A 120,398-nucleotide genomic window follows, 5' to 3' on the forward strand; every position below is an offset into this window, starting at 1 on the left:
AAGAAGTAATTCAGCATGTGAAAGACCTACTCTTTGAGGGTACATGGTTACTTCCAGCGACCCCAGAAGGTACCTAGGATAACTATACATCTAAGTTAGGAATTCTGGTAAGATACCCAAAATTAGGTGAAATAGACTCAATTTTGGGAGCCTGAACATGGAGAAAGTTTGGAATTTCTCTCTGCCAGTGGTGTGTAAGTTGTTTAAAATCTTATTTCATATACAGGGAGGAAAACCCTGTGTGGAAAGGCTCTGGACCTGGGTGAAAAACACCCTTAAGGAAAGTACTGGGAATAAACAGGGACCCTCAGAGAAACAATCAAGAGGACTCATCACCAAAGAAAGCTTCATCTTAGGTGTCAGAAAGCTTAGGATACAGTTAGGAGTGTGGAAGGGTAAGCTGGGATGATAAAAGGAACCCCAAAGCCTTCCTCCCAAAGAGTGGGTAGTGCTGACCCCAGGATTTCAAGCATAGGGAGAACATTTGACTCCACCTTTCTCCAATGACCCAAAGTTGGCTGATTTCACTGCTGCAAAATGTGCTGGTTATTGACATGCCAGGCAGACAGTGCAGCTCCTGCAAGTATCACAGTCACAGCTTCAGGACCTGTGTCTTGACTCACATCTTATGCAATCCTTCTCCTCACCAGGAAGCAAGAGAGAACCTATTAAATCTGCCCACACAGCGTCTCTAAAGTGGTAGGAAATTGTGATGGATGCATGGAGCCCTTCCCCAGGTTTCAGGCAAATCAGGGCAAAGTTCCTTTGGAAAAATGTACAGCTAATTACAGATTTTCCAGCTGGGATAACGTGTGGAGATGTAAATCCTTTAATGAAATCAGAGGTTTATGACTGAACATACATTTCTGGTAGGAGTTGGTAGGGAGTAACCTTTGCGTTGGTAAATCAGCTGCCTGAATAAACCCTTTGTCAAGCTAAACTGTTACATTCTTTTGAGTTATGTGCTAAGTTTAAACAAGAAAATAAAGTGAATTTAATGGGGATGAAAAATGACAAATGGGCTGAGAACTGGAGTCTTTACCCACAGGTCCGGAGTAGCTCCTGCAGTACGCTCACTGCCTGTGCCATGCCATCAGTGCGCTTCTGCTCTGACACTGGAACCATCTGTGCTCCAGCACCCATTCAGACCTTGCTTTCTGTGCTGCGAGGGGCAGCCAGAAACATACTCATCTCTGCTAAGTGTGCTGGTGGCTTTTTGGCGCTTTGGACCTGATTGTGCCAGGGCTACTTAGTTCTTCAGACTGACCTCCCCGTAAGATCTGCAGTAGCATCTGAGGCTGTGTCTGTGGAAGACGAGACATGTTTTATGCTCAAAACACTGAGGAGTCTATTTAAGTGTTCAATCTGTCTTTTTCTGTAGCAGTCTCCTTAATCCACCCACCACACCAGTGCCCTTATGCCTTGGCATATCTGAATTACAGACCAAGAGTGAAGTTCAGCTGATTCAGGACTTAAACCTGAGTTAAAGTCTCTACAAGGAGGTTTCTACATGCGGACTGTGTGTTCAAACCCCTCTACGATTTGTAGCAATGCAGGATTGGATCCAGCTGCCTAAAAATAACACCTAGTTCAGTCCAAGGTGCCACCACATCTGCATGGAGCTGCTGGGGGGACAGCCCTCACCCTTCTGCAATAGCAGCTTGCAGTGATTCCTGAGGCATTCAACTGCCCTAGGGTCAGTTGAATCACTCCTACACTTCACTGAGCTCAACTCTTGTTAGTTAGCCACAGACACCAAGTGCCACCTGAGGTGTTATAGAGTGCCCAAGACATCCATGCAGAGCTCTTAAATCTGACACCAGACCTATGGGATTCCTGTGCCCTTATGGAAACGGGGATGTGATACTGCTGGGCATCTCATGTAGCACTTGCTGCCTTATGCTTGGGCAGCAGAATTGATCCTCAGATTTTAGCTGACTGTAAAGGGAGCTTAGAAACCTTGCTCAGATGCAGATGTTCACATGTTCACATGCTTCTGTTTCAGGAGCTCCAGCCTTGTGCCTGCAGCACAGTCAACTTTCACACTCTCAAGAGGAGCCACGCAATGAGTACTCTGGAGACATTAACCATAAACCCACAGTCAGTTTTTCCATGGTGTCTGGATTACCACTGGATCTGTCTGATCTCCACTCTTCCATCATTTCTACCCTTGTTTCTTCTGCCCTTCTTTCCCACTGTAAGGCTACCCAGTCTTAGCTCATCCCTGGTCCCCTGTCCAGACTGCAGTGTTTGGGGTGGATTGGCAGCACAGCAGTTATCAAAGGTTATATTCCTACAGTACAGGCTTCTAATCTGAACTTGTGTGTGTGAGCTCCCTTTCTAATCTGTGGGGAAAAATCATACTCTTTTAAGGCATGAGTCAGCAGATCTGTTTTAGATCTCTATTTTAGGAGGAGATGAAGCATGCCCTCAAAGATTCTGTTCTTCTGTGTTGACTTTAACAGAACCCATGTTCAAATGGAGATATCTGTGCTACGAAAAGTCTATCTTTGGTCTGATGAATCGCAATGATGAAGAGCAAGGATGACTTCATCCTTTGTATATTCATTCTTTTGGGTGAATTCACTCAATCTCGAGTTCTACCTGGCTAATGCACTGTTAAGTCTCTTGCATTGTTCACTCTTTGAGGTTCCCTTTCTTCTTTGCTCTGCTTCTCTCTAAAGACAGGATCTTGCCTAATACTCCCAAGAGTTATGGAAGATGTATGTTGTGATCCGGACCTACCTCCATGCTTCCCTGCCCTCCATCTGCCTTTCATTGTTCTCCTCTGTGGTCACCAGAGTAGGGGCTCCTTGATCATCCCCACACTTGCTTCTCAAGCTGGCTCCTTTGCACTCACTTTTATCCCATCTCCCACACTGTCCTTACACCCTCCTTCTTCACTGCTAACTTCCTGTCTCAGTACAATCGTGCTTTAGGCTCTATCATCTCCAAACCCATTCCTCCAAATCCCAATCAGCTCCATTCTGAAACCCATCCACCACCTCCATCCCTGCTCCACCTTGCCTTCGCTCTCCACCTCTAAGCTCAATGAACACACTGAGCAACTGCTGCCACAGATTCATTAGAGGACAGTTAAGGGCTGGAAGGGACTTTGCAGATCCAATTAGATCAGCTTGCTCAGGACTTGTCCAGTGAAGTTCTGAATACCTCCAGGGATGGACAAACCAAACCTATATTGGATTCTTCCAGTGTCCATCCCTTTCAATACCCAAGAAATGCTCATTCCAGAATCCTTCATGACTTCTTTAAAGTTAAATCGCAAAACCAACACATCACAGAACCATAGAATAGTTAGGGTTGGAAAGGACCTTCAGATCATCCAGTTCCAACCCCCCTGCCATGGGCAGGGACACCTCACACTAAACCATGGCACCCAAGGCTCTGTCCAACCTGGCCTTGAACACTGCCAGGGATGGAGCATTCACAGCTTCCCTGGGCAACCCATTCCAGTGCCTCACCACCCTCACAGGAAAGAATTTCCTCCTTAGATCCAATCTAAACTTGCCCTGTTTCAGTTTGAACCCGTTACCCCTTGTCCTGTCACTACAGTCCCTAATGAAGAGTCCCTCCCCACCATCCCTATAGGCCCCCTTCAGATACTGGAAGCTGCTCTGAGGTCTCCACGCAGCCTTCTCTTCTCCAGGCTGAACAGCCCCAACTTTCTCAGCCTGTCTTCATACAGGAGGTGCTCCAGCCCCTGATCATCCTCGTGGCCTCCTCTGGACTTGTTCCAACAAGGGATGTTCCAATCATCCTCACCTTCCCTGCCCTGTCAATCAATTCCAGGAGTTACACTGCTCTTCTTGGAGTCTTGTCCTTCTCTGGCATCTTCCTATTTCTCTGCAAGCTCCTTCAGTATGGACTTGGGAGAATATATCTCTCCTTGTCCCCAGGCTCTGCAGGTCTCACAGGGCTCTATATTCTTTGTGCTGTATGGTCTCCTGGTCACATCTGCTTTGGAACAATCTCACAGACACAAACCCAGGTACTGTCCCTGTGATAGCAGCCCACAGATCCAGCCCCTTACTCCACCTGCTCTCCTCCATCTGGAGCAGAAACTCAGCCTGTGTTTGGTATCCTTTTATCATGGATGTCAGTTCAAGCTCTGAATGCCCTTCTCTACTTTTATTAGCAGACCATCACTCAGACCTGTCCTTTGGGTCCCACCTTTGACTTGGGTTTTCCTCTTAGTCTCTTCATTCAGGCTATCTAAACTCCTCTGATTCTTTCGACCTGAAGACTCAGAGATGCAGTCACCTACACCCAGCCATTTCCCAGCCCAGATACTGTGATATCCCGCTGTGATACATCCCCATCTCTGGACATCACAGCCTAACCTCACCTGCCTCTCTCGGCTAGTTTGGGCTTTAGTTAACACTTGCAAACCCCTTATTACCCAAGGGGAAACTGCAAACCCAAACATTTTAACTTCTGATGCTCTGCATCCTCTAACTCCCTCTCTGTTGCCTCCAACTCAAAGGCTGGCTCTTCATTTGCAAAGCCTTATTTACCTACTCGAGTGCATCCGTCACCTTTCATCAGCATCAGGAAGCCAGCCCTCTCTTCCAGCAGTGCCAGCGTTCCTTATCTCACTCCTACCACCCAGACAAGCACCTTCATGCTCTTTCCCCTCGCCATTCCTAGCATTTTGCTGCGATTCCTGCACAAAGCTGCCTAGCAGAGTCCTGGGGTGCTGAGCTGACTTCCCGTCACGCTGGCTGACATTGTATCATTGTTTTCTTGCTTTCCTCCCATCTGTCTGCTTCCATCTGTTCTCTCTTGCTTTATCCTTAGACCGTAGCCTCTGTGAGATGCAGACTGTCCTTTTATTTCTGTGTCTGTGCAGTGCGTGGCACAGCGTGGCCTTGTCTGTGAGTACGGCTGAAAACCACCTGAATGATAAATGTGCAGTAAAATGATAGTTTATGCTGTTGAACACGCAATAATGTGCCTTTGACTCTCACAAGCAAGAAGGAGAAGGCTTGAATTTGTACAAGCCTTGACCTCCCCCAGTGCTCTTCAGTCTACCTCGGTTTTAACCATCCAAGCATCCTTAAATCACTGTCATTACGCTTATAAACCTCCACGATAAGACTAATAGCATGCAACTGTAGCTCATTTTCAGGCTTGGCTAAGAAAAGGCTGTAAGCAGACTGAGGAATTGTAATTTAAGCAAATTAAGGATGTAAATTTAGCACAGTAACAGAAATCCTACAAATCCTAAGCCATCAGCCCATGTGAACTGCACAATCATCTTTCGCATGGTTTCATATTATAGAGCATCCTTATGTCTTGATTTTTGACTGGTCAAAAGTCATCATTCAGGTATTACTCACAGAATGAATATGTGAGAACATACAGTAGTTAACATTTTGTTTCTTTCTTTCTTCATGGAAGGATGCTTTTTTATGACTTTACTATTGAAATCAGTACTATTTTGGGCTAGAAAACTTTAAAATTAACTGATTTTTTTATACTTTGTAAAAATAAAAAGACCTAAACCAGAAACTGTCTGTTTAAGTGCTCGTTCTTCGGTTGCCCACAGCAGTAAAAGATGTTGCTCCTAATCATATTAATGAAGTTGATTATTTCAGGAACCCATGCTGCCAAGCAGGTTATCTATTTTAGAGTGCGATAGCATCAGAAATTAAATACAGCAATTAAAAGGAAACGTGTGGCAAATGGCAGATACAAGAACGTTTCCACAGAGGGGATGGTTGGGCTGAGGGAGAACAGCAGGAAAGCAATTGTGTCCCAAGTGTTTTACAGGATGCAGATGTCCCAGTTGGTCATTCCCACTACAGCCAAGGGGTTTTCCTTGAAGAGGAGTTAGGATTAGGGGTGCTGGTTGTAAAGGCTGATTACAGGCTGTTACCAGCACTGAGTTGTCCATTGCCAGCCCTGTCTTTAGACACAGATGAAGCAGGTAGTTGCCTAGAGCAGCAGAACCTGAGCTTTGAGCAAGGTGAAGACAACTCTGAACGTCACAGCAGCACCCACAGCTTCTGCTGGCTCAAGACAGCAGAGAATCCCCCCGGGGACATCTGGACCCGAAGTCTGAATGAAGCAGTGTTGGCAAGAGGTGGCCCAAGCCCTCCTGCCTGCCCATCCATCCGGCCTTATTCCATGCCTGTGTCTCTGGATACCACCAAGGGGAGCTAGTTTGTACAGAGCAAACTGCATTTTGCCTGCAGCGCTGCCCACTACTTTGCCTGTGGAACGAGGAAGCACTGAGAGTGCTGTTCCATGTGAATTCCCACCTGCCTCCCATGGCTCTTTTGGGCTTTGTTAATACTTACAAACTGCTTAAAAACCCACATACAGGAGCTGTTATTTGAGCACAAGTTATTATTAAATAAAACATTGGGAGTTATTAGACTGACAGATGGGATTATCAGTGGAATTATATTTTTATCAATCGTCTTTCACTTTGTTTCATCTCATCTTTCTTTTATCACCCTTCAGCTCCAGGCTGGTGGTCCTCACACCGTCTAAATGGACGCTGCACCACTTGGTGTCTCTCAATGGCACAGATGAGGAAGTGAGATCTTCCAAGGCAGCGAAGAGACCATGTTGCAAACTGAACCAGGATCCCATCTGTGGGCTGAAGCAGGCACAAATGGTTTAGAACCGATGATAGCAGAGACCTGAATATCATTTCCTTCACCAAGGCTGGCTCTCAGCTTAGGCAAAGCAAGTGGCTGCCACCCTCATGGGGAGCTGTGGGCTGTGAGAAGGAAACCTGCCAATGGGAAACATTTACTATTCCCCAGCAGTCATTCTCCTTCTTTAGAACTGGCAAACTGTGGTGATGGAGAAGGATCGTTTTCTCTCTTCTCGAGATGTTGTGAAGTTAATGGTGTTATCACATAAGCTCTCCTTCCAAAGAGCTACCGATCAGTGCGTGCCTTCAAAGCAGGCTTAGGTACCATGGGAAGCAGCTCCAAGTCCTTGTGCTCTGCTCCATCCTCTATGAGAAGCTGTTTTCTCCAATGCAGAGGTGACCTGGCACAAAGAGGAGCCTGGGGCAGAATCTCTGAGGATGATCAGGAAGAGCTCACAACTGCCCTCATGATGGGGACGTCTGAGGAAGCTGCTTCCAGCAGGTTGGTGGTGAAGCAAAGGTTCAAAAGGGTCTTTTCTACAGCCAAAGCCTCAGAGAAGTGACTGCTCCCACCAGTTCTGGTGATTGCTTCTTGTCTCAGGCTTTGGTGTATGGCTCTGTACAGCAAAAAATCTCCTTCCTCCACTTGGGCAGTGCCCAGCACTTTGGTTCTGGATGACTTTTACAATGACAGGTGGTAAATATTGATAATGTTTTTACATTTCCCTGCAGTGATTCTGCACCCAAAACCTGAGAAGCTCCTGGGGTATAGATCAAGGCTGAAGAAAAAAAGGGGGCCCATGTAGCAAGCATCTACTGATAACACAATCACAGAATCCCAGCCTCGTTTGGGTTGGAAGGGGGCTTAAACCTCATCCAGTTCCAACCCCTGCCACAAGCAGGGATCCCTTCCACTAGAGCAGCTTGCTCCAAGCCCCTGTGTCCAACCTGGCCTTGAACACTGCCAGGGATGGGGCAACCACAGTTTCTCTGGGCAACCAATGTGCTTATATTTACTGTGCTCTTCTTTACATCACCTGAGCAGCCCAGGTGTTTGTGGGACCACAAACATAGACCCTGTTTATGCCAGCATAAAACTTCATTTTACTTCAACTTACTCCAACACCCCCCCCCAATTTATAATTGCCCTTTGCAGGTTCCCTTTACTGAACCAAATATCTACAGTTTGTTCTTTCTCAGGTTTTCAGCTGCAGTTTTTAGTTGCAAAGGCATAATGCAACCCCACAATGCAGCCTTAGGAGGGGTCACACATCCACTTATGTCCCAAAGAGTCATCAGCTCTTTATTTATATTCCTGAAAGCCCAGCACAGAGATTAAATGCAGAACCCATCCCTACCTATCGACCTTCACTGTCCTGGTGAATCACTTGGTCATTGCTACCTCAACCTTTTCCTGTTCTCCCCCGCTCTCTTCAATATAGCAACAAATCTAAAGCAGGGATTGCTTTAAGAAGTGCACTTCAATCCCTTTCGTGCCTGTTTGGATGTTGCCAGGCTGGTATTTCACACCCAGGCTCATTGTCAGAGCCTGTTACCAAGAGAGCATGATGTTGACTTTTGTCTGGCAGGTCAGTTCTAGCGTGGGGGCTTGTGAATCAACACTTGAGAGGTGTAAGATGTCCATCCTAATTCCTTGAGCTCCTTCAGGCATCTATGAGCCCGGCTTCCTTGGAAACAAGGCTTTGACGACTGCATGCATCCGTCTGTCTGTTCAGCTTCTTGATTTTAAAGGAAGAAAGTGCTAACTGGCTGATAGCCATTGAGTATCCCAAGCATGGAAAGATTTTTATAGAGTCGATTAGATCCTATTATTAGAGCCTATTAGACTCTCTTAGAGTCTATTTTATAGTGTCTATTACAGACACTTGGGGACCCAATGAAGAGCTACGGCCTCTGTAGGACATCAGGCTTCACTGGTTCTACTTAGCACCACCCACCTTGTTCTCTTACACGGTTCATCACACTTTGTGGGCCAAAGAGACCATGTGTGAGGGCCTCACTTTGCCAGTATTAAACATAAGTTAAATCTGAGTTCATTTAAGCTACCTGTCAGGCAAAGAAGTCAAGCAACACCCCATGCCCCACTATAGCTTGCTCTCCCATCTGTAGCCAGCAAGTTTGTCTGTGCTTAGTGGTGAGCATTGACCCCTGAGTTCATGGAATCCTTGAATCCCAGGTTGGAAGGGACCTCAGGGACCATCTGATCCAACCTTCTTTCCAAGCAAAGCATGACGTAGACTGGATGGCCCAGCACCCTCTCCAGCCCAGTCTTAACAGTATCCAATGCTGGGGAGTCACCACTTCCCTGGGGACATTATTCCAAAGGCTGACTGTTCTCATTGGGAAACATTTACCTCTTGTGTCCAGTCGGAATCTCCCCAGGAGTAATTTGTGCCCATCACCCCTCTTCCTTTCCATGGGACTTCTTGTAAAACGAGAGTCTCTCTCTTCTCTATAACCACCCTTAAAGGTTCCCTCTGAGCCTTCTCTTCTCCAGGCTGAGCAGTCCCAGCTCTCTCAGCCTTTCCTCACACACTTCCCAGTCTTTGGATCGTCTTTGTGGCCCTTCTCTGGACTCACATCCCAGCCTGTGCTGCACTCCTGGATTGTGCTTACCCAGGGGCAAGACCTTACCCTTGTCCCTGTTGAACTCCATGATGTTCCTATTAGCCCATCGTCTTCCAGGCTTTTCCTTATTTGAGAAGTTACCCTCTGAACCTCCATCTCCTTCTCAGCTTCTCTTCCATTCCATCCCCCTTTTCCCTCTTTGGTTTTCTGTTCTCCTTGACATACCCACAATATGCCAACAGTAACTTCTTGATCTTTCCCAATGACTAACGCTTCCATTTTGCCAACCATTCTGAATCATTCTGGCTGGTTCAGCACACAGCTGACACACATCATTATTCTTGGACCCCAAACTCATAGGAAGGAAGTGCGTCCCCTCAGGTTGCTTTTTTAGTTGCCAATTTTGGCTACAAGGATCACCCGGAATTTACATGCAGAAGCCAGATAGATGGTAGCCTGTGTGTTGTGGGTGTGTTACAGTTTGCAGACATTTTATCAGCATCATTTCTGTCTCTTTCCATCTGTGAAGCAAGATGCCCTTGGTTCCTGTATTTGTGATCCACTCCACTAAGAAGCTTCTTTGGAAAGCCATGCGACACAAGTTCAAGATTTCCTATTGGAAAACCAAGCCTGCTGTGGCTGACCACAGATTCCTGGAAGATCATAGAATCCCCAGATGGTTTGGGTTGGAAGGGACCTTAAATCCCATCCAGCTCCAACCCCTGCCGTGGGCAGGGACCCCTTCCACTAGAGCAGCTTGCTCCAAGCCCCTGTGTCCGACCTGGCCTTGAACACTGCCAGGGATGGGGCAGCCACAGCTTCTCTGGGCACCCTGTGCCAGCGCCTCAGCACCCTCACAGGGAAGAGCTTCCTTACATCTAACCCGAACTTCTCCTACCTCCTCAGGAAGGGAAGAGTCCTGCTTTTTGGGGTTCATTCACTGCTGAAATGGAGTTCAGTCATAAAGGCCAAAACCGTCATGTTTCTGAGCTCGAGGCAGGGTGATCATCAGGAAGGAAGAGGCAAGACCCCGCTCAGTGCAGACAGGCAGTAGCTGTGCTTGTGTTCGAACATTTTGCCAACGAGTTTTGCTGGTACAGAAGCCAAATGTTTAAACTGAGCTTTGTTTCATGGATGCTGCTCATAGATCACTGTGAGGGTGCTGAGGCGCTGGCACAGGGTGCCCAGAGAAGCTGTGGCTGCCCCATCCCTGGCAGTGTTCAAGGCCAGGTTGGACACAGGGGCTTGGAGCAAGCTGCTCTAGTGGAAGGGGTCCCTGCCCGTGGCAGGGGTTGGAGCTGGAGGAGCTTTAAGGTCCCTTCCAACCATTCTATGAGACAAAGCTGAATACTCTGTGTCTGTAGATCGCATACACAGCCCATTGCTGGCTCCTCTCACTCCAGCTGCTCTCCTCACTCAGGCTTTTCCCGTTCCCAACGCCTGCTTTCAGTTGCTCAGAACTTTTGCCAAACTGCAATTGTTTGGACCAGAATTTAGTGGGACAAATGCCTCTGTCCTGCCGAGGTTGTGTGTAAAGCTTCAGATGAAACAGCTCCGTGGTTTTCAGGAAGGAGCGGAGGACAAAAACGTGTCGCTTCGCCAGATCAGAAGATGTTTTGGAGCGGTATGGAACACGTTCTGAAAGGATCAAGGAGATACCTACCCCAGGAAAATCCCCCTGCACATGCTTGGCTTAACACCTTGGGAAAATGCAGCTTTTCCCTTGTGGTCAATGAGGTTTGTGGCAAATTTACAGGCGTGTTCCATGAACATGGATGAGTGCCTCAGCCCTCCCCAGCTCCCAGATGCGAACAGCATGGTCGCTGCTCCTACAGCACACGGGACATATGTTAGGAATATAAGGAGCTCCAGATGACTTTCTTCTCCAGTGCCAAGTATGATACAGGCAAGAGCTGACATGAATTGCAGGAGTCTGTCTGCCTCTTCCCAAGGCCCCATGGAAGCATGCAGCACGTGTCTCTTGTATAGGAGGGCCGAAGGGGTAGGGAGATTGGGAGGAAGGAAAAGGAAGAGGGAAGAGATTCTACGGCTTCTATGATTCAAACAGCTCAGGTGGATGAGGTACAAAGGATGCACACCTCTCTGTAGCCTTGCCCTTGACATGAATCGTTTTGGGACCGGTGCCTCAAGACACGTTGTACTGGTTTTGGTGTCCACTGGTGTCATCTACAACGGCCCACAAAGACAACCTTCCTTCTGGCATTCCCAACGTGGGACAGTCAGTTCTGTGCATGCTGCGGGCACATAACGTTTGCATTGCTGGAGGCAATATCTCTGGGAATGGTGGAAACTCTGCAAATGGTTTGTAAGCACTTGGTGCATGTATTGCCTTCTTTTTGCTCCAAATTATCCTGATATAACAAGTGCTGGGGATAATAATGAAAAGCAAATACAGGTGCACTGGCACTGGGCACGGTGGGGTTTTGAACCTCGCTTGGGAGTGAAAACCTCAGCCCTCCGTTTTCTCTGGAAGAGTAATTCAACCCCAGCCAACTTCATGAGTCAGCTCCTCAGTTGTTTCACTTTGCTTGGCTCCGGTGTCCTCGTGATTCAATGGAAATTGAAATGCAATGCCTTGTTTTTCATGAACTCCAACGCGACAAAGGGGAAGCGAAACCTCACAGTCGGAAGCAAACATTCCAGGCTCAGTTCAGGCAAGAGCCTGACATCTGCAAAACACCACAGTGGCTTATTTAACACGTTAGAGATATATCCAGTACTATTAAACACCTTATTCCATGACTGCAGGGAGAGACGGAGCAAAGAGAGGTTCTAATCGCCAAAGACAATGAGGAGAAAGTGCAAACCTGATGTAAAACACTTCCAAAGTGTTTCCTCATGAGGAAGCCACAGCAATGCCCATGGCACATGGCGTGGTTTCATCTCACGGAAGCAAGGCATGTTTTGTCCTCCAAAACCTTTGTGCTTCCAGTGCTTTGTGGGTTTTAGACCTTTTATCATCACTATTTGAAGGTGAAGTCTAAAAAGAGGAGAAAAAGCAGAAGAAAATGCCATGTGGAAGTTAAAATAGAAAATATTAGCATGTTCTGTACCAAAACTGGTGGCGTTTCAGAGCCAAGAGTAAATAGTTGTCATCACGTTTCAGACCCCGGGGACAGCTGGATTGTGCCCAGGACAAATCAGGAAACGGGTATTTCCTGAGAAATCAGCTTTATTTATTTCACTGGGAGAAGAGAACAGGAGAATCCAGAGCAAACAGTCCTGCAGCCAACCGAGCTCTGTATAGCATCAAATGTCTGTGTGCATAAAGCCCAAGGTGGGGTGGAAACCTGCCAGGAATGTTGGCACCCTTAAAGTCAACAGCAGCATTCCCACCACCAGGTCCCTGCAGCAGCCAGGTCTCACTCCTCAGGTCCTTTGCAAGTGATTGGCAGCGTACATGGCATTGGGCAGAGGATTGAACAGTGGCTGCCCCATCCCTGGCAGTGTTCAAGGCCAGGTTGGACACAGGGGCTTGGAGCAAGCTGCTCTAGTGGAAGGGGTCCCTGCCTGTGGCAGGGGTTGGAGATGGAGGAGCTTTAAGCTCCCTTCCAACCCAAACCAGGCTGGGACTCTGTGGTTTTCACCTCACAGGCCCTTCTAAAACACTTCTAAAGCATTTAATGAATTAAATCTCACAACGTTCCTCTGCAGCAGCTCATCAAATACATCTTCCTGGGCTTGGCTTCATGCTGAGTTATCTCAGGCTGGGAGCAGGGCCAGGGACCATTCCCTGGAGGCAGCGTGCAGGAAGCTCTCCTGCTTTGGAGGATAAGGAGTTTATTAACCAGCTGCCCTCAGTCCCAAGTGTTCATGCATGTTTAAGTCACTGAAGTGTGGCAGGCAAGTCCTCATCTCTGGAGTCCCCAAGCTGCACTGGGCAACCTCATGGCTGTGGAGCACCTACATCCGTCTCCTCTCTATAGGTGACCAGGGTACAGGGGCGAGGGACAGAGGGCTGATGTATAATCATCAGTTCAGGTTGATGGATAATCATCAAATCATTTAGGTTGGAAAAGACCTTTAAGATCAAGCAGGTCTTTTCCCATCAGGGAGCTGAGGCATGGTCAAGGCACACTATGAACCTGGTCTGATGAGCAGAGACTGAGAGGAAGTGTAGGGTGGGATGTACCCCAAAACTGGGCAATTAAATGGCTAATTGGGCGCTCAAATCCCACTGTTGAGCTGATGGGAAAGCTGCTCATTCCAGGTGCTGATTCGCAGTGCCCAAATGTGCAGCTGAACTCACTGGGTTATTCTGTTATCATGGGGTCCTGATCCCTCCAAGATCTAAACTGAGCACAGAGCTCTCTCCATATCCTCTCCGGTGTACCCAGGCTTAGGGAATGAAGAGGAAAAGGGGTAGGTCGTGCCCAGGGTTCACCTTGATATGGAGCTGGGATGGATCCAGAGAGTGGGAGAGACGGACTTGGGACTTCCAGAGGATCTCCCAGTTAAAATATAACCTTGCTTTAGGCATGTAGGTGCTGCCTGACCTAGGTTCTGCAATCACAGCAGTCAGACACAAATGTGGGCACTGCCTCAAGACCTGAAAGCAAGCTTGAACCAAGCAGCAATCAATCAAACCTCCTTCTCTCCATACACATCTATCAACCCAGGGAGTCACCTTTGTGTTCCATGAGCATTTTGGGTCCAGGGTTCTGGCTGCATCCTCATCCCTGGGCATTTTTCCTGACTGTATGGGAAAGGAACGATCTTTTTCCACAGGAAATGATTGATGTGGTGGATTTTTCCTGGGCAGAGGCTTCAAGGGCCAGCACTGAAGGAGCTGACTCACTTTAGGAATACCCCTTTTCATTTCTATTCACCCATTACCCCATAGTTCCTTGCAGCAGGCTCAGCTCCTGCTTATTTTCAGTTGGGAACTGGAGCAGCGAAGGAGAAATCAATGTGAGCTGAGCAGGCACCTGTCATCACTCGCAGTCACAACACTGCAGGCACCGTGTCCATCCCTTGCTTTGCATCCAGCAGCAATTACATCCCATTTTCCTTTAGACAATAAGGAAGAGCTCAAACGAGGAAGTTGACATCAACAGGCTACAGCATCGCTCCTGCCACCGTTAAATTAGCATCAGGTTCTCTTGTCAGGGGTTTCTATGGAGACATTGCACTGTCCTGGCAGGCAGTCTGTGCTTCGTGCCAGTTACATGTATCTGTAGCTGTCAATGAGCCAGAGTGGGCCCAGCCCTGCTCTGTCCATTTGGGATAGCACAGGATTCCCACTGCCTCCGTCCAGCTGAGCTTTGGGGCCTAAGCAAGGAGGCACATTGCTGTCTTCTATAACACTCCTCATAGGGTTGCTTTATAACAGAAGCATAGAAGGGGTTGGGGTGGAAGGGACCTTAAAGCTCCTCCAGCCACAACCCCTGCCACGGGCAGGGACCCCTTCCACTGCAGCAGCTTGCTCCAAGCCCCTGTGTCCAACCTGGCCTTGAACACTGCCAGGGATGGGGCAGCCACAGCTTCTCTGGGCACCCTGTGCCAGCGCCTCAGCACCCTCATAGGGAAGAGCTTCTGCCTTATCTCCAACCTAAATCTCCCCTGTTTCAGTTTAAACCCATCACCCCTTGTCCTGTCCCTACAGTCCCTAATGAAGAGTCCCTCTCCAGCATCCTTGTAGCCCCCTTCAGACACTGGAAGGTGCTCTGAGATCTCCACGCATCCTTCTCTTCTCCAGGTTGAAGAGTCCCAGTGTTCTCAGCCTGTCTCCATACAAGAGGTGCTCCAGCCCCTGATCTGGACTTGCTCCAACAGCTCCACATCCTTCTCATGTTGGGGACATAAGCCACATACTTTGTCCCTTGGCAGTGGCCACTTGAGAATGTCTGGAGGAAGGCACAAGGGGGCATGCATATGCACTTGTATTGCCTTGGTATGTCCTTCCAGGCTCTGGCAGTCTGTAGCATTCGGCTGCAGAATGCAGGTTAAGATGCTTTTAAGAGTGAAAATCAACATTCACACACTGTATTTTGGGGTAAAAACGCACTTTATCATATACATTTTAGAGTGACCCCATTCCCATTTACACCTGGGATGGGCAGCCTGATCCCTGCAGGTGAGGTGCCAGGTTCAAAGCTGGACTATAGAGTAGGTACAACCTGTATCAGTTTCCACACCACACTGTATTTCATACCTTTCCTAATTGCATGCTGGAAGACCAGAGCAGTTAATTCAAAGTGTTCCATGAATTTCCATGCATTTCCAACCTTTGCCTTGAATATCATTATATTTTATTAACATGATTAATACTAATAGCAAAAGAAAGGGGCTGCCATCATTCCACTGCTGTATGTTGGATGAGAGTCGAGATCACGATACTGTAACCACAAGCAACACATCAGAACTTGATAGATGGATTTGCCTTCATTAGCAGCTGACGGTGACAGCCTTTAGATGTACTCGGGAGGAAGAATTGATGGCAAAGAAAGCTGAATTCAGAGGCTGATGGGTTTATTGCACGGAGGGCAGAGTTAATAAATCTTCATGCTGCTCTGATTAAGGATTCCAGAGAGCATCTCTCTGGATTCTTGGAAACTTCCCTGAAAAGGAGCAGTGCGCTGGTCATGGAAGCAAATAACACTCACAGGTGAAAAGCTCTGGCAGGTTCAAGCCATTCCCCTTGGCCTGTCCCTACATCCCTTGTCCCAAGCCCCTCTCCAGCTTTCCTGCAGCCCCTTCAGGCACTGGAGCTGCTCTAAGGTCTCCCCTTCAGGAGCCTTCTCTTGTGCTCACTGATGCCGGCTCGTCCTTGGCTGACTCAGTTTGCACCATTGGGTACAGAGCAGCCCTTTTAACCCCAGGTCTCTTGAGGAAGCTCCTTTCCCGTTCCCAGGGTGGCCTCAGTTCCCTGTAATCCCTCCGGGCATTGGGAAACTGGATCTTGAAACTGGCTGGGTGCCCAGAGAGGGAGGGATGGGTGGAACGAAGCTACCTTGAGGCGTTCTTCCTTTCCCTGGGCAAGGAAACTCACTCCTCCCCCTGCAGCCTTTCTTACCTGTCCCTCTCAAAGGGATTTTATTCTAATGGTTACTTAATGAACACCTTTATCTGATTGCAAGGGAGCTCTCCTGATGATATGGGTGGTAAAGGGGCCAAGCTTGGTTTGCATCTCATTCAGAGCACTCCTCCGTATCACTTGCGTAGCTGCAGCCCCGAGGCTGCTGGTGCTGAGCGAGCCTCTGCTTGTCCTAAAGAAACCTGTCCAGGGAGGTTCCGAATGCTCCATCCCTGGCAGTGTTCAGGGCCAGGTTGGACACAGGGGCTTGGGTGAGATGGTTTAGTGTGAGGTGTCCCTGCCTGTGGCAGGGGGTTGGAACTGGGTGATCTTCAGGTCCTTTCCAACCCTAACTAGTCTATGATTCTAAGAAAGGGCCGGTAGAAGAGGAGCAGCCCTCTTGGTTTTCACCTGCCATGGGAATGGAGATGTCACAGAATCCCAGCCTGGTTTGGGTTGGAAGGGACCTTAAATCCCATCCAGCTCCAACCCCTGCCACAGGCAGGGACCCCTTCCACTAGAGCAGCTTGCTCCAAGCCCCTTGTGTCCAACCTGGCCTTGAGCCCTGCCAGGGATGGGGCAGCCACAGCTTCTCTGGGCACCCTGTGCCAGCGCCTCAGCATCCTCCCAGGGAAGAGCTTCTGCCTAAGAGCTCATCTCAGTCTCCCCTTGGGCAGCTTAAAGCCATTCCCCTTGGCCTGTTCATTGTAGTGCAGCGCAATGAGGATAGAGCTTGATGATGCTCAGGGCTCACTTTGGAGCTCAGCTTCCCTAGAAACTAAAGAATTAACATCCAAATATTTTGCTTCGGGCTTTTTCTAACTAAAACCATCCAATAATTTGGTTTCAAGAACATTTTATTTTAAAATATACATCTTTTCTTCTTTTCTTTTTTTCAGAGGTGATTAAAACCAGTGTGAGAATGAGTGGAGAAAGGCTTATTTGGGGCTCAATGAATCATTTCATTCAAGCTGGAAAGCAAATTCACTTGGAAATGTTTGCAGCTTCCCAGTCAATACATGGAGGCAGACAGACTCCGAGAGAAACATGTGAATTTGCAGGGAAGTTGAGAAAGCCATCCCCTCCTGCTTCATCACTTTATTCCAGCCAAATCACCGCGCTCCTCACAGCCCCAGCCTCGGCCCTGTGCTCATCCTGCTTCTGCCTGCCCCTGACCAACGCGTGCGAAAGCACATGCTAAAAGCATTGTGATCAGAAGCACGTGATGAAGGGGAGAACAGAAAACCCCACTTCTGCTCCCTCCTAGAGCTGCCAGTGTTAGCGCTTTGCCATAAGAACTGGGTTTGATTTCGTTATTTGGAGGGCAGGCGATGGGATTATTTCTGCCTATGCCCTATTTATAGGAGGCGATGCTTTGGCAAGCTGCTCTGCCATCCCCACACGCAGCAGCTCCCAGGCTGTGATTCCCCTCAGCTAAACTGCAGGTAACAGCCAAATTTAAGGGATTTTGCCCTAAAAAAAAAACCCCAAGGATGCAGGAGAAACAATCCATCCGTTTGAAGGGAAGAGCTGCTGTCGCTAGCTGAGCACCCGGAGAATATGGTGATGTGCAAGCAACATAAAACCTGGAGGAGGTGATAGCCATCCGCCCCGACCTCTCGCCATGCCCAGGCTCTGAAATTCCAGCCAGCAATTCCTCCCTTGCGCCTGGTGATGAAGCCAAAAGCCTCTTTTGGCAGGAATTTCATAGAGCCTCAGGTCAGGACATGCCTGAGGAAAGATGCTCTTTGGTGAGGATGCTCAGAGCATCCCTTCGCTGCCGCACTGTGGCTGGTGACTTGGCCAGGAGGCGATGGTGCTCTCCTTCTCCACCTCTGTGTGTTGTCTCCTCTGTCACACGAGCATCCTCTCTACAGTGCCAGGAATAGGGATGCAGCAGAGACGGCACCGCTGGTCGCGTGCCAGTTGCCATGGAAATGCAGAGCGATGTCTTCTAGAAGTTTTCCTGGAAGGGGAGATGGTTGGAGCAAACAGGGGGGAGATGGAGGGCAAAGAGATGAGGTCCACCTCCAGAGAGATGGGCTGTGACCCTTCAACACGCTATCTATCACTGGTGGCCATCCCAGGAGGATGGCTTTATATCTAACCTATCTTCCTATCTAACCTGTCTTCATTGTATGTAACCTAAATCGCCCAAGGGAGGTTTAGGTTGGATGTAAGCCAGAAGCTGTTGCCTGTGAGGGTGCTGAGGCGCTGGCACAGGGTGCCCAGAGGAGCTGTGGCTGCCCCATCCCTGGCAGTGTTCAAGGCCAGGTTGGACAGGGCTTGGAGCAAGCTGCTCCAGTGGAAGGGGTCCCTGCCCGTGGCAGGGGTTGGAGCTGAATGAGCTTTAAGGTCCCTTCCAACCCAAACCAGGCTGGGATTCTAGGAATGAGTGCTGAGTTGCATTGCGCCACCCATCACCCCATGAAGTCCATGGCCAGCTTCAGGTGTTTGTGATGCTGCTCCCTTCTCCATCCCAGATGCCTGGCAGAAGGGAAATTGGCATGGTTTGTAAGGAATGTGGGGATTGTGGTTGGCTTTTGGTGTGGTTTTGGTGGGGGTGGTTTAAAGGAGATGCTGTGCATCCAGAGGATAGGAGTCATGAAAGGGAATTCAGAGCGCTTTGTGGAGCACAGGATGGGACCGGCAGCTCCTGCACAGCCAAACAGCAGTGTGTGAGCTGTGGGTGCCCACCTAATGCCACAGGGAGAAGCAGCAGCACTTCCCAAGGGCTTTCTTTAAAATGCCCGAGTCCATCCCATCTGCAGAACAAACCTGAGCACCAAGCAGATAACCCAATGGATCCTGTGGGCCGTAAGAGACGGAGATGCTGGGGAGCAAGGGGAGGCGGGCAGTGCTGCAGGGCTCGATATATCCTATGAATGGATAGAATATTGAGGCCCAGAGTCAACAGAGCCACTCTGCATCCATGAGAGAAGCCTTTGAAAGAGGTTAGTGTTGCCAGCAGGGATTTTCCCAGCTGTACCCATCACCATAGGGAGGTTTTCATCACCAGGAGGAGGGAATTCATCGCCCTGTGTGAGCACCTGTCAGATTTATCACACACACACACACACACATTTGCTTGGAGGCTTTTCTGGAGCTGGAAGCGTGGGGATGGTGGGAATGCTCCAAAACCCCAGGCACAGATACTCCTTCACCTAAAGCCTGCATCATCTCACAGCACAGGAGATGGTAAAGGTTCATTAAGGGATCAGGCAGTGAAAAAATCCACTGAGGACTATTAAATACAGGGCACCAGGTTGAATGCAGAAGGTGCCTGAGCCTGAATACTTGGAGCTAGGAGAAGACACGTGGAAATGACACTTTTCCTTGTGCATCTGTAGGCTTTGGGCACGCAGATGCAAGTTTGGCTGCTAAAGAAGTATTGCTGTGAACCAATACTCGGCCCATCCCTTTGGAAATATGAATTCCAGCCTCCCATCAGTGCTGCGCATCTCTGCCCTTCCCAGCAGCTCCAGGGCTGCTCATCTTGCCCAACCTGTGTGCTGCAGTGGGAAAAGGGCTTCCCAAACCTTCCCCCAGCTCCTGGCTGGCTCATGGCAAGGCAGGAGGAAGAGGATGGTGCTGGGCTGCATCCCCGGAGCATGAGCAGCAGGTGGAGGGACAAGGGGGAATGGCTTTAACCTGCCAGAGGGGAGACTGAGTTGGAACTGGGTGAGCTTTAAGGTCCCTTCCAACCCAAAGCAGGCTGGGATTCTAGGATTTGCCTCCTTTCTGCAGCTGCTTCCCTCTTAAACAGGGCTGGGAGCGTCCAACCCTCTGCCAAAATCCCCCCAGACTACAGGGAAGATCCCAAATGAAGCTTCCAAAATGGGGAGAAATGGGTGGGAAAAAGCCATGAATTAAGGCTTCATTTCCATGCCACAACCCCAAGGAGAGCATCGACTTAGAAGCTGGACAGGAAGGGATGCTAACACGCCATCGCAATGGATTGCCCGCTGAACAGTGGGGTGGTCAGGACAAAGGTGACCCCCGGGATGAAGCTGGCTGGGAAACATGAGGGTGGATCAGCAGGAGCCAGTGAGGAGCTCGCCAAGGAATGCTGGTGATGGTGGCTGCTGCCAGGCTGCTCCATATGGCTGGTGACTGGGGGAGACCCGGGCTGGAGCCTGCGCTGCGTCACACTCGGAGCAGTCCTGGATGGGTTTGGGGGTGAGCTTGGTGCTGAGCTGGAAAGCCCCGAGGTGCTTTTAGTGCTCTCAGCATCACTGGAGCAAACGCGCTCCTTCCTTTGGGGTTCTCATTCACCGCCCTGAGGATGCTCCCATCGCACGGAGGAGCACGGAGCTTTTCTGCTTGGCTGCGAGATGCCCCATGGACACACACAGAGCTGCCATAATGGCTTTCCAAACCTCTTCATCTCTTCCCACAGCACCTCGGGGACCGGGCAAAGAGGGAGAAGACCCAAAACCCGGAGCAGGGATTGAGCTTTGGGGTGCCCATGTGCTGGGGGGGGGGGGGGACCTGAAGCTGCAGGGATTTCCTCCCTGCATGTGTATGCTGACATCTTGCACCCCAGGAAGACTATCCCTCCTCCTCAGCAGCCAAGTGCTCCTTCTGGGAAGGGGAACGGTGTGCCAGCTCCCGGGCCTGGAGCTTGGCTCGAGGGATGGTCACGTTTTCCCATTACCTCATGCGTGGTGTCACCTCCACGCTCCTCCCATGGGGATGCCATCCAAGAGGGTCACTTCACACTGGGTTTTAGGATGAGGCGTATATAAACCACACGGTAATGGCTTGTTTTCTTGTCTTGAAATGGCTCCAGTGTTTTAGGATCGTCTTTAAGGATGAGCAGAGGTTCGTCAGAGCTGCCTCTGCCCTGCTGCGGTAGCAGGGACCTCCCCATGGTGTGTTAAGCTGGGGGGGTACACAAGGTGGGACAGCGTTTTCCATCTCCAGGAGAAAAGAAGAGCTGCTTGTCCTGGTAGGGATGTGGGTCTGGTTCTCAGCTCAGAGGCTGGAGATCCTACACACCCCAAAGGCTGACGTCCCAGTTAAAGTGCAGCACAGGGAGGTAAAAGAAGAGCGACCAAGGCCTGGTAGGTCCTTATAACACAGCCTAGGAGGGGTAAAGAAGAAAGCATGGAGCCCAGTGTCCACCCCTCGGTTGTGTTCCACCAGCAGATGCCCTAAGCTGCAGGCTGGGGTTGTGTTTCACAGCCACAGATCCTGACTCTGTTCATCAATCACCTGGTCCCCATGATGTCCTGAAGCTCCGAGTTCCAGTTCCAGCAAGCGCTGCAGGGCTCAGATTGCCTTTGCCTTGCCTGAAACCCACTTTCTGTCCATTGTACTGGATATCCCCCATGTCCTATGGGATGAGAAACTGTATACCTGGATCCCACTCACCATTCCCACACTCTGATAATTTCCTGGATCTCTCTCCATCCCCTCTTTTGATTTCCAACCTGAACCTGAGCTGTAGCTCATTCCCTGACATTCCCTGAATCACCAGGCAGGGCTCAAGGCTTCTTTGCACCTCTTTTGCAGAGGCAAGGCTGAGCAGCCTGCCCCCAACGTGGGGAAGCACTGCTAGACACATTTCAGAGTGATTTGCCCAAGGTAACGCAGTGAGTCATTCCTGGAGCCAGGAATAGCTCCGGAGCAGGGCCCCGCTTCAGCTGCTGCACCCCGGCTCGAGCATCGCTTGGCCTCGTGGCTATGGATGCAGGCGCTGCTGCACATCCCAAAGGATCTGGCCTCCAAGCAAGGGCTGGAAGCACATGAAGGCAGGGAAAACCTGTCTGGATGTGCAGCAGTCCAGAGGAGGCCATGGAGATGCTGCGAGGGCTGGAGCAGCTCTGCTCTGGAGCCAGGCTGAGAGAGCTGGGCTGGGGCAGCCTGGACAAGAGAAGGCTCCTGAAGGGGAGACCTGAGAGCAGCTCCAGTGCCTGAAGGGGCTGCAGGAAAGCTGGAGAGGGGCTAGGGACAAGGGCCTGGAGGGCCAGGCCAAGGGGAATGGCTTGAACCTGCCCGAGGGGAGACTGAGATGAGCTCTTAGGCAGAAGCTCTTCCCTGGGAGGGTGCTGAGGCGCTGGCACAGGGTGCCCAGAGAAGCTGTGGCTGCCCCATCCCTGGCAGTGTTCAAGGCCAGGTTGGACCCAGGGGCTTGGAGCAAGCTGCTCTAGTGGAAGGGGTCCCTGCCCGTGGCATTGGTTGGAGCTGGAGGAGCTTTAAGGTCCCTCCCAACACAAACCAGGCTGGGATTCATTCTATCCTATGAAAACGCACAGGTAGGGGTGCTGGGGAGAGGTCCCCTCCTTCTTTCTGGCTCCTTTGCACCCCTCAGCTTTCTCCTGCAGACCCCATCTTGGAGCTGACCTTCCCCTGGGCCACCTTGCACTGGGAAGCAGTGGGTTTGTACCTCTCAATGCTGCTATAGACGTGGTTTCCAGTGCTCTGAACCCAACAACCAGAATGCCCAGAGAAAGCCCTCCCCTCCCCATCCAAACTGCCTTGTGCTGGTTGTGATCTGCCCCCCCCAGAACATCACCACTCATCCAGGATCAGCTCTAAATCGATGCTGGCCATTTAGACATCCCCAAACAATCAAGCAGGAAAAGCAGCAGCCTCCAGCCTTGCTTCAGTGGAGGCTTCACCCCAATGCAGTGACTGGGGGGGGGTCGGGAGGATGCTCAGGATGGAATCACTGCCGGGATCCTTCCGAATCACTGCTTGCTCTGAGTCCGGCGATAGAACATCCCCTTTCGATGATCCTCTGGGGTTTACAGGATGGATCTTCCTTCTCCCAGCTCAGATCCATGCCTGTTACATGCCAGCCTGGGCGGAAGCCATGAACTCGGATGACTGAACGGAGCTGGCCGCGGCTTTGCCGTCTCTTTTTGGCTCCTCGCTCCATCGCAGGAGGAGCCGGCATCCACTTCACGGCTCCAAATCCAAGCAAAGCCCAGCTGCCAGCAGAAAGCGTTGCAAAACCAGGCATGGAACGGAGGGGAGGGAGAGGAGGAAGGGGGGGGAACAGCAAACCCAGCACCTTTCACGCTTCTAGAAGGAGCAAGAGCAACAAAAGGCATTGAGAGAGGGGGGAGAAAATAGCGTGAGGAGAATAAAAGCCTGAGGAGAGTTAAATCTGGAATGAATCTGGAAGGAAAAGCAGCCTGCAATGGAGGGGGAATGAGCCCCGGGTCCTTGCTAGGGATGCAGAGGGATGCCCAGCATCCCTTAGTGCATCTCCAGCCCTGGCTGCTGCAGATGCTTGTGCTTGCACACGCGTGCCTGTGCACATGGGGGGTGTGGATGCGATGGGGAGATGCGGGCAGGGTGCTGGAGGGGGGGGGGGGGTGATGCTGCGCACACCCAGAGCAGAGATTTGATAAAAATATCGCGATTTTCGGTTAAAAAGAGCTGGAAAAGGGGGAAAAAAAAACCACGGAGGGAGAGAAAAGGGGGAGGGGAAGGGAGGGGGCACCGCGTCACGGGAGAGATTTCCTTATTGGGACTCCCTAGCCTACATCCTGAGTCCATATATGGGCATTTACGTCACGGCAGCCTCACTGGGGACTCCAGAAATGGCTGCGGCGGAAGGTCGGAGCAGCCCCGCTGCAGCTATAAAGGGAGCGCAGGGGAGGCAGAGCCGGGCGTCCGCTCGGGCTGCCGCTGCTGCCTGCCCCTGCCTGCCCCTGCCCGGCCCCCGGGACCTGATACCGCCCCCCCCATCCATCACCCGGGGGTGCAGCATCGCTGCCCGCACCCGGCCCCGGCATCCCCCCCATTGCCACAAGCATCCCGGAGCATCCCTGCCATCTACGCCGAGCACCCCCCCCCCCGCCCCGGCTCGGTCCGGGTACCCCAAGCACCCCCCTGCTCGCCCTGAGCATCCCTCTCCTTCCCTTGAGCATCCCTTTATTCCCCCCGAGCATCCCCCTATTCCCCCTTAGCATCCTCCTTCTCCCTTGAGCATCCTCCTGCTCCCTCCGAGCTCGATCCAGCCCGGCACCCCCCCCCCCCTCCTCCCCGCTCCGGCCGTGCTTCCAAAGGAGATGCTCAACGTTATGGATTTTTCCTGCTCGGATCCTCTTTACTCCAAATACGAGGAAAGCTGCGAGCTGAAACCCGGCGACCTGCAAGGCTTGGGGCAGGCTGAGCAGCAACTCCTGGCAGAAGGCGATTTCCTCGGAGGTAAGGACCGGAGGAGGCCGGGCAGGGATGAGGGATCCAGCTGGGAGTGGGAGCTGTAGCCAGGAACCGGGAATCTTTCCCCTCTCTATCCCCCTAGTCCTTGGATAGGGGTTCAACAGCCCCCCACTATCCATGGGGGGCTCCTGCTGGGGAAGGGGGGGTGAAGCCCAGGTCTCTCCATGCATCCCTGGGGACCCGTCTAGGATGGGGACCTCGCAGTGACGCAACATCAGCATCCCGCTGTTCCCCTGTATCCCGCCCCCCCCCAGCCCTGCATCCCCGCATCCCTGTAACCATGGTCCCTCTGTGTCCTCAGGTGAGGTGCTGGGCACCCCGATGAGTGGTGGGGCTGTGGATTACTCCCTGCTGGGCAGCCAGCCCTCCCCTTCGCTCAGCTACACCGGCAGCTTCTTCATCAAAGCGGTACCGGAGCATCCCCAGGACCAGGAATCCCTCTTCAACCTGATGTCAGGTATCCTGGGCATCTCCCCCTTCGCCTCCTCCGAGGGCCACCAAAGGCATCTGGATGCTCTTTATCCATGTCCCGATGTGGCTCAGAGCCAGCTGGACCTTTATCCTAACTGCCAGCCGGAAATGAACGGATCCACCCAAACCCCATTCCCGGAGCAGGGCTACGGCAGCTTCCCCACTCCGGATGCTGCTCAACCCCTGCAGGCACAGCCCACCTTGGCAAACACCTCCCAGTGCTTCTTCCAACCCAAGCTCCTGGACAGCAAGCAGGACATCAAGCTGCCCTCTGGCTCCCCACCCCTGGACAAGTTTAAAGCCTCCTGCACCCAATGGGAGCCCATCACCCAGCATCAGGCCTACTTGCCCTCTGGTTACCCATCTCCCGAAGCGTTCCCAGCTGGAGAAAGCAGCCAGGGGCTATTCCATCCACTGGGCTCCAAGATGGAGAGCGTCTTGTCCGTGAGCTGCCAGTCAGAGCTCGGCAGCCTGGCAGAGGATGCTCCCTGCTTCGGGACCCATCTGGGCTTCGGCTGCGAGCCAGAGAACTTCCCGGCCGACACCAAGATCCACAACCTCCCTCCTCCCTTGATGCCCGAATTCGACGCTTCCTTAACCCAGCCCGAAGTCCTGCCGGCGCTGATGAGCTCCGCCGAGCTCCTCCATCCTCATCCCTCTCCCTCTGTCCCCAGCACGGACTTTTTGGGCCACGCCACCTCTTCCTCCATCCCTTCCCTGCTTCCCCCCACTCCTCCCGCCTTGGCCGAGCCCAAGAAGAAGACTCGCCGGACCAAGTGCTCTTCCAAATGCTTCTGCCCCAAGCCCCACGAGAAAGCGTTCGCCTGCCCCGTGGAGAACTGCATCCGGAGCTTCGCCCGCTCGGATGAGCTCAACCGGCACCTCCGCATCCACACGGGCCACAAACCCTTCCAGTGCCGCATCTGCCTGCGGAACTTCAGCCGCAGCGACCACCTCACCACCCACATCCGCACCCACACGGGCGAGAAGCCCTTCTCCTGCGACACCTGCGGGCGCCGCTTCGCCCGGAGCGACGAGAAGAAGCGCCACAGCAAGGTGCACCTCAAGCAGAAAGCCCGCACCGAGGAGAAGCTCAAGGGCTTGGGGTTCTTCTCGGTGGGGCTCTCCTTCGGGACGCTCTGAGAGCCCGGCGCTGGGACGCGGCGCTTCCCGACGTTCCCCCGAGCCTCTCGTGGGAGAGCCGGGGTGGGACCATCCCGCTCCTGGAGAAGAGGATGGCGAAGGAGCGGGCCCGTGGTGGGATGCAGAGGGGCGCGCGGGAGGTGGATGTGGTGCCACGGCGCTGGACCGAGGTGGGGATGCGGCAGCTTCGATGCCATCTCCAAACTGCAGGGACTGAGTGGTTTTTATTGCTCCTGTTCCAAGGGCAGGGGGAGGAAATGAAAACCCATGGACAGAAAGAAATGGGTTTTATACCCCCGGACCCATGGACGATGTGTGTTTGGAGCGACCTGACTGGGGTTCCCCCCTGCCAGCACTTTCCAGGATGCTCCTGATGGGTTATTTACCACCCAGCACAGCTGGGGGCTGCGGCAGCACCGACCCTTTCTCCCAAAGGAGGGAGATGCCAGCAGGCTCCAGCAGCCGGTGCCTGATGGTCCCTTTGGAAAGGTGATGTCATTATCATGATTATTATTGCTGTTATTATGATCCTGTTTGTAAATGGGAAAAAGCCTCTATCGGGATGAGAAAATCCTGTCTATTTTTCTAATTAAAGATTTGAGCTGATCCAAGACCTCTCTGCCTTGTTCCTGCCTTTGTGTCCCGTTTAGCAGCCGATGCCGGTGGGATTTCCATTGCTTTGGACCTCTCCTATGGGGAGAAAGGTGCTTAAATAGTTGGCAGAGAGAGGAAAATCAATCAGAGCAGTGTGGGGGGGTGGGTTGTGGCCCTCATCCCGAGCATCCCAAATCCCCTCGGTGGATGGCTTATCCCAGGAGAAGGGTCTTGTCCCGGCACAGAGCGGGGAAGGGATCCCCGCTCCCGGCTCATGAGTCCCTTACAGAAAACAGGGCCGTGGCTCTGGGTTTATTCCAATAGGAACAAACCCTGGAGGGATCTGCCCTACTTGGATCCAGAGCCATGGGGTTCACTGGGGGGACCCCAAATCCCAGCCCGGAGCCTCCATTCTGGTCCCTCCATGTGTCCTTAGCAGGCTTCTCCCGCAGGAAACGGGGGGGGGGGATACAGCCCCTGCTCCCCATCTTCAACCTGGCACATCCCCAGGGCTGGAGGGGATCCAGGCACCATCAGGCTGGACATTTGCTCCCTCCCTTTTGGCAGGTTCAAGAGCCAAGAGACGCCTGTTCCCTTCCCCTGGGAACATCCAGTGGCACGGGAGATGTCGCAGCTCATGAGATGCAGGGAATAGAGGCAGGGAAACTGAGGCAGGGAAGGGGCATGGCTGGAAACCTGCTCTCTCCAACAGGTTTTGTCCCTTGGAGAGGGGGGATCTGTCCCCAGCCATGTTACAGAGGAGAGGGGGGTTCTCCTTGCCTTGTCCCCCGGTGTCCCCCAGCCCTTTGCCAACACATGGACTGGAGCATCCCAGGGTTAAATCCCATTTATACCGTTATCCCAGCAGAATCCAATGCCCTGAACAGGGCTTGATGTGGGCTGGGAGGACCCCATGGAGCTGGGGTGGGAAGCTGGGCAGGGGATGTGAGGCCCCCAAGGGACAGGATGGGATGCGATGGGATGGGGAAAGGATTCAGCAGGAGACCTGGATGAGGGGTAAATCCTGACTGTCCTTACAAGAGCTCACACCTCTGATGGCACCCAAGGGTGCTGGTGCCCCACCAGCCCCATGCATTGCCGGCCCCAGCAGCTGAACCACCCCATGTGTGTGGTAGATGATCCCGAGCAAGGACCACTCCATGGGATGCAGATGAGCCCAGGCACCAGAAAAGAGCCTTTTCCTGGGACACACACCCACACACACACACATACTCCAGACATCGTTCCCAGGGACTCAGCACCCAGGTTTGCTTTGGGGAGAGGACGGATTCTGGGCACCTTTCCATGGGACATCAGCTCGTGTCAGCAGCAGACAGCCCTGCTTCCCCTCGCCGCTCGCCATGCATCATGCATGAGGCCTTTATTAATACCCCTCTGGAAGTGCATCTATTATTGATGCTGAGCCTGAGAGCTCTGAGAGGCTCCAGCCCTCGCCCTCTGCTCCCATCACAGCAGTGGTTCCTGGGGTGGGATGGGGCTGAGGGGAGGATCAGGGGTACCCTGAACCCCAGGGATGGGGATGAACCACTTGAGCCCAGGCCAGCAGCATCCTGGCCCCAAACATCTTCCCTCATGTCTACATCAGAGACAAGAACACATCAGTGCTGGGCTGCCTTTGGCACTGGGGACCAAGCTGAGGTGCTCAGGGACCAAGCCAAGGATTAAACCAGGGACCAAGGTGCTTGAGGACTCAACCAGGACCAGGACAGGGATTAAACCAGGTTGCTTAGGGACTGGATCAGGACCAAGCCAGGGTGCTCAGAAACTGGATTAGGATGAAGCCTGGATGCTCAAGGGACTGGATCAAGACCAAGCCAGGTTTCTTGGGGACCAGCTGGGGACCAAGCCAGGGATGAAGCCAAGGTACGTGGAGATTCAGTCAGGATCAAGGCAGGGATTAAGACAGGGATTAGATCAGAACTCAGCCAGGGACCAAGTCTGGATGCTCAGGGATTGGATCAGGACCAAGCCAGGGACCAACCCAGGGTGCTTGGGGACTGGATCAGGATGAAGCCAGGATGCTCAAGCACCAGAACAGGATCGAGGAAGGGATTAAACGAGGGTGATCAGGGATCAGATCAGGACCAAGGCAGGGACCAAGCCATGGTGGTCAGGGGCTGGATCAGGATGAAGCCAGGGGCCAAACTGTGGTGCTTGTTGACTGGATTGGAATGATGCTGCATTCTTGGGGACTGGATCAGGACCAAGCCAGGGTGCTTGGGGACCAGCTGGGGACCAAGCCAGGAACTAAGCCAAGGAACTCAGGGGCTCAGTCAGGATTAACCCAAGGCAATCAGAGACCAGATCAGGACCAAGACAGGGACCAAGTTCGGATGCTCAGAGACTGGATCGGGACCAAGCCAGAATCCCTGCAGCTGTGGGTCCAGCCTGGGATGGGGAAAGAGTGATGCAGACACCCCCCATCCAGGGGGATGCTCCGGGATGATTCCAGACGGGGGCTGCCAGGGGCAGGAGGGGACTGATGGGGACAAAGGGGTACGGGTGGGGACAAGGGGGTTCTGTGGGGCCGGGTAGATGCGGGCTGAGGCTGCCGCATGGCAGCAGGGCCGGAGGAGCGCCCGCGGTGTTCGTGGGGACGCAGGCAGAGGGAGCTGTGAGGGAGGAAAAGCGACGGAGAGAAACAGCCCGGGCTGGGGCTGCAAAGGAGGAGGAGGAGGAGGAGGAGGAGGCGGCTGCCAGCGCTCGCCCTCCCTCCCTCCTTCCCTCCATCCCTCCCTCCTCGCCTCTTCGCCATGCAGAGCCCCCCCTGAGCCCCGCAGCCCCGGGGACCCTCTGTCCCCAGGGTGCCCCAGCATCCCTCATCCTCCCCCCGGCGCCTTCAGCCTCTGCTCTCTTCCTCCTCGTCCTCGTCCTCCTCCTCCCGCAGCCACCACCCTCCCTCCCTCCCTCCCCAGGGCCTGGCTGGCATGGAGGTGCTGGCCGCAGGGAGCCGGATGCTTCCAGCCATTCCTGCCTCCCTCCCGGGCCGCATCCCTCCCGAACCACATCCCTCTTTCCCGACAAAGCCCTGAGCCTCCTCCTTTGTGCGGGTGTTGGGGTGTGCGTGGTCCAGCCCCCATCCCGTATCCCCGCGGCTCGCTCGGTGCTGGAAGCAGGAGGGATGCTGCCATCAGAGGAGCCAAGCGCGGGAGCTCGGCGCCCAGCACCAGGTACGGGGCTAAGCAGGATGCTCATGGGGAGGTGGTGGCTTGTCCCCAGGCTGCTCCTCGCCATGGACCACTGGGGAGCAGGGTGGGGGGATGCGGTGGGGACAAAGCCGCTGCCATGGGGTGAGGAGGGACCCGCTGCTCCTCGCTGCAGGTGCTGGGGGATGGATGCATCCCGGTTTTCCATGCGAGCCTCCCTGCACCTCTCCCATCGTGGTGCCTCCACCCCGCAGCAGCCTCAGCCGGGGAAGGATGGGGACCAGCGGGAACGGGGAGCATCCGCCACCCGGCATCACCCTCCACCACCACCACCCCTCTTTTCCATCCTCCCCTTCCCTCTTCCAGCAGGCGGGAATGGTGATGCCTGCTGATGCTATATTTTGGGGGCTTGGAGGCAGGAAAACTGCTAAACAATGCACGGAGAGGATCCATGATGAAGCGCAGGTAGCGGCGCCGGAGCAGCCCGGGAATGCTGCAATCTCCCGGCAGCCGGGAGCGTTTTCCCGGCTCCGGATGCGGGTGGGATTTAATCGTGGGGCTGCCGTAGTAATGACTCCGCTAATAATGCCCTTCAATCCCGGTCGTGGCTGGGGATGGGAGAGGTTTACGGTGAGGATAGAACCTGCCTAAGGCAGGGATGGGGCGATGCGAGCCTTCGGACCTGCCTTGGATTATGGCTGGGAAACACGGGGCTGAGGCTGAGCAGGAGGTGCCGGCAGGGCTCCAGGCCTGAGCTATGGGTGGCCGGATGCTGTGGCCCCATCCCCATGGTGGAAAAGCGCTTTCTCATCCCATCGGCAGCAGCTGAAGTTGCCGGTGGTGCTTTGTGTGTGCCGGGTGCTGGGGGTTAAGGTGTGAGGCTGTTTTGTAACCCCAAAACACAGCCAGGCGCTTCCAGCTTTCCTCCCACCGCATCCCAGCTCTGGTTTTCCATGGATTTCTCGCCTTTACTGTTCTTTCCCTTTAAAATGGTTTCCCAAAGCCTCCTGGCCTGGTTGTGCTCACTGAGGAGGTGCTGAGCTATGGGGATGAGCAGGGATGGAGGTTTCGGGGTGGTGGAGTGCTCACCAAGGATGGGGGCTGTGGGGTGCAGGGGGGTGCTCAGAGGGGTTTTGGGATGGTGGGAAGAGCCCTTTGAGGGATACTGCAGAGGGATGAGGAAGGGATGCTCCCACCCATGGGTGCTGGTGGTGTTTTGGGGTGAAGGCATTGCAGGGATGCACTCCAACGTGTGCTTGTGTCTCCCAGGCTGGAGGAGACCATGGGGACATCCCAAGCTCCCATTCCACAAGGGTGGGGGGTTTTCCCCTGCAATGCCATGGAGGATTTGATGATGGGGGGGATAAACCAGGTCCCCAAAGGGACCTTCTTCTGGCTGGGAAGCCACCATGCCCTTGGCATCAGACCACGGGGTCTATGGGGTCCCATAGCCCTGGAGAGGTCACTGATGAGATGTGACTCCTGGGAATGAATCCTGTTGTGAGACTGAGCTAGCAGGAATGGATCACCCTTCTCTTGGAGAAGGGGGCTCCAGACCCAGTGCTGGACACAGGGATGCTCCTGGAGACCCCTCACACTGCAGGGGCTCAGTGAGGGGTGGTTGGCCAAGAAAGGACATGGTCACCCCTCTGTGGGTGCTCAGGGTGGATGGAGGGAGCTTTCCCATGGGATGTCGAGCTTCCTTGCAGCTGCATCCTCCTAAATGGTTGTGAACCTTTCCAAGGGGTGGAGGACCTTCTCAATGGGTATAGATCTTGCCAACGGTTATGGATACGGATCTCGCCACTGGTTATGGAGCTTCCCAAGGGTTACACACCTTATACATCTTCCCAAGGGTTGTGAATCTTCCCAAAGGTTGTAAATCTTCCCGAGGGTTGTGGATCTTTCCATAGTTTGTGGATATTCCCAAGGGTTGTGGAGCTTCCCAATTGTTGTGAATATTCCCAAGGGTTGTGGATCCTTCCATAGTTTGTGGATATTCCCAAGGGTTGTGGAGCTTCCCAATTGTTGTGAATATTCCCAAGGGTTGTGGATCCTTCCATAGTTTGTGGATATTCCCAAGGGTTGTGGATCCTTCCATAGTTTGTGGATATTCCCAAGGGTTGTGGAGCTTCCCAATTGTTGTGAATATTCCCAAGGGTTGTGGATCCTTCCATAGTTTGTGAATATTCCCAAGGGTTGTGGATCCTTCCATAGTTTGTGAATATTCCCAAGGGTTGTGGATCCTTCCATAGTTTGTGGATATTCCCAAGGGTTGTGGATCCTTCCATAGTTTGTGAATATTCCCAAGGGTTGTGGATCCTTCCATAGTTTGTGGATATTCCCAAGGGTTGTGGATCCTTCCATAGTTTGTGGATATTCCCAAGGGTTGCGGATCTTCCCAAAGGCTATGGAGCTTCCCAAGGGTCGTGCCTCAATGCAAGGAACATGGGAGGGTGGGATGGAGGCAGCGAGGGGACCACGAAGCAGGACCAAGGTGCGACTCTTGATCACCCACACCCCTCAATCACTGACCCCCATCTCTTCCAGCGCCCGCCACCGCTCGATGCTGACACCCTCCCAGCGCCTCCGGACCCCGCTTCCACCCCAGGCCTCCCTCCCCGCCATGCCCCAGCGCACCCACAGCCCCTCCACGGGGGGCTCCGCACCCCACGGCGCGTGCCCCGGGTCCAGCCCTGCCTTGCCATGAGCAGGGTCCCGCGTACCGGGCTGCGTAGCTGAGGGATGGCCTCGCTGGACCTGCCCTACCGGTGCCCGCGCTGCGGGGAGCACAAGCGCTTCCGCAGCCTCTCCTCGCTGCGGGCGCACCTGGAGTACAACCACACCTACGAGACCCTCTACGTCCTCTCCAAGACCAACAGCATCTGCGATGCCGCCGTCTTCCCCTTGGCCGCCGACGGCGCTCTGCTGACGCCGGCCGCGCGCAGGGACTACTTTGAGAGCACCTCCTTCCAAGGCAAGGACCAGCGCTTCTCCTGCGACCTGGTCCCTGCCGAGGAGCTGGAGCCGGCGCCGTCCTCCTCCCCGTCGCCGCGCTACGTCCATGAGATCGAGATCCCGCTGACCGAGATCTTCACCCGCAGCAAAGCCGTGGCGCCGGCCCCGACGCCGCCGGCCGCTATGGACAGTGCCTATGAGGAAGGCTTGGCCCGCCTGAAGATCCGCGCCTTTGAGAAGCTGGAGGTGGACAAGCGGCTGGAGAAGCTGACGGAGGAGGTGGAGCAGAAAATCGCATCCCAGGTGGGACGGCTCCAGGTGGAGCTGGACCGCAAGAGCTCGGAGCTGGAGAAGGCCAAGCAGGAGAGCCTGAGGCTCAGCAGGGAGAAGCAGGAGCTGGAGGACCGGGCGTCTGAACTGTCCCGTCAAGTGGATGTCAGCGTGGAGATGTTGGCCTCCCTCAAGCAGGACCTGGTGCAGAAGGAGCAGGAGCTCACCCGCAAGCAACAGTGAGTCCTTGGTCCTGGTTGAAGGGTGCGGGGGGGATTCCATTGGAATGGTGAACCCTGAGGAGCCCATCACCGAACCCTCAGACCAAGTGCTAGGGCACAGTCCCTTTGCCAACGTCCATTGCCATCGTCTCTCATCAGGTTTTGCATCTTCTCCCGTGCAATGTCCACACAGACCTGAGGTCTATAGCTTGGTTACATCATGGCAGACCTGGTCCCATAGCCACTGGTGCCCCCAGGACATGGCCAGGCACATGGGGATGCACATGGCCATCCTCATGTCCTGCCCAGGAACACGGTGGTGGTCACGCTGCTGCAGCCCATCTCTAGCACCAAAGGCTGTCTTCCCAAAACCCTGGGTCATCCCCTCTGGCTCCACACCTGAATTATCCAGCCCGATACAACCTGAGGAATCCCATTGACCTGCCCAATGGGGCCACCTTGGCCCTGCCTAATGCAGGGCTTTTCTCCTAGAAGGAAGATGGGACAGCCCAAGGAGCCCCTCCATTCGCTGTCAGGACCATGGCACTGCCATCCCCATTTTCATCCCATGTTCCCCACTTAACACCCCCTTCCCATCCAGTCCTGCTCCTGAGTTCCCCTCTGGTCAAGCACTGGGTCATTTTGCCATTGTTGATGCTCAAGCAAACCAGACCTTGTTCCTCAGGGGTTTCTTAGCAAAGCTGGAGTGCTCCATAGGGTCAATGAGGAGCACAGTGGGGGACAGTCATGGCCTTGTCTCCATCCCCACCATAGTCAGCGTCTTCATGAATGGCTTTGACTCCAAAATGAGGTTCCCAGGACTGGCTGGTGCTGGGGTGAGCAGTGAGGTGATGCTGGGGTTGGATAAGGGCAACGGCTCTTGGTTTGGATGCATGTGAAGGCTCCTCCAGTTCCAACCCCTGCCACGGGCAGGGACCCCTTCCACTAGAGCAGCTTGCTCCAAGCCCCTGTGTCCAACCTGGCCTTGAGCACTGCCAGGGATGGGGCAGCCACAGCTTCTCTGGGCACCCTGTGCCAGCGCCTCAGCACCCTCACAGCGAGGAATTCTATGCATCTTGTTTGTCCGTGGTGGACCCTGGACACCATTGCCACAAAAAACCCGGAGTTTATGCCCCAAACTGCCTCCTTTTTGTACAGAAACCCCTTGCCTGTCCTCGTCTGTCCCCAGACTCCTCCAGCCACAGCGGCAGAACCAGTTGCCAGGTTGCAGAGGGAGCATGAGGAGACCTGATGAAAATAGATTCCTTTTCCTATAAACAGGAAAACCATTTCCATCAGCACAGCCAGCTTCACCCTTCCCAGATCAAACCATTCCCAGCCCCACCAGCTCCAAACCACCACGAGCCCATCGTCCCCAGGGGAGGCTTCTTGCTCCTGGGCTCCGTTTGCTGTGCCAGGAGTGTTTTTCCACCCGGTCCATGGGGATGCGAGAGATGCGGGTGATAACCATCAGCATCACCTTACACGCTGTGCCAGCACCCATTTGCCTTCCAAATCCCCTGGGGCCCCTTGCTGGGAGCCTTCCCAAATCATTCCCGAGGAACTCCCAGGTTCACCCTGCAAATGGCATGTTGGGGGGTAACTAATTAGTAATTAAATGGCAATCAAGAAGCAGCAAAGGGAATTGTGTCACTGAGGGCTGCTCTCTGCCTCCTTCACACTCCAGTGCATATTGGTGTGGCTGGGTGTGCAAGGTTGGGTGTGCAAGGTTGGGTGTGCAGGGTTGGGTGTGCAAGGTTGGGTGTGCAGGGTTGGGTGTGCAAGGTTGGGTGTGCAAGGCTGGGTGTGAATGGTTGGGTGTGCAGGGTTGGGTGTGCATGGTTGGGTGTGCAGGGTTGGGTGTGCAGGGTTGGGTGTGCAAGGTTGGGTGTGCATGGTTGGGTGTGCAAGGTTGGGTGTGCAGGGTTGGGTGTGCAGGGTTGGGTGGGCAGGGTTGGGTGTGCAAGGTTGGGTGTGCATGGTTGGGTGTGCAAGGTTGGGTGTGCAGGGTTGGGTGTGCATGGTTGGGTATGCAGAGTTGGGTGTGCAGGGTTGGGTGTGCAAGGTTGGGTGTGCAGGGCTGGGTGTGAATGGTTGGGTGTGCAGGGTTGGGTGTGCAGGGTTGGGTGTGCAGGGCTGGGTGTGAATGGTTGGGTGTGCATGGTTGTGCAAGGCTGGGTGTGAATGGTTGGGTGTGCAGGGTTGGGTGTGCAGGGTTGGGTGTGCAAGGCTGGGTGTGCAAGGCTGGGTGTGAATGGTTGGGTGTGCATGGTTGTGCAAGGCTGGGTGTGAATGGTTGGGTGTGCAGGGTGGGGTGTGCAGGGTTGGGTGTGCATGGTTGGGTGTGCAGGGTTGGGTGTGCAAGGTTGGGTGTGCAGGGTTGGGTGTGCAGGGTTGGGTGGGCAGGGTTGGGTGTGCATGGTTGGGTGTGCATGGTTGGGTGTGCAGGGTTGGGTGTGCATGGTTGGGTGTGCAGGGTTGGGTGTGCAAGGTTGGGTGTGCAAGGTTGGGTGTGCATGGTTGGGTGTGCAAGGTTGGGTGTGCAAGGTTGGGTGTGCAAGGCTGGGTGTGCAGGGTTGGGTGTGCATGGTTGTGCAAGGCTGGGTGTGAATGGTTGGGTGTGCATGGTTGGGTGTGCAGGGTTGGGTGTGCAAGGTTGGGTGTGCAGGGTTGGGTGTGCAGGGTTGGGTGGGCAGGGTTGGGTGTGCAGGGTTGGGTGTGCATGGTTGGGTGTGCAAGGGTGGGTGTGCAAGGTTGGGTGTGCAAGTGTCGTGGTTTAAACCCAGTCAGGTAATTCGTTTGCTCACTTCCCCCCCTTTTCTTGCCCTCCCCCTGCTCTCGGAGGGATGGAGAGGAGAATCGAAAAGAATGCAACTCCCACGGGTTGAGATAAGAACAGTTTAGTAACTAAGGTATAACACAAATCACTACTGCTACCACCAATGATAATAATGATAAAGGAAATAACAAGGGAAGAGAATACATCATCTCACCACCAGCCGACCGATAACTCGCCCCCCCAGCCCGACCAAGCTCCGACCGATACCTCCTCCAACCCCTCAGTCCCCCAGCCCTTCCGGCTAACTCCCAGTTACATCCTGGGCATGACGTGCTGTGGTATGGAATACCTCTTTGGTCAGTTTGGGTCAGGTGTCCTGTCTCTGCTTCCTCCCGGCTTCCCCTCCTCCCTGGCAGAGCATGAGGCTCACAAAGTCCTTGGCCAAACCAAAACATCGCTTGTTATCAGCTCTGTTCCCGAGCTGAAAGTCAAAACATTGCACTGCACCAGCTACCAAGAAGGGGAAAAATGACTGCTACTGCTGAACCCAGGACATTATCCACCCCTTATTCCATACCATTCACGTCATGCTCAGATCCGATATTTTCAATATACTCTTATCTTAGTGCATAGACCAGTCCCTATAAAGCTGCTGAGTCCATCTGGTCCATGATGTCAGGCTCCATCTCTTGAAATAGTCTTCCAGAGCAGGAGAGACTGTGTGCAGTGTTCACACTCGTGAATAACCTGGGCAATAGTGTCCATTGCTAAGTCCACCCCTCGATCATGAGTCCATCTCTATGTTGCATCTCTGCTCTGATGGCCTGAAGTGCATTGGGCCCACCAGGCTCAAAATAATTCACTGTCCCCTTCAGCAGTTTCTGCAGCTTGTTGCTGGGGACTCCACACAGCTGCCTTCCATCTCCGATGCTTCCAAAGCACTGGAGGGGCCCAGTGGACTAGATACTTGCCCATACTGTCCCACACACCCTGCCACTCATGACTGTCCAGCTTTGGGGAAAATCTCTTGGTCCCCCCATATCGTCGTCTAACCCCAGACAAGACCCAAACCTGACTCTGCTTAACTTTTGAGATCAGACAAAATGGTTGTGGGTAGAACACAGTCTGTGTGTGTGCCAACATGCTGATCCCCATCACAATCAGCAGGCAGGTCCCAAGGATGCCCAAAGGCCATTCAAAACCTTCAGAACTCTCACACGATGCTTCTGTACTTGTCACTGGGGCTGGTGTAGCCGCTGTGCTTGCCGGCTCTCCCACCGCCAGCTTCTCTTTTCCTGAGTCCAGCTCTTCCCCCTCTGCCTTGCTGGGAAATGCTGCGTGGTCTCCTGCATCCTCCTGGGGCTCAGCGGGCGGCTTCCGGGAAACGCTCTCGGCCGTCGCGGGGCTGGGCTCGGCCGCGGGGCTCGGCTCGGCCGCGGGGCTCGGCTCCTCCGCCGCCTTCTCCCGCTGCTCGGCAGCCGCTTCCTTCCTCTCCTCGACCGCTCCGGCCTCCCCCACCGGCCGCTGTCCCCTCGCAGCCTTCTGCCCCGCTCCCGCCGCCGCTTGCTCCCCGGGGCCGCTCTCCCGGGCCGGTTCGGCTGCCGCCGGCTCCCGGGGCCGCTCCCCCTCAGCTCCCCGCAGCCTCACGAAGATGGAGAGTAGGGTGAGGGCCAGGCCGGTGAAGAGCAGCCGGACGGCCAGGTACAAGTCCACGGCCACGTCCGTCCCACCCTGCTGCTGGAGCCCGCCCGTATTACAAGCCATTGCCATAAAGCACAGTGAGACAAGAACCTTAGCCCAGGCCCCATACTTGATAAACACTAACACAGCAAATACCGGCTCTATGTAAGTTACAACATTCTGAAGCTGTGAGATCAAGAGAAAGAACTCTGAGAGCCAATAAATCGTCATTGTGATGAGTGGCTATTAATTTGGTCAGATCTGTCGTTATCTCAACCCTTCATGCCCCACGTTGGGCGCCAAAAAGAACTGTCGTGGTTTAAACCCAGTCAGGTAATTCGTTCGCTCACTTCCCCCCCTTTTCTTGCCCTCCCCCTGCTCTCGGAGGGATGGAGAGGAGAATCGAAAAGAATGCAACTCCCACGGGTTGAGATAAGAACAGTTTAGTAACTAAGGTATAACACAAATCACTACTGCTACCACCAATGATAATAATGATAAAGGAAATAACAAGGGAAGAGAATACATCATCTCACCACCAGCCGACCGATAACTCGCCCCCCCAGCCCGACCAAGCTCCGACCGATACCTCCTCCAACCCCTCAGTCCCCCAGCCCTTCCGGCTAACTCCCAGTTACATCCTGGGCATGACGTGCTGTGGTATGGAATACCTCTTTGGTCAGTTTGGGTCAGGTGTCCTGTCTCTGCTTCCTCCCGGCTTCCCCTCCTCCCTGGCAGAGCATGAGGCTCACAAAGTCCTTGGCCAAACCAAAACATCGCTTGTTATCAGCTCTGTTCCCGAGCTGAAAGTCAAAACATTGCACTGCACCAGCTACCAAGAAGGGGAAAAATGACTGCTACTGCTGAACCCAGGACAGCAAGGTTGGGTGTGCAGGGTTGGGTGTGCAGGGTTGGGTGGGCAGGGTTGGGTGTGCATGGTTGGGTGTGAATGGTTGGGTGTGCAGGGTTGGGTGTGCATGGTTGGGTGTGCAAGGTCGGGTGTGCAAGGTTGGGTGTGCATGGCTGGGTGTGAATGGTTGGGTGTGCAGGGTTGGGTGTGCATGGTTGGGTGTGCAAGGTCGGGTGTGCAAGGTTGGGTGTGCATGGCTGGGTGTGCAAGGCTGGGTGTGAATGGTTGGGTGTGCAGGGTTGGGTGTGCATGGTTGGGTGTGCAGGGTTGGGTGTGAATGGTTGGGTGTGCAGGGTTGGGTGTGCAAGGTTGGATGTGCAGGGTTGGATGTGCAGGGTTGGGTGTGCATGGTTGGATGTGCAGGGTTGGGTGTGCATGGTTGGGTGTGCAGGGTTGGGTGTGCATGGTTGGGTGTGAATGGTTGGGTGTGCATGGTTGGATGTGCATGGTTGGATGTGCATGGTTGGGTGTGCAGGGTTGGGTGTGCAAGGTTGGGTGTGCATGGTTGGGTGTGCAGGGCTGGGTGTGCAAGGTTGGGTGTGCAGGGTTGGGTGTGCAAGGTTGGGTGTGAATGGTTGGCTGCGCAGGGTTGGGTGTGCATGGTTGGGTGCATAAGGATGGGTGTGAAGAGCTGGGTGTGCTATGTTGGGTGTGCATGATTGGATGTACATGGTTGGGTGTGCTGCAAGGTTGGGTGTGCATGTCTGGATGTGCATGGTTGGGTGTGCAGGGCTGGGTGTGCAGGGTTGGGTGTGCATGATTGGATGTACATGGTTGGGTGTGCAAGGTTGGGTGTGCAGGGTTGGGTGTGCAAGTTTTGGTGTGCAGGGCTGGGTATGCAAGTCTGGGTGTGCATGGTCGGGTGTGCACAAGACAGACATGAGGAGCTGTGCTTGTGCACCTTCAGGGGTTCATGGATGCCAAGACAAGGTGTGAGAGCAGTCGTGCACGTGTGTGCGCGCACCATTGGCTGTGTGGGTGGTTTTGGGTGCGTATGCAACCGACCGTACATGTGTCTGCCCGTGCACGTGCATCAGGGCCTACATCTGCATTTGTGTTTCCATGGTGCTCATGCATGTGGGCTGGCTCCGCGCACGCATGGGGTGCACTTGTGGGGGTGCACGGTGGCTGTGTGCTGTGTGCACCCTAATGTGGGCACGCAGGGTGGGATGGGGCCACACCAGGTCAGTGAGCTGCTGGCAGTGTCCAACACAGAGCTGAGTTGGGTTTAAGGACTTCAAGCTGCCCTTAAGGTGTTTCCTTTAAGTCTGCCCCAAATGGGGGCCATGCACCTCTATCCTCCCACCACAGCATCATAGCATCCTATGCTGGTTTGGGTTGGAAGGGACCTTAAATCCCATCCAGCTCCAACCCCTGCCACGGGCAGGGACCCCTTCCACTGGAGCAGCTTGCTCCAAGCCCCTGTGTCCAACCTGGCCTTGAACACTGCCAGGGATGGGGCAGCCACAGCTTCTCTGGGCACCCTGTGCCAGCGCCTCAGCACCCTCCCAGGGAAGAGCTTCTGCCTAAGAGCTCATCTCAGTCTCCCCTCGGGCAGGTTCAAGCCATTCCCCTTGTCCTATCATCACCCCCTTCCCTCCACTCCATTGCACTCAAGAGCCTCCAGTCCTGGGAGCAATGCTCACCCAGGCAAAGGATGTCATCCACCCCCAAAACAAGGTGCCAGCATCCCCCTGCTTGCCTGCAGCACCCCTCACTCCCTGCTCTGCCCCAGCCCATGCCCAGGACCCATCCAGCCCGAGCCAGGCTAACGACGAGCGGTCCAGACGCGCACAAGCAGGGCCCTTCCTCTCGCACCCCGTGCCCGGAGGTGCTCAGCAGGGATGCAGGGGATGGGCCGGGGGTGTCACCCACTGCTCCCCCACACACACACACACCCCACCCCGCACAGGGAGGTGCTGCAGATCGACCAGTTCCTGAAGGAGACGGCGGCGCGCGAGGCCAACGCCAAGGTGCGGCTGCAGCGCTTCATCGAGGAGCTGCTGGACCGCGCCGACCGCGCCGAGAAGCAGCTCCAGATCATCAGCAGCAGCTGCGGCACCACCCCCAACGGCAGCCTGGGCCGCTGCGGCACCCCCGGCACCAAGGTCCCCCCCAGGGCGCTCCCTGCACGGGCACAGGTACCCCCTCACCACCACCACCACTGCTGCGGGTGGATGGAGAGGGCTGGGTGGGGAAGGGTCGGGGTGCCCGTGTGGGTGCTATGGGGAAATGGGGGGTCCTGGAGGGGGGGATGCGAAAGGGAGGTTGCTTCTTGGTGGTTTCCGTGGTGAGCGTGGGCAAGGTGGTTCTGTGGGATCATAGAATCATGGAATGGCTTGGAAGGGACCTTGAGATCACCCAGCTCCAACCCCTGCCACGGGCAGGGACCCCTTCCACTAGAGCAGCTTGCTCCAAGCCCCTGTGTCCAACCTGGCCTTGAACACTGCCAGGGATGGGGCAGCCACAGCTTCTCTGGGCACCCTGTGCCAGAGCCTCAGTAAAGAACTTCTGCCTTAGGTCTAACCCAAACTTCCCCTGTTTCAGTTTGAACCCATCAGCCCTTGTCCTGTCACTACAGTCCCTAATGAAGAGTCCCTCCCCAGCATCCTTGTAGCCCCCTTCAGACACTGGAAGCTGCTCTGAGGTCTCCACGCAGCTTCTCTTCCCCAGGCTGAACAGCCCCAATGTTCTCAGCCTGCCCCCACATGGGCAGTGCTCCAGCCCCTCGTCACCCTTGTGGCCCTCCTCCAAGATGCTCCCCTGCATCCCATCTGGGTTTAGCCTCACCCCAAACCACATCAGGCCCAGGGTGCGTTATCAGGGTTGTCTCCCTTGGCTGCACCACTGGGTTTCACCACATTGGCTCCTCTTGCCCATCTCCCCACAGAGAGACCGGCACCCAGGGCCAGGGGTGGCCGCGCATGGTCCTTACGGTGTGTCCAACCAGCGCTCCTCCTCCAGCACCGGGTGAGTGCCCCTGGGTTGTTCCTGACTGGAATCCTAATGGGATGCTCAGGGTTTTTGGTGGGCATCCCGGGAAGGGGACGCACGCCCTGGGGAGCGCTGAGGTTGAGCATCTCCATCCTGCAGAGCCTCAAGCCGGGCGAAAGCCGTATCGCAGAGCTCGGGCTGCTACGACAGCGACAGCGCGGAGCCGTGCCCCACGGATGACACCGCGGACGGGCACCCCTACCCCACACGGGACGGCGGCCGGGGCTCGGGGCTGCGCCGTCAGGCCATCCAGAACTGGCACCGCCGGCCCTACCGCAACAGCACCGAGGGCGAGGAGGGCGACGTGTCCGACGTGGGCTCCCGCACCACCGAGTCCGAGGCCGAGGGATGGGAGCCGGAGGCACCCGGATCCGCCGCATCCCGACCCACCGGCAGCTGCCGGCTCACGGGTGAGGCGCAATGGGGTCTGCTGGTGGGGTGGGAGGATGGGAGGTGAGGGATGCGGGTGGACACACAGAGCATCCCTTCATCCAAAGGAGCGTGACCAGCAGGGCGAAGGAGGTGATCCTGCCCCTCTGCTCTGCTCTTTGAGACCTCACCTGGAGCATTGTGTGCAGTTCTGGGGTCCTCAACATAAAAAGGACATGGAACTGTTGGAACAAGTCCAGAGGAGGCCACGAGGGTGATCAGGGGCTGGAGCAGCTCCTGTGTGAAGACAGGCTGAGAAAGTTGGGGCTGTTCAGCCTGGAGAAGAGAAGGCTGCGTGGAGACCTCAGAGCAGCTTCCAGTATCTGAAGGGGGCCTATAGGGATGATGGGGAGGGACTATTCATGAGGGTCTGTACTGATAGGACAAGGGGTAACGGGTTCAAACTGAAACAGGGGAAGTTTAGATTGGATCTAAGGAGGAAATTCTTTCCTGTGAGGGTGGTGAGGCACTGGAATGGGTTGCCCAGGGAGGTTGTGAATGCTCCATCCCTGGCAGTGTTCAAGGCCAGGTTGGACAGAGCCTTGAGTGCCATGGTTTAGTGTGAGGTGTCCCTGCCCATGGCAGGGGGGTTGGAACTGGATGATCTTCAGGTCCTTTCCAACCCTAACTATTCTATGGTTCTATGATTCATCATCCTCCAACAGTGGCCACTGATGGATGTCCCGCAGCCAGGACCGAGGGGGCCGGGGGCAAAGTGGGGTGGCTGGAAAGGGGCAGCCCCGGGCACTCCAGTGAGGTGATCAGCCCCGAGATCCTCAAGATGCGGGCAGCTCTCTTCTGCATCTTCACCTACCTGGACACCAAGACCCTGCTGCGGGCGGCCGAGGTGTGCAAGGACTGGAAGTTCGTGGCCCGGCACCCGGCCGTGTGGACACGGGTGCTGCTGGAGAACGCCAGGGTGTCCTCCAAGGTACCGGGGATGGGAGAGACCAATCCTCTAGGATCACAGAGCGGTCGGGGCTGGGAAGGGCCTTCAGGTCATCCAGTTCCATCTAGAATGGTGCTGAGCGAGCGTCTCGCTGGCGGTGATTGTGGTGGTGTTATGGTGATGGCCGCACGCGGCTGTGTGCCGGCACCGGTGGCTGGATGTGCTGCATGCTCACATGTGCATGCTTGTGGGCATGGGCTCACATGTACATGTGCTTTTGTCATACATGTGATTTGCACACGGCGTTTCCACATACATATGGCACGTGTGTGCGTGCAGAAAGGCCTGTACGTGTGTGCATGTGCCAGGGATGGGTGGTTTGAGACATGCTGAGGGCATCCCTCATCAGTGACGGCCACCCCTGTCCACCCAGTTCCTGGCCATGCTGTCCCAGTGGTGCACCCAGATGCATTCCCTCACCCTCCAAAACCTCAAGCCACGGCAGCGAGGGAAGAAGGAGAGCAAGGAGGATTACATGAAGAGCACACGGTGAGTCCTGGGCATCCTCCTCACACAGCCGGAGCCACTGCTCCTCAGGGACGATGATGCTCTGCGAGTCCCAGCATCCTGTTTCCACTGATGGATGCTCATGGACCGGCTCCTGCTGTGGGGTTTGGGTGTCCTGGAGCCCCACATCCCCTGACCCTGCTGCTATTCCCACCAGGGGCTGCCTGGAAGCCGGGCTCGAGTCCCTGCTGAAGGCGACGGGCAGCAACCTGCTCATCCTGCGCATCTCGCACTGCCCCAACGTGCTGACGGACCGGTCGCTGTGGCTGGCGAGCTGCTACTGCCGGGCCCTGCAGGCGGTCACCTACCGGTAAGGGGGGCACCAGCATCGCCCCTTGTTACCCTGGGGTCCTGTGGTTCCTTGGCTGGGAACATCCATGGGATAGGATTGTAGAATCATGGAATGGTTTGGGTTGGAAGGGAGCTTAAAACTCCTCCAGCTCCAACCCCTGCCACAGGCAGGGACCCCTTCCACTAGAGCAGCTTGCTCCAAGCCCCTGTGTCCAACCTGGCCTTGAACACTGCCAGGGATGGGGCAGCCACAGCTTCTCTGGGCACCCTGGGCCTCAGTAAAGAACTTCTGCCTTACATCTAACCTGAATTTCCCCTGTTTAAGTTTGAACCCGTTACCCCTTGTCCTGTCACTACAGTCCCTAATGAAGAGTCCCTCCCCACCATCCCTATAGGCCCCCTTCAGACACTGGAAGCTGCTCTGAGGTCTCCACGCAGCTTCTCTTCTCCAGGCTGAACAGCCCCAACTTTCTCAGCCTGTCTTCATACAGGAGGTGCTCCAGCCCCTGATCATCCTTGTGGCCTCCTCTGGACTTGTTCCAACAGTTCCATGTCCTTCTCATGCTGAGGACACCAGAACTGCACACAATGCTGCAGTTGGGGTCTCACCAGAGCAGAGCAGAGGGGCAGGATCACCTCCTTCTACCTGCCGATATGCTGGGACTGCTCTGCTTCCCATCCCCATTCCCTGTCAGAACACAGCCCATCAGGCCAGGTGTGAAGGATCCACCTTTCCATGTGTCCCCAGAGCAAGCCATCCTCCCAACTCTCATCCTCTTCTGGCATGTTCCCATGCAGGTGTTTCCCTTCCAGCTCCATTCCCACCATCCCGGTACCATTCCCACCTCATCCGGAGTCATCAGCGGGGTCTTGGTGCGGGGACACTGCTTTGTGTTAGAGGAGGGTGAAGAAGAGGTACACCAACACCAGGCCCCAGTGAGGTCCTACCTGACTGCTACCCCTTAAGGAAGGCTTCTAATGGGGAGAAGAGACCTTTGGGTCCTTGGAACAGCTCTGCCACAGGATTGCTAAGACCCACCCTGGACACCAGGATCATGATGCAGGTCCTTGAGGAGAGATCTCTGGCTGCTCCTTGGTCTTGGCCACCTCCAGAAGAGGCTCTTCCTCCAGTGGAGACAGGATTTACCTTTCCTATACACTCAAGGGGGAGGATCCTTGCTCCCCTGCACCACGTAGATGCCCCCTTGGCATCCATTTGATCTGCAGCTGATGGGTGCCTGATCCAGCCCAGGACGGAGACTCCTTTAGACATGGCTCTGATGGGGGCATCCCACACCATGATGCAGCCCCGTGCTGCTGGGTTTGACCCCAAGACTCCTCCATCAGCCCTTCCAAGGGCATCGGAGCCGGCTCAAGCTCTCCTGGCACGTTGCTAACCTGTGACTGACTCATGCTCTGATTAACCCAAACACAAGGGGCTCTTGGAAGCTTCTTCAGTGGAGACACGTGCAGCACTCCAGGTAACACCCATCGCCTATTTTTAGGCTTGCCTCTAGCTCTGAAGTGGGTCATTTGGAGTCGGGAAGCGTGGCCTTGGTCTTCAGGAGGCAGCTTCATGGCCTGAAAGAGCCTTTGGGCTGGGGGCATCAGGATGATGCTCTCTGAGCTCTCTCCTCCATTGACTTGGTACTGGAAGCCAACAGTGAAAGCTCCTCTAAGGCAGTGGCACCACTGCTGGGTGGGCAGGCAGCACGCCTAAACCTGCACCTCCATGGAGCCAGCAGCACCCATGAGGTCTGTTTGATACCTCCAAAACACAAGGAAGACCCTACAGGACACCTCTGCAGCAACATCTGGCCAACAGCCACCTACCGATGTGGTGGCGCAACCGCAGAGCTGGTACAAGGCCATGGAGTTACCATCCCTCAGCTGAAACATCCTTAACCACGTCCTGGCACCTTCCCCATCCGGGCTGGGCGGGTGGAGAACGAATCCAACCCAATGGGACCTGCAGGGATTTGCTCTGCAAGGGTACATGGCCTGGCTGGCTCAGCTCCATCACTTGACACCTTTGCATCTGGAAGACTTTGACCTTCACCTTCAGTCAACAACTTCACCTTCAGCCTTACCCCATCCTCAACCTCACCTTCAGGCTCACATCAACCTCACCTTCAACCAACAACCTCACCTTCAACCATCAACCTTCCCTTCAGCCTAACCTCATCTTCAGCCTCACCTTCAGCCTCACATCAGCCTCACCTTCTTCCATTCTTAGTTGCCATTCCACATCCATAGGCACAATTCCAGACAGAAATGCCTCCAGCCTTCCCGCATGGATCGGTGTTGGGATTGACCACAGGCTATGAATAACAACCAGCTTTGTTCCTCCAGGTGCAGGGAGTTGCAGCATCACAGGGGCTGCAGACACAGCCCCCAGGGCAGCATCACTGCCAGTGGGGGCCACCACGTGTCCTCTGTGTTGTTCCAGGAGCGCTACGGACCCTGTGGGTCATGAAGTGATCTGGGCCCTTGGAGCAGGCTGCAGGGACATCATCTCCCTCCAGGTCGCACCTCTGCATCCCTGGTAAGAGCCATGTTAGGAGGAGGCCGGGTTGGAAAGGTCCAGATTTGCTGGGGGGGGGAAGCTCCTTTGAGGCCAGTTTTGGGGACCAGGATCTCAGTCCCATCCCTCCCTGTCCTGGCTGGGAGCTGATGGGGATAGACACCACCCTGATGAGGCAGGAATGTTTCCAGGGCACTGCTAACACCAGAGATGAAAGGGGAGCCGTGATGGGTGACACTGAACATCAAAGGCTTATCTGAGCTCCTCACTGCTCATGTAACAGCAGCCCTGAAGGGCCTGGATGGCTTTAAACATCGAGTCGCTGCTTAGGGAGATGGCTGCAGTTGTTCCTGCGCTGGAAAAGCATTCGGGGGGGATCAAGATGCTGGTGGATCCCCACCCCACAACGTCTCAGTGCTAAGGGGTTCACGGAGCAGAGCAGGTCACCTCCATGCCATGGGGCTTGCTCCGGGGCATGCATTCTTGTCCTGGGATGGTTGTTGCAGTGTCATGTCCGCCCTCAGCCTGGATTGAGGTGCACAGAGGAGGGTGTCTCCTGGCAGGAGAATCACAGAACTATGGAGTGGTTTGGGTTGGAAGGGACCTTAAAGCTCCTCCAGCTCCAACCCCTGCCACGGGCAGGGACCCCTTCCACTGGAGCAGCTTGCTCCAAGCCCCTGTGTCCAACCTGGCCTTGAACACTGCCAGGGATGGGGCAGCCACAGCTTCTCTGGGCACCCTGTGCCAGCGCCTCAGCACCCTCCCAGGGGTGAGCCCCTGCCTCGTGTCTCATCCCCATCCTCTCCCCGTTCCCAGCCAGCAGCCGACGCGATTCAGCAACCGCTGCCTCCAGATGATCGGGAGGTGCTGGCCCCACCTGCGGGCGCTGGGCGTCGGAGGGGCAGGATGCGGCGTCCAGGGCCTGGCCTCCTTAGGTAGGAGAAGCTCTGCTCGGGGCGGGGGCAAGGGGAAGGGGAAGGGACCTTGCTGGGGGCAGGCTGTAACCCTAGGAGATGCCCCATGGGGACCTCTGTGAGGAAACCCACGCCAAGAACCATGCGTGCACCCTGCCCCTCCTTGGTGCCACCCATCCCTTCTGTCACCCCTTTCCCATCAGTGGCCTTATCCCTTCCCTGATGGAATCAACCAGGTTGGAAAAGCCCTTGAGGCTCATCCAATCCAACCAATCCCCAGCACTGCCAAGGCCACCACTAACCCATGGCACTGAGGGCCTCATCTCCATGGGTTTGGGAACACTTAGGAAGGTTCTTTGTCCTTCCAGCCCGAAACTGCATGCGGCTTCAGGTCCTGGAGCTGGACCACGTGGCGGAGATCAACCAGGAGGTTGCAGCGGAGGTCTGTCGAGAGGGGCTGAAAGGGCTGGAGATGCTGGTGCTGACCTCCACACCGGTCACCCCCAAAGCCCTGCTGCACTTCAACAGTGAGTAGCAATGCCAGGGATGGAGGCAAAGCATCGTCCATTGGCCAAAAGGCCACCAGGTATCCAGATCCATGAACCAGAGCTTGCCTTCCAGCTGCACCCGCAGAATCCAGTGCCAACACTGGGAGTAACGGAGCTCCATGGTGGAAGAGGGGATCCAACAGATCCCTGCCAAGGATGGGTTAAGAAGAGCTGATCTAGCTATGGGCTATAGGAAGATGGAGACCTCAATGTCTCCATTGAATGTAATCAAGGACTCAATGCCTGTGGCACACCTGAGGTTCACCCTCATCCGGGTTTGGAGCCACACCATTTACTGAAGCTGTTTGCTAGGAGCTCCTGGGGAAAGAGGCTTGACACCAGCAGCAGGGTCTGTTTGAGGACTGCTCCTGGTGGTCACGCACGTGTGGCTGTGCTTGGACTTGCTGGGAACCATCCTCTGTGTGGAAGAGGAAGGGTTTCCCAAGGGCCATTTGGGATAGGGCAATCAGGGACCAGCTCGGAGAGCACCACCCTCCCTACAGGGGTCATCAAAAACGGGTCTCCTCCATCCTCAAGGTGAGGTTTGCCCAGAAGCAGGAGGCCTTGAGGAGCACTGGGTGGGTTTTTGGGTCCATGGTGTTTGAGCCCAGCTATGGAGACACCAGGCACTATCTGTACCGCAGGTGTGTGCCGGAACCTGAAGTCCATCGTCGTGCAGGTGGGCATCGTGGACTACTTCAAGGAGCCCCATAGCCCTGAAGCCAAGAAGATGTTTGAGGAAATGGTGAACAAACTCCAGGTAAAGGATGCGAGTCCCAGGTGACCCCCGTGTCACCAGCCCCAGGTCCCCTTGGAGGCCGGGGGCAAACTCATCCACTGCTGTAGCCATTGAATCATCGAGTCACAGAGTGGTTTGTGTTGGAAGGGACCTTAAAGCTCATCCAGATCCAACCCCTGCCATGCACAGGGATGCCTCAGACAGGCTGAGAGAGCTGGGCTGGGGCAGCCTGGACAAGAGAAGGCTCCTGAAGGGGAGACCTGAGAGCAGCTCCAGTGCCTGAAGGAAACCTGGAGAGGGGCTTGGGACAAGGGATGCAGGGACAGTCAGCTGATCGGAGCTAGCCTAGCTAGAGCCACAGCCGGCACGCTTCAGCGACCGCGAGGGTCAACGGAGATTAGGAAAATCAGAGAGGAGAGCGCAGAGACATCGCGATTCCCGACATCTCCCGATCCCCGAAGCCCCAGCAGCCCTTGCGAGAGAGAGGCTCACGTGGCGGGGGGCGTTCCCACGGTGACGGCGACCACTCCCTGCTGCTTGCCTTGAAAAAGCCTCAGAGAGGGCAGCGACCGGTCGCTGCCCACCAGGTGCAGAGAGGAACAAGCAGGTCGTGTTGCTGGTGTCCCAGACTGCAGACCAATATGGTTGTCTCCAGAAAGAGAGCTTGCAGTAAGACGACTACAGCAACTCAGACGGAGACCCCGTCCCAAACCGTGGCTGTTCAGGTCTCTGGGTGCAGGGAGTGCCAGAGCCTGATGCTGCCGGGGGAGGGAGGACAGCGTTCCACCTGCGTGAGGTGTGAGCAGGTAGAAGATCTGCTTAGCCTGGTAGCAAGACTTAAGGAGGAGGTCGAGACGCTGAGGACCATCAGGGAGTGTGAAAGGGAGATCGACTGGTGGAGTAACTCCCTGGCGTGCCGGTCGGAACGGTTCCAGGGAGATACCCCCCAAAAGGGGAAGGACCCCCTGCCCTCTCACACAGAGGGGATGGCCCGAGACAGCCCCTGCCCTGTAGCTGTAGCGCAGAGGTAGGGGACCAAAAAGACGACGAGGGTTGGAAGCGAGTTCCGGTTCGACGTCGGGGGAAACCCTCCCCCCTTCCTGCCCTGCTTCCCCAGGTGTCCCTCCGTAATAGGTTCGAGGCCCTGGATCTTGAAGGAGAGGTAAGTGAGAATGTGGGGCAAGGCCAGCCCACATGGCCACATAGGAAAAGGGGGTCGACTTTGCACCTCAGGACTGCCTCTGTTAAGAAGGAAAGAAGGGTCATTGTGGTGGGGGATTCCCTTCTGAGAGGAACAGAGGGCCCGATATGCAGAGTTGACCCTCATCATAGGGAAGTGTGTAGTCTGCCTGGAGCCCGGATCAGGGATATCACCAGGGCGCTCCCCAGCCTGGTGCACCCGACAGACTACTACCCGCTGCTGGTCTTCCAGACAGGTGGGGAGGAAGCTGCTTCCCGCAGTCTGAGGGGGATGAAGAGAGACTACAGGGCCTTGGGGAGGATGGTGAAAGAGTCTGGGGCTCAAGTGATCTTCTCCGCACTCCTTCCATCTTCCACTGATGATGTGGGAAGGAATGGGAAGATTCAGTTCATGAACAATTGGCTACGAGACTGGTGCTACAGGCAGGGCTTTGGATTCTTTGATAATGGCTGGTTTTATAGGGCACCAGTCTGGACAATGACAAGTGGGAAAGGTTTGTCTCACAGAGGCAAAAGGATACTGGGGCACGAATTAGCAGGGCTCATTTGGAGAGCTTTAAACTAGATTCGAAGGGGGATGGGGTTGTTGCTGGGCTTGCCCCAGTGGGGCAGCGCTCCAGAATTAATGAAGACTGGGAGGCCTCCTATAATCCTAGGGTGAAGTCGGTGTGCTCAGCTCGCTCCCTGAAATGTCTGTACACCAATGCGCGCAGCATGGGAAATAAACAGGAGGAGTTGGAAACCTGTGTTAAGTCAGGAGACTATGATCTGGTGGCAATTACAGAGACGTGGTGGGACAGCTCACATGACTGGAATATAGTCATGGAGGGCTATGTCCTTTTCAGGAAAGACAGGCCAGCCAGGAGGGGTGGTGGGGTTGCTCTTTATGTGCGGGAGGAACTACAATGCACCGGGTTCTGTCTGGGGACAGATGATGAGCGAGTTGAGAGTCTGTGGGTGAGAATTAAGGGGCAGGCTGGCAGGGGGGATACTGTTGTAGGTGTCTGTTACAGACCACCAGATCAGGATGAGGAAGTTGACGAGGCCTTCTACAGGCAGCTGAGAGAGGCCTCACAGTCACAGGCCGTGGTCGTCATGGGGGATTTTAACTTCCCTGATGTTTGCTGGAAGGACCACTCGGCAACCCAGCCGCAGTCCAGGAGGTTCCTCCAGTGTGTGGATGATAACTTCCTCCTGCAAATGGTGGATGAGCCGACCAGGAGAGGAGCGCTGCTGGATCTCATCCTCACTAACAAGGAGGGTCTGGTTGAAGCAGTAAGGGTAGAGGGCTGCCTTGGTTGCAGCGACCACGAGATGGTGAAGTTCAGGATCTTGTGTGGTAGGACTAGTAGGATACCAAGTAGAATTGCAACCCTGGACTTTAGCAGGGCAAACTTTGGCCTTTTCAAGCAATTGCTAGGGGAAATCCCATGGGCAAGGCTGCTTGAAGGAAAAGGGGCCCAAGATAGTTGGTTGACATTCAAGGACTGCTTTTTCCGTGCTCAAGATCGGAGCATCCCGACACGTAGGAAGTCAAGGAAGAGGGCCAAGAGACCTGTGTGGCTAAATAGGGAATTGCTGGGTATGCTCAAGTGGAAGAGGAGAGTTTACAGGTCATGGAAGGAGGGGCTGGCCACTTGGGAGGAATATAAGGCTGCTGCTAGGGGATGTAGGAAGGCAGCTAGGAGGACTAAGGCTTCCTTAGAATTAAACCTGGCAAGAAGGGTCAAGGACAGCAAAAAGAGCTTTTTCAAGTACATGGCAGACAAAACTAACACCAGAGGCAATGTAGGCCCACTGATGAACGGGATGGGTGCCCTGGTGACAGAAGATGCAGAGATGGCAGAGTTACTGAATGCCTTCTTTGTCTCTGTCTACTCTGCTGCAGGCAGTCCTGAAGAGCCCTATACCCCTGAGACCTTAGATGAAGTCAGGTCGACGGAGCGACTTGCCTTAGTCGATGAGGAATGGGTTAGAGATCAGTTGAGCAATCTGGACGTCCATAAATCCATGGGTCCAGATGGGATGCACCCGCGAGTGCTGAGGGAACTGGCGGAAGTCATTGCTAGACCACTCGCCATCATCTTTACCAAGTCCTGGGAAACGGGAGAGGTGCCTGAGGACTGGAGGAAGGCAAATGTCACTCCGGTCTTCAAAAAGGGCAAGAAGGAGGACCCGGGTAACTATAGACCGGTCAGCCTCACCTCCATCCCTGGGAAAGTGATGGAACACCTTGTCCTTGGTGCCATCTTAAAGCATATCAAGGATAAGAGGGTTATGAGGGGCAGTCAACATGGCTTCACCAGGGGGAAATCATGCTTGACCAATCTCTTAGCCTTTTATGAGGAAATAACACGGTGGATGGATGATGGCAGAGCGGTGGATGTGGTCTACCTTGACTTCAGCAAAGCCTTTGACACAGTCTCTCACAGCATCCTCACGGCTAAATTGAGGAAGTGTGGACTGGATGACCAGGTAGTGAGGTGGACTGCGAACTGGCTGAAGGAGAGAAGCCAGAGAGTTGTAGTCTATGGGGCGGAGTCTAGTTGGAGGCCTGTAACTAGTGGAGTGCCTCAAGGGTCAGTACTGGGACCGGTATTATTTAATATATTCATCAATGATTTAGATGAGGGAATTGAGTGTACTATCAGCAAGTTTGCTGATGACACTAAGCTGGGAGGAGTGGCTGACACGCCAGAAGGCTGTGCTGCCATCCAGCGAGACCTGGACAGGCTGGAGAGTTGGGCAGGGAATAACGGGATGAAATATAACAAGGGAAAGTGTAGAGTCCTGCATCTGGGCAGGAACAACCCCAGGTTCCAGTATAGGTTGGGGAACGACCTGCTAGAGAGCAGTGTAGGGGAGAGGGACCTGGGGGTCCTAGTGGACGACAGGATGACCATGAGCCAACACTGTGCCCTTGTGGCTAAGAAGGCCAATGGCATCCTGGGGTGTATTAGAAGGGGGGTGGTTAGTAGGTCGAGAGAGGTCCTCCTTCCCCTCTACTCTGCCCTGGTGAGACCCCATCTGGAATATTGTGTCCAGTTCTGGGCCCCTCAGTTCAAGAAGGACAGGGAGCTGCTGGAGAGAGTCCAGCGCAGGGCAACCAAGATGATTAAGGGAGTGGAGCATCTCCCTTATGAGGAAAGACTGAGGGAGCTGGGTCTTTATAGTTAAGAGGAGACTGAGGGGTGACCTTATAAGTGTCTATAAATATATAAAGGGGGAGTGTCACGAGGATGGAGCCAGGCTCTACTCAGTGGCAAACAATGATAGGACAAGGGGTAATGGGTGCAAACTGGAACACAAGAGGTTCCACTTAAACTTGAGAAGGAACTTCTTCTCAGTGAGGGTGACGGAACACTGGAACAGGCTGCCCAGGGAGGCTGTGGAGTCTCCTTCCCTGGAGACATTCAAAGCCCGCCTGGACACATTCCTGTGTAACGTTATCTAGGTGTTCCTGCTCTGGCAGGGGGATTGGACTAGATGATCTTTTGAGGTCCCTTCCAATCTCCAGCATACTGTGATACTGTGATACTGTGTGACAGGCCAAGGGGAATGGCTTGAACCTGCCCGAGGGGAGACTGAGATGAGCTCTTAGGCAGAAGCTCTTCCCTGGGAGGGTGCTGAGGCGCTGGCACAGGGTGCCCAGAGAAGCTGTGGCTGCCCCATCCCTGGCAGTGCTCAAGGCCAGGTTGGACACAGGGGCTTGGAGCAAGCTGCTCTAGTGGAAGGGGTCCCTGCCCGTGGCAGGGGCTGGAGCTGGAGGAGCTTTAAGGTCCCTTCCAACACAAACCATTCAATGATTCCATGTCCTCCCCCACCAACCCCACTCTTTCCTCCTCTTCCAGGCCCTGAGGAAGAGACCCGGCTTCTCCAAGATCTTGCACATCAAGGTGGAAGGAGGCTGTTAGTCCTTCAGGGAACCACAAAGCACATTCCCAGAGGCTCCGTGAAACCAAACCCACCGTCGCTGCTCATCCGTTGCCGGACCTGGGGCACGGAGACACCGGCTCATGCACAAAGAAACCCTGAACCCTTGCAGGCCTCAGAGATGGGCAACCAGAGCCTGTCCCCAAGGCCAGCTCACGGGCAAAAGGTGCTACTTCAGGACATTTTTGGCTGCCCAAAGAGGCAGGGCTTGTTCCTGGGAGGGAAGATGACTTCGAACCTCCCTTCGTGGCTGCTCATTGCCAAGGATCCTTGTTTGGGGAATGTCTTTCTCTTCAATCTCTGTTTCTGGGGGGGTTTCGGTTGGTTGGTGGTGTGGGAGCTGAGGATGGATCTGCCAAGAGCCCACCGTTGTCAGCATCACGGCTGGACCATCCTTATCCATCCATGGGATGATGGAGGTTGGGTGGGAAGGGGCTGTTCCTCTGGAGGAAACGGTGCTCAGCATTCCTGCAGGATTTCCACTCGTTTCCATGTCCATTTGTGTATCAGAGGGACACCCAAACCCGGGATAACACTGCCCAGAAGCCGGCAGCCACCACAGCACAAGCGCGCGTGGCAGAGCTGCATCCCGGGGCTGTAGGAGCCAGAGGACACCATGGACATGATGGTTCCAGCCTCACCTCCTGCCCACCCAAACCCTCCTGCCAAGGCAATAAACCATCTCCAAAGTCCTCATCCACCAGGAAGCACGGGTCATGCTTCTGTCCCCATCAGCACCCACCAGAGCTCAGAGTCCCACCGGAGCGCGTTGTCCCATGCGGAGATTGGGACTGGAATGGGGCACCCACATTTGCCATCTCATCGCCTTCCTGAGCAGCCTGAAGGAGAAATCCTGGCCAAACTGCCCTGACGTCCAAAGCTGCTGTGAAAGCACCAACCCAACTGCCCTGTAGACCCTTTACCTATGGCCACAGCTGGGTTTTCATCCCTCTTTGTTTCTTCTCCATCTTCTGCCTGTGAGGACACCATCACCCCCAAAACACCCTTGTCCCAAAGGAAAAGGCTTTGGGAAGGCATCCAGCAGGGTCAGGCATCTCCATCCTCCACCCTGAAGGTGCCAGGAGGTGCCTATGCCATGGGGACACCCATCACAGCACTGCCAGCAGCAGGGACCTATCAGCACCCTGCAACCCTGAGCCCCAACCAGGCGTGATTGGACCCGATGTACTGAGCTGAGAGGAGCCAACAGAGAAAAGCAGATCTGGGGGTTGTCCTCTTCTCTGGACCATCGTTGCGAGGGCTTGGTGCCTGTTGGTCAATGTGGATGTGAGGAGACAGCCCTTCGCAGGGCATCTCCCTTCCTGGAGGTGATGGGTTGCCACGGAGCATCCCCCGGGAGGATGAAGGCTGTGGACCCATCTTGGTACCACCTTCCTTCCTCATCTATGGCATGGGAGCTGCAGAGCTCAGCTGAGGGCTCCCAGCGTGTGACAGCCCATTGGGACCCTGGTAGAAACCAAACTGGATTCCGAATGAAGTTGGTGATGGGCTGGAGGCCTCCAACCCCAGGAAGCACCTCAGGAGACCATGTCATCCACCCATCATCCCGTCTATGCTGTCTCCTCTGAAACAGGGTAAGGTTCTTGGCCATAACCCCCTATCTGAAGCACCCCATTCCCCCTGTGACTGCAGCTTTCCAGGAGAAGGCTGTTCCCTAGGGACAGAATGTGGGAGCCCAAAAAAGCCTGTGAGAAACCACCTTGTCCCATCATATCCCAATGGGCAGCACTGGATGAGCTCCCAAGGTGCCCACCATCACTTTACCTCCACCCACGGAGGTTGGAACATGCATAATCCAGGGGCAAGAAGAGCAACAGATGCCCCAACCAGCAAAGAAGAACCACCCAGCAAAGCTACGATCATCTGGGGACCATCTATCCTTCATCCCACCAGCATGGTCCCAAGTGGAGATGTTCCCATTGGAAACAGGGCAGAGACTTGTGAAATTCCCTTAAAAAAATAAGAAAAACCACAAAGTATTTATTTCTATACAGAAAAAAAAAAAGGAAAAAGAAGAGTTTAAAGGCAAGTTCTATCCTCAGCATGTTTATACCCTCTACGCTTAAAGACTATTGCGTTGGAGAGTCATGGTTGAAGACTGAAGGTGGTTGCTCCAGGTTTGCTGTGTTCCCAGCTCCTCACCTGGCTCCTCCAGGCCATGGGAAGGGGAGGATGGGATGATGGGAAGCAGGGGGAGATGTTGAGGACACGTGGAGAACCCTTCAGTGCTCATCAGTGAGCTGGTGCCATTGGTGGCCATGGCTGGTGGATGTGGAGCGTTGGGTGGATGCGGGATGTCCCCATCCCATCGCTGCCATGAGGGGTTTGTGAGCTGCGGCAGGACAACCTCACCCCAAATTGGTGCTTTGGTGTGACCAGACCAACCCATCCCCCTCCCCTTGGGGTGTGATTCCCCAAAAGTCCACCTTCTGGCTTAGCAAAGCCAAGTCTTTACCAAAATCCGGCGATGACACAAGCTCTTGAGGAGGTTTGAGGGTTGTAAGATGGAAAGTTGGGTTTTCTGCCCCGTTTTGCACCTTTTGCATTGTTTTGCACCAGGGCTGGGCAATCCCAGGCACAGCTACAGGTTGGGTGGAGAAGTGATTCAGAGCAGCCTCAGGAGAAGGACTTGGGTGTGGGTGCTGGGTGAGGAGAAACTGAACAGGAGCCACCGTGTGCACAGTTCTGGTGTCCTCAACATAAGAGGGACGTGGAGCTGTTGGAGCGAGGCCAGAGGAGGCCATGGAGATGCTGCGAGGGCTGGAGCAGCTCTGCTCTGGAGCCAGGCTGAGAGAGCTGGGCTGGGGCAGCCTGGACAAGAGAAGGCTCCTCAAGGGGAGACCTGAGAGCAGCTCCAGTGCCTAAAGGGGCTGCAGGAAAGCTGGAGAGGGGCTTGGGACAAGGGATGTAGGGACAGGACAAGGGGAATGGCTTGAACCTGCCAGAGGGGAGACTGAGATGAGCTCTTAGGCAGAAGCTCTTCCCCGTGAGGGTGCTGAGGCGCTGGCACAGGGTGCCCAGAGAAGCTGTGGCTGCCCCATCCCTGGCAGTGTTCAAGGCCAGGGTGGACACAGGGGCTTGGAGCAAGCTGCTCTAGTGGAAGGGGTCCCTGCCCGTGGCAGGGGTTGGAGCTGGAGGAGCTTGAAGGTCCCTTCCAAACCAAACCATTCCATGATTGTTTCCTGGGCTCAGATGAGTCGCTTCTTCCTCCTCCTCCTCAGCTGGGATGAAGGAGGCTGGCACAGTGACACAGGCTTGGTGGTAACCAGAGCCCTGCATCTCTCCTGGTAGCTCCTCATTAGCCATGTTGTTAATGGCAACGAGTTCGTTAAGCAGCTCCCTGTTTCCTCCACTGAAATGTCAGATTGATCCTTTCCCTGCTGTTTTCCCTCCCCATCCCTACGGGATGCTCTGGCAACGCTGCCCATGGGTTCCCTGCATCCATCGTGGGGTTTCAACTCCATTTCCTCCTGATACGATGGAGAAATTACCAAATCCCCTGGGAATGCCTTGAAATCAAGGTGCTGGTCGGGAAGGGACCACAGCAGTGTGAACTCAACCCCATACTAGACCCTAGAGAAGCCCCGCAGTGCCTCTGCAATGACAATCCCCAGCAAAAGCCAGGGCACAGCCACCCACCATGGGCTGAGCATCAGTGCTGAGAAGCTTTAGTTCAGGGTCATGGTGATGGCCCCATCTGATGGAGGTTGGATGGATGGAGCTGATGGCTCCTGCCAACCCCGATTCCCACAGGATCAGTTTAATGGAATTTTAGTACTTTTCCAGTGAGTTTGCCCCAAATTGCCCCATTTGTGGCGTTAAGCTTCACTTGAATTTGGGTGCTGGGATCTCATGAGGAACACCACCAGCAAAGCCACCTTAGAGGTCAAATTTGTCCCCAATCTATGTTTTTCTCAATGGGGTGTTGAGTTTTGCCCCCAGGAGCTGAGGATGCTCCAGGGACCAGCTGCCTCCATCCCTTTATGGGAGCAGGGGTGGAAGGTCGTGAAGGAAAGGGGAATTCTCACACTGGCTCTGCTCAACGAGGTTTTAAACCTCTTTATCAAGCAAAGGCAGCTGGAAAAACATCCCATTTCTTGCCATCAGGCATGGTCCCAGCTGCCCCCCAAGGAACATCCATGCCCAGTGGGCTTGGATCCTCCAAAAGGCTCTAAATGTGGTTAAACCAGACCAAACCCCCCCCTGGGAAGTGGTGATAAAGGCTCTGGAAGTGATTGATGGATGTGTTCTGGTGGCTCTTAGAGGAGCTCCCACCCCAGGACCTGGCTCCTCATTGAAGCTGTGGCTGCCCCATCCCTGGCAGTGTTCAAGGCCAGGTTGGACACAGGGGCTTGGAGCAAGCTGCTCTAGTGGAAGGGGTCCCTGCGGTGGCAGGGGTTGGAGCTGGAGGAGCTTGAAGGTCCTTTCCAACACAAGCCATGCTTTGGTTTCATGATTTTGGGTTGAAAACCTGCAGGCTGGGATGGAATAAAAGCATCTGGGAGGAGTAAAAGGATTCGGGAATTGGTGCCAAATCACAAAATGCTTTAAAATACTAAAACCCAAGAGAAAAAGAACATGGAACGGAGAGATTTCGCAACTGGAGATGGTTTGTTGCAACCAAAGCATCACGAGTGGTACTGATGCACGACATTCCCTACCATGGGAGGCAAAGTAACCCCTGCAGTGGGTGCAACGATCCCTTCTGCCCATGGAGAAGCTGCTGCACATCCTCCCTGGGATGACAGAGGAGGGAAAATTGGGATCCAGCCTCAGGATCGAGCCCCGTGGAGGGCTGGGATGAGGCAGTTGGGGCCGGGGCCAAATGGGTGCAATGGTGTGGGATGGCTTTTGGCTTCTCTTGCTTAGAGATAATCAGAGGATGGAGAGAAATATATATATATATGATATATATATATAAAATCCAGGAATCACAATCATATCCCTAAAGCACCTCATGGCAGTGGCTGCTCTGGTGGTTTTCCAGCATTCCCAAAGGCAGCAGTTGCCTCCCGAGTTGGTATTTTTTTAACTCTATCCAAATTGAGGTCTATTTTAAGTCTTTTTCGCAGCCATGTGCCAGTGTCTGGAGAACCAAACGTCCCTTTTCCCCATCCCCTGGTCCTGCTAAACAGGGTCCTGGCTGCTAAATCCACTGGGAAGAGCGGTGGGGACAGGGGGTGTGGCGACAAGGGTCAAGGTGGTGGTGGTGGTGGCAGGAGACCGTGTCTTTAGCACTTTGGTTGGTACTATCACCTGTAGATGCACTTTGATGTTGTTGCTTTGACATTTGCCGAGTGTAAACCATGTGTATTTAAAGAATTCCAGGAAAACCCAAGAATTAACCCTCTTCCCAAGGTGTGTAAAGAGCTATTTTATGATTCGGTGTTGAATAAAGACTCTGGAGATTGAGGTGGGGCTTTCACTCTGCTCTGGCACCAAACCAGTGGGACCAGTTTGGTGGGGGGGGGGGGGCTTTACTGGGCAGAGTGGAACCCTGGAAGCCCTTGGCTGTGGAAGATGCTGTCAGAGAGCCTGGAGGCAGCAGTGAGCAAAGGGAGGGCTCAGAAAGGAATGAAAGGGATTCAACTCCCATCCCAATGACCTTCAGCAATGGAGGGGGCTGATCTTGGACCACTGCAGAGGGAAGAGGTGAGTTTGAACACTTTTGTGCCAGTTCTCTGCTGAAAAAACCTTAAACATGTATTTCTGAACAGACCTGAATGAAAAACAAGGAAAAGGGGGACTGATTTTTGGTGGAGGAGAGCCCAGATGGCTGAAGGATTCCCAGTTCCCAGGTTATTTGCCATCCAGAGGGACCTGGATGGGCTGGAGAAGTGGGACCACGTAAACCTCGTGGAGGTCAACAAGGCCAAGTGCAAGGGTGGGAGCAATCCCAAGCACAAACACAGGCTGGGGGGATGAAGGGATGGAGCAGCCCTGAGGAGGCCTTGGGGGTGTTGGGTAAGAAGCTCCCCATGACCCAGCTTCAGTGAGCGCTTGAGCCCAGAACCCCCCCGTGTGCTGGGCTGCACCCCCAGAGCGTGAGCAGCAGCTCAGGGAGGGGATCCTGCCCCTCTGCTGTGCTCTGGGGAGACACCCCCCCCCCCCCGCAGGAACCAAGAGGGTTTAACACACAAGCTGTGGCTGCGCTGGCTCTTCAGGACAAACCCTCACGTGCTGTGAACGTGTTCCAGCAGAGAGGAAGAGCCACAACCATCACATTAAGGGACATGCCCCATGTCCCCAATGTCTGTCACATGGCAGAGCTTTATGAACATTCTGTGGTGTAACAGACCATCAACTTCCCTGATTAAACAAGATCTTAAAGGGTTGGTATCAAACAGATACCCCATTTCTGCCACTCTCCTCTATTACCACTTTCAACCTATCAGACCCAAGTGTCTCCCTATTCCCCAGTGGGATTTCCCTGTGGGAGATGGTCCCAGCGCTAGGATGCAGCTCTGAAGTACCATCAGTCCCTCACAGGGGCAGAGACAGACACAGCTACTGCTCTGAGCCTCCTTCTAGGAAGGAAAAGATGGGATTTAAATGGACAGTTAAGTAAAAGCAAGCAGAAATGTCACTGAGCAATAGGTGGGAGCTCCATGAGAGAGCCCCTGCACAAAGGTAAATGTCTGGGAAGCACAGGGAAGCAGATCTGCTTCCCAGCACAGAACCTGCTTTTAGACAGGGCAAAAACCAGTCTGAAAGGTTCAACTTTAACTCCAGCCATGAGCTACCACCCTGCAGGGTGCAGCATGCACCAGAGAACAGAGAGAGCCCCAAATGTGCCACTGAAACAAAGTCACCTCTTTATTCTGAGCCTGGATTCCAACCCTCCATCAGGAAAACAGAAAAGAAATAAAAGGAGTATAAATACAAACCACCCCACAGCGGCTGCACAACCTGCCTGGGCCCAAAGGGCTCCACTCAGCATGGCTTCCATGTGGAATGGCGAGGCAAAGCCTAAGGAGATCAGTGCTGTGCAGGGTATGCTGGGGCTGAGCTTCTCCCAGGGGGGCTGTGGTGCCCAGGCCAAGATCTGGCTCTAATTCAACACGGGCAGCAGTTGCCTGAAGCCCTCCAAGTGACCACATGGTGCAGGGCCTCTTAATTCACCTCGAAATCCTAATTCCTTCTCACTTTGCACGTTGGAGGAGAGCTCCAGCCCCATGGGGAGCAGGTCTCAGTGGTTGTGGGCTTTACCTCGACCCCTGCCCCGGGCACTGGGCGCAGCATCCACAGTGGAACGAGGGTTCTTGATGGTTTCATCCACGGAGATGATGAGACAGGCGGCCTCGGAGGCGGCCGTCAGCGCGTTGATGCGCACGATGGCCGGTTCCCACACGCAGGCCTCGAAGTTGTCAGCAATGTCCTCGTTGTTCACGTCCACACCGTACCACGTGCCCCCCTGAGGGACAGAGGAGGGGACACGGTGTTGTTAGTGGGTTGGTAAAGTTGGATTGGGGCTTGGAGCAAGCTGCTCCAGTGGAAGGTGTCCCTGCCCATGGCGGGGGCGTGGAACTGGAGGAGCTTTAAGGTCCTTTCCAACACAAACCAGTCTGTGACTTCAAGCCATGCACTTGGAAGCAAAGGCAAGCAGGGAGAGGCAGAGACTGGACCCTGCTGTGTGAAGGAAGAATCATGGGATCAGCCAGGTTGGAAAGGACCTTTAAGATCATCAAGTGCAACCCGTACCCCAGCACTGCCAAGGCCACCAATAACCCATGGCACTGAGGGCCTTGCCTACATGGTTTATGAACACTTCCAGGGACGGTGACTCCAGCCCTGCTCCGGGCAGCCTATTCCAAGAATATTTGAAGGGAACACCCAAAAAGCCTTTGTTGTCAGCAAAGCTTCACAAAAGAGGTGTGCTCCATCTCGGGGAGAAGTTGTAGAAGCCTTCAGGACTGGCTTCCACACCACTGCTGTGCCACCCCCCCACCTACAGCCCCTGTTTTGCAGCCCAAGATAGAGCTGCTTCTTCCAGGGCACCTCTCTATCCCCACAACCATCAGTGGGATGAAACGTGGCAGGAGTGACCCTTCAAAGCAGCAGCTACTATTGAGAGAAGCCAAAGAGCAAACTGCTGCCTGAATGAGCAAGGGTTTGCACACACAAGGTCCAAAATGATGGGAGGAAACCAGGACCTTCCATCTGCAGCTGCTCTGGAAAGCACATGGCCAACTCCTGTATTCCATGGCAGGGGGTTTGGAACTGGATGATCCAACCCATGGAATCCTTTCCAACCCATTGAATCTGATTCAATGAATGACTTTCATGTTGAATCTAGAAGCTCCCCCTTGACAAATAAAGCATCTTTAAGAAGCAACTCAAACCTCCCATCACCCAACAGTTATGATCAAAGGGAAAACACATCAGTTCCTTCTATAGGAACCTGGACCACGAGATGTGAAAGAGGACACAAACCTCACATGGGCTGAATTCCATCAGATCCACCAAGAGAAAGAAGGAGGAGAGAAGCCACACACATCCCACTGGTTCTCCCCAACTGGAGGTTCAGAGGTGGGCACCTACCTGTGCGTGTTTGGCTCGGAGCTTGTTGAGGATGTTGGTGGCATCAAAGCCAGCATTGTCACAGAGCTGGCGGGGAATGATCTCCAGGGCTTTAGCATAAGCACCTATGAGCAGCTGCTGCTTGCCTGGAATGGTCCTGGAATAGTCCCGGAGGTATTTGGAAAGCTCCATCTCTATGGCACCGCCACCAGCAACAACTGAGTCATTCTGGAAGGAAAGGGGAAACTCTTGTTACTGTGTACTGAGTTTGGGTGGAAGGAGTTGGTAGAGGGGGGCTCCAGGGGTGAGAAGGTGCTGGAAGCTTCTCCCATGCCTGAAGCCAACTGGCTCCAAGGTGGATCCACCGCTGGGCAACAATGAACCTGTCAGTGATGGAGACAGCACCTCTGGGATAAGGGATTTAAGAAGGGGAAAAGAAACCTGCACAAGAGAAACTTCAGCCAGAGGGAGGAGTGAGAACATGTGAGAGGAGCAGCCCTGCAGACCCCAACATCAGCACAGAGGGAGGAAGGAGGTCTCCAGGTTCCTCTGCTCTGTGGTGCAGACCATGCAAGCCCTGCAGCCTGTGGTGAAGACCATGGTGAGGCAGGATGGGCCCCCACAGCCTATGAAGGTCCATGGTGGAACAGAATCCACCTTCAGCACATGGAGGGTGCCACAGTGGACCAGGCAGACGCCTGAAGGAGGCTGTGACCACAAACTAGTCTGTGACTATGCAGAACCCAAAACACCCCCAGTTAGGCAGCATCTGGCACATAGGACCAGCAACTCCACAAGCAGAGCAAACATCCATCACATGCCTCAGACTCTCCTCATGGTGCTCCCAGCCCATCTTCACAGCCAGGGGACAGTGGCCCTTCAGACTGGTTACTCAGAGAGGGGGGGAACACGTGGCTTTACCAGGCTCTGACACACACATCAATCCTGCTACTCGAACCTACTGCAGATCTGACACAGCCAGGAGCTCATGCTCCCTTTAGGCTGGAGATAGTCTCCAGGACACATCACACAGCAGGCACACGTTACAGCTGCACTGAAGAGCAGGGGTGCCTGAAAAGCAGTTGGGAAGCTGCAGAGACAACACTGCTTTGGCCAAGGAACAGCACTTGAGCTCCTCAATCAGATGCTGCCAATCTGTGCCCTCCATCAGCTGAGAGCTCCTGACCTTCCCACAAAGCCCTCAGCCAAAAGCTGCTGTGTGATGCTTCTATGAGTCAGAGCTGTGCCAGGTCACCTCAACAACCCCGATGTCACACCAGCAGGGAGGTACCTCCTCTGGTCCTTACCTTGATGGCTCTCCTGACTATCATGATGGCATCGTGCAGGGACCGTTCCGTCTCCTCCATGAACTGCTCTGCGCCCCCCCGCAGGATTATTGTGCAGGTCTTTGCCTTGGGGCAGCCTGTGAAGATGTTGTACCTGCAAGAGCACAGTGCAAGGAGGGTTACAAAGAGGGACGTGGAGCTGCTGGAGTGAGGCCAGAGGAGGCCATGGAGATGCTGCGAGGGCTCTGCTCTGGAGCCAGGCTGAGAGAGCTGGGCTGGGGCAGCCTGGACAAGAGAAGGCTCCTCAAGGGGAGACCTGAGAGCAGCTCCAGTGCCTGAAGGGGCTGCAGGAAAGCTGGAGAGGGGCTTGGGACAAGGGATGTAGGGACAGGCCAAGGGGAATGGCTTGAACCTGCCCGAGGGCAGACTGAGATGAGCTCTTAGGCAGAAGCTCTTCCCTGGGAGGGTGCTGAGGCGCTGGCACAGGGTGCCCAGAGAAGCTGTGGCTGCTCCATCCCTGGCAGTGTTCAAGGCCAGGTTGGACACAGGGGCTTGGAGCAAGCTGCTCTAGTGGAAGGGGTCCCTGCCCATGGCACAGGTTGGGACTGGGTGAGCTTTAAGATCCCTTCCAATCCAAACCAGGCTGGGATTCCATGCTTACACAGCACTACATCCTCACAACTGGTGTTACCTACCTCTCTCCTCCAATCTGAGTCTCCTCAAAAAGATCACATCGACCCAGGACATCATCTGACAGCGCATTGACACTTGTCTGAATGGAACCACCACAGGCCTGCAGGCAGAGGAAAGAAGCCCAACATTACCAACACCAAGAACCAAGACACATGTGCCCAGCAGGCTCCACTCTTCAGACACAGTCTTTTACTGCTGTAACAACCACCCCACAGGTCAGATTCAGAGAAAACCCCTTCTAGTTCCCCTCCCACCTTGTGCATGCCTGCAGGCACCGACAGCAGATACAATCCCTGACAGCAAAAGAAGACTGTGCTGCTTCCAAGTGCTGACTCACAGGTTCTGGAGTCCAGCAGCTACAAGAAGAAAGCTAAAACTCACTCATGATGGAACAGGAAAGGATATGGGAAAATAAACCTCTGCTGATGGAATGTACAGACCCTAACAGAGAACAACAGCAGAGAAACCAAAAGGCAGTGCAGATGCATTGAAGGTGTGATTGCTCCTTCCATCAAGGAACAGCTTTGTCAGTATATGGCAACGTCACATAAGCACAGTGGTAAAAATGATGTGATTTTAACTTTAAATCTTTCTGTGCTCAGCCACCAGCTGCTGCCTTGTCTGGGAGTGACCAGCCTGGTCCTGTTACTATTAAATCAAACCTTCATTGTGACTGAAGGGATCTCACCATCATTGTTCGCTTGAGGTCTTCTTCTGGGACACGGCCAGCACAGAACATGTCTCTGTCTGCAAAGTACTGAGTGGCCACATCTCCAATAGGAAGCTTGGACAGGACAACTTTGGCTCCTGACTTGTAGATTTTGTCTAGTTTGTCATACAAGATGTTCCACTCAGCATCCACAATGGCCTGGTAATCCTGGGAGGAGAAAGGAAGAAGTGTTCATGTTACAGAGGGCTGCAAACACCATCCTGTGGTGCAGCAAGGAGAGAGCTCTTCTCCAAGGAAGGCAGCAGTGGTGCTGCTCCATTCAGCTCTAGACAGCTGCTTCCTAAGACCTAAAAATGATTTTAGGGCACTTTATTTATGCCAAAGAGACACAACTCTTAAAATGCTTCCAGATGCAGAATGGAGTTGATAAGGGGGATGGATGAGCTGGTACAGAGGCAGTGACAGCTCAAGAGAGAGCACAAGGAGGAGGAAGGGGTTATACTGATGTCTGAGAGGTGCTCACAGAACTGTGCAGGGATGCTGGGGTGCAGAGACTTACAGTATCACAGAGGGAAAACACTGATCCCAAGAAACCTACTTTATCAGGGTGCTTGGGATTCACCAGACTGTTGTGCTCTGCTTGCTAGCGAAACACAGCCACAAACAGCTGGATATCTCACCCAAGGACACAGCAACACCAGGACAACAGCCAAGTACGGGAAACACCATTGTGTCCATCACAGCAGAGAGGGGGCTTTAAGGAAACAACTATTAACATAACAGTGGGGCCAAGCCCCCATAAGCAAAGCACCCAGAGGTCTTTAATACCACAGATACACAGGAACCAACTGCATGCAGCTCCCCAAGAAGGTGTCAGAGAATGACCATGGCTCATAAAGGGATTTTAAGATGGATGAAAAACTATTGCCCAACTGTTTGCTTAAATATGGAGAGGCTCTTCTGGGATTCACAGCACTGGAAAGGAACTATTAGGCATAAAGAGGTCCTGGCAAAGCTGATGGCACATCATGGGATAGCCGAGGCACCGTGAGTGAGCAGAAAAATGCCCTTAAACCTGTCATTCAGAGTCTGTCATTCCCTTCTCCCACATGAGGCATCGGGAATTAGATGATCTTTAAGGTCCCTTCCAACCCAAAGCATCCTACAACCCCCCATCTATTTTCAGGGAGGAAAAGGATGTGCAGAAGGGAATGCCGTTTCTCCCACTGGCTCCCAAGCAGGCAGCAAGCATAAGGAAGCAGGAGAGGTTCAGCTCTTACCTCCACAGTGTTCACTCTGATTTCAGCATTGTCCTTCTCAGCTTTGAGCTCCAGCTCCACGTTCAACAAGGCGATTTTGGGACACTGATACTTCTTGGGCTGCATTTCAAAGCCAGCATAGCAGAAGGTCTTCTTAAAGGCCACCCCAGCCACCAGCTGAGAGTCCTTCAAGACAGGGATCTGTGTTAGGCTCAGCCCCTCCAAGGTTCTCTCCACAGCACTCCTAACTCCCACAGGAGCCTTCCTGCTTTGAGTCCTCATTTCCAAAGTGTTCACCAAGTGCTGTCTCCCTTGAGTAACCCACTTTTAGAGAAAACAAGCAGCATCTTCTCCCTGTTCACAAAGCAGCTTCTATCACTGCCTTCCTACCCTCAAGACACCACAATAAAAGATGCTACACACAAGCTGAAGACCAAGGGATGGAGCATCTGTTCTCCCTCTGATGACTTTCTCATTTCTCCCTTTGAAGATGGATACTTCCCATCCACAGCCACACACTCGAGGGTTTGTTTTTCCCTGCTTTGTTTTTCCATGCTCCATCACCACTTCCAGGATTGTTTTGCAGTAGGATTTGCCCTGCCCAACACTGCTCCCTGATGTGAACTGCTTCACTTCATGGCTGGGAGAGAAACCAGCATCTGAATCTCATAGCAGTCTTTCCAGTATCTGAAGGGGGGCGATAGAGATGCTGGGGATGGACTCTTCATTAGGGACTGTAGTGACAGGACAAGGGGTAATGGGTTCACACTTAAACAGGGGAAGTTTAGATTGGATCTAAGGAGGAAATTCTTTCCTGTGAGGGTGGTGAGGCACTGGAATGGGTTGCCCAAGGAAGCTGTGAACGCTCCATCCCTGGCAGTGTTGATGGCCAGGTTGGACATACCCTTGGGTGACATGTTTTAGTGTCAGGTGCCCCTGCCCATGGCAGGGGGGTTGGAACTGGATGATCTTAAGGTCCTTTCCAACCCTAACTATTCTGTGATTCTATGATCTAACTATATGCTGCAGAGGTGGCTCTACCCAGGCACTGAAGCCCAGAGGAGCCCTGTCCTTCCTAAGCCAGGACAAGCAGAGCCTCTCTCTTCTGACAGGGTGAGATGCTCCACAATCTCTCACAAACCAACCTTGAGAAGTTACCTGCTAAATCATCTGCCCCATCCTCATACAGGCCTCAGAGTCTCACAGCAGAACCCAAAGGCCAAACAATCTGGATTAAGGAGGGCTGCTTTAATCCTGAACAGGAGACATCACCCTCCCCACAAGACCAAATTCTGCAACTCTCAGACACCAGAGGCTCAGACGCCACACAAACAGATGCTGAGATGTTCCTAACTCGCTACATCAGTTGTCTGAGGGTGATTATAATGTCTGTTCTCAATGAAAATGCTCCTGCAGAGTGTTTACAGACAGTAACAGAGGAACAGCTCCGAGACTGGAGGGCTTTATTCTTCAGCACAAGGATCCCACGTGACCCAACCTACAGGACACAGACAGGGACACCCCAACTGTCCACAGCCCAGGAACAGCTCTCTGCCACATACCCAGACACAGTCGCATCCATACACAACAGGTATTCCAGCACTGTGGTATGAACCCCAAATCTCTCCTGCCCACCACTGGATCAGCTCCTTCACCAGGTTTCCTTTCCATGTTTCCCAAACCAGTGCTCATGCCCACAGCCAGGACTCACAGGAAGCTCTTCCCTGTGAGGGTGCTGAGGTGCTGGCACAGGGTGCCCAGAGAAGCTGTGGCTGCCCCATCCCTGGCAGTGTTCAAGTCCAGGTTGGACACAGGGGCTTGGAGCAAGCTGCTCCAGTGGAAGATGTCCCTGCCCGTGGCAGGCAGTTGGAGCTGGATGAGCTTAAGATCCCTTCCAATCCAGTAACAAAATCTGCTGCAGAGGACAGCGAGGTCAGAGGGTGTCTGCCTCAACAGAACAGATTCTGTACCTGCAGCTAAGAAATCAAGCCCTGCTCACTAAGCTTTATCCTTACATCAACAGCTTTGGTTTGCTCTGGGAACTCCCAAATAGACACTATGAAGCCAGGTTGCATTCTTGCTGCAGTTAAAGGAGCTATGATCCCTGTCTCCCACCCCTTTAGGACCTGATCTAAGAGCACTTACTTCCAAAGCACCTCCTTGCACCTTCTTTATTCCAATCATTTTGAGTTGTAACAAGTCATCCAACATCATGACAGCATCTACAACCATCCTGGAGAAGATCTCCTTGCTTTGGGAGATGAGTTTAGAGCTCAGGGCTGTGGCTGCACACTTCTCCAGGAGGCTTCTCTGCTCACTACAAGAAAGGAAGGAGAAAGGTCTTGTTCACTTGCTGGTTCTTTCTGCAGGCTGACAAACCAGCAGGTATGGCATAAATCCACTCTAACAGAGAGAAAGATCAGCTCCCTTCTATGGACAAGAGAAAACAAGGCACACACAGGAAACCCAGACTATCAAAGTATGATTCTCCCTTGCAGAACCAAGCACTGGACTAGCACTGACCAGGTCAGCTGGATTTTAGACACCACAGGCCTGAGCTAAACAGGGCCCAGCATCCCCTCCCTCATCCAAAGGCAGTGGGAAGTGTATGAAACCCTCTAAAGGTGGCACATTCTCTGAAGTATTTTGTTCAGGTTAGGTCCTGTTGTACAGAAATGATGTTGAGGCACTGGAGAAGGTCCAGAGAAGGGCCACAAAGATGATCCAAGGACTGGGAAGCATGTGGGGAAAGGCTGAGAGAGCTGGGACTGTTCAGCCTGGAGAAGGCTCAGGGAGACCTTGTCACCATGTGCAAGTACTTAAGGGGTGGCTACAAAGATGGAGACTCCCTTTGTACAAGAAGTCCCATGGAAATACATGGGGTTATGGGCACAAGTTACTGCTGGGGAGATTCCAACTGGATACAAGAGGCAAAATGCTTCCCAAAGAGAATAACCATTGGAACAATCTGCTCAGGGAAGCGGTGATTCCCCAGCATTGGCCACTGTTAAGACTGGGCTGCACAGGGTGCTGGGACATCCAGTCTAAGTCATGCTTTGCCTGGAAAGGTTGGACCGGATGATGCTGGAAGTCCCTTCCAACCTGGGAACCTGTGATTCCAGGAACTCAGGTAATGTATGCCATAACAGAGTGGATGATAACAAGGGACACCAGGGAAATAAGGATCCAACAGCTAAAAGTGATCTGATTCTCAGTAAATCAGCATTAACACTGTCCCAGACTGCAGCAAGAGCTACAAGTCACCACCACTGCAACAAAGAAATGAGGCCACTTATTTTGGTCCCCAGCCTCCTCCATGTGCAGTGAAGACACTGGCCTACATACACCACTGCAGCCCAAGTGAGAGGAGGGCATCTGCCTCAGAGGAGCAGGAAACTCCCAAACACTCCGGAATAACCCTTGTGTGAGGCTGTTTATCCTGACCTTGAGACCTCAGCCACAGCCCCAGTGGAACTCAAACACCCTCACAGCATCTGACTGAAGCTCAGCTCCACAACCAGGTCATCTCCAGGGGAAACTTACTCTTTATCTTCCTTCTTCACTGAAACCGCAATGTCTTTGATCTTGTTTACAGCCTGTCAAAACACAAGGCAAAAGCTGGATTAATGATTCATGCTCGTAGCAGATCTCATCTCTGATTCCTCTGTGTTTTAAGGTGTCTTTTATTCCTTTCTTCAACATCACTGAAGTTTCAGGCATTCAGGCTATTCCAGCATAGTAAGAAACACACCAAAGGAAGTTTAAGAGGATTGGGAGGAGGCTCAGAGCTGCTCCACTGTCTTCAGCAGAGCTGGGGAACCAAAGGACTACAGAGGGAGTTCACCTCCATAGAAGACCCAGCTTGTGGGGGCTGATGGGCTTCATGAGGCAGAAGGTTTACTAAGGAGTAGTAGAGATCAGGCAAACGGGAACCAGATTTTACCATGTATTCATTCTTCCTTGGGAAAAAAGAAAACACAAAGGAAGCAACAGTGCTCCAGAGGTAGTTACTGGTAGTCACAGCTGACACCAGAAAAGGCAGCTGATGTTTGCATTAAGACACTGCAAGATCACTAATGAGCCTCCCCATACCCATTCATGAACGAATTTTGCTTTCAAGTGTGTTGGTTTTGCTCTTTGGCCCAGAATTCCTGTCTGGAGGGGCGCAGAACAGCCCTAAGCAAAAGCAGCTCTGCCTCACCAGCTGTGTGGCTGTGCGGAAGGCACGGATGATGATCTGAGGATGGAGACCTTCCTCCGCATAAGGCTTCACTTGCTTGAGGAACTCAGCAGCCAGCAGAGTCACAGACGTGGTCCCATCACCAACCTGCACGGAGAGGAAACGCTGTGTGACCCTCACGCTGCAGAGCTGCTGTGACAGAGCTTCCAAACCACGCAAGAGGCTCAAGGGCAAATCAGATTTCAGAGAATCATAGAACCCCAGCCTGGTTTGGGTTGGAAGAGGCCTTAAAAGCTCATCCAGTTCCAACCCCCTGCCATGGGCAGGGACACAGATTTGAAAGTTGTCACAGAAGAGAAGGCATGAGTAAAGAAACTAGAAAAAACACGAGCATTTCATGTGTGATTCCCAGCAGTTAAAAGCCCACCAAACCCCCTCCAGGCACAAGTCTGCTGCTGCAGGTTCTTCTCCTACCTCAGCATCCTGAGATTTAGCAATGTCCACCAAGGTCTTCGCAGCCGGATGGACAACATCAAGGAGCTTCAGGATGGTGGCCCCATCGTTTGAGATGGTGGCTTTGCCTAGGGTTGATGTAGGAAAGGATGACAAGATTAGAGTGCTGTGAATAAAGCCTTTTCAGAGTGGGGGGAAGCCTCTTCCCTAAATCACAAAACTCAACCAAGCAACATCCACTGACTTGACACTCAGCCATAAGTGCTGAGTAACTTCACAGTTATTAGGAGCCTCATTTAAAGAATAAACAGAAATGATCAGACAGCTGAAGACGTGGTTCAAGACACACTGTTTCTCCTTTCTGGCATGGACTTTCTCACATCCAGTCCCATTAACACTCAATCTACCCAATCTCACAACAAAACTCACAACTGCCTCAACTCAGGCCAGCGGAGAGCAAACAAGTAGTTCCTCAGGTAAGCCTAATAACTGCCTTCTCTTCAACAGCAGGGGCCAGAGTCAAGGTGTTGAACTGAGCATTGAGACAGAAACCAAACCTCTATCATAAGATTTAAGCTCAGTCTGGAGTGAGGAAGTTGAAGTCTGAAACCAGTAAATACTGGCTTTAATTGTTACAAAGATCTGAGTAAATACGGAGATGATTTCCAGTCACTTCTCAGTGGCTGGGAACAGCCCAGTGCTTACCCCGGTCATCCACGATGAGCTTGTCCATGCCACGAGGTCCCAGCGTGGTGCGCACGGCCTCAGCGATAACCTGGCAGGCATTGATGTTACTGACGAGCTGCGGGATCCCCTGCGAGGTATCTGTGCCCTCCTTCAGCAGGATAACCGGGGTTGGCTGGAGAGAGAACACACACCAGGGTCAATACTCCAATCCCAAAAGGCTGTGGATAACCTAGAGCTAAGTCCTTGCACAGTCCAGCAGGCTGCCGTCACAAAACCACACCAAACCCTACAGCCTCCTTCAATACTCCTCTGCCTTCACACAATCCAAATGCTTTCCATCATTCACAGTGTAATGGGAATTCAGAGCATCACAGAAGGGTTTGTGTTGGAAGGGGCCTTAAAGCTCCCCCAGCTCCAAACCCTGCCACGGGCAGGGACCTCTTCCACTAGAGCAGCTTGCTCCAAGCCCCTGTGTCCAACCTGGCCTTGAACACTGCCAGGGATGGGGCAGCCACAGCTTCTCTGGGCACCCTGTGCCAGCGCCTCAGCACCCTCCCAGGGAAGAGCTTCTGCCTAAGAGCTCATCTCAGTCTCTCCTCTGGCAGTTTAAAGCCATTTCCCCTTGGCCTGGCCCTACAGGCCCTTGTCCCAAGCCCCTCTCCAGCTTTCCTGGAGTCCCTTTAGGCACTGGAGCTGCTCTGAGGTCTCCTCTTCAGGAGCCTTCTCTTGGCCAGGCTGCCCCAGCCCAGCTCTCTCAGCCTGGCTCCAGAGCAGAGCTGCTCCAGCCCTCGCAGCATCTCCATGGCCTCCTCTGGCCTCGCTCCAACAGCTCCACTTCCCTCTGGTGCTGCTGCCCCAGAGCTGGATGAGGACTGCAGGGGGGGTCTCCCCAGAGCACAGCAGAGGGGCAGGATCCCACACGGGGGGGTTCTGGGCTAAAGCGCTTACTGAAACTGGGTCATGGGGAGCTTCTCCTCACCCAGCACCCCCAAATCCTTCTCTTCAGGGCTGATCTCAATCCACCCAGCTGTCTCCCTCTGGGACCATATCATAACTGTCACTAAAATAAGCAGGCTTCCTCAACACAGCAGGAACTGCAAAATTCTGACTGTGAAGCTGACTGGGTAGGACTACACACAGTAACTACTGGGCAGGGACCTGCACTACTGCTGCGAACAGATCAGTGATTTATTATTCTTTTTACAGCACCAGCAAGATGCTAAGCAGAACAGACACAGCAGCCTTTTGCCCCTCACACCTCAAATCAAGAAGAGTCCAAGCTGCCCCAGGGACAGCAACTGCTGGAAGATGTGTGGGAAGCTGAGATGAGCTCTTGCGCAGAAGCTCTTCCCTGGGAGGGTGCTGAGGCGCTGGCCCAGGGTGCCCAGAGAAGCTGGGGCTGCCCCATCCCTGGCAGTGTTCAAGGCCAGGTTGGACACAGGGGCTTGGAGCAAGCTGCTCTAGTGGAAGGGGTCCCTGCCCGTGGCAGGGGTTGGAGCTGGGGGAGCTTTAAGCTCCCTTCCAACCCAATCCATTCTCTGGTCTGTTCATGTGCTTAGAGACTGCCCTGTGAGGGAAACTGAAGTCTGGCAAACAGAGATATGGGGAGACTGCTTTCGAAAATCCACTTCTGAAAAATGGGATTCTGATCATTAACATTTAGCCTTGTGACAGATTTTTGCAGCCTTTTCTCATAATCCATAATCATAAGAAATAACCATGGGGATTAGAGCAGCCTGCCCTAGTGGAAGGGGTCCCTGCCTGTGGCAGGGGTTGGAGCTGGAGGAGCTTTAAGGTCCCTTCCAACCCAAACCACTTTGTCAGTCTATGAAATGCCGACACCTGCCTGACAAGGCGCTGGAGACAGCTCCGAGGACCCGAAGGGCGGCAGCAGACCAGGGTTTGTCACCGCTCAGCACCAGCCCTTTACAGAGCTCGAACCAGACGTGCCTCCGAGGCAGAGCTCGAACAAAGCCCAGTCACAGCCGAGGTCTGTGAGACACCCAGCTCCCTACCGGCACCCGCGGGCACAGAATCGCACTACGGCTGCAGCACACGAGGCTGAGGGGCCGGTGTGCGAGTACAAGACGGGTCAGGATTCCCGAAAGCTGGAATTCCGTTTGTGGAACTGAAAGAAGGAGTTGATCCTCACCCACCAAAGCGCGGACCTGAACGGAACAGAACCCGTTTATCCCCGAGAAGACGGAGGAATACACGGGCTGCAGCCTGCCTGCTCCCGAGCAACACAACGGGGCCCAGAGCTGGGGGGGGGGGGGGGGGTCCGCAGCCACAGCCCCGGGAGCTCCGCACCGCTCCCACGCAGGCCCCCGCGGGTCGCGGCAGGCCCCTACGCCAGGCCGGCTTCCTCCATCCCCATCCCGCCACAACCCCACCAAACACGGTCCCCGGAGGGTGGCGGAGGCGGCGGGGGAGGCCATCGGGCAGCGGGGCTCGGCGGCGGGGCGGATGGCGGCGGATGGCACTCACCATCATCGCGGCGGCGCTCCTCGGTGCGGCTCCCCACGGCCCGAACAGCCTCCACCCCACAATGCACCGCGCCCGCCCAGAAGCTTCCCCGGGCCGGGCGGGGAAGCGCTGGTTGCTAAGAGACCACTTCCGGCTGTGCTCTATGGTATGGGCGGTAGAGCGCCCCCTGGCGGGGCGCCGCTCGTTCCCTAGCAACCATAGAGAGCAGGGCTGCGGAGCCGGCAGGGAGGGTGGATCACTATGTGGCAGAGGGGTAACGGAGCACACAGCGCTAGCGGATGGAGCTTTATTTGGCAGGGGCCAGCGACCGAGGGCGCCGGCTTCAGCCGGGTCCCTCAGGACATTGACAGCTGCGTCAGCCAATGAGAAGGCGCGGGGCGGGGGCTCCACCAATGGGCGCGGCGCGGGGGCGGGTGGTGCCGGGGGCAGCCATGCTGCACCGCTCGCTGTGGCTCTGCCTCTGCCTCTGCTGCTGCCCGGGCTGTGGTGAGTGCGAGCGGTGCGACCGGTCCCTGCTCCCCCCGACCGGCCCCGGTGCCCCCCGGCTGCCCTTGCCCCCGCCTGCGGCTCCGTTCCCCTCGGTGTCCCCCGGCCCCATCGCATTCCCCTGCCTGCATCCCAATGCGGGTGTGTTTCCCCTCGGTGTACCCCGGCCCCATTGCATGTCGCTACCCAGCACCTCGTTCGGGGTGCGTTTCCCCGTCCTGAACCCCAATTTGAGTGCGTTTTGCGTGCGAGCACCACGATCCAGATGCGTGTCCCCTCGCTGTTCCCTTGTATTTCCCTTCCGTGCACCATGATCCGTGTTCCTTTCCCCATCCTGCACCCCCATTCAGGTGCAGTTCTTCTCTGTGCACCCTGCTCCGGGTGCGTTTCCCATCTCTCACCGTAATTCCATTGCATTCCCCATCCCACGCCCCGATGCGGGTGCATTTCCCGTCACTGCCTCCCAGCTCCATTGTGTTTCCCATTCCCACACACCAGCCCAGGTGCATTTCCCCTCCATGCACCCCAGCCCCATTCCATTGCCCCATCCAGCTGCATTTATCCTTGATGCATCCTGGCTCCACTGTATTTCTCCTCCTTCATCCAATCCGGATGTGTTTCCCCTCAGTGCATCCCAGTCCAGGTGCGTTTCCTTATCCTTCACCCCAGCGTGAGTGTATTTTGCCTCCAAGCACCACGATCCAGATGCATGTCCCCTCGCTGCACCCTTACCCATTGTATTTTCCCCCTGTGAACCATGATCCTGGTACATTTCCCATCACTGCATCCCATTCCGCTTGCATTTCCCCATCCCACACCCCAATCTGGTTGTGTTTACCTCTGGTGCACTCTGGCCCCATTGTGTTTCCCCATCCTGCATCCCAATCTATATGCATTTCCCCTCACTGCACCCTGACCCCATTGCATTTCCCCATCCTGCATCCCAGTCCAGGTGCATTTTGCCTTCTTGCACCACAATCCCAGTGCATGCCCCTCACTGCACCCTGACCCCATTGTATTTCCCATCCATGCACCTTGATCCAGGGGCATTTCCCCCTCCATGCATGCCAATCCAGGTGCATTTCATCCTATTTCCTTGAAGGAATTTCCCCTTCTGTTCTCTCACCTCTCTCTGTGCCCACCCAGGTTTACGCCTCCATGAGTATCTGTATTTCCAAGTGCTGAGCCCTGGGGATATCCGCTACATCTTCACTGCAACTCCAGCCAAGGACTTCGGTGGCGTGTTTGTAAGTATTAAGTATCCCAGAATCCCAGACTGGTTTGTGCTGAAAGGACCTTAAATCCCATCCAGCTCCAACTCCTGCCATGGGCAGGGACCCCTTCCACTAGAGCAGCTTGCTCCAAGCCCCTGTGTCCAACCTGGCCTTGAACACTGCCAGGGATGGGGCAGCCACAGCTTCTCTGGGCACCCTGTGCCAGCACCTCAGCACCCTCACAGGGAAGAGCTTCTGCCCAAGAGCTCATCTCAGTCTCCCCTCGGGCAGGTTCAAGCCATTCCCCTTGGCCTGTCCCTACAGGCCCTTGTCCCAAGCCCCTCTCCAGCTTTCCTGCAGCCCCTTCAGGCACTGGAGCTGCTCTCAGGTCTCCCCTTCAGGAGCCTTCTCTTGTCCAGGCTGCCCCAGCCCAGCTCTCTCAGCCTGGCTCCAGAGCAGAGCTGCTCCAGCCCTCACAGCATCTCCGTGGCCTCCTCTGGCCTTGCTCCAGCAGCTCCACGTCCCTCTTATGTTGGGATAGGTCCCCCCAGAATCACAGCCCACCCAGGGATGAGCAAGCTGTGGGACAGCAGGAAGCAGCCCTGATCCCTCCTCACTCACATTTCCTGTCTCCCTCTTGGAGAACACAAGGTACGACCAGATCCACCTGGTCCCGGCTGATCCCCCGGAAGCCTGTGGAGAGCTGAATAATGGTGTCTTCATCCAGGACCAGATCGCTTTGGTGGAGAGGGGGTATGTTTGGTGTCACGGGTGCTGTCTGGGGTGGGGGACACTGGGGCAGGAGGGGGGCTGCCTGGGGTGCAGAGGGTGACAGTTCCACATCCACATTTCACCGTCGCCTCCATCTTCAAAACAGCCTGTGGTAAGGTGGAAAAAGGCCAATTGGATTGGATTGGATTGGATTGGATTGGATTGGATTGGATTCTGAGGAGAAGATGGCAGAGTGTGGGTGTCCTGTGCCTAAAATACAGCCTCAAAGCAGAGCAGGGTTTGCAGGAGGCACTGGCCTTGGGGGGGGAATAATCCCTCCTTTGGGAATCTCCAGGCAAGTTCTGGCTCTTGGAGCTGTGTGTGGCCACCAGAGGTTTGTGCTTGTGTGCCCCAGGGGTTGCTCCTTCCTGTCCAAGACGCGGGTGATCCAGGAGCACGGCGGGCGGGCGGTCATCATCGCGGATAACGCCTATGAGAACGACAGCTTCTACATCGAGATGATCCAGGACAGCACCAGGCGCACGGCCGACATCCCAGCGCTCTTCCTGCTGGGCAGGGATGGGTATGTGCCTTGGCCGAGGGGTATCCCACCTTCCTAAGTGGGGAATAGCTCATGGGAAGGGCCTTGTCCCCATAGAACAGGGAGATGCTGGTGATCAGGGTGTCCCACCTGGGTTTTGGGACCAGGGTTTTAGTGGATTCCATTGGTTGGGATTGTTCAGCCTGGATAAGAGAAGGCTCCAGGGAGACCTTACAGCAGCCCCCAGTGCCTGTAGGGGCAAACAGGTCAGCAATATCTGTCACCTCTTTATAGAATCCTGGAATCCCAGGTTGGAAGGGACTTCAAGGATCATCTGGTTCAACCTTTCCAGGCAAAGCATGACTTAGATGAGATGTCCCAGCACCCTGTGCAGCCCAGTCTTAACAGTGGCCAACACTGGGGAATCCACCACTTCCCTGCGGAGATTATTCCAGTGGTTGGCTGATTTCATTGGGAAAAAGCTTCCTCTTGGGTCCAGTTGGAATCTCCCCAGCAGTAACTTGTGTCCATCACCCTTGTCTTTCCCATGGGACTCCTCATCAAAAGGGAGCCTCTGTGTTCTTTGCAGCCACCCTTTAAACACTGGACCATGGTGACAAGGTCTCCCTGAGCCACCTTCTCTCCAGGTTGAACAATCCCAGCTCTCTCAGCCTTTCCTCACACGCTTCCCATTCCTTGGATCATCTCCGTGGCCCTTCTCTGGACCCTCTCCAGCCCATCCACACCTTTTTGTACAGCAGGGCCAAAACTGAACCCGGTATTCCAGGTGTGGCCTGACCAGTGCTGAGCAGAGTGGGACCTTGACACCTTTATCCCTGCGTGACATCCCTGTTGATGTGACCCTCTTGGTGTCCTCTTTACCCTCCCAGGTACATGATCAGACGCTCTCTGGAGCAACATGGACTTCCCTGGGCTGTCATCTCCATTCCTGTCAACGTCACCAGCATCCCCACGTACGAGATGATGCAGCCCCCTTGGACCTTCTGGTAGCTGCAGAGGCTGTGGCAGATCGAGGACTTGATGGATCTCAGGAGCTTGTCCTAGTGATGGGGTTTGAGGAAAGGCTCTCCATGTGCTCCAGAGATCCCAGCATGCTCCAGAGATTCTCCCAGTGGATTCAGCAGCGGGGAGATGGTTCTGCTGCGAAGGGCAAGCACGAGGACCTGTGGTGGGGGCCTTGAACCCAGCACTGAGCACCCTTTGTAGTGACTTTGGGGTGGGAGCCCAGAGCAGGGCAGCACCTCCCTGAGACTCGTTTTAACGTTCCCCAAGATACCACCAGTGTTTTGTGCTGCTGACTGAGCGAGAGTGGACGTGGTCTGGTAGGGATGGGAGAGATGGGTTTGGTCTGTTCTAGCAGATGCCCTCGTCTGTGTGTTTTGTGTGAGCTGATGATACCTGAACAAGTTTTAAAGGGAAGTCTTTCCTTTTTTTCAGGAGGTTGGGAATTAAGGGATAAATCTCATCCCGTCACATTTTATCCTAGGAAACTTCCTCTTGAAGCCAGGCATGGATCAGTCACACACCAGGGCAGGAACAGCCTCATGGGAAAGCATCCCTCTGAAATCCATCCCCAGGGATGGGCTGCTCATAGATCCAGGGCCCGAAATTCCCACATTCCCAAACCAACATGTCCCCACTGGGACCAGCCCCTCATCTCCACCTTCACACGCCTCTAGTTTAACCAGTACAACCACCACAGCCCCACTTCTCACCAGTCTCGGTTTATTACGAACACCGAAGGGGACATGGCCCCAGGACGGGTGGGGATGAGCAGTGGGTGCAGGGCTGGTGGGGATGGCAGTGTCAGAGGTGCCCATGTCAAGAGGTGTCACCTTCAGTCCCACAACCCAGCTGCCACAGGTTTGGAGGAAACAGCAGCAGGAAAACAGCTCCCAAAATCCAAGAGGGGAGGCAAATATTCCAAGCACATCCCCAACCTGCTGCACATCCATCGCTTGGAGCCGTCCTCTCCCTCCAGCGTGGGCCAGAGACGAAGACAAGGCAGAGAGCAGTGTGGCCTCACGGGTGGCATGGGATGGATGACAATGCTCTGCTGCCAGTGACATCTCAGTGTAGGGAAGCCACACAGCCCCACGCCACGTCCACTGGTCTCAGGCATCTGAGCCACCTTCTGCAGTGTCTCTGTCCCACCTGCAACATCTTTTGCTCCAAGCTGGGGCATGGAATGGAGGATATGTAAGACCCCAGCTCCATAGTGTATAGATAGTGCTACTATAGACATTAAATAGTACCTCTTGTGCACAACACACGTACATACATATACACATGTTCCCCTCGTCCCCGTGGGGAAGGGAAGGATGTGTTCCTCCGCACCGCAGCTGCACAGGCACAGTGGAGCAGCCTCAGGGTGACCATCATGATTTCCCAGGGGCTGGCTGGACCCTGCTCTGCTCCAGCCTCCCCAGCCAGCCCCTCTGGGGACCAGGATGCTCCCAGCCTGTCCTCACAGGGAGGATGGGGACAGCCTGACACACACATACACACACAAGGACAGGCGGGAGCAGGGCCTGCCTATGGCTCCGCTGCTGCCCCACTCCACCAGAGCTCCTGACCCCACAACACAACCCTGTTCCTCGAATTAAAGCTGCTGCCTCCGGGAGGATCCTCATCCCTGTCCCTTCCCCCTCCTCTCGCCTGGGGCCAGGATCAAACATCAGTCATCTCGTCCTCCAGCTCAGCATCATCCGTCTCCCCTTCACCCTCCTCCTCTTCGTCTGATGTCACGTCAGCATCGTCGGCTTGCGCCAGGCACTTGGGACACGAGCAGGTAAACAAGTAGTTCTCCCTGGAAGAAGGGAGGGAAGAAGGCAGAGTGATGGTGGTGAGACAGGGAACAATCCCAACCCTGCTGCTGGGCAGGGCAGGAGCAGCCAGGAAGGGGCTAAGTATGTTAAACCCAGAGGAGTTCACTCATGCTGGGCTGGATGGGGTGGAGGAAGTCTGGGTGAGAGGGGGACATCTCAGCCCTGCAGGGTGATGGGACATGGGGATGGTGACCGTCAGCAGGCACCCCTACGCTGGAAGGGCAGAGAAAGAAAAGGAGGGTAAGAACAGGAAGGGTCTGCAGGAGGGGTGCAAGCTTGCAGGGAGAGAGCCCAGATCCTCAGTCCCTGAGGCTACAACACAAGAAGGGAGTGGAAGGAGCCTGAAGCACCAAAAGCACCACATACAGCATGCACACCCTGCCATGAGCACACCAGCTTGCACAGCCACACAGCAGGGCATACACGGGGCCTGAGGTGGGGATGGAGTCTGGGAGTGCAAAAAGGGGTGCAAAGGGGATCCCACATCCCCCTGGGTTCCTCCAAGCAGCTGTACCTGAGTATCTTGTTGCGGCTGTGTCTGCTGCGCTCCCGCTGGCAGCAGTCTAAGTAACTGATGCAGATTTCCTGTCAGCAGAGAGAAATGGATCAGGCTGAGAATCACAGACTCACAGAGTGGTTTGGGTTGGAAGGGACCTTAAAGCTCATCCAGTTCCAACCCCTGCCACGGGCAGGGACCCCTTCCACTAGAGCAGCTTGCTCCAAGCCCCTGGGTCCAACCTGGCCTTGAACACTGCCAGGGATGGGGCAGCCACAGCTTCTCTGGGCACCCTGTGCCAGTGCCTCAGCACCCTCACAGGGAAGAGCTTCTGCGCAAGAGCTCATCTCAATCTCCCCTCTGGCAGGTTAAAGCCATTCCCCTTGGCCTGTCCCTACAGCCCCTGATGAAAAGCTCCTCTCCAGCATCCTTGTAGGTCCATAAACCCAAAGCAGCACAATTTGTCCCAGTCCCCCTCCAAGTCAGGCAAAACCACGGCATCTGGTAGACCCTCCATGGGATGAGGTGTGAATTCTTCTGCCAAGACACCACTAGAGACAGGAGGTGCAGGGCTGGAGTCCATAGGGCTATAGGGGACACAGGGATCCTCTCCCAAAGGGAGACCAGCCCAGGTTCATCCAGACCCCACTGTCTCACCTCTCCTGCTTCGATGTCCTCCAGAGCCGTCAGATGCAGGAGGAAGTTGTTTTCTGGGAAGGATGTCTCAGCATTGGGGATGCAGCTGTGGTTACCTGTGGGAAAGACAGGACACAGCTCTGAGGGTGGCTCCAGAGGAAAAGGAAGGCAGAGGCAGTCAGGACTGTCAACTCACATGGCACCGTCCACTCACACTATGGGTCCAGCAGGACAGGGTGCAGGGCCAGGGCTCTCCCTTAGACCCACAAAACCCACTGTCCTGGATCACGCCTGGGATGCACAGCACCGCCTCTGCTTCTAGGTGCTGAGGGAAGGATGCTGCCCCAGCAGCCAGTCCCTGCTCATCCCTGCTCTGCCTTTAACACTGAGGAGCAAAAGACAACAGCTCCTGGTGCTGGGACATCTCCTCCTGTATCCCCATGGGCCAGCCAAGAAAGATTCCCTCCTGTAACAGTTCACCCAGCTCCATTTTGCTTGGACAAGGCTGGAGACAGTCTCTTTGCTAACCGCATACGTGGCTCCCAGAGATGACATGGCATTCAAGCCAGGACTGAGCTAGGTGAGATGCCAGGAGACCTCAAGAGAGCAGCCAGGCCCTGGGCAACTCCCATCCCACAGATGGGAATCACAAACCCCTTCTCCAGAGGCTGTGAGGAAGAAGTGAGCCACCCAGGACATCTCCCTCCTCATTAGTTTTCCTCCCAGTCCTTGTGTTACTTACAGCAGCTCTGGAGCACGTAGAGTCCTGATCCCTCACAGTTGAGGAATTCTCCTGACTCTGCAGCAGAGAGAAGGGGGTCAGAGCTTTGCATGGGCCACACTGCCCACAGACTTGGACCTGCCCAAGAAGCAGGCATGGACCAGGGGGAATGGGATTTCCCACTGCCCACTGAGAACCCCTCCTGGTCCCTGAATGCTGGGAAGAGTCTCCAGCTCACCCTTCTCAATGTCCTTGTAGAGCTGGTCGATGAAGGCATCCAGCTCCTCCCGCTGCAGCATGGGGAGATCCAGAGCATCACAAGCATGTACCCACTGGCTCAGGGAGCTGTTGGGAAGCAGAGGGACACTGTTACAGTCCCACAGTGCTGTCACTACATGGTGGGACCTCACAGCAGGGATTTAAGGGTTAAACTCATGGGTCTGAGTAGCAGAGGTCTGGCAGAGGGACACAAAAGGGTTGGATGTAGCCAAGATGAAGGAGTGCTTTTAAGTTTGCCTCTGCATTCCCCTCTTCCATCTGCACTCAGCCATCACTGGGTAATGGATTGAGACTGCACATCCTCTCCAAGCCGCATCTCTGCACCCAGAAAACCCCATTACCTTGTTCCTATGCCTTGGCCATTGGTCCCAACGAGGGCAAAGAGGGATCGAAAGCCTTCTGGAGTGAACCACTAGAGAAGGGAAATAAGAAAGCAGCTGACGCCAGGCCAGCCTGCAGCAGCACCCCAGTGAGTGCCTCAAATCCCACAGGGAAGCTTTGGAGGAAGCAAGGAATGGGGAGTGTCCCAGGGGAAGTTCTGGCCAGCCAGAGCATCCTGCCGTAGGCTAGTGAGGATGCAGCTCGACTCACCCTGCTGAGATGTTCATCATAAAGTGCTTCAGTGAAGAGCAGTCGCAGCAGCTCCAGCTGGCCCTGGCAGGACATGGCAACACCATCAGGGTGGGGAGAGGCTGCTGGGTGTCACACCCAGGCTGACAACGAGCCCATCACAAGCCACAGGGCTCAGGAGTCACTGGGGCTCCTCGTCCTGGCCTGCAGGGCTGGAGGCTGCTGCCCTCAGAGCAGCAAAAGCCACTCATCTGAGCAGCAAACATCACCTACTCAGCAGCTAAATACCACCCTGTGCCATCCCACAGCAAACATCACCACAGGAAGGAGCAGCATGTCCCACTGAAGCACCACAAGCCCAAAGCCCTCTAGGAAACCCATTTTCTGTCAGCTCAGCCAGGCCCTAATGGGAACACTGGAATTCCCACTTTAATCCCGGGATTTCCAATGTCTCCCATCCCAACTGTAACAGGGCTCACAGGCCTAGGCAGGGAGACAACAGGCTCAGGGCCTGAACACATCCAAAAGCTGCCAAAGTCTTACTTTAAATTTGTCCCCCAGCAGCTTGTGCACAATCTCCTCCTCTTCATTTGCTGTCTTATTGCAGAACTGGGAGAAGGTCTTGATCCACCATTCCTTGTCTTTAGCCTGACAAAGGAAGCAAGCAAAGGGATGGCTTTCATTCCCAGCCAGGAGACAGGGAGGAGAAGACAACCCCCCTGCACTCAGAGGTATCCAGCTGCTACTAAGAGCCACCAAAAGCAGTTGCATGGTGGTAGTTTATTGTCAGAATAAACACCGAGAAAGCCAAAGAAACAGAGTCAAAGGGAAGGCTCACTTCTGACTATTTTGGTATGGGAAAAAGGACCTGCTTGGCTCAGGACAGAGGAACCTCCTTTGCTGCTGCTGTCTCCATCACCAGGGAGCACTAGATGTTGAAATCTATCCAAGCAGGACCCCCCCAATCACCAGAGTCACCCAGTCCTTTGCAGTAACAGTCACAATGGGATGAGGAAAGCACACACTGGCAGCTGTGGCTCAGACTGCAACGTACCTGTTTGATGGTGGCAACCATGCGGGCCATCAACATGATGCTGGAAGTCTCTGGTGGATAATGCATGTTTCTGGGGGATAATTGAAGAAAAGAGATGAGTAGATCAATGCTGGTATGGAAATAAGAAGACAGAGGGAAGCAGAGGCAGCTGCCATTCATGTGGCCAGGCCTGCACTTGCGTCACACCAGTGTGCCCAGTGCTGCACTACCAGATGGGGATCCAGCACTGCTTAGGGTGAGGAGAAGCCTGCACCCACCTGACTGCTCTAACCAAATAATCCCATATCATCCCATTAAACTACAGCCTGGTCCCACAAAAAGCCCAGGACAGCAGCAAGAGCTTGGGTTAGTGACAAACTTTGGCTCAGGGATGTCACTTCTCCCCTCTGTGCCTATTTTGCCATCTACAAGCAGGGACAGCAGTATATGTACCCACAGGGGTGCTACAAAGAAGATCTCCCAGAGGCTGCAGATCTTCAGGATCAAGGGATGCACAGCTCTGCTTTGCAGCTATTTAACCAAGAGGAAAACGAGCTGCTCAGCCATGGGTCCAAACCCTTGTGGTGCCAACACAAATCCACCTGTGGCCACCACCACCCTCCAGCCACCCCGTGCAAGGATGCAAAGCAAGGATGGTCCTCAGCCCTGGTGCCATCAGCATCACCCAGCCCAGAAGAGCCACTTCCTCTGCCCGGGGTGCCACAGGCAGGTTGATCCCCTACCTCCATGCCTCCTGCAGCTTGTTGAGGGGGTGTGTGGGGTCATCACGGGACGGGCCAAGGCAGAGGACGTGGTGGTACTGCTCCAAAGCGGCCTGCCTGCATTCAGCACTGCAGTACGTCACCTAGAGCGAGGGGCACAGCGCCCAGCATTGGCTATGGAAGCAGGGAAGGGGGTCCTAGGCCCAGCTCTGCCCTTTCCCTGAGCATCTGAGCCCCAGCTCTTTAGCCATCGCGATGCAGAAGGGAAAGACACCATCCCAGGGCAGCACAAGTGCCTGGATGGGGGCTGTGCAGGAGTCAGTGAGCCCAAGATGACCACGGCAGCCCCATACCTGGCATCGGGGGCACTGCTGGTGAAGGTCTTTCCGGATGCTGCACTGCTCCGGGTGAGGCAGCACCAGGGAGCTCTTCCCCAGCAGCCGCTGAGCATTTTCCTCTGCTGTCTCCAAAGCCCGCAGGCAGTGATCACAGGCTGTGGGGAGACAGCGTGGATGGATGTCACATGAGACCACAGCCCTCCAAGAGAGAAGGGGCCAGAGCCCAGGGCAATACAGCGCAACCGGTACCAACACCATCAGGAAGTCAGAGAAGGCTCCACTGAGACCTTAAGAGCAGCTCCAGTGCCTAAAGGGGCTGCAGGAAAGCTGGAGAAGGGCTTGGGACAAGGGCCTGGAGGGACCCTCTCCTTGGGTACCAGGCAGCCCCTTCGGGACGCTGCAGTCCCCTCCCAGGGCCATGCCACCGCCAGCCGCTCACCTCGGTAGCTGTACAGCGCGTTCCAGAGGAACTGGGACGACACCACCGGCTTCTCCACGAAGACGGTTTCCCCTTTGCGGATGTTCTTGGTGGCGAACAAGCCTTTTCCCTGCCGAGGGAGACGCGCGGCTCAAGGGGATGCGCCCAAAGCCGAAGCCCACCCCCGGCCCAGCCTGAGGGGAGGCTGCCGCCGTTCCCCCCCCCTTTTCCCTCCCCATAACTGCCCCTTGCCGCAGGCTGAGGGAAGGGAAGGGAAGGGAAAGGAAGGAGCCCGCAGCGAGGGCACCGCCGGGCTCACCTTGGCGCTGCTGATGAACCGCGCCTCCGCCGCAGCCCCAGCCCCGGCCCCGGCGCGGCTCCCCGGCACCGCGCCGCACACGTCCCCCGCCGCGGCGGCCATCTTCGGGCGGCGACTTCCCCGCTCTGACCCGCCGGGGCGGGCAGCGCCTCTTCCTTTTCCTCCTCCTCTTCTTCCTCCTCCTCCTCCTCCGTCCCCCTCACCCCACACGAAGATGGCTGCCGGTCCCCCTCAGGGCTCCCCGCCTGCCATCACCCACCTCAGCCCCGGGGCTTTGGGGGGCTGGCCGCCATCTTAGCCCTCCCCTCAGCCCACCGCCGCTGTCCGAAAACAGCGCTAAAAAGCCCCGAAACGGGGCTGCGGCGCTTCCAAAACCTCCCGAAAATCCAAGAGGAGTTTTGCTGCCTCTTCCCTATTAATTCTGAGTTATTCTAACAGTATAGGCGTGCGAGGAATAGCCTTTATCTCCCTGTCAGGCGGGCGCGCCAGGGACCCCCCTCTCACAGTGAGGACTCAACGCCAGGCCCCCCCCCGCGCACCCAAAACTGCCCCGACTTTCCCCAATAAAACCTTGAAAACGCACTAATGTGGCTCCTCCACGCCGGCTCCCCCCTGCTGGGCAGCCCGCAAACGCTTCAATGCGGGTTTAGCTGTATTTATTAACCCAAACGCCCCTTCAGCCTCGGCCCATGAGGCAGGAGGGCTGCCTTAGCGCCGGGGCTATGGAGTCACCAGGTGGCAGTGGCGGCTCGCGGTGGGGACCTGCCGCCGGGTTTAACCCCGCACCCGGCATGGCCGGGCCAGCAGCACCTGGGGGAGCAGCCCCAGAGCGGGGCAGACAAAGCTCCCCCCTCCCCGGACACCTTCATTTGGGGGTCTGGTCCCAGTGAGCCGAGCAGCGGGTGTGCGGGGCACTGCTCCAGCGGGCAATGGGGGTGAAAGAGGACCCAGAGAGCGGTGGAGCAATGGGACCGTATGAATGGTGTTTCAGTCACATCCTCAGAGCTGTGTCCTGCTCGGCGCAGCAGCACAAGAGGGACGTGGAGCTGTTGGGGCGAGGCCAGAGGAGGCCATGGAGATGCTGCGAGGGCTGGAGCAGCTCTGCTCTGGAGCCAGGCTGAGAGAGCTGGGCTGGGGCAGCCTGGACAAGAGAAGGCTCCTGAAGGGGAGACCTGAGAGCAGCTCCAGTGCCTGAAGGGGCTGCAGGAAAGCTGGAGAGGGGCTTGGGACAAGGGATGTAGGGACAGGCCAAGGGGAATGGCTTGAACCTGCCCGAGGGGAGACTGAGCTGAGCTCTTAGGCAGAAGCTCTTCCCTGGGAGGGTGCTGAGGCGCTGGCACAGGGTGCCCAGAGAAGCTGTGGCTGCCCCATCCCTGGCAGTGCTCAAGGCCAGGTTGGACACAGGGGCTTGGAGCAAGCTGCTCTAGTGGAAGGGGTCCCTGCCCGTGGCAGGGGTTGGGACTGGGTGAGCTTGAAGGTCCCTTCCAACCCAAACCATGCTGGGATCCTATGATACCAACAGTAGGAATCCTAACCATTATTGTAATAACAGCATTCCATGTCCCATTCAAGGTTTCCATGCTGTTTGGCAGCGTGTTTCACGCACAGAGCATCCCATCAGCTTGAATCACGGCTCGTCCAGCAGCGCTTCAAAGGCATCTTCTGAACCAGGCCTGTGCTTACAGCATTAATGTGGAGCAGTTTGTGCAGCTGGACCAGGATTGCTTCTGTTGCTGCTGTTTGCAGAGCACAGGGGGAACACTCACTAACCTGGGCTTGAGCTCGCTGAAGCATCAGCCCAGGGGCTTCATGGGTTTGGCCCCATCCACCTGCAGACCAAGGGCCTTGCTCTCCAAGGGCAGCATCCCCAGCACCCCATGCTAACAGGAGATGGTGTTTCCTACTGTAAATGCAGGTTTATCTCTGCAGGAGCTGGCCTAGAGATAACTAGAGGTAACTCCTGTTATCTACTCTCACCCATGATATGGGGTCATCAATCAATCAATCAATCAATCAATCAATTTCCCACACACACACATTCCTTTAACATATATTTTGTCCAGAACAGGTTATTAAGATAAAAAAATCCCTCATTTTTGGGGAGGCTGTAATTACATTATGTATTGTGGGGGGGTTATTAATAATTTCAGCTGGAAAAGGGAATAGTTGAAAATGTGGTTTCCTTCTGGTTCTTTTTGACATTCCCAGGTTTTCAGCTGATCTCTTTCAAAGCTTTCATTGCTCCGTTGCAAAGGCTTCAAGCCTGAAATGAATGCACAGGTTCATCAGCAAACACACAAGGTGGTGGGGGGGGAATAACCCACACTGCTTTCTTATTCGTATTGGCATGTCAGGAATGGAAACGTGTGAGATGAAATGATCCTTCTGAGGAGAAATCAGCCTTTTGTGAGCTCTGGTGGAGCGTGGATGCTACTTTTTTGGCAACAGGGGTCTTTTAGTGGGAGGAAAAGGTGCATTTCTTTAAATTTCTCTTATTTTTAATTCAGTTTCCTCAGAAACACAAATAATGAGAAAATGAACATGAGCCGGCTGCAGTGTGCGCTCACAGCCCAGAAACCAACCGTATCCTGGGCTGCATCCAAAGCAGCGTGACCAGCAGGGCGAAGGAGGTGATCCTGCCCCTCTGCTCTGCTCTCGTGAGACCTCACCTGGAGCATTGTGTGCAGTTCTGGGGTCCTCAACATAAAAAGGACATGGAACTGTTGGAACAAGTCCAGAGGAGGCCACGAGGATGCTCAGGGGCTGGAGCACCTCCTGTATGAAGACAGGCTGAGGAAGTTGGGGCTGTTCAGCCTGGAGAAGAGAAGGCTGCGTGGAGACCTCATAGCAGCCTTCCAGTATCTGAAGGGGGCCTATAGGGATGCTGGGGAAGGACTCTTCATTAGGGACTGTAGTGACAGGACAAGGGGTAATGGGTTCAAACTGAAACAGGGGAAGTTTAAATTGGATCTAAGGAGGAAATTCTTTCCTGTGAGGGTGGTGAGGCACTGGAATGGGTTGCCCAGGGAGGTTGTGAATGCTCCATCCCTGGCAGTGTTCAAGGCCAGGTTGGACAGAGCCTTGGGTGCCATGGTTTAGTGTGAGGTGTCCCTGCCCATGGCAGGGCGGTTGGAACTGGATGTTCTTAAGGTCCTTTCCAACCCTAACTATTCTATGATTCTAATTCTGGACACAGCAGAAAGGCTGGATAACACCCCCCTGGCAAAGAGACATTGAGGTAGCGTTGCTTGCTCAGAAACCACAGAGCTGCCCAAATCTCCTCCCCTCCACACAGCCCCATCTCTTTTTTAAATACACTAGATTTTTATTAAGAAGTAAAGCAAATAAATAACACTTAATAAAGGGGAAAAAAAAGTTATTTCTATAAATAACAGGAGAGTAAAGTGATGTACAGTGTTCCTGCTCAGAAAGAGAGGGAATAAGTTATCCTGAGCTGACAGGACGTGGTGCCTGGTAACTTAGGACAGACCTGGGAAGACAAAGTGAGAGCCTGAGCACTGACAGCCTAACACACAGACAGGAAGGGTCAAGTACTTAGTCCTGACCCCCAAAGCCTCCCACCCACCAGAACCACAACTGTGACTGCATTGGGGGTTACAGATGTGCTCCCTGAACACTCCAGCTGTTTCCTACAGCACCTGGGTGTATAATGAGGAGAGAACACAGCAACAGGGCCAGAATCAGCACATCTGGACGAGGGGCAGGGGGTCCTCTGAAGTACCAGAGGTGTTGGAGAGCTGCCTTTGTAGAACCAATCCCTGCACCTCAGCCCGCCCCAGTGCTTCACTCCCTGCTGCAGCAGCAGGCGCACACCTGGGTGAAGTAAGGCAATGCTACAAGGCAGAGAAACCCCCCCCCCGGGATCTGCCCTCCAGGTTTGGGAAGTCAAAAAGGCAGCAAAAGCAAGGCACAGGACAAGAGGAGGCACTTCTGTTCCAGGGGCAGGATCAGACCCTGTGCATCTTATTGCAACAGTAGCCTGTGGGTGGGAGCAAAGGGCTTTCCAGTTGTCATAGGGGTTTTTGTGGTGATCAAGGCATCAAATGTGAGAGTTAACCAGAAAAAAAACCAATCAGGGTTGATTCTCCTCCAAGGAAAATCACAGATCTCCCTCCTAGGAGCACACAACCACACACAACACAAGTGAGCCCACGTTTAAACGCCCTTATGCTCACATCCAAAGACATCGTATGATTGTCACCCACCCCAGCTTCTCTGCTGGAAACTGTTCATGGTCCTTCAAGAGCAAACAGATCACATGCTATGTACCATGCCATAGCCATGGCACCTTCAAGTACAACCAGCCTGGTGATGGAAGCCCCAGGAATGTCAGCAAACAGCAGCCCAACAATATTCATGGGGTTCCTCTCCCAGCCAGCTGCAGTTTAGTCCTGTAGAGCTCCAGCTTTTGGATCCGGAGCGTGTCTCACTTGGAGCAAAGATGTTCCTGCATCCCTGGTATCTCCTTCAAGCAGACACGGCTCAGAAACCACCCGAGTCTCAGGAGCTGTTCAAAGCTCAACGTCCACGGTGTCCTCCTCGCGGTCCTTGGTGTCGGTGGAGTCCGCGCTGGCAGGCTGTATCACCCCAAACTGGGACAGCTTTGCTGCCTTCTGCTCCATGCTCTGCTTCCTCCACTTGATCCTCCGGTTCTGGAACCACACTTTCACCTAGCAGGAAAACAGCACAACAGCTTAACCCAAGGTCCGCAGGTGCCCCTTTCCCATGCTTCCAAGGCAGGCGTCCCCAAAAAGTCCCTCAAAGAGGGGGACATGCTCCTTCTCTGCTCAGGGCACAGTGCTTGCAAGCAGCAGGTGATGCTATGGAGGGCAGAGTGGTGCTGGGAGAAAGGACATGGGGAGAGAAGGATGCACAGAAGAGGTTCTGGCCAAGGGAGTGAGGAATCACCTCCCCAGGCTCCCTGGAGCCACCAAACCCATACACAGGTTGTCAGAGGACACAATGAGACACCCATCTCCCCCCGTTCCCGCTCCTACCCTCCATGTCCCCTCCAGAACCACCCTTTGCTCTCCCTTCTCCCCAGGTGAATTTAGATCCCACCACAGAAGATCATGTTGCTCCTTCCTTCCACAATAAATAACCAGTGGAAGCAGCAGGAACTTACTGGGAAGAGCAGGAAAAAAATGAGATCTGGTATCATAGAAGAGCGCTTAAAGCATAAACTGTCTCCAGAGGAGCGTAACAGCAGATACATTAGGTCAACCCAGCCTGAACTGTAAAGCAAGCATGTTTGTGCTCCTAAATGCTTTTTGTTCCACTTCAGGGATTAAGAAAAGGATGCTGTTATCCATAAACCATCTAAACCCATCTCACATCCCTCCAGGCACGTGTGGCTTCAATGTCATCTTGCAGCAAGGACCCACTTTGAATCACATCCTCCCCCCAGTGTCCTTCACAGCAGGGACATCACCACAGCCCACACCCCAGAACAGGATCTGTGCCTCCACCCCCATCTCCCCCATCCCTTACCTGGGTCTCTGTGAGGTGCAGGGTTGCAGCCAGGTCCACTCGCTCCGTGCCCACCATGTACTGCTGCTTGAGGAACTCCTGCTCCAGCCGCTCCAGCTGCTCGGGCTTGAAGACAGTGCGGACCCTCTTCATCTTGCAGGGCCCCCCAGGCCTCCAGGGCACAGTAGGACCCAGTGAGTTGGCTCCTACACAGTGAGACAACTCCAGACCTGCAAGAAAGAAGCAGTGAATGAATTGGGGGTTGTGTTCGAGACCATTCCTCCAGCCTCCTTCAGCTATAGCTAAAGAAGAGCGGGGGGAAAAAAGCACCAAAACTGAATAGCAGGGATGGCCCTACTTTGTCCCTACCTAAAATCTCATCTAGGCTCCCTTTCCAGTGCTCAGATGATCTTTTGAGGTGGCTTCCAACCTATTCTACAGTTCTACCCACAGAAAGCACCTGAGACAGGTCTGGACATGCAGCCAGATCCAAAAGAAGCCAGCACTCAATGGGGTGAGCAGGGTTTGATCTCCATCTGTGTATTTGTAACAGAAAATAAAGCCCATTGAGAGCTGCTGAGCACAAAAAATCCCATCTCTCTGGCTCAAGAAGTTCCTAATCACAGATTTCCTTTTGTACATTGAGATGTGTGTGAATCAAAGGCTGTGGTGGCAGGATGAGGCTTTATGAGACATCCCTGCTCTTAGGCTGGTGCCAGCTGGTCCTGTGACAGTGCTGGCGGGGTATTGTATGTTAATTGAGGAGCTATGGTTATCATCAGGCCACAGCTAGATAGGAGGCTGAGACCTGATCCACTTGTTAGTCCTGCTAATGCCTCTGCACACGTATTGTTCGACCTACAGAGACCAGAGGGCTAAAGTGCAGGCTGAGAGAGCTGGGCTGGGGCAGCCTGGACAAGAGAAGGCTCCTGAAGGGGAGACCTGAGAGCAGCTCCAGTGCCTGAAGGGGCTGCAGGAAAGCTGGAGAGGAGCTTGGGACAAGGGATGTAGGGCCAGGCCAAGGGCAATGGCTTGAACCTGCCAGAGGGGAGACTGAGATGAGCTCTTAGAAGCTCTTCCCCATGAGGGTGCTGAGGCACTGGCACAGGGTGCCCAGAGAAGCTGTGGCTGCCCCATCCCTGGCAGTGTTCAAGGCCAGGTTGGACACAGGGGCTTGGAGCAAGCTGCTCTAGTGGAAGGGGTCCCTGCCTGTGGCAGGGGTTGGAGCTGGATGTACATGCCCATCCTGCAGGTACAGGATCAAGCCATTAATGCTCCCCTAGTGCTCTTCAGCCATCTCAGCCCTTGGGCGCTGTGATGTGGCTTTGAGATCAGCTCTGCTTTGAGCAGAGGTTGGATGCAACAGCCCACAAAGGTCCCCCTCAGCCAGAGCCATTGCCTGGCGCGATCTGTGGGCTGGGCTGCTTTGGCTTCTATGGCCATACTGCTCATAAAGATGGCAATTCACACCCTGACTCCTCTCTCCTTTAATGACTGATGTTGGCACCTGGATCTACTTCATTTCATTACCTGGGTGCCAGTTCTGCGTGTGTTTAAGGCTTTGTGGGATGGAGACCTGACAGTTTAACAGCTGTAATTGCACAGACAACCACTTTCCTCATTAAAATCATTTCACCTGTCACATCTATTTTCTATTTTAACACGAGGATAATAGCGGGTGTAATTTCAAACGTGAAATACACCCTGGAAACAGCTTTGCCAGTTGTTTAACTGTATTTTCATACATGTGTTTGATAGAAAACACAGATTAACACACAGCTAGGGAAATGCTGTCTTCTAAATGAAATAAGAGTGGTTAAAAAGAGTTAAGAGTAGCAAACACTTTTGATGTTGGATATTGTAGCTGTTGGGATTAAATCAAGAGCTCCTTATACAAGTCAAATACGCGTTGGGCTGAGCAATGTTGAGATCAGGCTTTGCATGCTAAAAAGACACTTAATTTCACAGAAAATACTCTGAATAGAGGTAGTTCATTAAAATAGGTTTCTTACACTTATAAGAAGTTACAGTGACCCTCAGTGGACACACAGAGCCTGATGCACCAGCCAGTACCATCCATCACCCGTGTGTTTAACCCACATATCCACAACAAACCCTTCTTCCTTAGGTGTTTTCCAACTGAAAACACAGGTTTAGGGCCGGGTGCTGTGAAGCACTCGGCAGTTTCGCTTCTGTGAGCAATAACTTGTAGGGAGAGCAGAATTACAGACAGATGAGGGCAGGTCTGGAGGAAGAGGGGACCCCACACAACAGCAGAGGAGTTCTGACGTGATGGGAAAGGGATTTTAAAGGGTGAGGGTTTGGGAAATTACAGCAGTTTTCCGCAAGCACGATAAAAACACAGACACTGTGCTACCTTTCTGATACATTAGAAGAGAAACCAATGCAAAGCCACTCTTAAAACGCAGGTGGGGATGGATGCTGGTGGACCACCCCTTGTCCCCGACCCAAAACCTTCGGCTGAAGTCGGGCTTGAGGGCTGTAAATCCCGCCATTGGGGTCTCGCTTCACCCACGCATTTACCATTGGGCGTTAATGGTTAATATTAATTATCGATTAATAAAGAGGGGAATCAAAAAAGCATTAGGAAACTCTTCCCTCTCCCTCCACATTTCCCATCCCTTCGCCCCGCGGCTGGTCGAAAGGGGAAGAAGCAACAACCCATTTCGGGTGCCCCGAACCCCGTTACTGCCCGGGGGTGATACTCGCACCCCCGCTGCCTCCACAGCCGCCCCCCGACCACGCACCTCCCAGTACCCCCCCATCCCTCAGCTCACCTGCACCGCCCCGCATGGCCGCGCAGCCCCAGCCCCAGCCCCAACCTCCGGGTCCCGGCCCCAATCCCGATCCCGGTCCCGGTCCCAGCCCCAGCCCGGGACCCGCCGCGGGCCAGTGCGGAGCCACCGGGGCCGGGGGAACGGAGGTGAAGGCGACGGGGCCGCGGCGCGGAGGGTCCCGGGCGAGCAGCGCTTCGATGTGGAACGGGGTCTTGTGGGGCGCCGGGGCGGGCCGCGGGCGCGGAGGGCTGCGCAGCATGGCCGGGCCGGGGTGGCGGCCGCCCGCCCCGCAGGGTTATATGGAGGGCGCGGTGGGCTGGGATGAGCCGCGCTCCTATGCAAAGCGGCAACGGGGGGGCGGCCCCCAGCCCCCGGTCCGCACCGGCACCTCCACCGACACCCTTTGTTCACCGCACCGACACCCCTTCACCATCATCCCATTCCATCCAGTCCCTTCACCATCATCAACACACTTTCTTTGCCACCGGAACCCCCTGCACCGGACATCCCAATCCCTTCACCATCAACACACTTTCTTTGCCACCGGACCCCCCCGCACCGGACATCCCAGCTCCTCCATGGGTGTCCATTCTTCTACTCCATGGACACCAACACCCGCTCCAAACAGACACCCCCATGGACGCTTGCTCCTTCCACCACAGACACCCAGTCCCTTCCCCCCACACACACAACCCTGCTGGCACCCTCACCTTCGCCAGTGGAGACCCACATGGACACCTATAGCACCCACTACACTGACACCCAAACCTCCCATGTCACCCAAACCTTCCCCTGGACACGCTCCTTAGACCAGCCCACTGCTACCCATGGACACAGCTATCCCCTAGGACCGGCTGTGGAAGCCTGATCTCCCACCATGCCAAGGGGAGTGTGTCTGTGTGTACCTGCCTGGCTCTATTTGAGGGTGTCCATTGTGTTTGGGATATGGGAAAAGCACATCAGGAGCTCACAGGCCAATTGTGCTGTGGGAATTGAATTGTTGGTCTGCTTTGGGTGCCATTCCTGTGGGATACACCCAGAGCCAAGTGCAGATGTGTTGTGGAGAGCTGTGGACAGCACAGACCCCTCTCTCAGGTGCACACGTACCCAGCAAACACAGTGCCCAGCATTCCAACATCCACAAGCCCCAAAGTTGCCCTGAAAATTCACTCCCATGCATGCAAACTCCAGGAAAGCTGGAGAGGGGCTTGGGACAAGGGATGTAGGGCCAGGCCAAGGGGAATGGCTTGAACCTGCCCGAGGGGAGACTGAGATGAGCTCTTAGGCAGAAGCTCTTCCCTGTGAGGGTGCTGAGGCGCTGGCACAGGGTGCCCAGAGAAGCTGTGGCTGCCCCATCCCTGGCAGTGTTCAAGGCCAGGTTGGACACAGGGGCTTGGAGCAAGCTGCTCTAGTGGAAGGGGTCCCTGCCCATGGCAGGGGTTGGAGCTGGAGGAGTTTTAAGGTCCATTCCAACACAAACCATTCCATGATTCTATGAAATCCCCAAACCGGAGTCTCCAGGTTAATAAACATGGAGCAAAAATCCCCTGTGGCTTAATAACAGCGTTAAAGATCTCTGCATGCAGGGGCTTGCTGACAATATGCAGTAAACCCTGCCTCAAATGAGGGATTCCTGACATTTAACGTCTCTTTCCCCTGCCCAAGCCACGAACATAGACCTCATTACAAAAGAGCATCTCTATATTTTTAAGCATTTCAAAGCAAATGGAAATTATGGGAATGGATGGGCAGGATTATCCTGCTCATGAGGAAGCACCCTGGGGCTGGCTGGGGGATCCTTAGGGAAGAGGATGCCTGCAGGAGATAAAAGAACCCCTCAAGTTTGCCTTTTAAACCCCTTTTCTTCTGCCTTTTAGCATCCTGTCTTCCACAGTGACTTCAAACTACGTGAATAAATACAGCTGGGGCTTTATTGCTCCTTATCCAAACAGCCAGCCCCATCCCTGTGTAACTCTGTGCTTAATTGAAATCACACATTCAAAGCTGGGCAAGTGCCGAAGCCCCTTCCCAAAAAAAAGCTACCATGGAGAAGAAAAAATCCACAGGGATTCACAGCTTCTGGCTTTGCTTGCACAGGGGTGCTGTGGACTGAAGTAAAGGGGGTCGTTAGACAAGGGTTTGATTTGTTTGATTAAAAGCCTGTTAAATCTCTTTTCCTCTTTATAGCAAGTCATGGCTGCTGCCATAGTTCCCGTGGGATGAGGTGTTGGAGATGATCAGGAGTAGTTTTCCATGGCGAATATTGGGATGGGCAAGCTGACAACAGAGAAGCGTGATAGAGCGAGGTGCTGTCTGCAGCAAGGATGGCTGCATGGATGGATGGGTGGATGGAGCAGCCCTAAGGAACAGCACTTGGGGGTATTGGGTGAGGAGAAGCTCCCCATGACCCAGCTTCAGTGAGCGCTTGAGCCCAGAACCCCCCCATGTGCTGGGCTGCACCCCCAGAGCGTGAGCAGCAGCTCAGGGAGGGGATCCTGCCCCTCTGCTGTGCTCTGGGGAGACCCCCCCTGCAGCCCTGATCCAGCTCTGGGGCAGCAGCACAAGAGGGATGTGGAGCTGCTGGAGCGAGGCCAGAGGAGGCCATAGAGATGCTGCGAGGGCTGGAGCAGCTCTGCTCTGGAGCCAGGCTGAGAGAGCTGGGCTGGGGCAGCCTGGACAAGAGAAGGCTCCTGAAGGGGAGACCTGAGAGCAGCTCCAGTGCCTGAAGGGGCTGCAGGAAAGCTGGAGAGGGGCTTGGGACAAGGGATGTAGGGACAGGCCAAGGGGAATGGCTTGAACCTGCCCGAGGGGAGACTGAGATGAGCTCTTAGGCAGAAGCTCTTCCCTGGGAGGGTGCTGAGGCGCTGGCACAGGGTGCCCAGAGAAGCTGTGGCTGCCCCATCCCTGGCAGTGTTCAAGGCCAGGTTGGACACAGGGGCTTGGAGCAAGCTGCTCTAGTGGAAGGGGTCCCTGCCCGTGGCAGGGGTTGGAGCTGGAGGAGCTTTAAGGACCCTTCCAACCCAAACCATGCTGGGATTCTATGATTCAATGGATGCATGGACAGCGAGCCAGAGGGACAGACAAGCAGCAAAATCCCTGACTTTTTCTCTTTGGCTTCTCCCACTTGGCCAAATTCTCTGCCTAATGACATGCCCTGTGTCCCATTAGTACTGTGTGCTCAGCTAATGCTTTTTGGGCTTGAAAGCTGGAAATTTTCACTCACTGGTAATGACTTGGGAAATGTAGCACCCAGCAGCCAGGCAGAGCAGGGACCCCCCCTCTCCTCCATCCCCATCCCACCCGCTCCCAGGAGAGCAGGACTTTGCTGCAGGAGATGAAAGGATGGGCTCTGATCCTCTTCTTTTTAGCGCTGCGGGCTTGGGTTTGAGGGGTTGCTTTTATTTCTTCGTTATTTTATATGATTCCAGTGTTGTTTGTCAAGAGGGGAGAACATGAAAGGGGAGGGGGAGTCTTTTAGGGGAGGGTAAACCCAAATCGCAACCCCAAACCAAGCCCCAGCCCTTTGTAAACATCCCCCCTGAGCAAAGGGAAGGAGGTGAAAAGCATTTCCTGATAACTCCATTAAAGAATGAGGCTGCATTAACATTCCAAGTACCTCGACAAGAGATGAAAGTGGGGAACTTGAGTTCAGCCTCTCCTCGCTCCAGATGTTATTATGGGCTCCCTGAAAAGGGGTTTTGATTTCTTTTTTTGGCCGAGAGACAAAGATGTTGCCTACTTCAAACGGGGCTAATTGATGCTAATGACTATCAGATCGAGTGGGGGCCCTTCTTCCCCCCTGCAAAGGGGAAAGAGAGAGCCGCATTTTACAATCCCCTCATAGAAAACACCCCCAACACCCCCCCTCTGCTCTTCAAACCGGGTTCTGCTTTGGGCGTTTGTGTTTTCTCTTTGGCTGCTGCTTTCTCTACCCCCCCTCCTCCTCCTCTTTCCCTCCCTTCATCTTTTCCGTCCCCTTCTCCTGGGCTCCCCGCAGCTCTCACTTGTTTGCCCATGAGAAATTTCACACCTCGGCTCGGCCGGGATTGCCTGGCTCCGTTTCCAGCCCTCTCCCGGCCTCCAAAGCAGCCCAGCGGGCACAAGAAGCGGAGGAAATCTCCCCAGAGGCCCAACAAGCACACGTGAAAACGTGACAGGGATTTGGGGCCGCTGTAATCCAGGGCGTGAGTCCTGCAAGTGAGGAAACAGCTTCTCCACCCAGAGCATCCTTTCTGTCACGTCCTATAGGGAGAAGGTGGATCCGTGTTGCTGCTTAGGCAGGTGATCGTAAGAATGACCAGCCCAGCACTGCCATCATAAGGAGTCTGGAATCACCATCTCGTGCCTTTTTCTCTCAAAACCATCAAAATTAGCTTAAAAATGGGATTCTGACCATTAACATTTAGCCTTGTGACAGATTTTTGCAGCCTTTTCTCATGTTGTAATCCATAGTCACAAGAAATAACCATGGGGATTAGAGCAGCCTGCTCTAGTGGAAGGTGTCCCTGCCTATGGCAGGGGGTTGGACCTGCATGAGCTTTAAGATCCCTTCAACCCAAACCATGCTGTGATTCCATGCTAATCCAATAATGAAAAGGCAATGCGGAGCGTCCCCAAATCACATGGCTTCTGGAGGTGGTGATTTGCCCTTTTCCAAGCTGGATCCCACTGAATCCTGTAAAGAGAGGGGAATAGGAATTTGCCTTCATTGCAGAAAGAGGAGCATGGATTTCTCCCTGGAGGATATAGAATCCCAGCCTGGTTTGGGTTATAAGGGAGCTTAAAGCTCATCCAGTTCCAACCCCTGCCACGGGCAGGGACCCCTTCCACTGGAGCAGCTTGCTCCAAGCCCCTGTGTCCAACCTGGCCTTGAACACTGCCAGGGATGGGGCAGCCACAGCTTCTCTGGGCACCCTGTGCCAGCGCCTCAGCACCCTCATAGGGAAGAGCTTCTGCCTTATCTCCAACCTGAACTTCCCCTGTTTCAATTTGAACCCATCACCCCTTGTCCTATCACTACAGCCCCTGATGGAGAGTCCCTCTCCAGCATCCCTGTAGCCCTCTTCAGACTCTGAATGCAGAATAAGTGATGCATATTAATAAAGAATCAATACAGAATATTAGTAATACAGAATATATGATACATATCTTTCTTCATCATAAAGTCTAGAAAAGAGAAGTAACTCAGGGTAGCAGTAATTGTGTGTTTGGGGTGCTGGGTACCAGGGTGCTGCTCTGCCTTGGCTTTGCCACCTTCAGCCAGATGCTGGGGAGCTGCAGAGCTCCAGAGCAAGGTGCTGCTCTCGGGAGCCCTTGGCAAACCCCATCTCTCCTGTTTGCAGCCGGATCCAGCCACGGTTCACTTTTCCTTCTGAATCCTTGGCCACTTGCATCGTGTCCCATTATCAGCCCCAAGCTGTGCTGAGGACAGGAGGGATGGCACGACACTGTCTGCACTTTGGGGGTCTTATACAGCAATGGGAGCCCTGGCTGTAGGTGACACGAGTGTGACCAGCCCCATGTGTCCCCCTGCAAGAGCCCAGCACACGAGAGCCACCAGCTCCAGGGATGTGATCCATAGGATCACAGCCTGGTTTGGGAAGGAAGGGACCTTAAAGCTCATCCAATTCCAATCGCCCATCATGGGCAGGGATACCTTCCACTAGAGCAGCTTGCTCCAAGGCCATGGTTGCTTTGTGGCTGAGTGCTCCCCACTTTGATCCACTGCCCAGGCACTGGTGAAAGCAGGAATCAGCACGGGATGGACATGGACTTGGGAAAACATGAGTTTCCTTGACTAATGTTATCCCAGACCCTGGTCTGCAGAGGAGACCACCCGTATCCTCATCATCCCTATCACTTTATCCCATCTTTTGCTTGTCAGACCTCTTGGGGAGCTGGTTCAACATGTCCACGCCATGGAAAACCCGCAGAATTCCAGGCCTGTGCTTTGTGCTCCGGGCGGGAGCATCCTTTTTTCGCAGCCCAGACAGCCAATACACACTACAGCCGCCCTTCAGACACTGCTCCCGGCTTCATTGTCAGGTTAATTTGGGATAATGGCCTGCAAAGCACCTCAGCCCCATCCAGGTCTCATTAGCACTTGATAATATCAGGCATCCTGAGAGGAATTACAACTCTTCCCCCTCCTCCCCAAGGCACGGAGCCCTCGGGATCCCGTGTCCCTGGGGATGGGGACAGGACCTGCTCCTCTTAATGCCAAGCTTATGGGGCAAAGCACCTCTTCCCCCATAGCCTCAGGGATTTCCTGTCCTTCATCAGCCAGGATGATATGGCAAGATCGGAATTCAGCTGCCCTGAGGCCAGCCAGGGCTGGGGCAGAAGCCATGGGGACATGTCCCCAATCCAAGCAGTGTTCTTCTTTATCACATCTGGCCTCTTCTCTCAGCCAGATGTGAAACGAAGGAGCGGGACCTGCTGCATCCCAGCGTCCTCATCCTCCCCGGCTGCTGGGAGCCTGATGTTCCTCCCAATACAGCTTGGGTTGAGTCCATGATGGGGCTGTACCCAACTGACAGCAAAGCATGGGTGACCCCAAAAATCAGCCACAACCCTTTGGAGGATGCTCCCCTCAAGCCCAGACCTGAGCATCCTGTTCCCAGGAGCTGCAATCGCGGGTATTAAGAACATCCCGAAACCAGGCATTTAAAATTAATTGGGAATTCTGGACAAACTGAGCATTGAGGCAGCCCCGGTACGGGCCCGAGTGCAGGATCAGCCCCTGCTCCTGCAATTATCTTCTTCCTCCCGCATTGTTCTCTCCTAATGAGGAGCCTAATGACCAAAGGATGGTTCATAAGTGGTTCCCAGACTCTCCTTGCCCAGGGCAAACACCGGCTACAATAGGATCACAAATTGTAGAGGAGAAGCCCCGGCTGATCACATCAGAAACGGTGCAGGGATTTATCTCTCTGCCTTAACAATAACAGTATGTTCTTAATCGCCACTCCAAAGGGACAGCTAGCAGGGGATCTGCCCGGCCTCATCATTAAAACCTGGCAGCATCTTTGCTAGCGCTGCCCCTTTGTTCATCTCGTATTATTCCAATGCTCAGGCCCCGCTAATTCCTCTCCATCTTATTAAATCAATAGAGATGCAGTGGGGGAAGGATGGGGCTGAGCGAGGGCTGGATCCGGCTCGGCTTTTGGCAGGGATGTGGAACGGGATCAGACCTGGCTCACAGGAGCTGAGTGATGCCATCATGTATCTATGTGTTCCATGTCCGAGGCTGTGATGGGGAAACCGAGGCACAAGAGCATCCCAGCACAAGTCAGCCCCAGGAGGAGGTTTTAACAGGGCTGGGGAGCACTTTATCCATCTGCCAGTCCCAAAGGTCCCGGTGAGATCCCGTATTCATCCCATTCCATCAGGAATTACTTGATTTAATGATTTAATCAACGTTTTAAAGTCAAACCCCACCTCTGCAGAGGGGCCCCAGTGCCCCCCCATGAAAGCCCAGCCTGGGCTGGCATTGCCACAGGGCTGAGCGCTTTTGTGCCACAACCCATTTGGAAAGGGGGAGATGGTGCAGTTTACACCCTTTTTAGGCTGTTTCAAAGCAGCTTGTTCCACAGAAATGAAGCAAACTGGTTTCTGGCAGCTCCTGCCATGAGCACAGCTGGGAGCAGAGCTGGGAAGGGGTTTCCTCCCAGTCTGCCCAGTTTACATCCTGGTCCAGAGCCCTGTGTTTCATTCTGTAGCATTTTAAGACAGGATTTTAAACCCCAAAGGTTTTGGCCCCTGCAGGGCTCACTCCATATGAGGGGTCTCTTTAGCTGCTTGGCTTCCCAGTCTATTTCCAGGCACATCATCCCATTTCACCCTTACTTTCGTGGAATCCCAGCCTGGTTTGGGTTGGAAGGGACCTTAAAGCTCCTCCAGCTCCAACCCCTGCCATGGGCAGGGACCCCTTCCACTAGAGCAGCTTGCTCCAAGCCCCTGTGTCCAACCTGGCCTTGAACACTGCCAGGGATGGGGCAGCCACAGCTTCTCTGGGCACCCTGTGCCAGCGCCTCAGCACCCTCCCAGGGAAGAGCTTCTGCCTAAGAGCTCATCTCAGTCTCCCCTCGGGCAGGTTCAAGCCATTCCCCTTGGCCTGTCCCTACATCCCTTGTCCCAAGCCCCTCTCCAGCTTTCCTGCAGCCCCTTTAGGCACTGGAGCTGCTCTCAGGTCTCCCCTTCAGGAGCCTTCTCTTGTCCAGGCTGCCCCAGCCCAGCTCTCTCAGCTTCTCATGCTTCCAGCTTAGAGTTTAACACAAAATCAGTGCTTTTACTCTTTGTCTGAGCCAGGGAAGTTGGAACAAGCTCATCCCAGAAAGACCGCAGAGATGGGATGCTGTGGCATTTCCTCCCATCGCTCGTGATGTCTTGTTTTATCCCCACTGAAACCAGGCCCTGTGGAGCTGTCGGAGCTGCCCAGCAGCCTCGGGAATGTTATTTGATGTTTCAATCCGGAATTAAAGGGGAGGGGGAAGCAGGGAAGCACTCCCTGACCATTTAACAAGATTACACGATGAGATGGAGCCTGGAAACACGCACGGCCGAGCCGGTGCCCCGTGTCCCAGCTCGGTCGGGCTTTGCCTTGAACCTCCTTGGACCATCCTCAGCACATGATAATCCCATTTAGCATCCCCCCCCCCATACCAAAACAGAGCATGATGGGGCCATCAGAGGAGGAGAACGGGGCTCCCAGCTTGGGAAGGGATGGAAAAGGTGCCTGGGAAAGCAGCTGGGTCATAGGGACTGCGGGGCTGGAGGGATCCTGCTGCTCCTGCATGCAGACCTCAACCCTGCTGAGTAAACTCAGCTGGTGCAAACCAACCATGTCCGTCGCCTGTGCTCAGCAGGACTAATCCTGGCAGGAAGGAGAGCAGGGAGCGGGACACAGAGGACCCGTGTCTGCAGTTCCACCCGGTTATCCATCCTGGAGAAGGGATAACTTCCCCTATCTCCATCCCATCCCATTTACACAGCCACCCATTTGCACCTATTCACCCGTGCCCTGTTCATCCCCAAATCATCTGCCCATCCATCTTATCCACACCCAGGGTGAGCAAACAGCCCATCCTAATGCATCCACCCTCCTGTCTCACAGCCTACCTGTCCTCCTGCAAAGCCTTATCTATGGAGCTGAGATGTGCTGGGGAGGACTCAGCCTCTTGAGCAGATATCCCTTATCCTCTTAGTGAGGCTGCTTAATTCTCACTCCCCTGTAATTATCTGCCACTGAAATCCAACTGGTGCTTTACAGACAGGTGAAAAATAAGCTTTCCTTAAGAGGGCAATGGGATACACAGGGATCAGGAAGGGACTTGTGGTGTCTTTAGGATGTGTACGGGGTGTGGGTAGGGACACACAGCTCTTCCTCTGCACATCTTTCCTGGGGGGTGAGAGGAGCCAAGGCTCCGTCCCAGCTGGGTTGATCCGACCCAAGGCCTCTTGGAGCATCTCTCTCCCTTATTTGCCATGGTGCCAAATGGCTGTGGCTGGGTTTGATCTCAATCCATGTGTCCTGGTGGAGCCGCTAGGCACTGGACTGAGGTGCAAGACCCGCGCTGGGCAGGGAGGTGTCTCCAATGGGAGAAGGAAGCTGCATTCCTAACCCCTTTCCAGGGTGCCAGGGCTGGCTGAGGCTTAGAGGACATAAGATATCCCAACTACATCCAGCTTTTCCACAGACCATCAGCTCCATCCCATTATCATCCCCTCTGGAGCAGTCATCAGCTGCTTTGTGCTGCAGATACACTTCCTTCCCACCCTAAGGAACCTGAAATCACTGGTGAGAGCTTTCCTCTGATCCCACTGGCCTGTGGCAGGTAGGAAAGGGACACAGAGCCCAGTGCATCCCCAGGGACCAGCAAACCCCTCAAGGATCATCACCCTCCATGGGAAAAGCCCAAGGTGCCAGGGGGATGGAACCTGATTTAATTCATCTTTAATCAAGCCCAGCAGCTTTAATTAAAGCCATTTTCCCAGTGGGACACTGCCCACAGAGGGGTCCAAGCCGGGCAGCCCCTGGGGAGCATCCCCTGGAGCAGGGATGTGTTCCCTGCTGCCTGCCCCGGAGGAGCACGGCACCGATCCAGCTCCCAAGGGATTAAAGGTGTCCTGAGAACAACTTAACTCTGGCAATCAGCTCGGCCCCTGGCTGGGACATATTAAACATCCCCTTAAGCCCTGTTGTCTCGGGGCTGATTGCAATAAACCCGCCAGCATGTGAGATTAGGGGGTTAAAGCAGCAGACATGGGAAGACACCGGCACAGTTTGGGCTCTTTGAGTGCCGCCGGCTAATCCCGGCTCTGAAAACAGCCAGGACAAAGGGCAGCTTCCCTCACATCATCCCCTTCTCCTGGCACATCCCCTTCTTCCTGCACTGCTCCTCTCTCTTTGCGCTGTGCCCTTCTTGCATCATCTCCTTTTCCTTGCACTATCCCTTTCTCCTGGCATCATCCCCTTCATATATCGTCCCTTTCTCCTGCACCGTCCCCCTTTCCTGGCATCATCACCTTTTCATTGCACTGTTCCCTTTCCTTCCATCATATCCTGTTCTCATTTCCTCACCGCCTCCTCCTTGCACTGTACCCCTCTCCCTGGCATCATTCCCCCCTCCATGCACCGTCCCCTTCCCCTGCTGTTGCCCCCTCTCCTGGCATCATCTTCTTCTCCTTGCACTGTCCCTTCTTCTATATCATCCCCTTCCCTTTGCCTCATCCCCTCTCCTTGCTTCGTCCTCCTTGTCCTCACACTGTCCCCTTCTCTTTGCACCACCCCTGTCTTATATTACCCCTTCCTCTTTGCACTGTCCCTTTAACTGTCCCCTCTCTCCCTGCATCACCTTGCACACCTGCTCAAATAAACCCTCCCTTGAATCCCTTCTGCCTCCAGCCCCAAGCCCAGAGCAGACATGGAGGAAAACCACTGTGGAGGAGCTGGTGCTGCCTGGAGGAGCACCCGGTGTCCCCACTGATGCTCCTATCTAGGAGGCCCAGGGATGCTGGGACTCGCTTGCTTTGCATCCTCGCAAGGAGCAACCCAGCTCCCATGGAGCATGAAGACCAAACCTGTTGGATTCCAGTGCCTAAAGGGGTTGCAGGAAAGCTGGAGAGGGGCTTGGGACAAGGGATGTAGGGACAGGCCAAGGGGAATGGCTTGAACCTGCCCGAGGGGAGACTGAGATGAGCTCTTAGGCAGAAGCTCTTCCCTGGGAGGGTGCTGAGGCGCTGGCACAGGGTGCCCAGAGAAGCTGTGGCTGCCCCATCCCTGGCAGTGTTCAAGGCCAGGTTGGACACAGGGGCTTGGAGCAAGCTGCTGCAGTGGAAGGGGTCCCTGCCCGTGGCAGGGGTTGGAGCTGGAGGAGCTTTAAGCTCCCTTCCAACCCACCCCATTCCAGGATCCCATGTGTTGTCCCTCCTCCTCCTCCTTCAACGATGACCCCAAGGCTTGCATCAATGATTTCTTTCCCCTTCCGAAATTCCTTGCTCCCATATACTTTAGATCTGCCCCTTGCCAACTGTGATACTTCCATGTGATACACGGAGAAGTGCCCCCAAGGGGCCCTTCAGCAGCTCTTTGTCACAGTCTGTGCAGGTGCTGTCCCTGATCCAAGGCAGCATTCAGACCCACCGTGTCCTCCATAGGGAAGCCCTTGTCCTCCTCCCCATGGCGGCTCTGCGAGCCCAGGCTCCTCTCTGGAGCGACCAAACCCGTTCTGCCCAGTTGGGTTGTTGCTGATCCAGGCTTTGCTTCCTCCACTTGATCCTCTGGCTTTGGAACCACGCTTTCACCTTCGGAAGAGGCAAATCAAACCTGGTTTCTCCATGGGCATGGTCTGCCAAAGCCCCATAGCTCAGTCAGCACCCACTGTGTCCCTCAAGATGCAATGTTACCCCTGTAACCCCTGCGCTGAGCCTGCGTGGGCGACTTGGGATCTGCCAGTGGTGTGGGTCCATCCTTTAGATGGGCACGAGCTCAACCCCTCCTCTTGGCCACTTTGTGCCTCAGTTTCCCCACCTGGCACCCGTTCCGTATGAGCTATATGCAGTTACTGCCCTCATGGCTGAGGGACACGGCCCAGATCCCACCTATTCCCACACAGTCTGGGATCCCTCTTGGACCTGCTGGTGGGGCAGGTGGAGATGGCTCTTACCTGCTCCTCAGTGAGGTGTGGGGAGGAGGAGAGCAGCCTCCGCTCCCTGCCCACCGCGTTCTGCTCCATCAGACTCCGGACCCGCTTGGCTGTGCCTCTCTTGGCTTTGGAGATGGGCAACACTGGACATCAGGAAGCCTGGAGGTGGGGGAGAGAACATGGGTCAGGGTGGAGCGGAGCCCCTGGAGGGGTCCCCTTTACAGTGGGGTCCCCCCTTGGAAGGGATCTTTGCATTTGGATGGGGTCCCTTTCGAGGGGTCTCTTTGGAGGTCCTCCATTTGCAGAGGGTCCCCTTGGAGAGGTGGATACAGGTCCCTCGTGGAGAGAATCCCTTTGGAGGGAGTCCCCATGAGAGGTGGAAGGAGCTCCCCCATTTGGAGATGTCCCTCTGAGAGAGGACAAGGGGCTCATTTGGAGGGGCAGAAGAGGGTCCTTGTGGGACAGATCCCCTTGGAGAAGGCAGAGGAGGTCTCCCATATGGAGATACCTGAATGAGAGAGGTGGGCAGGGATGTCCCCCTGGGAAGAAGTCAGCATGGAAGAGAGGTCCCCCATCTGGAGAGGTGGCCAATGGTCTCCTTGGGGATGGAAGGAGATCCCCCGTTTGGGGGTATCCCAAGAGAGGTGGCCATGGGTCCCCCTGGAAGAGATCCCCTTCAGAGGGGTCCCCCAGGAGACGTGGGTATGGGTCACACCCTTGGAAAGGTGAAAGGAGATCTCCATCTGGAGATGGCCCCATGGAAGAGGTGGCTTTAGGTCCCTGTTGGAGACAACCCCTTTGAGGGAGTCCCCTTGAGAAGGTGGAAGGCAACCACCATGTAAGAGATGACCCCGTGGGAGACACGGATTCAGGTCCCCATTTGGAGACATCCCCATGGGAGAAGTGGATATGGGTCCCCCTAGAAGAGATCCCTTTGAGCAGGGTCCCCCATTTGGAAAGGTGACCTAAGGTCCCCCCTTGGAGAGCCAGAAAGAGGTCCCCAGCTTGGAGATGTCCCCACCAGGGGCTGTCTCCATCAGGGGTTGTCCTCATGGGAGAGGTGGGTATGGGTCCCCCCAGAAGAGATCCCTTTGAGCAGGGTCCCCCATTTAGAGAGGTGACCTAAGGTCCCTTCTTGGAGCTATGAAAGGAGGTCCCCAGTTCAGAGATGTCCTCATCAGGGCTTGTTCCCTCTGGGATGATCCCATCCACAGATGTCCCCACCAGAGATGCCCCATAAGGAGATGTCCCACCAGGGATGCCCCATCAGTGATGGCCTGGAGATCAGTCTGGAGAAGAGAAGGCTGCGTGGAGACCTCAGAGCAGCTTCCAGTATCTGAAGGGGGCCTATAGGGATGGTGGGGAGGGACTCTTCATTAGGGACTGTAGTGACAGGACAAGGGGTAACGGGTTCAAACTGAAACAGGAGAAGTTTAGATTGGATCTAAGGAGGAAATTCTTTCCTGTGAGGGTGGTGAGGCACTGGAATGGGTTGCCCAGGGAGGTTGTGAATGCTCCATCCCTGGCAGTGTTCAAGGCCAGGTTGGAGAGAGCCTTGGGTGCCATGGTTTAGTGTGAGGTGTCCCTGCCCATGGCAGGGGGTTGGAACTGGATGATCTTAAGGTCCTTTCCAACCCTAACTATTCTATGATTCTATGATGCCCCATCAGGAAATGCCCCATCAGGGATGCCCCATTAGGGATGCCCCATTAGGAGATGCCCCATCAGGGATACTCCACCAGGGATGCCCCATTAGGGATGCCCCATTAGGAGATGCCCCATCAACGATGCCCCATCAGAGATGCCCCATCAGTGATGCCCCATTAGGAGATGCCCCATTAGGAGATGCCCCATCAGTGATGCCCCATTAGGAGATGCCCCATTAGGAGATGCCCCATCAGTGATGCCCCATCAGTGATGCCCCATTAGGAGATGCCCCATCAGTGATGCCCCACCAGGGATGCCCCATTAGGAGATGCCCCATCAGTGATGCCCCATTAGGAGATGCCCCATCAGTGATGCCCCATTAGGAGCTGCCCCACCAGGGATGCCCCGCAGGCTGTAGCGGTGCCCGTAGCCCCGAGCCGGGCAGTCCAAGCAGGAGGGACCCCGCTGCAGTCGGCGGGGGCGCGCCCCGGGGGGAGCCCCACGTCCCCGCAGCACCGCGGTGGTGAAGGCGCTGCCCGGGGGCACCGGGGCCGGGGCCGAGCACGGCGGGGACCGAGCCCGGGACCGGCCGCTGCCTTTGTACGGGCGGGGACCCGGCCCGAGGGGAGCGCGGCGGGCGGAGGGGAGCGGATGGGGCGGGAGGGAGCGGCGGCATCGCCCGGGGCGGAGGGGAGGGAGCTGTGTGCGCCTATGGCCCCTGGCATCCATCGGGGTGTCCCTTCCATGGCCCTCTGCCATCGGTGGGGATGTCCCCCCCGTGTAACCCTGCCTTCCATGGGGATGTCCCCCCCCGTGTAACCCTGCCTTCCATGGGGATGTCCCCCCCGTGTAACCCTGCCTTCCATGGGGATGTCCCCCCCGTGTAACCCTTCCTTCCCTGGGGATGTCCCCCCCGTGTAACCCTGCCTTCCATGGGGTTGTCCCCCCCCGTGTAACCCTGCCTTCCATGGGGATGTCCCCCCCGTGTAACCCTGCCTTCCATGGGGATGTCCCCCCGTGTAACCCTGCCTTCCATGGGGATGTCCCCCCCGTGTAACCCTGCCTTCCATGGGGATGTCCCCCCCGTGTAACCCTGCCTTCCATGGGGATGTCCCCCCCGTGTAACCCTGCCTTCCATGGGGATGTCACCCCCGTGTAACCCTGCCTTCCATGGGGATGTCCCCCCCGTGTAACCCTGCCTTCCATGGGGATGTCCCCCCCGTGTAACCCTGCCTTCCATGGGGATGTCCCCCCCGTGTAACCCTGCCTTCCATGGGGATGTCCCCCCCGTGTAACCCTGCCTTCCATGGGGATGTCCCCCCCGTGTAACCCTGCCTTCCATGGGGATGTCCCCCCCCCCGTGTAACCCTGCCTTCCATGGGGATGTCACCCCCGTGTAACCCTGCCTTCCATGGGGATGTCCCCCCCCCGTGTAACCCTGCCTTCCATGGGGATGTCACCCCCGTGTAACCCTGCCTTCCATGGGGATGTCCCCCCCCCGTGTAACCCTGACTTCCATGGGGATGTCCCCCCCCCGTGTAACCCTGCCTTCCATGGGGATGTCACCCCCGTGTAACCCTGCCTTCCATGGGGATGTCCCCCCCGTGTAACCCTGCCTTCCATGGGGATGGCACCCCCCCGTGTAACCCTGCCTTCCATGGGGATGTCCCCCCCCGTGTAACCCTGCCTTCCATGGGGATGTCCCCCCCCCGTGTAACCCTGCCTTCCATGGGGATGTCCCCCCCGTGTAACCCTGCCTTCCATGGGGATGTCCCCCCTGTGTAACCCTGCCTTCCATGGGGATGTCCCCCCCGTGTAACCCTGCCTTCCATGGGGATGTCCCCTGCCATTGACTGGGGTGTCCCCTCCATGGCCCTTTGCCTTCCATAGGGATGTCGCTCCCCAGGTTCCCCTGCCATCGATGGAGATGTCCCCCCATGTATCCCTGCCTTCCCTGGGGACCTTCTTCCTACATCCCTCTGCTACTGACTGGGGTGTCCCCCCCATGTCACCCCTGTTCTCAGTGGGGATGTTCCACCCGTGTCCCTCTGCTTTCAGCTGGGGTGTTCCCCCCTCCTTGTCGCCCTGCTCCCCATGGGGATGCCCCCCTGCCCTCAATAAGGATGTCTCCCCTCACGTCTTCCCTGCGCTCAATGGGGATGTCCCCTCTCATGTCCCCCTGCGCTCAATGGGGATGTCCCCTCTCATGTCCCTCTGCCCTTGATGGCGACGTCCCCCACGTCTCACTTCCCTCCATGGGGATGTCCCCTCCCATGTCCCCCTGCCCTCAATGGGGATGTACCCCCACATCCCTCTGCCCTTGAGTGGGTTGTCCTCCACCGGTCCCTCTGCCCTCCATGGGGATGTGCCATCAAGGATGTCCCCCTCCTTGTCTCCCTGCCCTCAATTGGGGTATCCCCCTCCATGTCCCCCTGCCTTCGGTGGGGTTCCCTGCTCATATTCCCCTGCCCCTGGTGTAGAGACCCCCCTGTCCCCCTCCCAGGATGACTTTGACCCTAAACACTCAGGCAGGAGCATCCAGGTACCCAGGGGACAGCAGGGGGCATCCAGTACCACCCCAAGGCCACCTTTGGCTCCCTGAGCCCATCACACCACCATGCACCCCACTGCTTGTGGTGGTGGGGGGGGACACGATCCACCAGCGAGGGCGATGGGACAGGACCAGGGATGCTCCGAGAGGCAGCGGCAGAGGCGCGGGGCTCTCCCCCCTCTCTGCTGATGGGATTCAGATGGTCATTAAGGGCTGAGATTCCTAAAATCCCGCAGCTTTTCCTAATGAGCTGGGAAAAGTCACACCTCAGGCCGGGCCCGGCGGGGAGCGAGCCCCGGTCAAAGGACTCCACTGGGGCTTGGGGTTTATTGGGGAGGAAATGGGGCACAGGGGAGTTGGGGGGCTGGGACCCACATCTGCGCTGCAGCAGCCCCCGCGTTTGGCTTTCATGAGCTCCCCAGGGTCCAGCACACGCGTGGGGAGTTCCCAAAGCTGGGAAAATGATCCCAAAGGATCACTGAGAAAGTCTCTGCCCCATATGGAGCATCCTCTGCAGCTGCGTGGATGGGGATAGGGATGGGGACCCCCCCAGATCCATGGTACCAGGGTACATCCAAGACAGGCAAAGGCTCCCCAGCTAAAGAGCCATAAGAAGCTGGTGATGGGCACCATGCCACACTCCCCAGCTCATCCTGGGGCCTTCACCCCATAGCCACTGTGTTGGGGGCAAATAAAGACCCTTTATGGGGACACAAAGATGAAGGAAAGGCAAATTTGGGGTTATTTGGTCGGAGATAAAGGCAGGAGGCCCCTGCCCTGCTCCTTGAACCTGTTTGTTTGGTCAGGAGGGGCTTTCCCTTGGTTTATTCCTTGTTCCTCTCCCTCTGGTTGATGGAGCTCAGCAAATCACTGCCCCGAAGTGGGGTGACCACAGGGCTGGGGGTGCTCAGCATCCCTGTGCTGGCTGGGATGCTAAACGGGGACCAAATGGGGTAAAGTGGGGATACTGGGACAGCCAGGTGGGAAAACCCTGTCCTGGAGAGACGTGTGTGTGTGTTAATAATTTGGGGGTACAAGAGGGATGGAAGCATGGAACTGAGGGGGTCACTGCTCACAAACCCCTCTCCTTTCATCCCTGTCCGTAAGCACAGCAGGGATGTGACCCCAGGGATGGCTCCTGCCTAATTCGGAGCCAAACTTGCCCCAAGGCTGCAGTTCCTGAGCTAATGAATATCAATGCTGCTCCTTAGGCCTCTGTCTGGGCTGGTGTGGATTGTGTCTGAGAAGCAATGGGGTCTCCAGGGTCACCCCCGTGTCCTGGGGAGCCTCAGGGTGACACCAGACCCACAGGATCCCCCCCTTTGTGTCCTGCAGCATCCCTGTGTCCATCCATCCTATCTCGCACTGTTTCCTCCCCCAAATCCCTTTGTATCCAATTGCCAATGCGCTGGGCTGGGCTGGGGGGCTGTGGACACCCAGTTTTCAGGGAAAAGGGGGAATTGTTCCCAATTCAGCTCAAAGTATTGGGAAAACCACGAAGTATTCGGACAGCCGCTGCCATCAAGTGGCTGAGGAGGATCCAGGCCTGACCGATGGTCCCGTGGATCTTATCTGAATCATGTCACCCAGTTAATGAAATCCATTCATTAACTTCCTTTAACATTAACATTCATTAATGAAATCCATTCATTAACTTCCTTGCTTGTTAGTAAAGGTCTCAGCGCCGGGATTTGGGATGCAGAGCGAAGCCCTCCCTTAAGCATCCTAAGATACGCAGCTCCGCTGCTTCTCTCCATAGACCTGACCTGGCCATAGGGAGGGTGTTCCAGCAGGATTCAGTGCACTGGTTGCTGCCAGCCCCTGTTTTATGATCCAAAGGGAATAAACCCAAGGAAAAACATCATTTATATTAAAACCCTGCGAGGGATTGACCTGAGGAACCCCTTTTCCAGGAGCCTGTGGTGGTTGAGAGCTTCAGCAAAGGAGTTACTGCAAGTAACAGCATCCATAGCTGCATGATGTGGGTTCAGATGCACCATATCCCAGACTGGAGCATCCTGCAGCAGAGATGGGTGGCTCAGTGATGGGATGGCTCCCTCCAGGTCTGGGATTGGTCCCTCCAGGTTGGGATGGGTGTCCTGTCCCATCCACACCCCCCAGCAGCCAAGGGGGTTCTAGAAATGCCTCCAAGAACTGAAGCAGGATGGCAAAGTTTGCCTTCAGTTCCCTAAAGGTTTTGCCCCTTTCCATGCACCTGAAGGGAAACCGAAGGGGTTTTCTTTCCATCACCTTCCTCATTCCTGTTTCATGGTGGTTTAGAGCTCTGGCTCATGGGATTTGCAGCTAAGGCCAAATCCTGCCCTGTTGATGCTGCTTTGGTCCTGCTCCATATGGGCTCTTTCTGGTGCTGGCAGCTGCTTCCAGCAAAAGCTCCACTTTTGGCACCCAAGTGCGGAGCAGCTCTGACCCACATGGACCTGGGAGCAGCCCAGCAGTAGGGATCCCAGTTAGCAAGCACTGCTGTTAGTGAGTATCCAGTTAGCAGGCACCCCAACTGGTGGGCATCCCAGTTACCCGGTGTCGTGGTTTAAACCCAGTCAGGTAATTCGTTCGCTCACTTCCCCCCCTTTCTTGCCCTCCCCCTGCTCTCGGAGGGACGGCGAAAAGAATGCAACTCCCACAGGTTGAGATAAGAACAGTTTAGTAACTAAGGTATAACACAAATCACTACTGCTACCACCAGTGATAATAATGATAAAGGAAATAACAAGGGAAGAGAATACATCATCTCACCACCAGTTGCCCCCCCAGCCCGACCAAGCACCAGATACCTCCTCCAACCCTGCAGTCTCCCATAACTCCAGTTACATCCTGGGCACGATGTGCTGTGGTATGGAATACCTCTTTGGCTAGTTCGGGTCAGGTGTCCTGTCTCTGCTTCCTCCCAGCTTCCCCTCCTCCCTGGCAGAGCATGGGGCTCACAAAGTCCTTGGCCAAACCAAAACATCATTGTTATCAGCTCTGTTCCCGAGCTGAAAGTCAAAACATTGCACTGCACCAGCTACCAAGAAGGGGAAAAATGACTGCTACTGCTGAACCTAGGACACCCGGCTTCCCAGTTAGCCAGTATCCAGTTAGTGAGGATCCTGGTTGGTGAGCACCCCAGTCAGTGAGCATTCCAGTTATTGGGCTTTCCACTTGACGAGCATCCCAGTGAGTAAGGACCCCAGTTGAGCATCCCAGTTAGTGGGCATCCCAGTTAGTAAGCATCCCAGTTAGTGAGCATCCCAGTTAGTGGGCATCCCAGTTAGTGGGCATCCCAGTTAGTGGGCATCCCAGTTAGTGAGCATCCCAGTTAGTGAGCATCCCAGTTAGTGGGCATCCCAGTTAGTGGGCATTCCAGTTGGTGAGCATCCCAGCAGCAGGCATCCCAGTTAGTGGGCATCCCAGTTAGTGGGCATCCCAGTTAGTGAGCATCCCAGTTAGTGAGCATCCCAGTTAGTGGGCATAGTGGGCATCCCAGTTAGTGGGCATCCCAGTTAGTGGGCATCCAAGTTAGTGGGCATTCCAGTTGGTGAGCATTCCCAGGAGCAGGCATCCCAGTTAGTGAGCATCCCAGTTAGTGAGCATCCCAGTTAGTGGGCATTCCAGTTAGTGGGCATTCCAGTTAGTGAGCATCCCAGTTAGTGAGCATCCCAGTTAGTGGGCATTCCAGTTAGTGAGCATCCCAGTTAGTGGGCATCCCAGTTAGTGGGCATTCCAGTTAGTGAGCATCCCAGTTAGTGGGCATCCCAGTTAGTGAGCATTCCAGTTAGTGAGCATTCCAGTTAGTGAGCATCCCAGCAGCAGGCATCCCAGTTAGTGGGCATCCCAGTTAGTGGGCATCCCAGTTAGTGGGCATTCCAGTTAGTGAGCATCCCAGTTAGTGGGCATCCCAGTTAGTGGGCATCCCAGTTAGTGAGCATCCCAGTTAGTGAGCATCCCAGTTAGTGGGCATCCCAGTTAGTGAGCATCCCAGTTAGTGGGCATCCCAGTTAGTGGGCATCCCAGTTAGTGAGCATCCCAGTTAGTGGGCATCCCAGTTAGTGGGCATCCAAGCTAGTGGGCATTCCAGTTGGTGAGCATTCCCAGGAGCAGGCATCCCATTCAGTGAGCATTGCAGTTCGTGAGCAGCTCAGTTACCAGGAACCCCAGCTCCCAGTTAGCAAGCATGGCAGTTAGAGGGCATCCCAGTTAGCGAGCATCCCACTTGTCAGAGATCCCAGTTCACAGGCATCCCAGCGAGCACAATTCCAGTCAGCAGGAATTCTCCCAGTTAAAGAGAATCCCCGTTACCAAACACCCCAATTAATTAGCAGGCTGCTAATGAGCGGGGATGCCCCTTAGTGCAGAGCCTGCCGAGGGGATCGTTACCCGCCGGGGATCCCAGTTAGGGAGCATCCCACTTAGTGAGGGCCCCAGCTGGGACGAACCCAACTGGCAGCATCCCAGTAGGATCCCGAGGGGTCCCGAAGGGTTCGAGGGGGTTACGGGGGGACCGGGAGGGTGCCGGGGGGGTCCCGGTGGGTCCGGTCGGGGCTGTTCCGCCGCTGACCGCCAGAGGCCGCTGCCCCACCGCGCTGCGCCCGGAGACCCGCGGCTGCGGCACCGGGACGGGGCCGGGATGGGAAGCCCGGGATGGGGAGCCCCGGGATGGCGCATCCTGATATGGGATATCAGGAGTGGGACACACCGGGCTGGGGCAGCAGAGTGGGGGGCACTGGGCTGGGAGACACGCCGGGATGGGATACACTGGGCGGTGGCGCAGCAGGCAGGGCAGCAGGTGGGGACAGTGGGATGAAGGACACTGGGATTGGGAAGGCTGGGATGTGGGACACTGGGATGGGAAAATGGGGTAGGACGCACTGGCATAGGAAACACCAGGGTGGGACACACTGGGCTAAGACAGTGGGACGGGGGACAATGGGATGAGACACAGCGGGGTGGGATGCACACACTAGGGTGGGAATGGCACAATGGGCTGGGACTGCAGCAACTGGATGTATTGGAATGGGACACACTGGGGTGGGACATCAGGATGGGACAAAACAGGGCCGGGAGCGTGGGTGCTGATGTGAAGGAAGGAGGGGAGACTGAGATGAGCTCTTAGGCAGAAGCTCTTCCCTGGGAGGGTGCTGAGGCGCTGGCACAGGGTGCCCAGAGAAGCTGTGGCTGCCCCATCCCTGGCAGTGTTCAAGGCCAGGTTGGACACAGGGGCTTGGAGCAAGCTGCTCCAGTGGAAGGGGTCCCTGCCCGTGGCAGGGGTTGGAGCTGGATGGGATTTAAGATCCCTTCCAACACAAACCAGGCTGGGATTCTGGGATTCAAGCCCGATCCCATCCAACCAGCCAAGGGCACACCAAGGGCACCATCACCTCCCTGTGTGCCCAGAGCAGGTGCTTTCAGGGTCTGAAATCCACCCTGGAGCTTCATCCAAGCGGCCTGCCTTCAGCCGAGCCACATGAACCCCATGGGGATGGCTCCATCCGCTCGTTGGCTGATCCCAAGGTGAGCAAATTCACCCCATCTCCAACCAGGAGAACCCACGTGAGCTGCAACCAGCCCCAAACCCCCATGTATCAACCCAAAAAGGACACAGTCCTGGTCAGCACCTGAAGGCCGTGCCTGTCCCCCCCATCCCATGGGACAACACCAGGTGGGGCAATGGGAAGGTTGAGGTTTATCCTTCTCCATGTGCTGCTTTTGGGGCTGAACATGCATCTCTCCTCTGACTTCCCTGGGGCTGGAATATTGGGGGGGGGGTGTTGGAGCATCCCCACATCCCCCCTTTTAGCGCTCCCATCTGCCCCCCAAAACGTGGGAGCAACTCAGAACCCTCCCCATCCATCTGCCCATCCGGGAAAGTCAAAAGCAGTGTCATTGCCAAATCCAGAGGTGCCTGTGGAATTGATGGAGCCGGATTTCCACCCTTATTTGTCAACAAGGCTGCCTGGCCTCCCCCCGGCCCCGCAAAGCCCCCTTAATCTCCCATACAATTGCAGTTTGCTCTGCAAACAGCTTTTGGGGGGGGCCTGGAGCGGGGTCTGCATGAGAAACGGGTCATTTGGGGGTGGCCGGTGGTGCCGCGGCTAAGCCGGGAGTGAATCCCGGCATCCCGAACGCCGGATTGAAACGCTTCCGAAGCTATTGCCCTTCAATAACCCTAATCCTCGGCTCTGAACTGCGGCGGGGGGGTTAACTCCTGCCCATTCTTCCCACCTTATTATCTATTGATTGACTTTTAGAAAGGGTAATAACATAAAGAGATTGATGCTCTGAATCCCGCCCGCAGATCAAATGGAGCCGGGGGTTCATTTGCCGTGCGGGATCCGATGGATAAAGCCCAAAGCTTTGATTTAACCCCCCCCCCCCGGCTTCTCCCCTAAGCAGAGGGCGAAGGGGTGATGGGGGGCACGGAGACAGGGATAAAGGAAGGGGTGGGGGAAGCGGGAAGCAAACAATCAGAATAGAAGCAAATCATTTCTCCTCTCTCCCTTCCCGAGATGCGCGATAAAGCCCCTGTCCCCCTTCCCCTTGCTGATAACGCCTCTCATTTCACTGCAAGGCCTAAAAATGCCATTTCTAAGCAAAACAGGGCACTGCTTTCCCATAGACAGCTGATAAACGTCAAGGGGAGGGGGGGGGTGTCTTCCTTTTTTACCTGTTTCCCCCTCATTTCCCTCTCGCTCCGCGGAGGGAAATGCCCCCGGAGCTACAAAGGCCAATCCAAGGAGCAGTGCAGTCAAAATAGGCAAGCGGTGCTCGCAGCCAACTTCCCCATTAGCATTTTGAGGGCAAATATGCAGCAATTGGAGATAATGACGCCTGATTATTCAATCCAATGAATGTTAAATAGGCAGCGAGGCCGCCCGGGCCTTATCTCGCCCGCTTCCCATTTATTGGAGTTGAGTTTAGTTTTAATCGTTTCCCATTGGAACTCTTTATTTGTCTTGGTTTCAGCCTCACCCGCACCCCCCCCCATTCCCTTCATCACCCTCCTGCCATTCCTGCGCTGCAAGTTGGGATTTAGTGGTGGTAAAACACCACCAATCACTGTTGTACCTTGGGTTTAGGGGGTATTCTGCTTGTACCCCCTCAATGGAGCACAGGGAGGTTTGGTGATGCTGTTAAATGTGGGCCGTGTGTCCATGCACTGCGTTCGGGGTGGTTCGATGATGGGTTAGAGCTAGTGGAAGGTGCCCCTGCCCGTGGCAGGGGTTGGAGCTGGAGGAGCTTTAAGGTCCCTTCCAACCCAAACCAGGCTGGGATTCTACGTTCCTATGATTCACGCTGCTGGTGCAGAGATTTGGGGTGTTGCATCCCCAACTCTTAGCTCATCCTTCATCTCTTCCCCTCAATCCCAAGCTTGTTTGTGTGCGTGCTGGTGCAGTTGCTCCCACCTTGAGTCTCAGCACCCACCATAAATCCCAGGAAGGTTTGTGCTGAAGGGACCTTAAAGCTCATCCAGTTCCAACCCTTCCACTGGAGCAGCTTGCTCCAAGCCCCTGTGTCCAACCTGCCCTTGAACACTGCCAGGGATGGGGCAGCCACAGCTTCTCTGGGCACCCTGTGCCAGCGCCTCAGCACCCTCACAGGGAAGAGCTTCCCATAAACCAAACCCAACCAGCAAAGGGGCCTTGGGGGGGGGGATGATCCCAGCACCTGCTGCCACCCCAGAGCAAATCCCAGCTCAGCATCCCACTCACCTCACAGCTTCCCAGCATCACTCTCATCTAATCCAACTCCTTTGCAACCCCTGGGATGTGCCTTTCCCATCCCAAAGGGTCAGCTCCAGGTTGGAGAAGCCCTTGGAGGTGCACAGCATGATGGAGAGCAGCATTTTGCACCAAAAAAAAAGGGGGGGGGGGGGGAAGCAAAATCATGTAATTAGCATCGTTTTCCAGCTCCTTGCTGGTGTGGCAGATGGGATTATGGGAGAGCCCTCATCTGGGATGCTGTTGCAATGATAGTTAGGAGAGGATGAGCTAAAGGGAAGGAGAAGGAGGAAGCAAAAATCAATGTTAAACACAAATCAAGGTTGAAGGGGAAAGGCAAAGTTTAAGGAAATCTTAAAATTAAAGGGGAAATTCAAGTTGAAATCCAAAATTAAAGTGGAAGCAAAAGGTAAGGCAGAATTTAACCCGTCCCAGGCTGGTGCAGGACAACGTGAAGGCACCCATAGGGCAGTGACAGCCCCAGCGCTGCTCCTAACCTGTTTTCCCTGAGATCCAAGAGGAGAATAACCAACCCCTCCTTGACTCCTGGGGTAATGAACCCCCCTCTTCATGGCTCAGGTGCAAAAGTGTCGGTTAAACCAAAGAGGTGACTCAGAAAGAGCCGGGAAGTGGGGCAGGGAAAGGTGGAGACAGAACAAGGACCCCAAATACGGGGCCGGGATGGAAAGCAGGCGAGGAGGAGATGCGGGCGAGGAGAGATAATGAGAGAGGAGGGCAAAAAAAGGGGGGAAAACCATCAAAAGAAAGCAAAATCAAGAGCAGATGCTGAGGAGGGATAAGAGGCGGCAGCGGAGCGGGGCCGGGCACCGGGCGGGTGGGATAATTGGATTTCAGTTCATCTCGGGGGCGATAAGAAATTCCCTGTGTTTTGATGCCTCTATGAAGCATATTTTAATGTCAGATTTGAATAGGGACGGGGCAGCGCATCCCTTGGGAAAACACACAGGTTCCTGAGGGGTTCTTTTCCCTATTTCCCGCAGTTGGGGGGCTTTTGGGGGTGGGATGTGGGTTATCAGCACTCAGGGTTCGGTCTCTTTGGGGCGAGGCGGAGTGGTGCAAAGCCCCCAAAGCAAGGAGATGGGGTGCAGGGAGCCGCAGCAATCCCGAAAGGACCATCAGGGCCCCCCGTGTCCCTGCATCCGAGCGGAACGGACACCCCCGGCCCCCGGGGAAGGGCTGTGAAGCAGCATTAAGCCCACAGCTGAAGGTGTCCGGTCGGTGTTAGATGGGAGCGATAGAGCAGAGCAGCCCAGCCCCGTCCCATTAACCGGGGCGGCCCCGGACACCGCTTATCGCGACGGCATCAGAGCCCCGGGGCCGTGACCGTGAGCACCCGACCCGCCCGTCCCGAGCTCGGAGTGAGGGGGGATCGGTGTGACCTTGCTCCAGGGGCCGGGAATGCCGGGGTTGGACGTGGAATGGCGTTATTAGGGTCAGCGGAGGGGGGGTTAATGGTGTATTAGGGCTGGGGCCCCCGCAGGCATGCGGGGTGGGAAAGGAGGCTGGGAAGGGGGTGGCTGGATGGGAGCCTCGCACCGGGAATGATGTCGGGATGTTGGGAAGCTGCTCCCGTGGGGATGTGTTCGGGGTGAAGCAGCGTGTGAGGGGCTGGGGGGGGCTGCAGTGAGTGTGCGCGGTCTGTGTCTGCACACGGTGATGGTGCGTGTGCGGACATACATGCACATGTATGGACACACATGCACGGACATACACACACATGTATGGGTACACAGGCACATGCACAGACACATACACACATATGGGGACACAGGCACATGCACAGGCACACACGCACAGACATGCATGGATGCACACGCTCGGACACACACATGCACATACATGGACACACATGCACATGCACACACACACACATATGGGTACACAGGCACATGCACAGACACATACTGGACTTAATCTTAAAGGTCTTTTGCAACTTACTCGACCCTATGATTCTATATGCATGGACAGACATGCACATGCACGGATATACATAAACAAACACACAGGCACATACATGGACACACACGCACTTACATAGACACACATGCACGGACACATGCATGTACATGCACACACACGCACATACATGGACACGCATGCACATACATGGACACACACGCACGGACATGGACACACACGCATGGACATGGACACACATGCACGGACACACATGCACATACATGGACACACATGCACGGACACATATGCACATACATGCACGGACATGCACGGACATGGACACACATGCATGGACACATATGCACATACATGGACACACATGCACATATATGGACACACATGCACGGACACGGACACACATGCACGGACACATATGCACATACATGCACACACATGCACATATATGGACACACATGCACGGACACGGACACACATGCACGGACACATATGCACATACATGCACACACATGCACATACATGGACACGCATGCACATACACGGACATACATGCACACACACGCACATACACGGACACACATGCACGGACATACATGCACACACATGCACACACACACATACACGCACACACACGCACATACACGGACACACATGCACGGACATACATGCACACACATGCACACACACGCACACACACGCACACACATGCACGGACATACATGCACACACACGCACATACATGGACACACATGCACGGACATACATGCACACACATGCACACACATGCACATACACGGACACACATGCACGGACATACATGCACACACATGCACACACACACATACACGCACACACACGCACATACACGG

At 54.8% G+C, this 120,398-nt stretch overlaps 6 protein-coding genes across 7 annotated transcripts; 3 read left to right on the forward strand and 3 right to left on the reverse strand.

Annotated features, from left to right (window-relative positions):
• Positions 1–23,762: 23,762 nt before the first annotated feature.
• Positions 23,763–26,229, forward strand: EGR4 (early growth response 4). Its single transcript, XM_062619982.1, has 2 exons — positions 23,763–24,419; positions 24,736–26,229. The coding sequence occupies exons 1-2, from the start codon at positions 24,281–24,283 to the stop codon at positions 26,046–26,048; spliced, it is 1,452 nt and encodes a 483-aa protein (XP_062475966.1). The 5' UTR covers positions 23,763–24,280; the 3' UTR covers positions 26,049–26,229.
• Positions 26,230–29,360: 3,131 nt separating this feature from the next.
• Positions 29,361–55,046, forward strand: FBXO41 (F-box protein 41). Its single transcript, XM_062619980.1, has 13 exons — positions 29,361–29,833; positions 32,360–33,276; positions 40,540–40,768; positions 41,518–41,597; positions 41,721–42,031; positions 42,716–42,981; positions 43,373–43,488; positions 43,664–43,816; positions 46,247–46,342; positions 47,138–47,256; positions 47,604–47,762; positions 48,428–48,543; positions 53,574–55,046. The coding sequence occupies exons 2-13, from the start codon at positions 32,555–32,557 to the stop codon at positions 53,634–53,636; spliced, it is 2,430 nt and encodes an 809-aa protein (XP_062475964.1). The 5' UTR covers positions 29,361–29,833; positions 32,360–32,554; the 3' UTR covers positions 53,637–55,046.
• A 5,422-nt stretch (positions 55,047–60,468) lies between these two features.
• On the reverse strand, positions 60,469–73,989 carry CCT7 (chaperonin containing TCP1 subunit 7). Its single transcript, XM_062619981.1, has 12 exons — positions 73,912–73,989; positions 71,443–71,596; positions 70,759–70,865; positions 70,306–70,431; positions 69,648–69,700; positions 68,250–68,421; positions 66,126–66,290; positions 64,864–65,052; positions 64,178–64,275; positions 63,504–63,636; positions 62,218–62,424; positions 60,469–61,090 (listed from the first exon to the last, which is right to left on the reverse strand). The coding sequence occupies exons 1-12, from the start codon at positions 73,915–73,917 to the stop codon at positions 60,866–60,868; spliced, it is 1,635 nt and encodes a 544-aa protein (XP_062475965.1). The 5' UTR covers positions 73,918–73,989; the 3' UTR covers positions 60,469–60,865.
• Positions 73,990–74,248: 259 nt separating this feature from the next.
• Positions 74,249–78,298, forward strand: PRADC1 (protease associated domain containing 1). Its single transcript, XM_062619987.1, has 5 exons — positions 74,249–74,397; positions 75,544–75,644; positions 76,255–76,364; positions 76,738–76,905; positions 77,754–78,298. Exons 1-5 carry the CDS (start codon positions 74,274–74,276, stop codon positions 77,872–77,874), a joined length of 624 nt encoding a protein of 207 aa, XP_062475971.1. The 5' UTR covers positions 74,249–74,273; the 3' UTR covers positions 77,875–78,298.
• A 294-nt stretch (positions 78,299–78,592) lies between these two features.
• SMYD5 (SMYD family member 5) lies at positions 78,593–85,701 on the reverse strand. Of its 2 annotated transcripts, XM_062619985.1 has the most exons (13): positions 85,245–85,697; positions 84,947–85,055; positions 84,523–84,662; positions 84,191–84,312; positions 83,469–83,538; positions 82,958–83,062; positions 82,436–82,498; positions 82,186–82,256; positions 81,804–81,910; positions 81,587–81,643; positions 80,866–80,960; positions 80,227–80,297; positions 78,593–79,693 (listed from the first exon to the last, which is right to left on the reverse strand). In XM_062619985.1, the coding sequence occupies exons 1-13, from the start codon at positions 85,344–85,346 to the stop codon at positions 79,555–79,557; spliced, it is 1,251 nt and encodes a 416-aa protein (XP_062475969.1). In that variant the 5' UTR covers positions 85,347–85,697; the 3' UTR covers positions 78,593–79,554. The 2 variants fall into 2 exon arrangements, with proteins under 2 accessions (XP_062475969.1, XP_062475970.1); XM_062619986.1 differs by lacking the exon at positions 82,958–83,062 and having other exon boundaries at positions 85,245–85,701.
• Positions 85,702–88,479: 2,778 nt separating this feature from the next.
• On the reverse strand, positions 88,480–93,791 carry NOTO (notochord homeobox). The gene is made up of 3 exons (XM_062619989.1): positions 93,533–93,791; positions 90,756–90,964; positions 88,480–89,935 (listed from the first exon to the last, which is right to left on the reverse strand). Exons 1-3 carry the CDS (start codon positions 93,789–93,791, stop codon positions 89,777–89,779), a joined length of 627 nt encoding a protein of 208 aa, XP_062475973.1. The 3' UTR covers positions 88,480–89,776.
• Positions 93,792–120,398: the final 26,607 nt, after the last annotated feature.

The sequence above is a fragment of the Pezoporus occidentalis genome, unplaced genomic scaffold (genome assembly GCF_034315485.1).
Source record: "Pezoporus occidentalis ecotype Australia unplaced genomic scaffold, CSIRO_AGI_Poc_V1 ctg217, whole genome shotgun sequence".
In the NCBI taxonomy this organism is placed as follows: Eukaryota; Metazoa; Chordata; class Aves; order Psittaciformes; family Psittacidae; genus Pezoporus; species Pezoporus occidentalis.

Coding starts and splice junctions, on each gene's coding strand:
- EGR4 (XM_062619982.1), top strand. CDS start 24,281: ATGCTCAACGTTATGGATTTTTCCTGCTCGGATCCTCTTTACTCCAAA. Junction 24,420..24,735: donor AGAAGGCGATTTCCTCGGAG/GTAAGGACCGGA, acceptor CTGTGTCCTCAG/GTGAGGTGCTGGGCACCCCG.
- FBXO41 (XM_062619980.1), top strand. CDS start 32,555: ATGGCCTCGCTGGACCTGCCCTACCGGTGCCCGCGCTGCGGGGAGCAC. Junction 33,277..40,539: donor GAGCTCACCCGCAAGCAACA/GTGAGTCCTTGG, acceptor CACCCCGCACAG/GGAGGTGCTGCAGATCGACC. Junction 48,544..53,573: donor AAATGGTGAACAAACTCCAG/GTAAAGGATGCG, acceptor CTCCTCTTCCAG/GCCCTGAGGAAGAGACCCGG.
- CCT7 (XM_062619981.1), bottom strand. Junction 69,701..70,305: donor TCCGCACAGCCACACAGCTG/GTGAGGCAGAGC, acceptor GTGTTTTGACAG/GCTGTAAACAAGATCAAAGA. Junction 68,422..69,647: donor GTGAAGAAGGAAGATAAAGA/GTAAGTTTCCCC, acceptor CCTTTCTTGTAG/TGAGCAGAGAAGCCTCCTGG.
- PRADC1 (XM_062619987.1), top strand. CDS start 74,274: ATGAGAAGGCGCGGGGCGGGGGCTCCACCAATGGGCGCGGCGCGGGGG. Junction 75,645..76,254: donor AGGACTTCGGTGGCGTGTTT/GTAAGTATTAAG, acceptor TCCCTCTTGGAG/AACACAAGGTACGACCAGAT. Junction 76,906..77,753: donor TTCCTGCTGGGCAGGGATGG/GTATGTGCCTTG, acceptor TTACCCTCCCAG/GTACATGATCAGACGCTCTC.
- SMYD5 (XM_062619985.1), bottom strand. CDS start 85,346: ATGGCCGCCGCGGCGGGGGACGTGTGCGGCGCGGTGCCGGGGAGCCGC. Junction 84,313..84,522: donor AGCAGTGCCCCCGATGCCAG/GTATGGGGCTGC, acceptor CCCTCGCTCTAG/GTGACGTACTGCAGTGCTGA. Junction 82,499..82,957: donor TGCTGGGGGACAAATTTAAA/GTAAGACTTTGG, acceptor ATGTCCTGCCAG/GGCCAGCTGGAGCTGCTGCG.
- NOTO (XM_062619989.1), bottom strand. CDS start 93,791: ATGCTGCGCAGCCCTCCGCGCCCGCGGCCCGCCCCGGCGCCCCACAAG. Junction 90,965..93,532: donor GGCCATGCGGGGCGGTGCAG/GTGAGCTGAGGG, acceptor TCTTTCTTGCAG/GTCTGGAGTTGTCTCACTGT. Junction 89,936..90,755: donor TGCACCTCACAGAGACCCAG/GTAAGGGATGGG, acceptor TTTTCCTGCTAG/GTGAAAGTGTGGTTCCAGAA.